Consider the following 142801-nt stretch of genomic DNA (forward strand, 5'->3'; position numbering starts at 1 on the left):
GGGAGCTTGCAAGAACCCTTGCAGTCCAGAAGCCAGCAGGGGTTTATCATCATATTAGTTTGTTTGAGTGACTCAGTTCTGCCTAATACTGCTGCTTTGTTCTGTTGCAGTTACCATTTGTCCCTTCTCTCTCCTACCCATCCTATACTTTAAATTACAGAATAACCTTAGCATCTAAGGACTTCTAATTTCTTCCTCCCAGTGTAAAAGCTTTCAGTTTTACGTGGTCTCAGGAGGAGATGGGACTGACAGTCTTTTCCACATCCAAAGGCCTGAAGTAGAGGTTTGTTTTCCAGGTGGGACCTAAGAGCCATTGTGAACTGCCGCTGAAGCTGTAAACCAAAAAAAAGGTTTTGAAACATGATCCCCTGCTGAAAGCAAATAGAGAAGGGAAGGTCCCTTGCATGATGTGAAATGCATGCACTATAATAAATGTTATTTCATCCTGTTCAGGCTGGAGGGTGTCATAGGAGAGCACTGTTCCCTCTTGAGTCTGGCCAGTATTTGGCAGTGTGAGCAGGGTCCTGAAGTGAGGTTTATGAAGTTAGCCTGTGCTCAAAAATCCTTAAAATGTTTGTGTTGTTGACCAGCATGAATGCTTCTGAATGTCTTGTTCATCTACACAGATAAAGTGTCATCTTAGCTTTTGATGTCTTCATGCTGAACTCCAGGATAACTGCTGGTGATCTGCCTAGAAACCATCTGACATGCAGGCCTGCTGATCTGCTAATGTTCAAAATTAGGAGATAGGTATGGCTGTTAAATGCTAAAAGGAAGCCAGTTTTAGAAAGTAGTCTGAAGCCTTTCTGAGTCCCTTAGCCTCCAAACCTGCCACTGATACTGGCACTATTGATCAGCTGTCTGCCAGGGTTGATAGCACACCAATGTCTGTTGTCCACTGAGTGTACATCCTGACAATGACCTGTGTTGTATTTACTGAGCTGAGACAGAGAACCTGACATATCCATGACTCAACTGTGTCTGGTGAAGGAACCTTCTGTCTTTGCCAGCGTTGTCCAGCCAAGGGCTGTGTTGGTGTCTAATTGCAAGGCTAAAGGCAGCACCTAACCAGTACAGACTGGAGCTGTGTGGAGTACTTATTGCTCTGACAAAGCCTTCCAGGGCTGGTTGCTGCAAGTTTCACTCTGCTAATAACAAGTCAGATAGGAGTTGTGCTGCAGAGCCAAGAACATTTGGTCTGCAGGCTGCACTTAAGCCAGCTCTGCTATCATCTCCTACCCTTTGCATAGAATGCAGTGATGTAAAGTTAAGAAGGTGAGTGATCATTTCCTCCTCTCTCCAGCCTGTTTGGATAAGCATTGCTGAGTCAAGTAAGTTGTCTGGACTCTACTCAACCTCTACAAACATGTTATGAGAACTGCTGTGTTCTGATACACAGACCCAAGGAAAGGTTCAGGACTGAATCTGAGGGAGTTGCTGTAGGCAGGTGGATACGATTGCATAAAGACCCTAGGTCTGTATACAAACTACACCCTGGTTAAATGCTGGCAGGTTATAGGGTGGCATGAGGCTCAGTGTTTCACATCTTTGTGAGACACATTACTCTGCATATTTTGATATTGTGACACAATGCTGTACATGTTTATCGTGGAAGGGAAGAAAGGCTGCTAACTGACGTTTGGTCACATTCAGGTAGCACCTTTCCATGAGAATGGGATCATCTGTTCTGATTCTCATTTCCTATCTTGTATTCTGGTGGCTCTTGGCTTCTGTCTCAAAAATGCCTGCCTCTTCAAATCAATATAAACTAACTTACAAGGGGTTTTGTTTATTCCTAATGCTTAGTATCATGTCTTTCCTTTCAACATGATGCAAGCTCACCTGTGGGAGCTCTGTTCCGCTTAGTTTCTATTTAATTTCTGATTTGGCTTGTCATGATCTTTCTGCACTCACAGAAAGGGCTCTCTTCTTTAGCTGCTGGGTGTTGTGTTAGTTTCAGATAAAGTCAATTCCCAGCATTGCAGGAATGCATGGTGTGATGAGGCCTGAAATTCACAATTTCTGGAACGCTTATAGCTGGTAGATAACTATATTGGCTGTTGGGGTTGGTATTTGATGTATTAACTTCCAACCAGGCAGTTTTTCCCAGTCTGTTGTTGGTCGTACATTGTTGTAATGATTTGCGTTGGTTTGGTTTTTTTGTCAGAAAGGTAACATACAATTCTCACTACAAATGTAAATATTAAAGGGAGAGAGAGAGATGAAGAGATACTTGCACAGTGAGGATGCTGCAGAGAAAAATAATTAAAATACTTTTTGAAACAGGATTGAGGAAGCCTGTAATCATATGTAGACCCATCTTTTCTTCAGTATTGGAGCCTCGCTACAGGCTGTCTCTGTGATTTACAATTCCGTATTTTGTGTTGTTAGTTAAACTCTTGCAAAATCCTTAGTATTTTTGTTAAAAAGAAATGTACTGAGCATGATGCAGTGGGATTGTATCTTGAATTCTGCTGGCACATGAAACCCTCCTGAGCATGTGTCTCTAGCATACACAAAGCACTGACTGGTGTAGGATGGCAAACTGACAGATGACGGTGCTGGATCACACGCTGCTGCCCGCTGATGCAGGCAGCTTCTATTCATAGCACAAAAATTGAAGTAAAGTAGAAGTGCTCTTGCCCACATGGCACCAGTACGACTTTTCCTAAGAAAAGGCATCTGTCAGAGTGCAGGAGCTTCAGAGGAGCTTTGCCGTGAACTCCTGAGGCTTTGGCTCGCTTTCTGAAAGCGGCAGCTAGAATGCAGTATTTCAGTTTCCCAGTTCTCAGCTCGTGTGAAAAACAGGAGCTCTTCCCAGAGAAATTGGGGTGGTGGTTTGTATATCTCGTTCTAAAGCATAGTGGCCTGGCTGGTTCTACGCGGATGTTTGCCAGGCTGTTGGGACCTCAGGCTGGTAGCTCTAGTTGTGGTCACAGCCAGCCTGGAGATTTTGCTCAGCCATGCTGTTGGCTTTTTAGCTGAAATGCCAAATCTGCACTAGTCCTGGAGGTGTAAAATTTCCAGAAACTGTGAAGATACAGAGGATGCATTTCTGTACAGCTTTTTTTTGAACATTAGAGGAACAGAAAAGAAAAAAAAATAGGTTATTTACTGGATACTTAGTTTTAAAAAAATGAGCTATGATTTTAGTCAGCAGACAGCATGAATGCTCAGCATGCTTATGAAATGTGCATTCTTTATTTTTGGAAAATATCGACTTTCTCATCCCAGGCAAGTTGTGCTGTTTATTAAGATCTCTTTGGTTTGTTTACATCCCTAAAATGGGGAAAAAAGTGAAAACAGAAAACCAAAATTAACTAAGAAGGAAAAAGAAAGGTTATACCTGTAGGGGCTTAGTAATAGTACATTAATAGAACATTAGGTCTCTAGTGAAGATACACAGAAACTCATCTTTCTAGAAGGAAAAGCTTCTAAAATGAAAATGTCATCTCTATGTATATTCATTATAATGTAGCCTAGGGGTTACACAGCTATATGTTTTGTAAATGCCTACAGTACAGGAGATTTGTAATGTTGCAGTACTATGGGTTCTGAAATAGAGCTATTTCAAGTACTGCTGCTTTTAGTTACGCAGTCTCCTTTGATGCGCTGTGGGGTCATCTGTAGCACTAGTCTAAATATTACCTCCCTGAATACTTCAGTTCATTGGGGTTCTGTCCTGTCCACTCCCTGTCCTCCATCAGGTCTTTGGTGCAGAGATACAGGAGCATTTTTATTACAACCGCAGGCCAGGTTGAAGCTCCAGCAGTGACCCAGCACGGGCTCCCGAATGGCGATGGTGAGGGATGCGGCTGCTGCAGCTAGAGGATGACCGGTGAGGACATGGGAGAACGTTCTGGTTGGCACTCTCTCTGCAGGCACAAAGTTTCTTATTCTTCTCTTCTTTGTACAAGTTCTGATTATGGTTTTTCTGTCAGTCATGTTCGAAGTATTTCTTGAGTGAAGAAAGGTGTTTAAAAAGGGGCACTGAACCTTGTGAAGAATTAAGCCTGCACCTCTTGGGACTCTTCCATGACTCCCAGGAGCCTGGCATATGTAGCTTCATATTTATATATACTCAGACACCAATTTCTGCTACTGATCTAGCTGTATACTCTCTCTGCCAGTAGGTAGTGACAGGTCAATAAGTTGGACAAGATGAGCAAAATGCCAGAGTGAGAGAGGAGAATAACACATGCCTTTAATTCCATGAGCCTTCATTCAAGGAGAATACTTACCAATGGGGCTGTAAGGCATAGGTCACCTCTCTGGAGTTACATCTTCCTTGCTATGAAATTGAAGACTGAACTTGATGAGAAAAGAGGAAGAGACTCCATCACTGGTTTGATCTGTGGGACAGAGGTTTAAGGGGGGAGCTGGCTAATGGCAGGACTGGGAGTGAGTCGGTCATGAAGGTGTGCCTGCTTTTTCCAGACATTTTAGCACCTTGGTTGGAGCAGCTGGCTTTTGGATTCTGTGCAGTTCAATTACCCGTCACTTTCCACAGACAGCCTGTAGAAAGTAAATACGTCAGTTCCGACTCAAATCCTGTGTAGTCAGTCTTTGACTGCCATTCTTTCTGAGGTTTAAAGTGTAATCTTGTGCAAGGGATTGGTGTCCATTTTGTAGTATGCAGTAGAAAGCAAGCATTTTCTTCTCTGGTTTGATTCTGAGGATAGGGAGTTGGAGTGAGTGAAACTGTAGGTGGCAATTTTCTTCAGTTTTGAAGAGCACCTGTTGGGGAATCTGCTCAGCTTTTGGACACATCTGTCACTGTTTCACAGGACAGCAAGGTTTATCACTTTGGGGAAACTTCTTTGGGAAGAAATGCTCTCTTAAATACATGCAGACTGTACTGGCTGTATCAAAACTGTGTTTAATAAGCGAGTCGCGAAGTTGTCTTAGTTATGGACTGTGAAGAGTTTGTTATTTTCAATAGTCAAGCTGAAGGTAGCACACACTTGTGTTTCCTACATAGGAGGGAAAAGGGAGGGTATTATTTGTTACGTTTTAAAAAGCTATTCCAGCTGTACTGGCAAGCTAATGAAGATGGAGCCTCTGCCTGTGAACAGGTTACTTTGCTAGGACGTATCTAAATTTTTCCTGAGCTTAGTAAATTCTACTGCATAGCTGTGGCTTAATTACAGCTGTTGGCAAGTTGTCTGTCTGGAGTTAGTGGAGAAAACAGTCAACAAAGGTTTAGTATAGGTCAAGCCATCAAATAACTAGCCACCAAACAACTCCTGTAGCCCAGCACCACCTGCTCGCAGGAGCACACTGCTCAGGCCCCGTGTGCAGTCCTGCAGCAGGTAGAGCTAATCTCATCATCGGTCTGCAATCTCTTTCCCCATGTGCTTCCCAAACCTTGCTTCCAGAACAGACTGTGGTAGAGCTCTTCTGTTGGACTGTTTCTTTCTGTGTTCAGGTCCATGAGACATGAATCCATTCTCCTTGGGTGTGGTACAGTGTATTTCCACATGCTTGTCTGACACTGTTTTTCCTCAAATTCCTTTCAGTGTCCTTCCTGAACTAAGATCCATTAATATGAGCAGCTGGCCTTCTGGGTTCTGCAGCAGCCAAATAAATCCTGTAGACAGTCTCTTTTCCTAAGAAGCCATAGTTCTCCCTGTCTTGAGTGTTTTACTGATTGCATGAGAATGTAGGTTAGTAATTGAGTACAAGTGTACTCAAACTGTTTATTTAGGTTATGTCTTCTTTCAGGTTTTTGTTTGTATGTGGCCTCTGGTGAAAACAAATCTTGGTTCATATCTCAATGTTAGAGATGCTGATGCTGACCTAATTAGTTTCTTCCCCTCCAAGTGTATTTGGGATGCAGTAGTGTCTGTTCACTAAGTTTGCCACAGGCATTGGAAGAGCCTTTGAGCTGAGGTGAGTTAGCCTGGTTGGTGGTAGCCTCTCCTGCTTCTTGTTTTCAAAATGATCTCTAACAGTTGGTCAGTAGAAGGTCTTTTTTCCCAGTGGACCAGTTATATTTAGCTTCCTTAAATTCAATTATTTTTGTGTCTTCATGAGCACTTCATTTCACTCCTACACACAGTCGTTTAAGGTAACTTGAGATTTCTGTGTTTGTGTGTGCATGTGTGTGATAGTGTTCTTAGATTTAGGGTACTGTGGCTTCCTTTCTTCCCTGAAAGTGAGAAGGTACTGCAGCCCTTCCAGAAAGGCACACTGGCAGTGCATTGCAGTATTTAAAAGGACTTGTTGGTTAGACCCATGTTTGTTATATCAGAAGGGATTAATTTATGCTTGCCTAAGCTCTTCTGTTAATATTTTTTAAGTCATGCCACCAGACAGTGAACTGTGTTGGTTTGGCTCTTTGGCTGATGTACCAGCAGTACAGCAGACTAATGAGAGAGAGGATAAGGGAAGCAGATGAGACTTCCCGTGGTTTGAGCCAAACTAGTTCTAGGAGAGCAACTTCGTGGAGCATGCCAGAGCGTTCAGGTCTATATCTGTTAGAGATGAGGAGGTAAGGAGATTCAAATCCAGTCTTGATCAGCCTCCCCAGTTCTACTGAAGCGCTAGCTGAATTTCTGACTTGAATGGTTATTGCTGTCTCGCTCTGAAGTGGTGTGAGATGTTCTTTAGGGTCACCATATCTTAAAAAATAAAAAAAAATTGTGGAGAGAGGTACCAGATTCAGTAAACCCAGTCTGATCCTTGAAGTGTTCGTGATATTGAGAAACTTTCAAACAAACCAGTTGTGCAGGAACATGGTGGTGGTGCTCATTTATTCAGGAAATGTTTGAATCCCATTGAAGTAGAGTATTTCTTTAAGTCAATTCCTAATGTTTGTGGCCACAGTTAGGAAACTCTGAGTAGAAAGGATTTCACCTGTAGTGGTTAATGCAGTAGAGGAATTTACTTTAAAAGTCATGGAGCTTTTCCTCATTGGTAGTGACTTGACATTGGGGCTTAACCTTTGACCACAAAACAAGTTTCAGATTCAGATTAGTTGTTGCAAGTAGCTTGAGGTGTTGTAAAAGACAAATTTCAAAATTTATGCAGTCTGCAGAACCTGAACATCCAAGGAGCTGTCTGAGCAGACTGACCTGAGAAAATAGAGGGAGAGATGTCTGCATTGCGTGGGGTGCATGTTGTTAATTGAAGAGAGAAAACAAATAAGAGTGTTCCTGGCCAGAGATGGCATTGTAAAGCTTTTGTCTGGCAGGATCTTGTGACTAATGCTTCTAAAAAACAATGTGCTGCTTTGTATGAAAGTGTGATTTCTTTAGATTTTTTTTTTTTCTTCCCAACCACATGCGTGTGATGCAAATGGAAAATACATTGTCTCTGATGGCCAGAGCAAACCACCAAGATTTTGAGCTTCTGCAGGCACCACTCTGTCAGTTGAGGTATGGAAAAGGGGTGATCACACTGGCGGAACAAAACTAGTAAAGGTTCACCCTTACAAGTCTGGCTTTTGTAGCTTGGAGCAGGGAGTCTCAGGTGTATGGAACAATGTCCAGTGCTCCTGTGTCAATACAGGGACCAGCCTGGTTGGCACAAGCCTTCCCTCTGCAGCAGCACCTCCACTTCCACACATCTGTGGGACAGCTTTGTTCCAGTCACAAAATAGATTTAACTTAATTACAGCCTGAGCTGTCAAAATGCTGTAGTGTCTTTTTAGTTGTAGCATCGAGCACTAATGATTGCAAATGTGGATTTATTTTGAAAGCACAAGGAAATGCACAATACCTGAACCTTGGTTCTCATGGCAGCTGGCTGTAGAATATACGTGGAGTAAGACAAAGCTGTGCATGATTTCCTTTGAGACAAGCTGGTGGGGTACGTGAACAGAATGGGGATGAAAATGTTTAACAGGGCTTTTGCAGGATCCGTGTGATATGGAAGCAGCAGGAAAAGCTTTTTTTTCTAAGCTTAGGATTCTTAAACTTCAAAGAATTTTGCAATAAAATTGTAGTGTAGTCCAGAGAAAGACATAACTGTTCCTCTTTTCCCCCACCAACATCTTTCAGGTCTGTGGGTCTGTCTAGATCTCTATAATCTTAGTTTGCCTTTGTATAGAGGAAAAAAAAAAAAGTGAATAGCAATCCTGAGAATAGTTGTAGGAACAGCATGTTCACAGGCTTTGAAGATGGAGGTCACCTGGCCCACTGGAGTATGTAAAAGCTGCACTTCACATGGGGTTGTTGGCAGTTGATAAGCTTAGGAGAAACTGCTAGCTAGTGATTAATTTTTTGTAAATCTGTACATGTCACAAGTTGGATTTAGATTCCAGTTTTGATCACTGCACCAGGATTAAGGGGAATGGGTATGGTAAAGGCCTTAGAGGAAGTCCAACTCTTCTTCGAAATGTGTTGTAACACATCTGTACAGAGATTTAACTGGCAGGCATTGCCACTTCAGGATGCTAATACAAAACCTGAAGATCTAGTCTAAAATTCTGCAGAGCACTTGTGATTCCTCTGCTGCTCCAATGGAGGAAAAAGTCATGCTGCTTTTAGTCTTCATCTATTCCAGCAGAGCAAAACCCTTCAGTGCATGTTCTTTAGACAGCATGTCCCAGTTCACATATGGTGAAAATAAATGAGATGATCCATGCTATACATGCAAGAATTACTACATAGAGATTATCTGGTTATGAGAGAATGCTTCGTTTGCATTATGTAGCTATAAAGAATTTGTAATCCATGCTTTCATCAGCAAAAAGTATCTTCTTTCTGCAGTGGGAAATGTCAGATATGAGCTTTTATTAACACTAAGGTTCTGTATTACCAAAAGATTAATCTCTGAATTTGGGGGGAAATTTCTTTGACACCAACTCAGAAAAAAAAAAAAGTTTGTCCCATGAGGTTAATTGGTTTATTAAATCTAGAGGTGCTTCTGTATTGACTTCGAGGTGTGAAGTTGGCAGTGCTTGCCTCTTGGTTTGTGGCAGTAGACTGTGCTCAGTTTGACAACTGGAGATGCATTAATTAGGTGCACACTTAATGTCTTATCAGTGGCTGGGACCCTTGTTCAGTTTGACTATGAGATGGAGCAAGTATGTGTGTGTGTGTTACCATGACACCAGGTCTCTTTTAAACTCTGATCTGGAAACTGGTAGTCCATGATACAGACTCTAACAGTGCCAAAATTGCTCCTTGCTTGTCCAAACAATTAGCCCTTGAAGCAGTAGTTGGTACTATGTGCTTTTATAGGAGTGCTGAACTAGGGACCTGGTGACTAATATCCTAGCACCTGGTTGGAGAAGTACAAGGTGCTTCTGCAACTGTTAGAGGTGTATGTGATGCTGTTTTATTTAATTTCCTCATCTATTTGTGATTCTGTGTTATGACCAAGAAGTTTCGCTTTTTCCTGCTAAGCCATGGCAGTTTAGCAGTGGCTTTGGTGCTGACTGACCGCTGACAATGCCGTAAAAAGTAGAAAAATGCAATGTTAAGTCTTTAGGCTTCTCAATTTCTAAGCACACATCTGGCTGTGATGTTATTCTACTGTTGCAGTTTCACTTGATTACACAAGGTCCTGACAACTCTTGTGAATCTTAATTCGTTTGGGGATCAAAACCTTCATTTTGGTTTCTGACTTTTCTTTTTTGGAAGATTAGAATTACAGGAATATAAATATATAAATATAAATATATGTTGTAAGCTTTTTTAATAAATTTTTAATAGATACTTAGATTTAATAGATTTTTAATAGATACTTAGGAATTCAAGAAGTGTTGATGCATTTTTGTTGTCCCTTTCCAGGCCAGTGAATTTTTGGTTTGAGAGATTTTTCACATGGCTACTGAGGTCTGTCTTGCTTTGTTAATTAATAACAGGGAGAAAGCTAGATGCTTTTACAACAGGTATCCTGCATTGGTATGGCGATTGGTAGGTTATTGCGGAAGAACCTGCCAGGACACTTTGCATAAAGTCAAAACTCATTAACATCACAGGGAATTACCAGCAGTTGGTTGCAATGGTGGTAACGTTTTTGTGCTGACACACAGAGAGCCAGGAGGCATGGTCGAGACAGGCCTGTGAAATACCACTCCAAGCTTGACCTTCTGAAGTGTATTAGACCCTTGCTGAGATTTTATTCCCTTGATATTGCAGACTTGTTCTTTTGGCTTAGCGAGGCTGAAGAACTTGTTCTTATTAGTCTGAAGCTGTACTTCAGCCTGTGATCGTAATAGATAAACATGACAAATCCTTTAGTTTTTCAAGGTTGAAGTCAATTAATCCTTTTTATTATGCAAAGATAGAAGTGCTCTTCCTTGGTCATTATCAGAGCATGGGACTTAATTCTGTTGATTACCAATAATTATAAAAAAAACCCTTCAGCTTAACTGGTAAATCATACAAAATTCAACAGCCATTGCTTCCAAATGAGTGTTTTAGTAGTTGCAGTAGTCCTCATTCTGCCTTTTCTTTTGGAATAACTACCACAATGTGTTCAAATAGTAGGTTTGGGATGGACATATACTTGCTCTTCAAAGACAAGGCTGCTTCCCTCACAGGTTGTAGTGCTACACATTCTGTATTGCAGTGAATAGTGAGTGCCTTCATGGATCACTCACTGCCACCAGAATCCTCTCAAACTTGATAATAATGTTACACATATGGAAATGTCATGCTCCACTCAGTCTGCTGATAGCCATGTCAATTGCCATTTTGCTGGGTCAGATTTTTCAAAAGCTGGCTGTTGTCTTTTCTTGAGTTTCCAGGTACATTTTGCTGTACTTGTCAGCGTGACCTTCAGTTAATAGCTCAAGTGCCCACACACAGCCAAAACCTATTGTAAGTAAACACTGTTGGGATTTGAGTTTCACGCTGGATCAACTGGTGCAAGCAGCTCTTGGATGGTGAGCACTCTAAACCAGAGCTGCATGGTTAGTTTTCAGTAAGGTCCTGCAAATATGTGCCCTGTACATCTGCCACCATTTGAAAGAGGGGATTGCGCTGTGGTCGCTTTGGGTACGGGTGGGATGTGTGATCCCCTTCACAAGGCAAGAGGCACCTAACAGATATGGTTAATATGGGGTAAAAACTATTTATGGTTGCGATTCAGATTAACCCTCTCCTAAATGGTGTCAACTGTTCAGGTTACAGACTTGCTAAAGGCTAGTGTGATCAGATGGATGTCTTCAGAAGTTATTTTAAAACTATTTACTTTTGTATTGCAGAAACTTTTTTTTTAAATCTGGAAATGTCAAATCTTAGAGAAATTGTTGCTGTATTTTACCAGTTTATTTAGCAGTTCTGTCTTTGCTGTTTCCACTTGCTAGGATTTACAGATGTCTTGATAGTTCCTCTACAGTAGGATGGAGAAAGGGCTAATAAACCACTGAGGTTTATTAAAAATTTTTGTACTGCTTGCTGAAGTGTAGTAAGTGGTTCTGTAAATCTGTTCAATCTGGCAGAGCACCTGGAAGGAAAACTACCAACCATGTGCAGTGAATGTTTCACACTAATTACTGTTTCCTGGCTAGGCTTGCTGCTCTGAAGCTCACCTGGGTTTGTACCAGGAAGGAGCAGAAACTTCATTTATGGCAGAGAGATGTGTTGAGCAATGAGTGTATATCAAAAAGCTTTAAAATGAAAGCAAAGGTGTCTTCTGGGTTAAAAGGGTTGATCCCTGAGATCTCAGCACCAATGATGGGGTGAGAGAGAGCACAACACCTTAATGTTACCCCATGGTGTGCCTCCAGGTTGCTGATGCTCTGTTGTTGCTCTTCTCTGCTGCAGGTGCTGGGCTGTTTTCAGACCTGGCTGAAATGCAGCATGGTTTTCAATTTCACAAAGATTGTGGACACTTGATAAAGGCTGTGTTTCCCCAAATGTATAGAAAACATATATCAGTCTCCTTATATAACCTTTAAAAACCCAAATGAAACAAAAAAAAAATGAAGCCGCTTGAAAGGGCTACATGCTTGAGGACATTGTACCTCTGAGGCAGTAGGTGGGAAGCATTTTACTTGCTACTGAGACTAGTCTCTGTCTTGCGTCACTTGCCCCTCAAAGAGCTTAAAAAATGGAGTAACAAGAGGGGCCATCAGGGTGACTGATGCCTCAGGGTTAGACTAGCTATTGGAAATCTCCCTTAAAACCATAAAGGAGGACACTACAGACGAACAAGTGGCAGGTTTTTGCAGGGCCAGAAGTAGGATGGTATGCGCTTCAGGCCAGACTGAGGAACTGAAAGGAGGTGTAAGGGGAGAGTGAATTGGAAGGAGGATGCAGGTACAGTCCTGGAAGAAGTCTGCTGCTGCAGTAAGTGGTGAGTGTTGTATGAGGAAAGGTTTAACACATTTGAGTTTGTAATATACGAAGTACCAGTGTCATCCAAGTCCTGGTTCAGTGTAACAACTCTCTATACCAGCTTCTTTCGCTGAAATGGACCAAGGGAAATAGCTGCTTACGTCTGTTCCGCAGGAGCTCTGTAAAAATGAAGGCTCAGAATCAGATTTTACTTTGAAATTGAGTGCCATAGTTTTAACAAATTGCTATGTTGGTGTAAATGCTGCTGCACAATTAAAATTAATTTTGTCAATATCAGTATTATTGTCTTACCTTGTCATAGTTCTAGCTCCAGACATAATTGCACATCGTAAGTAGGCAGAATCCTTATGTAAATAAAACATGGTGCAGTTGGATGCTGGAGACTGCAACACCTCCAATCAAATTTGGTGAACTCTGTGGTAAAGTTACTGTGTGAATGCAAGGTAATGTACTCTGCCATTCTCTTAAGTACTTGGCCCTTGCAGGGACTTCTGCCAGCTGTACAGAGCTGTGTTCATGAACCATCAAAGCTAGTTTGCTTTGCTATTGCAAGCCATGGTGTGTTGGTGCTTTCACCAACTATCCTAGCTTTGGTGTCATTTTATGTTATTCTGAAGAATCTTTTTGCTTTTATTTTTTTTGTTTTGTTAATAGAGTTCTATCTGGTTTTGATACAATTCTACCACTAGTTATTGTGATTTGCTGTTAATGGAAGTTTCTTTCAGTTCTTGTCTCCGGTTCCCCTTCCCTCTGCCCCTAAAGTCAAATTGAGAAATAAGAAAGAAAAGAGAAACTTTTACCTTTTTTATTTTATTTTTTTTTTCCTGTATCTTGGTAGGTTTATGGGATGAGCAGCATCTTTCCTTGAAATCTCTATTATTACTAAATTGATATGAAGGAATTATAGAGATTCTTACAGCTGCCAGTGGAGGGAAGATTAATCTTACATGTTCCCTTGGGTTGTTGAAGCCCAGTAACTTTACCTGGTAAGAAGGTTGTTCCCTTGGTTAGTTCTACATGAGATGCTGAGCATCAATCCAGTTTACACTCAGTTTCGGGTACTGGGTGCTGGCTTTGGTACTGCATGAAGATTTCATTGGCCACTAGATGTTTCCCTTCCAGCAGTAACTGTAGGTAGGTAAAATAGTAGAGCTATAAATGTCAGTGCAAGTATCTGAAATGATTGCATGACATTGCTGTGGTAAAACAGAAAGGTTTCATAGGACATTGGCTAGCAGTAATAGCACTTACACTTTTCACTTTAAGGAAAAGCAAGTTGTATACTTAGAGTGCAATGGCCAGTCTTCAGTGACATCCTCAGCATGTTGCTAAGCTCTGTTTACACCGATGTGTAAACTTAGCTGCCTTGCACCTGATGTGGCATTGCTGCATGGTTCTGTCACTCGTTCCACAGCAAGTTGCATGGTCACAGTCTTGAATGTTACAGCAAAGATGAGTTTGTGGCCATATGTGCCAGGAAAGGTCACAGGACAACAGCCAGCCTTGGTGTCAGGATGTGCCTCCTGCTTCAACTATTGAGCAATTCTTGTGCTAAAGCTTTTGAAAACAAATCTGCGATGCTGGGTTAAAAGTTGCTGGTAAATCAACTAGCAGGGTTTCTTTCTCATCTACAGAGGAGTTGTTCTTTGAAGTCTGTATCTCTTTTTCATAGCTGAGAGGAGGGTTTCTACAGATTTAGTAATGTTTGTGGTGCTGGTCAGACCTTTCCTCGCTGGAACCCAACTGCAGGATGTGTGAGGGCCAAGCAGGAGCAAGGAGAAAAGCCAGTGTTATTTGGAGTGCTTTCTTTAAAAGCTTTTCCTAGCTTTTATAGAACGCATCAATGGCTTAATATGACAGATTCTATTCTTAATGCGAACAGCTCCTTCTGGAATCCTAATGTTATTTAGAAAAAGGGCAAGGGAAATAGCAGCTTTCACAGCTTGGTATGTAGATTGGAGGAATTAAGCTACATTATGGAGTTCAGTGAACAGGAATATGGACTGTTTCACGGTGTCTCTGTTGCAGGCTAGCCATCTGGCTAATTATCCAGTGGGTGGAAGGAGGTGTGTGTGGCAGTTCCTTTGCTACCTGCCATCCTCTGAAAATTTTGGGTAAGCTGCAGTAGTATTTCAGGGCTTGCAAGGTAAAACCTTCCTGTAAACTGTTGTTTTGCTGTTTTGGCATAGCAGGTACGCAGCTGCACGAAGAAATCAAAAGATTGTGGGCCACCCCAAAAGCATACGTATAGGACTTGGCATATAGGCAATGTGTGTCTGATCTGTGGCCACCAGCTAAAATTATCATACCTGCTTGTGTCATCTGCTATAAACCTTTTGCCTACATTGCTGTCTGCAGCTGGCAAATTGTTTTCCACCTATCTGGCCTTGTCCTGAAGAAAGATTTTTCTCTGGTTAAGGCAAAAATTGCACCCAAACTCCATCCACTGTGGTCTGCTGAAGGGAGGAGTTCTAAAAATGAAACAAAATCTTCTCCGAATTGTTTGAATCTATCCTATCTGTGAACCTTTCTCTGCTAAAGAACTATTGAAAAAGGGATGAACTTGGAAAACTGGTGGTGGAGGATTTCAGGTCTATCAAATATGCGTAGAAGGTGGGTACACAGAAACCTCCTGATGAGACAAACAGTAAAATTTTCTGGTCAGTGGAAGAGACTTTTTTTCCCAAATTTCCAGGAAGGAGGCTCATGGTCAGGATGAAGTGATATGCCCTATTATTGTGAAAACTGTCGTAATGTTGATACATTGGGAAAGACATGCTGTAGCCCTCTTTGGTGGGACACTGGGCTTCTGTGGACCCTTTTGCCTCTCAAAAGAGCTGTAGGTAAGAAACTAGGTAGTGACTTCTGCTTTCCAGAAGAAGAGTTGGCAGACAGGAGAAACCTCAACTGTAAAGTCTTTTCTCTAGAATATATGATCGTGCTTGGTAAGGTTTTAAATTTTCTATATGCAGTGTTGATTAGGAACCTGATGATTTTGTTGTTTTCTACCCTGTTTCCCTGAAAATAAGACAGGATCTTATGTTAAATTTTGCTCCAAAACTGATTACTTTTTTACATGTGTAGCTGCCTGGACACTATTTAAATTGACTTTTTTAGTGAACTGTAACTAGAGCGTATCTTTGGAGTAGGGCTTATATTTTGAGCATCATCAAAAATCCTGAGAAAATCATGCTAGGTCTTATTTTCAGGGTAGGTCTTATTTTTGGGGAAACAGGGTACTGCTGTATTTTTACATATTCTCATATATATAACAAGCTTTGGGTGTTGGAAAAATAGCTCTTGAATCAGATAGTTGTACTTAAATATCAGCTCTGTGCCCTGACAAAAGCTCTCATTGGATGTGCACTCAGTTAATATTGATTAAAATTGCAGTCTCAGTTAGGTAGTCTGGTGATGCTGCCCTTGTGTTGCTATAGGCAACGAACACCTTGTAAACTTACTGAATATTAGACTTATATTTAATGTTTCCATCATCTTTGTGGTGGAATCAAGGTTTCTTTCCAGAGATGAAGAGAGGTTTGACAGCGCTGTGAGTACACAGAAGCAATGCTAACAAGATCAGGGATTTAGATGTCTGTTTTCTATCAATTTTTAGTGTGTTTCCACTGTGGAACAGGTTTCCTGTTTGAGTCTGTCGTGTCCCTGACCACCCAGGAAGCAAAACACATTGGAACCACACAATGCTCTCTAAGGTTAAAAAATGAATTTTGAGTTTATACTTCAGCAATGCCTCTGAGATCCTGGCAGGTCTCCCTGTGGAGGTACTGGCCACCTTTCTGAGAAACCAACAAGGCAGGTAAGAGTGAAACAAAACTAAATTAATAGACTGTTCATATCAGCTTTCTTTTGGAGCTCAGCTACTTTTGGGTCTCCTGGAAGTGGTGGTAATTCTCCAATGAAAACAATACAAAATAAAACTAATCCTACACTGGCAACGAAACTGTGCAGGGAACCTTAAGGCTCCTGAGTGCTGAACACTTGTGTTCCACAAACTAATGTGATCTTGCAGCATTAATTTTTGTCTTCATACCCGCTGGTTGTTCTCGCTGAAGTCAGATGGTTGTCAGCAGCAATTGTAGGCTGAAAACATCCTTTTTGAGTATGAGTGTGACATCCACATGCCCTGTGCTCTTGGAATAGCCACCACTGCTCTTGTTGCTACAGACAGGATGTTACAAGCTGGCGTAATACAGGACCTACCATTCTGATGTGGTTTCACAAGAAGTAAATGAATATGCCTTTACCAGAAATAAAAAATATCTCTATTACGATTTTTGTGTTTTACATCTTAATGATTTGGCTGTGTATTTCAGCTAAGTGCTGTGCGATATAACTAATCTCTTTCATTATGAGTAATTTATCATTTTCTTCTAATGGATTTCTTAGGTATTTTTAATGGAAAGACCCTCCTGTCCAGTAAGGGGTGGGATATTATGTAAGCAGCCCTTATCTTGGTGATGGCTGTTAAAACCACATGGGAAAATGTATGGGTATGCAGTATTGCTGTCCATTTACAGTAACATCTGAGGGTACATCTGTGCTGTAACCACATCAACAGCTACAGCATAATGGAGAGATGCCTGAATTAATGTTAAGCTAAGTGTCACTGTCCACATATCCCAGCATGGAGCCCAGCTGGACTGCAAGGTCTGTCCCAAAAGGTGGGTAATTTATCCTTCAGTGAGCTTTATGCTTTTCTGGTGAAAATATACCTCAGGTAACTTGCTGAAAGCTAAGTGGAGTTTTGTTTCATCTGCACTGCAGTAACTTAGGTAGTAGGGAGTCCTTCAGAGCACTGATATTTTATTTTGGCTTTTTTTTATCCACATGGAAGAGATTTGCCTCTAAGATATGCAAGACTGCTTAAGAGTCATGCAGAGGTTGTATTGCCTCTCGGTTAGGTGTCTTAACTTACTAGAATATTCAAGCTGCTTCCATTGAGGTTACTTGTAGAGAGCGAGTCTGGAGGGAGTTTTTTTGATGTTCACTTATTTTACTTTAGTTCTATTGGTCCTAAGGTGTGTTTTTTCAAAGTAACTCTGCAGAGGTGGCAATGTGGAAAGCTGGACATGAGTGTCTTGTCTTAAAAAAATAAGGGACTAAACTTGATTTCTCTTAACAGTCTCTTGCTGAACTACACTGCAATTAAATTGCCAGTCAATCTCTAAGCTCTACAGAATATTGTGTGGAGTTGCATATCTGTCCGGTTTGTGCAAGGCAATGGGGGAAGTCTCTAGAGCTTTTGCAGAGGAACAGGATTGCCAGCAATCCTGCCGTGTTCCCTCCTAAAAAGCTGTCAGGAACATGTTCTTGGGAGGAAGATTTCTTTTGCATCCTGCAGCTGTTGGAAAAGTGTTTCAGAGCAGGGCAAGCTGTCTGGATTGGCCTCTGATATTGCTTCTGTTCTTGCTTTAAATAATTTTTACTCAGTAAACCTTTTTCAGATAGTTTTGATGATTTCCGTAGGTGACTTCTGTGCTGCTGTGGTGTGCTAGGCTCCGGAGGCAACTGGAAACCAGTGGAAGACCTATGCAATGCTCCTGTGAAAGCCATCAGATAAGAGGTTTAAATTACCTGTATGCCTTGGCTGTGCTTATAGCATAAGTAAATGAATGTGCAAACAGAGACTTTTGTGAAGAGTCCTCCAGATGATTTTGGAGGGCTATGTTTAAAGGAGTAACTACACAGGACTATTTTTTTTATAGTAACTATTTGTTTCAGACAGTCTCATCAAATTTAGTAAATATGTGAGCTAAAATAGAAGCTTCTGCTAGACCATTGCTGGGTCAGTGTGTTATGTGGAAAAACATGATGTAAGAAGTTGGTGCCGATCAATTGTAATAATATTGCCGTGCCTTGTTCTGGCATTGAGCTGCTGCGCAGGGTTTTGTCTCTCAAGGGCAAGGAGCCCCAAAGGACTGAACCAGCACATTATCTCCTGAACAATCTGTGAGGCGCTCAGGGCTCTGGGCAGGCTCCTTGCCACAGCCCTTTTATTGACAAACATCCATACAATTGTGCTCAGCAGAGATTTGAGATTTTCCTGTGCCAGGAGCTGTTTTGGTTGACATTTTTTCTTGATTAAGGTGTCAGTATTTTGCATGACACAGTTCTGCAAATTGGCTTGTTTGCTTTCAAAGGTATTACTAAACACACCTTTATTAATCAGTCTTCCTTGCTGCCAGCCATCCTGATGCTGTCCTCCCATGTTTCTTAAGATTACTATTGGGTTCAGATCCTACTTTACATACAGGGGCACAGCCAAGTGTATTTGTGTGCAATTGCAGCTTGGTGTGAGAGCCACTGGGCTTTGTCTGTTCTTGCAAGAGCAGATGACGCAGCTGAGGAAACATGGCTTGTGGTTTCCCAGCAGAGGTTTGTGAGGAGTTTTCTGTGTGACAAGGTGTAGCTGTTGGCAAGGGGGTGTCAGCAGGCACCGGCACACAGGACATGGGACCACCTGAGATGTGACACAGGCTGTTGCCCCTATGACAAACTGTAGCAGAGCAGAAGAAAAGAGCCCCCTGGAGAACTTAAAAGCAACAACCCATCCATCAGTCCCACACACAGAAGAGGGAGGCACAGGCTTGTTGGGTGTGCAGCGAGATGTGATTTCTGCTGTAAAGGCAGCAATTAAGCTGTAATTAGGGAGCGATAGGGCTGAAACCCCTGAAGAATGAAGAAATGCCAGAGGTCAAGCCTCCAACAAGGCTTCTGATGGGAAGGCATAGCCCTTGGAAGTCAAATTTTTTGCAAGTTCAGAATTTCCAGTATTGCGCCTTGGTAGGCACAAACTTGTCACCAAAACCTGGTGGGGTGGGGAGAGTTCTTCCAGGGAATATTAAATATAGCATTTTGGTATATGCATTGGAGGTGCACTTCTAGCTATGGCTGACAAACTGCAGTGGTCCTCTCAACATCAGCCTCTTTTTGTGAACAAATTTGCATAAATTTAGCTTCATTTTCAGAATTTGTAGGGGGAGAGCCTCTGCCTTCTTCCAGACCCCTATTCCTTTTCCTCCTTTCATAAGGTGGGTTACTCAGGCAGGGCCAGACCCTTTACAGTGTTGGTGTAGGAATCAATGTGTTAGAGAGCAAAAGCAATTACAGCATGAAAACTGCCTTTAAGTTTGATCAACGTCCAGGTGTTTTGGCCGCCGTATTTTGAATGTCACTTTTCATAATTCTTGTTAATGCATTCATGGGGAAATAAGTCAGTTGATCACTTAAAGCATTGATAACTCTGGGTTTGGGATACCTGCTTATTTTGCAGTGCACTTCTCAACACCTGCTCGTCAGCAGAACAGACTTCAAAGGTGGAGACAGTTGTTTTTCCTACAAATACTGAAGGCTTCACACTGCTTTTATCACTTCTGTAAATAAACGGTACTGCTTTCTGCTCTAGAAGAGAGCAGCATCTAGTTAGGTGTATATGTGTGTCGGGTACCAATCTGAAGAAGACACGTTTCTGCACCCTGGAGACAAGTAGTGAGACTTCAGAGATGTCTAGTTAGTTGTCAGCCTGGTCTCTGATACTCTTCAACTTTCCTTCCTTCAAGCAAGCACTTATGCAAGTCCTGCGTTAAAGAGACAGTTAAGCACAGGAACACTCTTATATCCAAGTTTAAAGAAAGTTTCTTGGAATATTATTACAAAAGTATGCAATGTAGTGGTTACTACATGGACTTTTAAAGTTTCAGCTGCCTTCCTGAAAGTCACAGACTCCAAGAGCTGTAAAGCTCTGAGCAGCTGTAAATATCTGTGGCAAGGACCAGGTGGCAGGACAGTAAATGGGAATGTAATAACACATAATGAAAAGATAGAAAGAGATAGAGGGAGATGCTTGGGAGTGCAGTGGAAGGGATATCATGAAGAGACATGCAGAAACTCTGCTTTGCTGGAAAAATTTGGGTTATGATAATATTGCTCATTGTTATAATCTCAACCTTGAGGTTGTGAATTGGTAACAGGTAATCATATGGAACTTGCCAGGCATTTCACTGGCTAATGTAATTGAATTTGATTTTTAAATATGTAATCAATTATTTTAAAGATTTAAGATAAATATTTATTTCAGAGTCAACCTGTGTGAAAGACACGTGCTACTGTATAAATAAAACATTCAGAAGAACACATGATACCAACACTTCACAGTCAAACTAGCAAACTGGAAAAGTCGCTATCTGAATGCTTGGTGCCTAGGTTTGATGTGCAAAGCCCCAGCTTCTTTGGGAATTGTCTCTTTGGGGACATGAAAAAGACTTTCAGATTATTGAGCTAAACTAGCTGAATAATAATTTCACAGTTGAGAAATCAATTGGGAATTGGAAAAATGGAGGAAAGCTGACTTTTCCTCAAGCTGTGAAAGGTCTAAGGCAGAGACCTGTTTGTTCTGAAATCTTGTTGGACATGTGGTCAGAAATTCGATCAGTTTTGCAATACATTGATTCAAAATATGTATTTATAATCTTAAATGTGCAGTGCTTTTAAGACTTTTCATTGCTTTTTATAAGTTAGATTTGTGCACTTGACCTCCAATTTATATTAAAATGTAGTTTCAGCAAAAGAGATTTGAGGAGAGAGAAATCAGACTAATTTATAATGAGATCATAGACTAGATAAACACAATGATGGGTGATGACTTTTGTATGCAGACTGTTACCAGTAGCAAAAATAGTAACTATGATGAAAGACTAGATTTAGTGTCAAATTGAAAGTTAATGTTATCTGAAAATTGGAAACCAGTCATCAGAGTAAAAACTAGTGTGTAAATGGAGAGTTAGTCAATGACTTAAATTTATGTCCCATGCTTACTGATTTTATTTAAGTCATTGATATTAATAAGGGTATAAATCACTTAAACTCATCCTGCTATCCTTATCTTGCAATTCAAGGCAATGAAAACAACCAGTACTGCAAAGGATATACTGCCAGAAGCAAAGATGCATTGTCCCTTGTGAGTTCTGCCTACCAGGTCATTCTAACCTGGTGAAGCCACCTGTTCCTTAACGCTCTTGTGATTAGTACAGCACAGCCGGATCTCCTCGCTAATGTTTTGTGAAAGTTTATGGAGCCTTATTTCAACATGTTCAGTTGTTTGAGTTTCTGTTGCTCTCGTTAATAAATGTGTATTTGCACTACTTGCTGTTTCGTAAAGCTTATTGCTAGAGACTCAACTGTTCTAATACAGCTGTACTTTCTCGTGCCATAGAAGAATGTCTTCTCATGAAATCTCTGCAAGATGGAGAATAAACCTTCCTTCTAGAAATAGCTGCCCATGAAGTAACAGTCATTATATTGTACGGTGTCTTTATTCAGTAGCTTTGGTCCTAATCTGGATGTGTGAAGTTCATCAGTCCCATTTTACTGCAGTGCTGGGGTAATACAATAGATTTTCTGGGGAGTCTGGGGCTTGAAAGTTCTCCTGTTAGCATCACCATAAACACAACACAGTGCACCAGGTGGGACTGAGGGAGAGGGCCACAGTCCTGCACAGGGCAGGCACGTTCCTCCAGGAACCATCTCACATCTCTCTGGCTCTTAGTGGGTCAACAAATTTTTGCCACCAACACTTGCATGATTCAAAGCCTGGTTTATGTGGGGAGGTGAGGTCTTGCTGGGTTTTGTTCTCTGTGAGACTGAAAAACTTTGAAGTGGTTGGGGTACAGAGCAAATGAGGAAAATAATTTGGCATAAAGATCTGGAACCCTAAACTGGAAAGGATGACCTTGGGTTCCCAAAGATTCAACCAAAGTGTGGTCCTGACCTGTGGCAGTGTTTTTCATCCACGTTTGCTGGCTGGGTTAGCTCTCACCTGCCTTGGTAGCAAGATGCTGTTTTTTACAAGAGCAGCTCAGTCCAGAACTAGATCTTCACGTAACATCATCACACTGCTTCACGCATGGTCACTTGTGATGGAGGTGTTGCAGGCTAAATCATACAGTCTCCAGCACTACCAATTGCCCATTTGAAAGATTATGATTGCGAGTCCTTAAATACAGTCAACATGTCACTTATGGATGAGGGAAAGGATACTGCCACGGGTTACACTGTGCACTGCTCACCAGGAAAATGTTCCTAGAGAACCTAAGCAGGGTGTGTTTGATCTGGGCCATTGAGATTTGCTAACTGAATTCTGCAATGATATTTTTAGAATTGGTTTCCAAATGTGGAGCCATGCTCTAATTTCTATGCAACACTGGAATACATGTTGTCTGACTCTTACAAATGCCTGAATGGATTTGGAGGAAGCATGTCTGTGTCTAATCAGTCTAACTAGAAATCAAAAATTTGTGGTTTTATGGTTTTGGGTAAGTAGAAAAGGACTTTACATATAGGCTGTGTCTTGATGTATGCAAGATTGGGAGGGATGAGGGAGAGAAGAACACTGACCCTGGGAAACCTCTCACTAATTTCCTCCAGTTTTTGAGAGATATGCATGAAAGCCCACTGTGTTTCAGTCTTTAAATATTGTTCAAATCTCTAGAGGTAAATGCTATTATGAATTTCATCATCTTGGTTAAAAATGCAGATGAATGCCCAGAATGCCATTGGTTTGCCCCACTTCTTAGCTGTGTGAGTGCTTCTCTGAAGCACCTTTGTGGCACACAGGAGAATGACAGCGTATTTTCGGCAGCACATGGAAACACGATGGTGCATCATGAGATAATTATCGATGTGCAGACCCTGCCTCTATAACACAGTTTGGTTGCAGAAGGACAGGAGGCATATGTGATAGTGAGTCTGTCCAGTTTCTCCGACATATGTTTTTGTTGGCTGATACAAGCGGTTCTAAAGCTCTTTTCCGAAGATAATTAGAATGCCGTATTTCAGGTTCACTGAAAAACAACGGTAGTATAGAAGAGACCTAAACAAGTGCCCGCTGTGGGAAGGACAGACAGAATTCAGGCAGGCAAGGATCTATGTGGCAGCACATGGGGCAAACTGGGTCATGCACTCCTGGATCTTGCCTGGTTCAAGTGATGTTTCCTGCTTCGTGACAGTGGTGATCTAGGGGGGATATTGCAGCGAGTTGGGGAGAGGATGGTTAAAGACCAAAACAAATCTTTGTGTAACCAAGAGTCATTAGTTTTCCTGGTCAAGGAACAGTCTGTTACATTTTTAGAAGGAAATCAGAAGGGTTGATTTTCTTTTTTTTAGAGAAAAGAACTCTTGCTATGTATCAGTGTACTCTAACGACCGGCAGACTAACAACTTGTAAGGTACAAAGTGTGATAATGAAGGGTGAATTTTGACCACATTGTAAGCACAGCAGCTGGAGTCAGGACTATATGGGATGATTCAGAAAGACCCCTGTGAGCATCATGTTTTGTTAACTTTCATCTTGGTTTTGAGGCTGTAAGCTTATACCTTCCACCCTGTGCTTTGGCTTCCTTGTTCCTGGATCTCTGATGGATCTCCTATTGTCCCCCGTAGCCCAATGTTCCTCTGTATATTGGTTGGAAGTTTTTTTTCTTTTAAATTATAGATTGCGATTTCCTGCAGGCAGAAGATGGGAAAAAAAAAAAAAAAGTCAGTCTAAGCAACAGATTAAATTACTCTGTGAAAGCCTTAGTTACAACAATGCTGTTTTTTCCCTCTCCCACACAGACTTAGATAGAATGGAAGATGTGTTTAGGAGAGAAACCATTCTGGAGAAATCTGCAGTAGTGATTCAGCCGCTTTAAATGAATTAGCTGTCTATCACATCATAACAAAGTACAGCCACTCAAGTCCTACTGTGCTCTGTTTTCATTAACAGAATTTCTTTTGCTTGTATGGATTCATATCAAAATCTGAGTCAAGAACTCATTACTTTCTGCATCTCCGATGTTCTGGGGCAAAGTGCAGTGACGATGCCCTTGCACAACGCCATCTGTCACCCAGCGTTGCATGGCCCGCGGAGAGCGGTGCCTTGGCAGCCTGGCTTTGGGAGCAGCCCCTGCTCCGGCCCCTCGCCTGGCACTCTCAGGGACGGGTGCCACCAGCAGCCTACTAGCCAGAGTCACTGCAAACCATCTGCTTGTCACAGCGGTGCTGGGTAATGATCTCGGCACGCTTCACGCCCCGGGAGGTTTGTGCAAACACATTCTCATATGGTGGGTAACAAAGAAGTCCTAAGTGTTTCCAGGCTGCAGAGTGGCTGTGAAAGCCATAGCCAAAGCAGGGACAGGTCAGATGCAGGTGGCCAGTGGAGATGGTAGTGCTGCGAACTAAAAGGAGTCGCTCCACCACACGTCACTGACAGACTGAGCCCTGGGACACTGAGCTTTTCTCGCTCAGCCGCTTCTGCAGGGAAGGCAGATCACTCTGCTGTGCTTGTCACCGTGAAGACAAACTGTTCTCTCCGCACAGCCCAGGGCATCTCTCCCAGCCCTCTCCTGACTAGCACTGGGCTGCAGCTCTAGCCATGGTTTCGCTGGCCATTAATTGCATGTTTCATTCAAACAGGGAAGGAAGAGTCTTGGTAGATGTGGCTTTTCTCCCATTATCTTAGATTTCAGAGCTGCTCTCTGTAAGGCTGCAGTGCAGGATAGGCTCATCTTTTTCTATTCAGATGAAGCTACAAAATGTAAGTCATCATGATCTGTAAACCCTCCTAGGGTCCTTCTTGGTGGCTCTGTGTACCCAGAGCGGGGTAGCATCCTCTGAGCTGGCTGAGGATGGTGAGAAAGCATGGGAGACTGCTGGAGAGAGTCCAGTGCAGAGCCACAAAGATGATTAAGAGAGTGGAACATCTTCTGTCTGAGGAAAGGCTGAGGGAGCTGGGTCTCTTTAGCTTGGAGGAGACTGAAGGGTGACCTCATTGGTGTTTATAAATATTTAAAGAGTAAGTGTCAGGAGGATGGGGCCAGGCTCTATCTCGGTGACAACCAATGATAGGACAAGGGGTAATGGGTACAAACTGGAACACAGGAGGTTCTATTTAAATTGGAGAAGAAACTTCTTCATGGTGAGGGTAACAGACACTGGAACAGGCTGCCCAGGGAGGCTGTGGAGTCTCCTTCTCTGCAGACATTCACACTCACCTGGACACCCTCCTGTGTAACCTCATCTGGGTGTTCCTGCTCCGGTGGGGGGATTGGACTGGATGAGCTTTCGAGATCCCTTCCAATCCCTGACATTCTGGCATTCTGTGAAAGGGGAAGGGGATGGGATGCACTGCTTGAGGACAACAAAGCAGATTAATTCTCCCAGAAAACACTTACGCTATTCTCTGAGATTGCACACCTGTCTGACCTTCAGAAAAGGGTGCAAGCTTCAGGAAATCTGGACACAGGTTTTCCATGAGGCAGACAACTATAGCAGGTAGAGTACCACAGCTGTTTTGGAGCTCATACAGGCTTCAAGAAACATAGTTATGTCCCTGTTATCCCAGACCTGGGACAAAAGTCTAGGGGAGAGGCACTGCAGCCCCATTTAGCCATTACCTGCAGAAAATAAAATATCTGAGTTGGATCTTCTCTTGCTGGAAAGAAGCGTTATGTCTTTGAAACCATGTTTTTTGGGTCATGAACAAGAGAGATTTTTCCTTTGTGTTTTTCCCCTTCCTTTTTTTTCATCTGTCTTTTTCAATAACTGACAGCTGCTAATCAAGCTGTTCCAAAATCAGCGGAGTAAAACACAGCTGGTGCAGTTAAGTGTTACTGCTCACGATCTCTTTCTCCACCCTAACAGAACTACACAGAAATATGTTCTCACTGTGGTGCTGGTGGGCAGAGCTGCAGGAGAAGGACAGCATTGCATCGCCTGATGTATGGATGCAGAAGGGTCAGGGCTTCGCTGCTTTCACATGGAAAATTTGCTTTTCCAGCAGGTGCGGTCATCTGTCTGTTAGGTACCAGGGTTAACCCTATGAAAGGAATTGGCAAATTGACTAGTCAAATTTTTTGTTAATCTAATTGCCCTTACATTTTGATGATCACTTGGAGACAGTGACCCTTAAATGAGTCAAGGCCTTCAAATCACTGTCCTGGACAATAAACACCTTGACGATAGTTTCCAAAAGCAATGATAAACTACTGCTTTAAAAGCTCTTTTAATTATTAAAGCCTTGAGATGAATATACCTTCGGCAGGTTAGATGCTTCCTTATGACTTTTGCTGTATGTGAGCTGACACAAATATGAAAGGAAAAGGAGTCAAATGTAAAACAGTAAATCTGCTGGCTGCCTTATAAACTGGTGACTCCCATGTGGTGTTTCAGGCTGTTTTCTGGTTGGCAAGCTGAGCATGCTGGTCCTAAAAATGTTAATAAGCCTTTCGTAAATGAGTTTTAACTTGTTAATTAAGAATTTCTAGCTCTGGTTATGACCTGCAGGGAAGTGTTTAAATGGCTGTTTTCCCTAGCTAGTTAAATGTCTTCCTACTAGAAAAGAAGATGACGGTATGCTTATGAGGATTCGAATTCCTCAGACCTAGTGTAAGCCAGGATTCCTGTTTGAATGAAACAAGCTACAGATATTTTCACAGGTGACCTGTGCAAGGCAGGTCTCCACTGCGAGCACTCTCTTGCCCGCCTCGTTTTGCTCTTCCCTCAGAGGTGGATGTGGCAGGAACTTACTCTTCCCTGATGGAGCATGGGCACAAGTTTCCTGTAGAGGTGGTGTCTCCATCCCTGGGGATATTCAAAAGCTGTCTGGTCCTGATCCTGAGCAATGGTTCTAGGTGGCTTTGCTTGAGCAGGGGTGTTGGGCCAGATGACCTCCAGAGGTCCCTGCCAGCTTCAGCTAGACTGTAGTTCTTCCCAGCCAGAAAAAGGTGGAGGGAAGCTATGCACCCTCACAGCAGCTGCTGGCCTGTGTTTGGAAGAGGGTCAGCCAGCGCTTGGAAAGTGATTCTTGATACTCTCAAATGCGGTGAGGATGACTAGAGACTGGACCCAGGCCCATGTTTTGGTTCCACGTATATTGCCAAATGGGATTGCCTACGTGTAACCTAGCCTTGCTTTCCAGCATCCAAACAATGTTCCCCACTATCTGCTAGAAAGTCCATTGAATTGCTTGGTGCTGTGCTAAATTCCACTTGTTTACTTGTGTATAATTTCCCATAAAACTTTGGTTAGTTAGCTTAGACAAACTGTAGGCTCATTCAGTGCATCTCACAGTTTCCCTTCTGCAGAAGCGCCGCCACTGCTGGGGACAGCAGTACCCCTTGGGTGTGCGGGACGAAGCAAGGAGGTCCTGCGTGGGCAGATCATTGCCATCTCAGTTAGCCGGGACAGGACTTTACTCCTCAAGTGGAGAACACTTCCATAGGCAGATCATTGCCATCTCAGTTAGCCGGGACAGGACTTTACTCCTCAAGTGGAGAACACTTCCATACCTTGCACAGACATGCTTTCTGCAGTATGGAAGAAGACCAGAAGAATATTTGTATAAAAGTAGTTTAAAACCTTTGTCCAATTATGTTTTCGAGACAGTGATTCTTCATTGCGCTGCAGCTTCCTTTTTAAGTGCTTGGTTGTGACTGAGAACAGTCCAAAGCTTGAGTTCATATTTCAGCAGATTGCAGTCAAAATCTGGAAATCAAAGTCCTGTCTGTGTACAGCCGTTATTGAGTTTAATGAGAGCTGTACATCTGCAACAAATGGAACCCAGCTTGTCTTCACCTAATCACCCATTAAATCCTCCACCGCTAAAAAAATATCAGAAAATTTGGGGTGAATCCCTGGTTGAAAGTACCTGTCTTGTGGCAGTGGCCAAATGGAAATGCCTTTTGTAGCACATCTATGAAGGGTGAAGAAACCCTCTTTCTCTATTCCCATATAAAACTCTTCAGAGAGTTTCATTTGACAGAGCAGCCAAGTGATAGTTTCCACTGTTGCAAACCGCTGCACTGATTCAGATGCATTGAGATGATCAGACAGTGTGAAGAAGTGGGTAGAAAATGGCTGAGGATTGTGTGTGCAAGAAAATCTTCAAAGAAAGTGCTATTGGAAGAGTGAACAATATTCTGCTTATTAATGTAGATTGGAATTTCCTGCTAGCTGAGAATAATGCAAAGGTCACTCACCAGCTGCAAGCAAACAGCGTGTGGTTGATTCTAAAATTAGTTAATCCCTAGCATTTCTATTTCTCTTCCCTGCATTTCTTGTTCTTTACCTTAGGCCAGGGAATCTTATTAAAGATACCGCAGGCTTGGAAAAAAATTCATATTTTCTTCCTTTTTTTCCTCTTCTCTGCAGATGTCTGTAAACTAGTGCAGTTGAGATACCTAGGTGTCCAATGCCTGTCATTTTGGCTAGGGTATTATTAGGGCCCTAAAACACTTCACATAGGCTCAGTGACATGATTTTAACTCTCAAACAGCTTTCCCCATCATCTGGAGTCTGCTAGCACAACCATGCTATTTGCAACCATTTTACACTGACTTTTTTTTAAGTCTTCTCTTTTATCTCTTGAGCTCAGAGATAAGCTCTGGGAGAACTTGAATAATGGCCTCAGAAAAGTCTCCGTTTCTTTTTGCTCATGAGCCGGGAGCTGCTGGCGCGATGATGCAGCACCATGGCCAGACTGGAGGTGGGAGAATTGTCGGAGCCTCAGATGGGGAGGAAAACAGCGCTGCAGGCATAAAACTGCCCCGTGTTAGGTGACAGGCAAGCCAGTGCTAACTCCTGAAGAAAACAACTCCAGCAGGCACCTGTTCTTGCTTTAGGGGATCTTGCAGAAAGGTTTAACCTGACTGCTGTACAAAATAAACTACTTCAGAGCAGAAACACCTATCTTGGGCCATGTGGCTGATCCTTTGCCGCAAAAGTGATTTGTGTGGCAGAGAGGTGGTGTTCCTTAGAAAGACTGGGGCCAGCTGGTAACGCAGGAGGAGCTTGTCACATTCAACGGAGTTTAAACACTGAGAACCAACTGTGCTGTCTGGGTATAATAAACCAAATCCTTCTCTTTGCAAAATTTACTGGGGAGATGCTAGTTAGTCTGATACACATTGCAGGTAATGAATGTATGAGCACTCAGTCGCTGTTCTGTGTGTGAGTACTGCATACCTAAGCCGAAGGGGAGGTGTAGGCACCTCTGTTCTGTAGGTGGATCTCGCTGCCCTGCACACACTACCAGTACCTATGGGTAGAGCTCTGCTGAACCGTATGTGAACACAGCAAGGCATGTGGGACATAGTTTCATCACGCAGACAGTCATATTGCACAAAGAGAGTATTTTATAATAGATACAAGTCTCATTTTTTAAAACCCTTGTGGCTGGGATCTGGAATGCCCTGTACCGCAGGAGGGGAGCTCACAGCACCATTCTGTGCAAAAGCCCCATGCATCTTTGCTTTTTCTGCAGCCTGTCCGTCCACTGCAGCCTGCTGAGTAGGACATGCAGTGATATGTCTGAAGGCTTCTCGGATCCCTGTGTTAGTGTTGAAACATGTGAGAATTTTAATCTCTTGTTGAACGTTCCTAATCAACAGAATTACAGAATTTATCAAATCGTCTAATTCCTAGCTTGCTTCCTTAGGCTAGAGCTAATGTTTCCTCAGGTTGCGAAGTCAGAATTTTCCTTTCTTCTCTGTAATAAATGTAAATAAAGTTTATGATTCAGGATTTCTCACTTTAAGGTGTAAGAGCCAAGATAACTGACTCCTGTCATCTCTTCAATATTCTGCATGTATAAACAGATGCCCTGGCTAGGCCTCCTAGTGGGAATTGTATAAAATACAAATGCAAAGATATATTTTAAATGTTGATTGTATAGAAGCATTTGTGTTCTAATATAGTGAAAGAAGGCAACTTCATATTAGATGTTACATTCTCTTCGCTCTCGTAATTTTGTTTTGACAGTGATGGGAGTGCTTAACAAGGTGGTGGGGCCTGCAGAAGCATGCTGTTGCACTAATGCAAAACTCAAGCAATGCCTTTAAAATAAAAGGGTTTTCTTCAGGTTTCTTTGGTGGACTGCGAGCAGAGCATGGTCTGCAATCTTGCGTTGCATCTTAAGCATGGAAATCTCTGTTCTGATGAAAGCTACGAAACGGAAGAGCTAGCCATCAGCCATGTGTCGCGGGCTGGACAGGACAGCATCAGTTATCGGTTCAGCTCGCAGCGATGCAGCAGGAGCATTTGACAGCCACACAGAACTCCTCGGAAGAGGCGGTGTCCAGCCTTTTATTTATGTCCATCTCTGCTTTCCTTTTTTAGTAGATTCCTGACCTCCTTTTTGTGACTTTTTGCAGGGTATTTGTGACACGTGGCCTGAAGGAGGGTTTATCTGTATCACCCATGTCATTCAGGATGCTTGTGGCAGCACCCATACTGTGCTAACAGGGAAACAGGGAGAGAGAGGGTCTTTAAAAGAGTTGATATGTGATGCTGGCTTGAATTTTCTGGAATGGTGATCATATCCTTGTACATTTTAAAGAAAAAATAACTTGTATTGATACAGGTTGGAAATTACAACAATCAGAAATGCTGGCAGCTCAGCGCTGCTCCATAGTGTCCAGTTTAGGGGCAACAGTAGAAAAGGGTTACGTCTTTAATAAAGTCAAGGAAAATTCATATTTTCATTCAACCACCTATTTATGATGCTTCTGCTATTCTAAGAACAACTGAATGCAGGCCTTTTAAATTCAAGCTTCTGTTTGGCGTGTCTTCCTTATCGTGGTTTGTGTAGTCCTCAGGGTGGCAAATGAACCAGAGAACTGATGAGATGGTAGAAAACCTTTCACGTTTCAACTGCCAGCTCCACTTCAGCAAAGACAATAACCAAGAGTCATTACAATGCAATTGATATTTGGCCAGAAGACCACGGATTTTCACAAAGACCAAATTCTGCCATACCAGTGCCCGTATAAAAACGATTAATGAGACATACCTTGTACTAATCTCACTGTTGATCTCACCGAACTGGCTGCAGAGGAAAGCAGCGTTGGCCATCCTCCAGGAGGGTGAGTGTGCTTTTCCCTTACTGGTGATAGATCTGTTTTCACATGTTAACATTTAATAGGGAGGGACTTCATGGCCCTTCTGAATGGCCTGCCTTGACCCTGCAGTGCAGTCACTTTTCCTAGGAAAGGATGTTTGCTGCCAGCAGCACCGAAGGGTCTGGAGTGTTAAACTGTGGCTGTGGAGTGGCTGGAGGAGCATCCTGCACTGTTCCAGTGGGTAATAGCTGCCAGGTTGCACTGGGATGGTGGCTACCAGTGCACAGCATTGGCGTGTGCCTCTGAAATCTGCTGATAAATCTATTCACATTGGCTGTGTGTGGAAATGGGGACAGATTTCTGTTGTCACCTTGTGTTTAATGGGCCTCATGGGAATCAAATGCAGAGACTCATCGTCTATCATCACTCCTATGGGAAAACACTTTGCTTATGAACACCCAGATACTCTGCTGTCTCAGTTTTATCCAGACCCCTGTGTTGTTTCTCTTTTTCCTGTTTTTTATTGTGTCCATGAATCACTCTGCTGCTTCTCATAATTTATGTTTACACTGAAGGATATAATAGGGAACTTATAAACATGCTAGGGAGAAGCCACCTGAAATAGCAAGTGTTTGTAATTATAAAGTTAAAGCTGTCTTTCTGAGCTATTTGGTTCTTTATTATACCTTGAACAACCTGAAAATGTACTTGGCTACAATTAGACTTCTGGATACAATAGGTGAATTATAAATGAAAACCATGCAGTGGAAAATTACACTATTAGGCTGGAGCAGTCGCCCTGATCTTCACAGTTTACAGTGCTGCACAGCCTACACATCCAGGAATATTCTGTGAGTCCATAAAGTTGAGAGGACAGTCTCTTAAAAGCAGAACAGTCTAGTTTTTTGAAAAAAATTAAAGTCAGTATTACATTCTTGTATGTTTATTATTTTTTAACATTCCCAGGATTTTCCACATTAATCTGGTTTAAATAGAAAGTAATTTACCTTTGCCTTACCAAGATCTATTAGGCAATGTTTCTGAAAGGGCTACATTTAGTTAGTTTCAGGTTTTGCTACCTACAAGGAAGAAAAAAATATATAAGTAGATTTATACAGAGGGAAGAATAATAGTAATTGTAATTTAGAGTTTGGGTGTTCCACAGTTGTGCTTGGATTATTAATCCCTTTCCTTATGCAGAGTTGCATCCTGATGGTCCAGGTTTGCTGCTTTATAAAAATGCTTTGCTGACTACACTAATTAAAGGCTGTGGTGCACACCTTCAGCCATCACTGATTGATCTCATGGAGGAACGAGAGCAGCAGTGTCACAGCTGGCACGGGAAGAAGAGAGCTAAAGCTGCACAGGAGCAGGTAGGCGTTGGGACCACGAGCATCTAGGTTCAACAGAGCAGCGAGCAATTCAGGGCACTCGCTGTCTAAAGCTGTCACGTCCTGGCTCCTGAAAAGAAGTCATCGAGCTGGCTGAGATTGACGTCTGGAGCCAGCTGTCTGAACACAGCCCCTTCTTCATCTGCTCTCTGTGCCGCCGGCCAAGGGCATTTCAGATGCTGTCAGAGACGGTTTGACTAGGGTCTCCACTAACTACATTAGCCGGCTTGGGCAAAGGACATTAAAACTGACATCTTGTCCTCCTACAGGATTTGAATAGGTGCCAGTTTGCATAAGGCTTGCCCCAGTCATTAAAATAAACAGAAACAGGAAAGGAGCTTTCACTTCACTAAAAGGAAGAGCTCCAGATAAGTGTTTCTTTTGCTGGGGAAGAGGTTGGAGATTCTTTTGCTTCGTTTCTCTAACTTCCACCTCTGTTTGTAGGTAGTATCTGGGTCTTCAATTCTGAATGTATCTGTAGCTTACTTAGCAGACAGAGATCAATACCTTAATACGGTTCTCAAATTATCTGTTACAGGATATGATAGGGGTTAAATGAAATTCCTTGGGTTATAAGATGTAGAAGACCATTGGTGTATTTTGGGTTGAAGTGATGCGCCTTCCTGTTTTCTCCTGCGAAAGAAAAAGAGTTTGCCAGTGGCATCTCCCTTCTTTTTGGTTTTTTGTTTTTTTAATGCAGTACGAAGAAACAGAATCTCTTTAACTATCTTTGGAAACACACATTTCTTTTTGATTTGTACTTTCTTTTTAATTCATGGAGAACAGCTGTGGAATTGTTACTCCAACAACATAAGTGAATCTCTTAACAGATGGCTCTCACACTGGCTGGGACAAAAGCAGCCTCTCCATGCTGGTGTGGCTTGTTTGTTTTTCTTAAATCCTGATATCTTGAGAGGGCTCAGCTAAGTCTTTGCTGTTTTCATTGCAGTGTAGGTATAGTGTCACTGCAGTAATTCTGCCTTGAAGTCTTGACTCTCTCCCCTCTAAAATGTTTATTTTAAAACAAGGGAACAAAAGAAGTGACACTTTTCTTAAATTTCAGCTGTGGTGCAGCATGTTCAGCTGGAGCAATCTGAATGGAAATGTGAGGTTCCTACAGCTGGAAATGGTTTACAAGGTTCTGCAGTTATGTCAAAGACACTCAGTTTGAAGCTTGAAACTTCCTTCTCTCAATTGCCTCAACTGAGGAAAGTTTATTTAAAAAAAAAAAAAAAAAAAAGAGATTTTGGACCATGTAGTAGTTTGCATATAAAATACCAGGCTTGCTCAGGTAACATTTAATCTTCCATTTCTGAAGCAGGGATGAGTCTTCACATTGGAGGGATGCGTGGATGCTTACTCACCTCAAAGACTTGAACAGATGTAGGAGTCTCATGCTTAGAGAGTCTATTTTTTTCACCTGCAGTGTGTTTGTGTGTGTGTTTTGAGTATGACACGAGATGCACCAACACCCTCCCTTGGCTGTGCCAGCAGAATTTGTGGATCTGCGTAGACCAGCTGCGGTGACTTCATGGAGCTGGGTCCTGCCTTTGAGGACCAGCTGATGCGGTCTCAGCCCCAGCAGTAAGCACTGGGCTGGATCAGTGGGCTGAGGCCAGTTGTATGAGGTTCAACAAGGCCAAGTGCCAGGTCCCGCACAACAACCCCAGGCAGCGCTACAGGCTTGGGGAAGAGTGGCTGGAAAGCTGCCTGATGGAAAAGGACCTGGGGGTGTTGTTGACAGCGGCTGAACATGAGACAGCAGTGTGTCCAGGTGGCCAAAAATGGCCAACAGCATCCTGACTTGTGTCAGGAATAGTGTGGCCAGCAGGACCAGGGCAGTGATCGTCCCCCTGTACTCAGCACTGGTGAGGCTGCACCTCGAATCCTCTGTACAGTTTTGGGCCCCTTATCATAAGAAGGGCATTGAAATACTAGAGAGAGTGCAGAGGCAGTGACAAAGCTGGTGAGGGGTCTGGAGCACAAGTCTGATGAGGAGCAGCTGAGGGAACCGGGGCTGTTCATCCTGGAGAAAAGGAGGCTGAGGGGAGACCTTATCACTGTCTGCAACTACCTGAAAGGAGGTTGTAGCATAGAAGGGGTTGGTCTCTTCTCCCAAGTAGCAAGTGATAAGACAAGAGGAACTGGCCTCAAGATGTACCGGGGAGGTTTAGATTGGATATTGGGAAAAAAATCTTCATGAAAAGGGTTGTCAGGCATTGGAACAGGCTGCCCAGGTAAGTGCTGGAGTCACCATCCCTGGAGGTGTTTAAAAGGCGTTTAGACAAGATTCTTAGGGACATGGTTTAGTGCTAGAGTTAGGTTAGGTTGTGGTTGGACTCGATGATCCTGAGGGTCTTTTCCAACTGAAAGGATTCTGTGATTCTATGTGTGTGATCCTGGCCACACTCCATCCCTCCAGGGACTGCAGCAACTGCTCAGGCTCCCAGGCTGGTGAGCACCCCAGCATTAAGGAGACCATCAAATGTTGAGGCAGCCTATGCTGGAAGAAGAGCCATTCCCCTCCCATCTTTCAAGGAAAAAAGCAGCACGCCAGCCCAGGCTGCCAGCTGAGCTGTGCTGTTGTAAATGGTGGAAGAAAGACAAAAACACGCTGCGAGCAAATGCCACAGTTTGTGTGTGAATGACTTGTCAGCCTGGCAGCTGCTTGCTGTTGAAGGGGAAATGCACTGCATTTGTACTAAGAGGCTCATCTGGATAGCTGAGGTCTTGATTCAAGTCATTGTCACAGGCTGTTCTGCATTCACCTGCCTCTGTTAGTTCATGCTCTCTATGGGGATGCGACTGGAAAATTATTTTCCGAACTCTTCCTTTTTATTGATCATCTGCAGGTCGAAGTCTCAAGGAGTCACACTGACAGGAGGAGGAGGAGACCTTCTTTCCAGGGGCTCAGTAAGAAACACCGTTAGCCCATTGTTAGTGGGCTGGATTCTTCTCCTGTAAGAAAACACCTTCACTGTGATAATTACATCCTGTAAACTATGTTAATGGTGTGAGACCTAAGCTACTTATGGAGGCTTTTGGGAAATGATGTTCTTCAGGAGAAGCCATACAATAAACCTGTTAGTAGGAAGCAGAGACAGTAAGGAGTTAAATTGAAGAGTGTGAGAGGAATCCAACTTCAGCATCTGTGTTCTCCTCACAGCTGTGCTTTTGTAAGATACATCTTGGCTCTGTATGAACCACAATACTAGCTCCTGTTCTACTTGGTGTACTTTCGTTTCTGGATCTAAAATGTGGCATGTTAATGCAATTGGATACCCACCAGTGCAATAGAAATGTGGAAACGTTACTGAAATGTTAATGCAGGATGAGCAGGACTGTCTGAGTTCAAGGTGCTGGGCATGGCTGTAAATGAAAATCTGTTTGGCATGGCTCCTGTATAATTAGGATGCCACACATTGTCGCTTTGTGCATGGGTCACCATCAGCACCTCAGGATTATTGTGGGCATGATGACAGGAGGCAGCTACCTCCATAATTTGCTTGATGTAAAAGCTGGACCTGAGAACTAGCATCTCAAACTGGAGTTGAGCCATACAGATTGTTTTGGAAACTTCAAAAGCAGTCACAAATTCCCAGAACCCTGCCCCATTACAACTGGGGGAGTAGTTTTATCTGAGAAGCCCTTGGAGCAGTTGGATTAAATGGCCCTAAACTGTACTGTTTGTGAATTTAATATCCATTTCTGCTCAAGGCAATTCTGCAGGGATTTTACATAGTGTAAGAGCAGAATAATTTAATTTTACTATGTTGAAGTCTGCTGGCTCTCCTGCAGACAGGAAATAGTTCACAGCGTCTTGATAACTCTGAAATGACTGAGGTGGGAAATTCAAGTGAATTACATTTCCCTGTGTAAGCACAGATTTATATTCAGTGTGGACTACTGCTCTGCTTCAAATGTTTGCAAATACTGCGGAAGTGGAAGCATAAAAACCAGATAGAGACAGGGTAGATGTGCACCCACTATCCTGTGGTTAAACATAACTCAGTCTTAGTGTCACTCTTCATATATGATATTGATCCTACTGGGTGTGCAAACTAGGCAAAACAGAGATTACAATTAAATCGTTAATCTCTCTGGCACAGATTAACCACTTGAGTTGTTTCTGATGTTTTCTGGCCATGACACTGTTTCAGTGACCCTGTTCTGTCGGGCTCAGGCCACCTCTGTGTGCTGTTTCGGGTTCTCCCCACATCTCACCCCTCACTTAAAAGCTGTGGTTCTGCAGGCACTTAGAACGAGCTTTTGCGATGGTGTCCAGTTTCCAGATATGATAGATGATTCTTTAGATAGAAAAGAATGCTTTGCGGATAACCTGGGTGCAAGATGGATTTTTACTTCAAGAATTGTAGAGACAGAGAGCAGTTTAAATTGAAATTGTCACCAGTTTAAATTGAAAGCCTCCAAGTTTTGTCAGGTTAGAGCACAGGTCACAGATGGGGTAGAGGCTGGCTGCTTCATGGGAGGTGAGATGTCTCACCTAGGAATTACTATCTCAACAGGAGACCCTTCAAGACTAATGAGCTCCCATTAGTGAGTGAAAATAAAAGGTCTGGGAATAAGGGGTGGAAGAAGGTAAGAGCAAAAGAAGACACATGAAAGAGCAAAAAACCCTAAAATAATGTACTGAGGTAGCTGCATTTAGCTTACAGGCTAATCATTATGATTTGTGTTGTTGGTACATTATATGTTTATTCATCTTAATGGTCTGGGACTGCTGCCTCTATTGAAGGTCATTACAACACACTTAGGTATCTTGTGTTTGTACAACACAAGCACCAGCTTAGATAGATGTCTATGCAGTAAAGTATGCTGAAGCTATGCCCAGGAGTTAGGCTGTATGTAAATGAGCTTTAAAACACGAATTTCATCTAAAGCATCAGAAGCTCTGAGCTGCCACGCTGGAGGCAGGGACCTAATGAGACTTCTTTAATACAGCTCTGACGCACACATTAGGTAGTGGTTGGAAAGACAGTCAGTCTTTCAAGGTTTAAGCAGCTCTTTTGGAAAGTGCCTTCAATTAACAGCTAATGACAACCTTTCTTTGGAGATTCTCTCTTTATCTTTTTTAGCCAGATAATGAGAATCATCACCCAGAGAGACTTCAATTTATTTACCGTTTTTTATTTCATTGGGGGGCATCTGGATATTTGAGCCAGTAACGTTCCTGATTTGTGCCTCCCTAAGTCAAGTGTTGAGTTCAACTTTAATCTGTCACTGCTCTGAAAATTTACATTTCAGATAGCTTTTTCTAGCAGCACAGATGTTGCAAACCTGAAATTAATGCAAAAAGCTGCTTCTACCTACAGAAGATGGAACTAATATGTAAGGAAAACAGTATCTCTTTCCCATACCTGTCTTCTTAATGATAATGGCATTTAAAATATCTAAAAAGGGCTGTTTCAGCTAAATATCTTATTTCCACAGGTATTTATAAAGGGGATAAAGAGTTGAAAGTGTTTATATGCCTGCCCTGCAGTGTTAATTGAAAGCTGTGAAGACGAAGAGGTAGAACCAGGCTTAAGGGACCTTTCTTAAAGAAACTTTACATGAACCATGTCTCCTGTACCTGAATGTATTGCCTAAGCCATCGTTATTAAGCTAAAAGGCTTCCCTGGTAATGAGAGGCCTTCTTAATGCTTCGCCTTCTATTAATCTGTAGGCAACTTACAAACCAAATTGCAACCCTTGCATAAGATCCCATTTTTACGTTTTGTTGCCTCTTCTCTAGTCTCCTCCACTTTTCTATACATGCTGTGTACAGCAGAAGAAACAGACACAAATGTGGGCCTGGCCTCCAAACTTAAAACTGAGAAGGTACTTTAGGGGGAGAGTTGTGCATTTGTTAAATGTGCTTTTTAAAATCCTATGCTGCTCTTCCCTTTGCAATTGCAAGTTCCTTTTATGAGTAAGACTCACAGGGAGAAGAAATTGTCAGATGTGACAGATTGGTAGAGAGGCAACCGTTTACATCGATCAGGGATGTGGGACGTAACTGAAACATTGAGGAGCTCTGTCTGAATTGCAGTGGTTTGGATAATAAGGCGAAAGGATGAAGTTCCTTAGAACATAACTGAGCAAAGAGCATGAAGCCATCCACAAGGTGATTCTGGAAAAACATTTTGGTGAAGAAGGAAGATGATAAGATGAAGAAACAAACCTGTATACTGAGATCAGTCTTACAAATATCTGGGGAATGGTCTGGCCTGTGAGACTTGTGATTTGTTTATGTAATTTTCTGCTTAATATAAAATGCTTGCAGGAAGGGAGCACTTTTCAGTACTGTAATATAGTCCTGAAGCTGCAGCTCCTGACCACTTTTTTCCCCTGCTGTGTCGTTTGAAGTGTGATATTGGTGCTTGCTGCTTTCTGGTTTGTGCTATCAAACTTATTCAGTAGAAATGCACTTACGAAGATGCTCTTGTTCTAGGGGACAGAACCCTGGAGGAGGACCCAGCTCCCCTGCTCTTGTGTTGAGCAGCTTCACTTCTCTGGATCTCCGTTTTCCCAAATATAAAACAGAGGAAAATGACTCAGACCTCTCCTGCAAAAACACTTAGAAAGATGAAAAGGAGGGGAGAAAAGCTGAGGCACAGGGAAAGGAGCATACCATCACTGTGTATTGTGGTGACAGTGACTAAAAGGCAGACAAAAGCTCAGGGAAATTAGTATGCAGACAAAAAATTGTTAAGCCATTCTAGATCAGTAGTGTACATTGCCTGGGACATGCTGTATGTTTCTGATCATCCATCCTAAAAAGTGTATTGTGGAATGAGGAAGATTTTGGAGGTCTAAAAGGAGAAAGAAAGAAACAAGGAAAACATTGAGATTGTTCCTTATTGAAAAAAGGAAACAATAGGAGGAGAAAATAATCAGGGAGGTAGAAAAAAGAGATAAGGGGCTAGTAGATACCTGAACTCCAAAACACAAGACATTAACAACTTAATGGGACTGAAAGACACTGATGCCAAGGCTGTGTTAGTGGGTAGAGGCTGGGATGTGACTCCATTCCCACAGCTTATGGACCCGGTGGCACAAGGTGATTGTTAATGGATAAGGAGTATCTACACCAAAGTTAAATATAAACAGTATGAGAAGGAATATACCTTCTTTTTCTTTTTGTACCTCTGGCAGCCTTCCAGTTCCTGGGGCTTGAAGGAGAACTTTCCCGAGCACCAGGTCATCCTGAAAAATATTTTTTACCTCCTTTGGGGTGAATGAGCACAGGCCTTTGGTGAGGCCAAGGTAAAGATCAGGGCCACTTCTGTGGTTTGTTTTAATAGTTCCCTTGCTCTGAATTCACTGAGTGGTTCCACTCTCCCAGCTCTCTGTGTGGAACATCTGTATGGACAGCAGGGTGACACTGGCACAGAAACTGGCAGGGTTGCAAATAGGGTTGCAAGACACCAGAACTTCAGAGAGAAGGACAGGTCTACCCAGCACAGATGTGGCAGAGCCACGTGCACACAAGGTGAAGAAAGGCATAAAACCAAAGCTCTCCTGATGGCCAAGTCATACAATTTTTCATCTGTTCCGTGGCATTTGCTATGACTTAGTGTCTGAGCACTCACAAATCCCATGTTCATCTGTGCAGCCCTCCTGATAGGTGCACGGAAGAATTAGAAAGCCTTACCAGATCCCCCTAGTTCTTTCAAGATCCCTTCCCTATCTCTCATGATCTTGTGGCTCGACAGATAAGGGTTTGAAATGGAGACCAGGCTAGAAATCCTTTGGGGCTTTCAGTGCAATATACATGTCCCCTGATATTTTTCCCCCCTTATGATTCTTATCTTTCATCTACTCAAAGCACAGCTTCTGCTGACTTTGGTAGCATTTGTAAGCACTCAGCATATCACACACCAGGGCTGTGGTCCAGGAGCCCAGCAGAGGACGGAAACCCTTATTAGTGACCCTTTGTGGGAAATCTGGTTTTAGAGAGTTGGCACATTTCAAGTAAGAGCATAAAGGTCTCAGTTCTCTAGTACAGCCCCGTGTTGTATAACTGAAAGATCATCTTTCCTCCTGTGCGCTCTGCTCCCCTGTTCCCTACATGACTTGCAACTTGTGCAAGGAATCACGTACTCGGGCTTCTGTTCCTTCCTTGTGCAACCCTGACTGATCTCTGGCGTAGGTCCATGCTGGCTCCTGAATTATCGAGGGAAAGGGTTTACATGAGCACGTCATCAAAGACTCTTTTGTAGCACATAGGTTGCAGGGGCTCAAGTTAGGCTGCAGTAGCTGTATTTTAGAGCTTGGCAAACCAGCCTTGCTGGTTTTATCTAATGTCAGTTCCCTGCAGTCGTAACAGAGGAAAATGGACTATAAAGAACCTCCAGCATGGCTCTGGGCTGTCTGAACACACAACTCCATGCCACAGAGCCAGTTAGGTTCCTAAATCCCTTCACTGCGAGAAGGCTTCACTCAAAGGTACCTTGGGACCAGCTGGGGAAGTGACAGGAACATTGTTGTCCTTCATGTGCACATGCCTTGGCAAAACAAGGAGGTACATCGCACCACAGATATCTGTCATCTGTGTCCTCTAGGGCTTTTAGTCCTGGCCATCTTTCACTGTTCCTATCCTGTCTGTTCTTTGTCTTCCTGGACCTTTTCTTCTAGGAACATCATTCAGCCATTCCTATTTCCCCTCCAGTCTGTTTCCCCCATCCCCTTTCTTCAGTCAGTTCTAGTCCTCCAGGCAGACCCTGCCTTCCATCCCCTTCCAGTCCCCCGCCTTCATCAGCCTCAGACTGCAGATGCTGAGAAGGATATCACTTAGAGAGGAGGGCTCAGGGTGACAAAATGTGTTCCCAGCACCTCACCCCTACAGGGGAAAAAAGAAAACACAACAAAAACCACAGCATTTATATATATATATATTTCAAATCAAGCTGAGAGAAATGTCCTGAGTACGAAACTTCACCGCAAGGAATAGACATTTGGCAAATTAGGAAAAATCTGTCAAAGTGCAAAGATTTGGGCAGTGATGCAAAGGAGGCAAGCCCCTGCATGGCTCACAGCTGTCTGCCGTCCAGCACGGCCTTTGAGGAGCCCAGTGCAGGGCTTTGGGGCTACTCCACATCTCCAGAGCAGAGAGAGCAGCAGCCTGGAGGGAGCTGAATAAAGAGTGAGAGCTGGTGTGTGTGCCCGAGGGTGTCCCGGGGAGCACTGATGCCACAGTCACCCCTTTCCTTTCCTTTCCCCTTTCCCCTTTCCCCTTTCCCCTTTCCCCTTTCCCCTTTCCCCTTTCCCCTTTCCCCTTTCCCCTTTCCCCTTTCCCCTTTCCCCTTTCCTTTCCCCTTTCCCCTTTCCTTTCCCCTTTCCCCTTTCCTTTCCCCTTTCCCCTTTCCTTTCTCCTTTCCTTTCCCCTTTCCTTTCCCCTTTCCTTTCCCCTTTCCTTTCCCCTTTCCTTTCTCCTTTCTCCTTTCCTTTCTCCTTTCCTTTCTCCTTTCTCCTTTCCTTTCTCCTTTCTCCTTTCCTTTTTCCTTTCTCCTTTCCTTTCTCCTTTCCTTTTTCCTTTCTCCTTTCCTTTCTCCTTTCCTTTCTCCTTTCTCCTTTCCTTTCTCCTTTCTTTTCTCCTTTCCTTTCTCAACCAGGGATCTGGTTTGGCTTTTTGTGTGTGCGATGAGCCTCGTCGACCTCCATTTCCCACCATGTGCGGTGTTTCCTCCCATGCTCCACAATCTGCTGCAGCTCCTCGAAGGGGGCCAGGGACAGATGGCTTGATTTCGGCTGATGAAGGGGCTGCCTTCAAAGGAGAAGCCGTCTGGCCCGATATCTCTTTCTGATGCTGTCAACAGGAGGCCGAGGAGACAAGCTGGAGATGGATGGAGACCAGCTCCATTGCAGGGAACACGGAGAGGAAACAAATTCTCCTTTAAAAATGCTCAGTAGTGTCTATTTGCCTTTATTTCAAACAGCTCTTGCTCAACCCAGCTTACCTCAGTATTTAAGTTGCGCTCTGGTCTTTGCTCAGCCTGCTGTGCTATGTGGGAGAAAACAGTGCTAAATATCTTCAGACACTCTCGGGGGACAGCCAGGAATGTGGCTGGCATTTCGTGTGGCGCTGACTTCTAAGCTCAGCAAGGGGAAACGCTAACCAGGCTTGTCAGTTCCCATCCACAGCGTTTGGCAGCACCAGAGCTGTCGGACACCTCGCCGGGCCCATCTCCGATGGGCAGCGTATGAACCACAGCCCTGCAGGAACCCAGGGAATTGGGAGGGGGGTTAGAAAATAGGGGAGACAATAAAAGCAGCCACTTCTGGGAATAAAAGTAGGTTTTTCTTCAGGATCAGGAGAGGGGGAAGTATATCTGCCTTTTGGACACAGAATACTTTATTAGCCACTTCTATAAAAATCAGTGATTTCCCTTTAAGTCGGTTCTTGTGTCTTTGTCTCAGCTTTCCTTATTAGTCACATAATGAGGATATTTCTAATACAAACGTGTCAGGGGATATGGGAGCCAAACAGCTCTTTATCAGAGGAGAATCTGTATCCCCCTGGATGCTAATTAGTCACGGAGACGCAGACGTGGGGGGCGGGGGCGAGGCAAGCTCTTATTTTAGAAGCTGAAGTGATTTGTGCTCTCGCAATTTCTCGCGCAGGGCTGGAAAGCAGTGCCAAGGAAGAGAGTGACTTGAGATCTCCCTCGGCTTTTGCATCCCCACCCCTCAGATGTGTTTGCTGTGCTGCCGCTCCTGCTGCTGTTTGCAGGGTTATTTCTGCCATAAGCTCGGCTAAACAGAAACCTTCTCCTTATAAATATGGAAATCTGTTGACTGAGCTCTCCATCCCTTGGGACAAGTTGAAAGCGTTGTGCTGAAGAGTAAAGGGCTGCTGAGCAGTTGGCTTGGCAGCTTTATTTTCTCTGCTAGTGGAGGGAAGCCATTAAGGTTTTAATGCTGGGATCCACCTTTGTAGGACAGGCAAGTGAGGTCTCAGGCTGTGCTTGGGGCAACGTGCTGAAGATGTTGAAATGGTGCCCACACCACGCATGGCAACGTGAGGACAGGAGCAGTCTGCTGCCCGGTGCCGCCCTCTCAAAGCCATTATGTGTTAGCCACCAAGATCCTGGCTGAACCCATTGATCTGGATTGCAGGGTCGGGAGGCAGCACTGAGTGGGTATGGAAGCGTGGGCTGTGACAGAGTCCCCTGCTCTGCCCAGGGTAAGCTGGTGTCCACCCCTGAGATCCCCACCTGTATGCAGTGTGGCACATGCATGGTACATAAGCTTTGGGCATCCGCTCCTCTCTTGAGTTGCGTTGGAAGAGTCTGTGTTTTTACATTTGTAAAAGAGCTTGAATGCCACTGGGCATCCGTTATTATTCCTGAGAATACCAAGAATACTAAGCAGAATCACAACCCTGGACTTGAATAGGGCCAACTGTGGCCTTTTCAAGCAATTGCTAAGGGAAATCCCGTGGGCAAGGGTACTTGAAGGTAAAGGGACCCAAGACAGTTGTTGAGCATTCAGGGACTGCTTCTACCAAGCTCAAGATCAGAGCATCCTGGCACATAGGAAGTCAGGGAAGGGGGCCAGGAGACCTGCATGGTTAAACAGGGATCTGCTGGGTAAGCTCAAGTGGAAAAGGAGAGTTTACAGATCATGGAAGGAGGGGCTGCTGTCAAAGGATGTAGGGAGGCAACTAGGAAAGGTAAGGCCTCCTTAGAATTAAACCTGGCAAGAGGAGTCAAGGACAACAGAAAGAGCTTCTTCAAATACATGGCACATAAAACTAACACTAGAGGCAATGTAGGCCCACTGATGAATGAGCTGGGTGCCCTGCTGACAGAAGACACAGAGAAGGCACAGTTTCTCAACGCCTTCTTTGTCTCTGTCCACTCTGCCGGAGGCTGGCCTGAGGAGCCCCGTACCGCTGAGGCCCCAGACGAAGGCAGGACAATGGAGGAGTTTGCCTGGGTTGATGGGCACTGGGTTAGGGAGCAGTTAGGCAATCTGGACATCCATAAATCCATGGGTCCGGATGGGATGCACCCGCGGGTGCTGAGGGAGCTGGCAGAGGTCATTGCTGGACCACTCCCCATCATCTTTGATAAGTTTTGGGAAATGGGAGAGGTGCCTGAGGACTGGAGGAAAGCAAATGTCACTCCAGTCTTCAAAAAGGGCAAGAAGGAGGACCCAGGTAACTATAGACCAGTCAGCCTCACCTCCATCCCTGGGAACGACTTATCCTTGGTGCCATCTCAAGGCATTTCAAGGATAAGAGGTTCAATGAGGGGAGTGAACATGGCTTCACCAAGGGGAAGTCATGCTTGACCAACCTCATTGACTTTTAAGAGGACATAAGCAGGTGACTAGATGATGGCAGAGTGGTGGATGTGGTCCATCTTGATTTCAGTAAAGCATTTGACACAGTCTCCCACAGCATCCTCACAGCTAAACCGAGGAAGCGTGGACTGGATGATCGGGTAGTGAGGTGGACTGGGAACTGCCTGAAGGAAAGAAGCCAGAGAGTCATGGTCAATGGGGCAGAGTCCAGTTGGAGGCCTGGGTCTAGTGGAGTGCCTCAAGGGTCAGTATTTGGACCAGTACTATTCAATATATTCATCAATGACTTGGATGAGGGAATAGAGTGCACTGTCAGCAAGTTTGCTGATGACACCAAGCTGGGAGGAGTGGCTGACACACCAGAGGCTGTGCTGCCATCCAGAGACCTGGACAGGCTGGAGAGTTAGGTGGGGAGAAATTTAATGAAATATAACAAGGAAAATTGTCGAGTCTTACATCTGGGCAGGAACAACCCCAGGTTCCAGCAGAAGTTGGGGAATGATCCATTAGAGAGCAGTGTAGGGAAAAGGGACCTGGGGGTCCTGGTGGACAGCAGGATGACCATGAGCCAGCACTGTGCCCTTGTGGCCAGGAAGGCCAATGGCATCCTGGGATGTATTAGAAGGGAGTGGTCAGTAGGTCAGAGAGGTTCTCCTGCCCCTCTACTCTGCCCTGGTGAGACCCCATCTGGAATATTGTGTCCAGTTCTGGGCCCCTCAGTTCCAGAAGGACAGGGAACTGCTGGAGAGAGTCCAGCGCAGAGCAACAAAGATGATTAAGGCTGTGGAGCACCTCCCTTGTGAAGAAAGGCTGAGGGAGCTGGGGCTCTTTAGCTTGGAGGAGAGGAGACTGAGGGGTGACCTCATTAATGTTTATAAATATGTAAAGGGTGAGTGTCACGAGGATTCAGCCAGGCTCTTCTCAGTGACAACCTATGATAGGATGAGGGGCAGTTGGGTACAAACTGGAACACAGGAGGTTCCACTTAAATTTGAGAAGAAACTTCTTCTCACTGAGAGTACCAGAGCCTGGCCCAGGCTGCCCAGGGAGGCTGTGGAGTCTCCTTCTCTGCAGACATTCAAACCCACCTCGACACCTTCCTATGTAACCTCATCTGGGTGTTCCTGCTCCGGTGGGGGGATTGCACTGGATGAGCTTTTGAGGTCCCTTCCAATCCCTAACAATTTGTGATTCTGTGAGAAGTCTCTTGAAACCTCCATCCCAGAGTGGCCCCCACTCTGCCTCTTCAGGGCTTTGTTTGGATCCTGCCTGCAGACTGTCTCCTTTCCTTGGTTTTCTCAGCATTTCTGCTTCCCGGGGCCAGCTGTATTCTTGGACAAATACACGGGTATTTGCTCTTCCCTCATCATCCTGACTGCATTTGCCACACACCATTCCCACGTCTTCAGCTTCCCTAGAAAACAAAGTGCTGAATTTCCATGCTGGTAACTTTAACTCTTTCCTGATCCAGGTTTGGCTGAGTACCTGAAGGGAAATGCAATGATTCCCTGCTGAAGGCCCTTACAAGATCCATCTATGCCCTCAGTCGTGTGTGCAGGCTGAGTAAAGTGCAGGTGCACAAACTCAGCTGGTACGGACAGCAAACACCCTGCCCAGGGTGCCTTGGGTTGAAGGCAATAGACCTGGCAAATGTGAAGTAGGTGTGTGATGGAGAGGGCATCCTGTGGTTTCAACGTTAATCCAGAGGCTGAAAATAAATGTTCTGCAGTCTGCACTCATTCTCATTTTCATTCCAGAAATGTCTGACATTAAGCTGACCCACATTGTCCATTGTGCGGGTCTCATTGTTGACTTGAGACCCTGATCAGTCAGAGAGCCTGCAGAGCTGGACACCCCTGTCCTCTGGGAGAGCATGGATTTACTACATGAAGGAGAAAGCCAGGGCGAAGAGTGATTGTTGGAGAAAAAGAGAACAGAAGCAATAAAACAGCTTAGAAAAGGGTCTGAGGGATTGCATTAAAGGTTCCAGGGTTGTTCCAGGAGCAAAAAGCAAGACCTCATCTTACATGTATAGGAGCTGAACATGTGAAAATGAGCTGCCTTTCTTAAAAAAAGATCTTAACTGCTAACTGGAAAAGAACAAGTGGCCCCAGAGGTATGCTGGTAATAACTGTGACATTGGACCACTCATTGGAGCCCTTGGTTTGTTGAAAGGTATGAATGTAGAGCCGTCACAGCTTTTCCTGCTATTGTTCTTATAGCTAGAGGCTCTGAAAGCTTAGCAACATATTTGTCACGCTGAGTCCACTCCATGGCCTATGAAAGTGATTATCCAATCTCCAGGACACTGGAGAGAACTTAGATCACAGGAACAGGACTCTTCTACTGTCATTTGTATTGTGCCGGGACTCTTTTTTTGTCATTTCTACTGTATCTGCCAAAATCAACCAATATTTTTAGTGTTTCCTTCAGGCAAGCTTTAGTCTCATCTTTCATGTACAGCTGGAACAGCTTCACTGTGTGCAGAGAGGATCTGTAAACCATCCTGTATATGCCTGCAACCATGGCATTTCAGCAGTAGTGGTACCACTTATCTTGTACTTTCTAAGCCAGGTTATCTGAGTGTTGGGGTTGTCCATGGGAAGGAAGCACAATTCCTCTCCACCACACAGGAGAGTCTCTGGTTGTCTTCGTTTCAGGTGGAAAACTCAAATTACACTTTTCCTCTTTGTGAGGCTCCTTTAAAGCCTTGAAGGAGTAAAGATGGGACACACCTTTGAAAAAAACTTTCAAGACTAACCAACAAGCATGAATTCAGTCAGTACAAGGTCCTGCTGTGATCCCTTATGGGCAGCACCAGGGCTGTGCAGAGCATTGCCATTTTCTGTAGGATTTGGCTATGGCATGAAGCCAAGATCCCAGGCTCCTGTTCCTGCCTCTATCTTCCAGACACACCGTGACCTTGGCTCTGACACATTCCTCAATTTTTAATCATTTTGCAGGTATCTTCCCTCATTATTTGGGGTTTAAAGAGCAGCTACAACATTGTTTGGGGGTTTTTGAGATCCTGGTTTGTCCAGATGCCAGTTGCTAAACTGGCTGTTAGGTACATGCTTTATTGCCTTAAACACTCATGTGTCTCACCTTGCATCTCAGGGCTGTGTAATCAGAGGTACCAAAGGAAAGGTGTATTGTCTACATGTATATATCCTTTACAAGGAAGGAAATGGTTTGGTATTGAAGCATCCTGAAAACATACCTCAGTTAATAGCTGTTTTTAAGTAGTTATTGCATGCCAGCTGCTTGGCAGGCGCTGCAGGCAGTGGGGAGTGCAGTGTGGCATTTCTCTAATTTGCAATGTTAACGATCCAATTTAAATCACGTAAAGTTAGCACAAGACACCAAACCTATAAGTGCATGTGATAATAGTGATGGCTTATGTGCTCGATAAGAGCCTGGAGGGAAAGACAGTGTTAAATATACTCTATCATGATTGAAAAGACCGGGGCCTGCTTGTGCTGCTGGTTTCTCGAAGGAGAATCTAACAGAAATCATGTAATTACTCCCATTTTTCTTCCTTGTCCCTCAGTTGCTTTCCCAGAGTATTTGGTCTACTTACGGAATTGGTGCTTCCTCTGTTACCATAGACTCCCAGTATTAGTCACACATCATCTGAAAAAAAAGAGACTTTCTTCCCTGCGCTGCAAATGTCAGTTTTGATTAGGAAAACAGACATCTGAAGTGTTTTGCTCCCTTTCCACAGCTTCATGCCTTTCTGTTTGCTGCATTTTGTTCAACCTGAATGTGGCAGCCGGGCAGACCCTTGGTGGCCGAGGCTCCAAGGGCACGTTTCGGCACAAGCGCTGTGGCACGCACAGACTGGCACTGCGAAACAAAGCCAAGATCTGAACTCCTCATTACCTGCCAGGGAGCTGAACTGCACCGACTGCAGGTGTACACAGTAAAAAGTCATTTTGGTGACGTTCTGGCTCAATTTAATTAATAAGATGTGAGGTTTTAATAGTGGAGCAATATTAACACCTTTGGCTTTTCAACTGCTGAAAAAAATGGCTTCAAATACCAGTTTGTCTTGCAGATATAAATGAATCAGGTTCAAAATCTGGATCTTCTAGTGGATATTGCAGGCCTAATTTGTTAGTGTTAATTAAGATCTGTTCAGCAGTTTCTCAGAAGAGACGAAACAACAGTGTTGTACCTGGTGCATTGGCAGAGCTAGTAGAAAGTCAATAAGCAGTTGTTTACTGCTTTGTTGAAACTGAGTCAGTAGCGATCAGAATGTACTTCAGTGCATCAGTGGCTGTGTCACCAAAATGCCATTTATTTTGACTTCAGTATGGGGTGGTGATGCTGAGATGAATGGTTCCCAGAATGACAGAGCCACAGAATGGCTGGGTTGGAAGGGACCTCTGGAATCACAGAATCACAGAATGTCAGGGATTGAAAGGGACTTCAAAAGCTCATCCAGTCCAATCCCCCTGCCGGAGCAGGAACACCCAGATGAGGTTACACAGGAAGGTGTCCAGGCGGGTTGGAATGTCTGCAGAGAAGGAGACTCCACAACCCCCTGGGCAGCCTGTTCCAGTGTCTGTCACCCTCACTGAGAAGAAGTTTCTTCTCAAGTTTAAGTGGAACCTCTTATGTTCCAGTTTAAACCCATTACCCCTTGTCCTACCATTGTTTGTCACCGAGAAGAGCCTGGCTCCATCCTCATGACACTCACCCTTTGTATATTTGTAAACATTAATGAGGTCACCCCTCAGTCTCCTCTTCTCCAGCTCCAGAGCCCCAGCCTCCCTCAGCCTTTCCTCATAAAGGAGATGCTCCACTCCCTTCAGCATCTTAGTTGCCCTGCGCTGGACTCTCTCCAGCAGTTCCCTGTCCTTCTGGAACTGAGGGGCCAGAACTGGACACAATATTCCAGGTGTGGTCTCCCCAGGGCAGAGTAGAGGGGCAGGAGAACCTCTCTGACCTACTAACCACCCCTCTTCTAATACACTCCAGGTACCATTGGCCCTCCTGGCCAATGAGATCATCTAGGTTAGTGCTCTGGATCCAGCAGCCTGCACATGTTGATGAAAAGCGACAACCACGTCTTTCTAGGAGCCTTCTGCTCTGGTCACCCTGTGATTCTGGAGTTCCTTCAACTTCAGACTCAGAAAAAAGATTGTTTTCTTCAGCTTGCCCAGAGGCAAGTTGAAGGCCAGCCGTGGTCTGTGGCAGCGGATGGGGAGTTAGGAGAACCTCTTATTCCTGGCATAAGCTGGCGTTCTGTCTTAGTGAGTCTGGCTGAGAAGCAGGCTCCTCTTAAGACCTAAGAAGATCAGGAATCTTATCGGCCTGCACCAAATCCAGATCAAGTGGCCCCAAAACCAGATCAGCTCTATTAACTTTCTGTGTGACGAATCTGTTTCTAACCCAAGCTTAAAATCTTACAGCAAGAGCAATTCTACAGCTTTATCAGGCAAATGTACGGCTCCTTACCCTTACCTCTACAGTTTTCTCTGGTATTTCTTTGCAACTCTGTTGCAATTTAAGGTAATAGTTTCTCATTCTGGTGGTCAGAAATATGAAAAAAAAAATACTCCCTTTTTCTCAGTGACAGCCATTTCTGTATCTGAAAACAGCTGCTGTGTCCCTCAGTCTTCCTCCTTCTCCTCTGAACAACCTCATTCTTCCATTGTTCCCAGATGGTTGTAGCTTCCAGCTTTTATGTATAGGATTGCTGAGGGGATTACATCTTCTTTCAAATAATGGGCTCCAAAACTGTATGTTTAAGCTGAAGCCCGAGGAATGCGGGGGACAGCATGAGAGAGTCTTTTGTGGGGCTTACAGGTTCCATTCCTGCCTTGCCTCCCTCTGTGATGCTTTACTTTCTCTTGCTGAACATGCCATTACTGACCACTGTTCATCTATACAGTGGATTTGGCTTGATCCACTATAAATCTAACAACCTTGGGGCATCTCCTTTTATGCTGTTTCTTACTTAGGCAGACTACACATCTTGGTTCCCAGCGCTTTTGTTCCTAGTGGTTTTTTTTAAGCACTTTAGACTCACAGATATTTCATGTCTATATTGTAGTGATACGTAGAGGATGCAGGGGTCTGTTGTCCAAAACGCTGTGAGATTGTGCTTTTACATGCCCACCTGTGCACATCAGAAGCCTGATGCCTTTCTCAGGGTAACCTAGTGTGGTACAGCTTGAGGCAGAGAATCTGCCAATGGCATAGGATTTTCTGTTCCCAAGGCATAAATATTTATTATCAGGAGCAACGTTCTAGCCCTGAGGGTCTGGGATGACAGCATGACAATGATAGAAACTTCTTGGTGATTCCAGTGTACCCCCTGTATTCAAGGGTGCATGAAGTTTCTCACTTGTTTTTCTGCTCACTAAGTCAGTCTCTCATGCACAGAACATCTATCAGTTTTTCCAAACTCAAGGTTTGATGTGGAAAAGAAGCAAAGCACTTGGGCTTGTCCCTTCTTGTTAGCATTTGTTTGCAGTGTGTGATCCACATGGGCAGCTTCAGAAAGCAGGAGTCTGCCGAGCTGCAAGGGCTCGCTGTAGGCTGCCACACGTGTGGGCACCCAGACTTCCAGCATCTTTAAGTTGGACAGAAGACAGCAAACACATCATTGTTTGGTACTGGACAGAGACAGAGGTAGCTGGATGATACTCCTGAGCAATCAGCTCATACTGATTTGGCTGATGGTGACCAGACCAGAGCCTCTGAACTATGGGGAGAAGTGGTGGGTAAAGCCATGTACACTGGATCTTTCCTTGAGATTAGAGGTGAAGGGCAATCATGCCCCTCTGCTTTTATCAAAAAGAAAGAGCTGCTTTCATGATGATAGAATTTCCCCCACACAGCAGATTATGGCTGCAAAAATGACTGGTTTTTAGAATCGAGAAGGGTGGGCAGAAAGACATCTCAGTTTCCAGATAAGTTTTTAAGGGGCAGCTGAAGGCTGCAAAAACTGTGTGTGCCCATTCCCTTCAACATTCACTGGGGTCCCAGAGGATTTGCAGGGTGGAAAGTAGAGACTTGTTAAGCTTGTGGGATGTCAGACATATTGACCGTAAAGGAACTCAGAGGAAGCTGCATTTCCCAAGGTGTGACAAGGGTGTGTTTGCACCCAGCACCCGGCTCAGGGTGTAACTACACAGTTTGCTGGCTGTTTGGGGATATTTTTCCCCTGTAGGCAGTGTGGGTTACTGGGGGAGGTAGACAATACAAGTAAAAAGGCTATAGACCTGGTGCAGTAGCAGGTGTTGTGTTTCTTGCTAAGTACTGCAAAAGGAAAGGAGTGATTTAAAACAAGAGTAAGAACCCTGCTGAGCATGCTGTCTTCCTCAAACCTCCGATTTCAGTTTAAAGTGCTTTCTTCTTCTCTCTGTGCCTCTATATACTGAGGAATCACAGCATTCCTGCTCTATGAGGGTTCACTGAAACCACTTTCTGTTGTTCAGAAATGGTACATGGTACACACACTGTAGGACGTGGCTGTACCTACCAGGAGGGCAGTTTTCAAGGTCCATTGTGTCAAGCTCATGGAAACAAACAATTAAGGAACCACCCCACCGTTTGAGTGCTGTGATTGTGCATCCCCAAGTAAGCTGTGAGTATGTGGGGAGAATACTTCAATTAAAGTCTGGTCTCATACAAATTTTCATGCAGTGTCCCAATTGAATGTGTATTTTCCCTAGGAGTGAAGTCATAAGGAGGCTTCAGGAATAAAAAAATCCCTTAAATGTATTAAATTCCCATAACCTTTTAGAGCCCCTGCAGCTACATTTCAGCACTTGGCTTTTGATTTGGGGTGTTTTGTTCACCTCAGCGAGCAGAGAGAAATCACATCATCTGGCCTGGGACCGGTCACACCATGTAGCTGAGATTTTGACATCAGGGTCAGAGCTGCATGCATCAGTTTAGAAAGGCTTGTAAAAAAGGACAGAACCACCAGGTGGATTGCAATAGCAAAAGCTCGTGGTGAGTCTCAGTGTGTCCGTAGGCATTCACAACCAAAAGGCTGATGAGTCAAGTAAATGTTTCTCTGGGTAGATGAGCTATATAGAGATAAATGCACCTGTTCGGCATGCACAGAAGCAAAACATGTTCATGCAAGAGGCAGCTCCAGCCTACCTGCCGTGGGAATGCTGTTATTGTCACGGACAGAGTTGTTACTCTGGAGTCCTGTGCATTGCTGCAGGATGTATATGAAGTGATGGGTGGGAAATATGACAGTGGCTTGGCACTCCCAGGCCAGGGGTAGGTAGACACTGCCTTTGGCCCAGCTCGGTTTTGCTATGCATCCATTTCCCTCTCTGGAGGGCGCAGAGGTGGCCTGTGCACACAGTGGTGGTTGCCCAGGCTCTGCTGATGCTTCGTCGTCCCTCTGTGCAAGTCACGGGTTTCTCTTGTGGCTGTGACATGTTCCCCCATGGGTCTGCTCTAGAGGCGCCATGCCTGGGGTCTGGTTTTGAGTTAAAGAATTTAAGTCTAAAATTAAAGAATGTGAACCTGAGCTAGTCCAGGTCACCGGGCCTCTGCTCTGCCATGTGAATTTCTGGCTCACACATCTCTAGGAGAAAAGGAGGCTGAGGGGAGACCATATCAGTCTCTACAACTGCTGCCTTTCTATTTGCAATCTCCTCTAACCTTTTTAACCCATCATTAAACTACTGCGTTAGAGGAAAAGCACAGCAGTGACTGCATTAGAGGAAAGCAGAGGAAATTGCATATGGTTCAGCATTATCTATTTAATGTCATTGATGCAAGCTCTTATAAGCAACCATCCATTTTAAGTCCTGTCAGAGTTACTGGATTGCGCAGAGGAGCTGAATTTTGATAGAACATTATAACCCTACACGTGTTACTCAACCAGTTTCTATGAAGATAGGCCCTAATTCAAGAATCATATTTTATCTCATAAGCAGAGTGTATTAAAAAGAGCCAATGTGCATTACAGAGAGAAGGCAGACACTGGGGACCAAGGGACAGTGGGTCACCAGGTGATTTTTTTACTGAGATCAAAGGGTGATGGTACCTTGCTTTGAAACTCAGTGGCTCTGCCTTGCATACAGGTGTCAGTGCCAAATGATGAGTTTCATTTTTATGTTAAATTATGTACAAAATACAAACTCCAGAAACTGAGAGATGCACAGTATGAATTCACTGGTTTGGAATGGTATTTTCTGGTATTTAGTTTCTGATGCTTAGTTCCATTTCTTACAAAGTGATGGTTTCTTCAGATACTGGACATAATGTTGGGTGTTTGTTCTCCATGTGCAGTTCTACCTATTATAAATCCAAATTTACATACATATGTATATGCATGTTTAATTTAGTTTCTAGCTCTGGCTGGGAAGAAGTGAACACTTTTGAAAACCGATTTTAATTTTTACTGTGGTGCTAAATTGAGGTAGTTCCAACAGGTTTGAAGTTTGCTGTGAAAGACAGCAAAAGTAGTGAGAGCATTGTCTGAATGGGTAGTGTTTCTGTCTCTGAGTCCCTTGACGCACTCTTCCATAGAGAACAACACTACCTGGATTAGATTGTCTGCAAGTAGGCATGATGGACCAGACTTTGTGTTTGTGGACCTTTGATTTTTGGGGACATTTCACTGATGGTGAAAGGTGCTGTGCTGACAGATACTGAAATGAAATCTTTCCAGTTAGACGCAAAATACATTCAGTATTGGAACTTTAGGCTTTTCCATTCCTCTCCCGAGAGGGACTGGAGATTGAATTCTCCCACTCATTCGGTCCTCATTTGTTCTGAGCTGGACTTTCACACAGACCTGGTCACGAGCTTTTTAGTTTTAATCATGAGGTTGACTGGTCCACTTGAAACTCGGCTTAAACTGTAAATGCGTTTCATACAACACCCCGAAGAGTCATCACATGAAAATGGTTTGGGACTACTGCCAACCCAGGCTGAATTTGAACTGGTGACCTACCATCCACATTATATTCCTAATATCATCCATCATATGTTGAAATCTGGTGTTTCCAGAGATACTTTTAGCATACTAAATGTGTTTCCAAAGCTCTGTGCTTTGTCCCTGGGTTTCGGCCATTCAGAACACTGGTATGTTCTTGGCTCCTTGTGAATGCGTGAGGGGATGGACTCGCCTAACAGTCAGTTAGAAAACAGACTGCATAAACTTTAGCTAAACCGTTCTGTTTTGTTTCTTTTGTTTCTTAACAGGATCCAACAGCTGCATCTATTTCGGACAGAGACTGTGATACAAGAGAGGGAGAGACTGTAGCCATGAACTATAAGCCGTCCCCACTTCAAGTGAAATTAGGTGAGTCTTTGCTGTTGGAGAGTGAAAAGGCTGAATCCAAGGTCTGAAATACGGTGATGTGCTCGTGGGATCGTCTGCAGATCTCCATGCGTGTGGCTGAACATGCTAGCTTGGCTCACACAACTGACAGAGCAGCTTTGTCTGTGATTCTGCTGCTCAGGGCACTGACCTGCAGCCATGTAAGGACCCTGTATTTTGGGCTTTTGGGGAGGAAGGAAGCTATGCCTTGAAAGGGAGGCATAGCTTTTTACACCTACAGATTTGTATCAAGCTAAGATGAAAGCTTGGCCAGATAAAGAATGAAGATAATATAGAGGGACTGTAAAAAGAAGAGATGACAGCATCACTGCAAACAAAAGGGAAAGGATCAGAGACTTGGGCCATTACCAGGAAAAGACAGAGCTGGGTTAGTGTGAGATGGAAGGCTTGTAGGTTTGTAAAGGTTCACACACAAACAATTGTGCTATTTCTGAGCAATGTTTTTTTAAGTTCTGGAAGCAGAATCATCCAGTTAGCACAATATACTGCTTCCTCGCAAGGCTGATGCTACAAGAGGACAGCAACCCACACATGGATGTCCTGCCTCCAAAACCTGAGCCACTGTTGTGCCAAAAAAGCTCAAGAACATGATGAAGGACAGGTCAAAGCAACAGTGTGCTTTTTGCTCAGAGGAAAGATGAAAAATGGGAGTTTAAGTCTGTTTCCCAATAGGAGCAGGAAGCAGTCCCCTGGTTGTCCTTCACATCAGAACAAATGACATGGGCAGGATGCTGCTAGAGGTGGTTGAAGGTGCCATGTTGGGGAAAGCTCTGAAAGAAGTGAGTGCCCAGATGTACAGTGGAATAGCTCTAGCCCCTACCAAATGAGTGACAGTGAAGGTCAGCAGACAGCTAAGGTTTGTAGAAGATTTGGGACAGTTCAGGTATTGGTGTTTGATTATAAAGAGATGTTTTTGATAGGTGGGTTTTACCCAAGGACCTACAGTACTGCTGCAAACACTAACGTTGGCTTCAGTTATAAGAGGAGCCTGAAAGAAACACCAGGCAGAGTCTGAGGAGTGCTCGTGAAGTCTCAAAGCTCTACCTGAGTACATAGTAAATTGGATAATCAGATAAATTCGGTCATAGCAATGCAGAAAGGAATGTCACAGAGTAGACTCAGAGACAGCAAAGGAAAAGAAAGTAGTTGAGTAGACAAGGTCTCGCTCAAAGAGTGACTAGGAAGGTTAAGACAGAAAGCTGGATGTGCAAACACAGCAAGATTATGCAGCAAAGTGGAGGACCTTGAGCTACTGATCAGGATATGAGCAAGTGCATTGGGACAGTAAATTTGTCCTGCAATCACAGCCATGAATACTCTAAATTAGTGGCTGCTTTTCAGGAAAAGGCAGGGAGCAGCAGTATGCATTAATGACAGCACATCTCACAGTTTGGTAAACGATTATCACTGCCAGCATGCCATATGCCTCCAGGATCCTTTTTCACTGCCAAGAGTGTTCTATAATGTTATTAGAGAGATAATTACTACTGCAGTAGTTGTTTCGGATAATTTAACATCAGGAATCAGGTTGGAGAGACATTGATACTATTATTGGTAAGTCTCAGATATTTTTGGTTTTCTAGGCTATAGAGACTCACTAACGTGACAGGAAATGATGCTATTTCAGACTTGGCTTTGGTAAGCCGTGAGGACATTATAGGAGATTTGATCATAAGAAATAGATTTGGATTCAGGAATAACAGGTTCAATTCCTGCAAACTGAATTAAAAGGTAATTTGAGGTAGATCTGTGACAAACCTCAGTTTTATAAACTTAATGCTTAAGCAAAGCCAGTAGATTGAGAAGCCCAGGAACTCAGAACACATCAGGCAGGGTTTAAGGAGAATGTATCAGAAGAAGGGACATTACTGATGGAGTTCTCCAACAGTAATTTCATTTATTTTTTTGTTAATGGCTTTGACACAAAAAGCCAGGCAGGAGTCAGCAAAGATAGTTTAGTCATAGCATATTTGGGAGACATGAGTACAACAAAGCAACAAAGACTGGGAAATCCCATGGAGAAAAAAATATGGAAACTGAAATTATAGAAATGAAAAAAATATTACAGGAGAAACTCCATCTGCTATAAACTGAAATTTAGTGAGGTGATTGAGGAAAAGGAAGCCTATTACATCAATTGATTGCAAGGTTATTAAAATGGACTAATACATTAAAATACACCGTAACCACACTTTGCAGAGTTCACCAGCTTTTTTCCAAGGATCAGGTACAAGAGAATGATTAGTTTTTCTGCCAGAAGTTCTGCTTTTCTGCACAGGGAAAATTTTATTTCATTTAGCCACTGCTGAAGACTGCTGTCGACCAGTAAAGAGGCAAAGGAAGGTATTGGAACAGTCTGAACAGATTTGCAGTAGACAGAGGTGTGTCATTGCCAGGACCTGCTTTCCAGATAGTGCCCCTGCCTGGTGAATACTCAGCGCTGACCACAAAATGCTTATGAGGGTAATAGTGGGTGAAACCTACCTGCTTAGGAGGAATTATCGTACAAGGCTGATGAGCATCTTTCTGCCTTGTCTCCAGAGAGAACGTTTGAACACCTCTCGCTCTGCCTGTGGAAACAACGTGCCTCTGTAGTTAGGTGAACAGGCATCTCGTGGCGTTTGGATCGACTCTTTACTCTCAGCCATACCAAATGAGCTGTAGGTTACCTGGAGCAAAACAAGACTAACTGTGTTGTCTGTAGCCAGTGTAACATGCCTTAAACCCACATCAGCTCCTGCTGCTGTTATTCTTAAAATCTGCCCAGCCTTTACAATTTTCAAGCAGTTTCGTGGCTCACATCTCCCAGCTCTGGCCCCTCTTCATCCAAGTAGATTTTTTGCTCTTCTGCATTAAATTTGTCAGGATTTGGATTGTTTCTTTAATCGCTTTAAGGCTAGATAAAGCTAAGGTAGGACATAAATGTTTAATAGCTTAACTGGCAGAGCCATTGTTGGGGATGGTAGTGAGTAGGATTTTAATCCTATTGCAGGTTTTCCATAAGGATAGTGGCATTTTTCACTGTTAAATCAGAATCAATTGTTCAAATGTCAAATGCTCTGATAGAAGGCTGATAAATGTTACTTCTCACTCTGTGAAGATTCATGTATAAATCTATCATATGCGCTTGCTGGAAGCCTGGTCCAAGTGAGCTCAATTAAATACCAACCCAGCATGAATACAACTTCTGCTTCCAGAGCCTGCAGTGATTGAAGCCTGACAGAAACAGCGCGATGTGCTGCACGCATTGAACACAGATTTATCCCAGCACTCGAATGGTCTTTTCCTTCGTTATTTCTCCCCCTCTGAATTAATACATTTGACCACATGTTCGCTTGGGGGGGTCAGGTAGATAAAAGAAAAAACTTCACAGGTGGCTTATATTTCTGGTGACTTCCTAAAGGTTATGCCTGGTTTATAAGTGGAACAGAAAAATTTAGCTTGGTGCTGAGGCCATGTTGAAAGAGAGGAGAACCTCACACCAAGGGCAAACAACATATCCCAGTTTGTGTAGTTAATCTTCTTAAACCCGTATTGATATTATATCCGTATTAATTATGTATTTCTTACTTTTCTAACACTCCCACTTTGTCTTTCTGTCAGGAGCTGCAAGGCTCAGCCGTGCTTCTTTCTAGCAAATCACTTGATAAGGAGGCTCCTGACAGCACTATGGGGGGCTGGGTGTCCATTAGTGCTTAGGAGATGTCTACAGCACATCCTTATTAGGAGGCATATCCAGATGGAGCACATACCACAAGCCTTTTGAAAACAGAAAAGAGTTGTGTTAAGGAGAGAGGGAGGAAGAGAATAATCCCCAAGTGTAAGTCTCAGGGGCTCCATATCCACTGGAAAGCAACAGATCCTCATGGGACCCCCAGGAGACGAGATATTATTTTAATGAAGCTTATGCCATCTGTTTTTCTGGTTTGCATTTTTAATTTCCCTTCTCTCCCAGACAGTCTGTGTGTCTTTCCTAGCAGTCCACGACGTGACAAGTTTGTGTTGAAATAGAGCAGGCAACGTGGCAATTGGTTGGAGTGCTGCAGGACAGGCTGCAGTGGTGATGAGGGACTGTGGCAATGGCATCTTTGTCAGCACATCCACCACGTCAGGAGCTTGGCAATAGATCTGCCACGTCCCCATCTGCAGATGAACATATAGGAGAGAGGCAGACAGACAGAGAGACTCATAGCAGCCTTCATCCCCCTGAGACACCTGTTGTCTTAGATGTAAGCAGCTCCTCTCCTTGGACTAGACAGAGAGTAAGGCACTGTTTTGGGAAGACTACTCAGTGGGGTGGCCAAAAATATGTGAAAAACGAGTGTCTAAGCTAGGCAGACTGGATCCCACCTTCAGAATGAGTGAGCTACATGCAGGTGAGGTGGCCTGCCATATGACCAAGCCTACATCGTATTGATGCAGGCTTGAGAGTGTTTATGGCTTTTATTTTAGACTTCCTTTGCAAAGCTTCTTGTAAAAAATGACCTGAATTGCAAATGTAGCAGGTGATTTTCCTGCTTTCATAGCTACTGTTTTGTTCGCCTCACAGGTTAGATCTCATGCTGGTATTTATCTTAGCACCAAAAAGCACAGCAGCTGGTACTAGTCAGCCCCATAAGGACAAGCAATTGTCACAGAATTGCCTTTGATGTAAGCTGCTGTAGCTCAAGTATAAGCTTGGGCTTATACTCCCCAGCCGAACCAGAAACTCCCCTTGCTTTAAGACAGGAACCTGTCCTAACACTAACAGAGCAGAACTGTTTCATTAATTAATAAGTTACTAACACTTCCCTCCTGCTAGCTGCAGTTGTAGGATATTGGTATTTTGCCTAGGAGACACAGTGCAGATCACCCTTAGAGCAGATCTGGCACAGCCCAGCTACTGCTGGTAAGAAAATTCCGCACACAGGGAGCCTGTTGCTGTTGCTAGGGTGAGCATAGAAGCCTCTTGAGTCGCCCCAGCCTGGCTGTTTGTCTTTCTCTGTGACAAGGAGAGGAGAGCAAGTGAATGTCCGTAGTGGGGCCTGAGCCAAGCAGATGGAGGAATGTGAAGGTGAAGGAAGTCTTGGCAGAAAAAGGTGTTCTCTGACAAACAACCGTAGTGCTCATCCTCCAAGAAGAGATCTCAAATGAGACCACCCAAGGGAATGGGCCCGATCCCATCCTGTTGCTCTGCTCCATCACTGTATTCCTCCATGTACAAACATCCTGAGAATTTACTTGGTGACAGCACTGGAGTTCATATCTCTGGCTTCCTCAGACATTAGCTGGGCATGGGGATTTGGTGTCGGGACACCAGTTAGGTACATCCACTTACAAACACTGAATTATTTCACTTGTGCTATTGGATTAATTCCTGCTTGTTAACAAACAAGATTCTCAAAAACCTCAAGCAAGTAACTGGAATAATTCCTCAGAGCAAGCAATTCTGGTAGGGTAAAATAGCAACAGAAACCCCAGGGCAAGGAAATACAGTGTTTTGTTCCCTAGGGTCCCTGACTTGGACAAAACTGAGGATGTAATTTATGGCCAGGACGCATCTTGGTGGAGACTGGAGTGAACAGAGGAGATAATCCATTTGGGGACATAGGCTGATGATTCATCTGTGGTTTTAGCTCCTGCCTTCCAGCCTGCTGCTTCACATTCATGGCAGATACTGAATTGCTGTATGATCAGGGTGGAGCAGTACTGGGAATATCAGTCAGTGAGCTGAGAACTGCGAAGCCCTCAGGGTTCAACATAAAATTTCTGGTTGAAATTTTACAGATGGTCTCTGATCTCAGTAAAAGACACATTGCCTTTATATCCCCATGTTGGTCCTGAAACTGATATTTCAATTTGTGTAGCAATTTAACCCCCCTCTCCTAGTGTTAAGTGTGGGTTCACAGCTTGTTTTAATGCAGATGCACGGCAGAGCTGCGGAGCACGCAGCAGAGCGTCCTATCCTGGTGCTGTTCACAAGGATGCCTTGCATCCATCAGGGATGCCTTTCCAGGGCTGCTCTTGCCACAGGTCACAATGAAAAGCTGGTGCTGGGAGATGCAGTCCCAAACAGAGCAGGCAGCAAGCATCTTGCTTAGGCTGAATGTCTCAGTAACTGCCTCCATCCGTGGCTCCTTTTCTGTCATCTCTTCCCAAGTCTGCTTCACAGCTTGTGACTTCTAACCTTTTCATACAGAAAATAGAATAATAAGAGGAGATTGTAGTAGACTGGACAAATCAATGCCATTAGTGTATCCTTTTGTCAGTACCTCAAGTACTGTGCTGTTCCCAGTTGCTCTTCTGTAACAAGGCAATTAATGCTAATTAGGTACAGCAGCTGTTGTTTCTGGGAAGAAGCTCTGTAGGTAAATTGGGAAAGCATTTTATAAAAAAGCCGTAACTCTTAAGCTAGGTCCCCAGGTTCCAACCCTATTGACAAGACGACAGATTTCCATATCCATAACTGTTTGCATGGCGACCTCAAGTGACATCATTACCTTAAGTGCACAAAGCCGTTTTCCTCCCCTGGGAGCACCCATTTCCTTCAACACAGTCTCTACTTCGTACGGGAGGAATGAGTAGTGCGGAAGCCAGAGCGCAGCAGCAATGTAGCGCTGCTATTGATTTTCTTCATGAAGATAGAAGTGCAGCCCACCCCTCGGAGGTCTCCTGGGGCTTGGAAGGAATTTATTTAAACATTATTTCATGTGTTATTGCTCTTTCCATTTATAAGAGAAATTGCATACACAGATTTATTGTAGCATCCTTCCTGTAGGATATCTCCAGGCTCTTTTTGGAGGGGATGAGAGAGTGAACAGCTGCATCATGTTAAGGGCAGTGAGGCTGCCTGCAGACAGAGCAGCGAGGATGAGCGCAGAAAAACAGTTGTGACAGGCATATTACTGAAGATTAGTTAGAGCAGAAACAGAGGGGCAGGAGGGGTGTTTTGAGATGCTGTAGCTGACACAGGCTCGGGTGAACAGTAGAGCCATTAAGAGAAACTGGAACAGAGCAGTTCACTGGAGTTCAGCAGGGAGCTCTGGGCAGGAGGGAGTGTGAGCTGAGACAGAGGGAAGGGAGGTACCAGTCAGCACATCCCAGGGGCAAAGCGTGAGCACATGAAGCAGGACAGGGCATGATGCTCACTAGATGAGCCTAGTCTTTCTGTCACTGAAATTTGCTTGATTTATTGTGCCACCCCATGAGGACTTTACTGGCCTTCTCAGCCCTTCACCATCATACAGGCACCTTTCCCATGGCAAGTTACTGGGTACCCATGCACCTTGCAGACCCACAGACACACACCCACCCTCGTGTTGTACGCACCACTCTTGGCTAATACGCCTTCCAGTAAAAAGTCATCACAGAGGAAGCTATAAGACAGCTGAATCTTTTTTTTTTTTAATTACCTGACCATCCTTCAGCCATTCCAAATTTTTACAGTATCTACAGGTCTGATAGTCTAGGAAAGAGAGCTAAGCCTTAAAATCTGTGTCTATGCAAATTGTTTTGCTTTGTAATGAGAATAAGCCAAAGCGTCTGGAGTCTGGGGGTTTTATGCTTGAAGCAGGGGACCAGAGCTGCAAATTGCGGGTTTTCTTATTTGCCCTGACCCACCATGATCTGTCACCACAAACAGGAGAAGCAGCTCAGAAGGTTGTGAGGCAAAGCAAATTAAGCAAATTATTGAGATTCGCTGGTAGAAGGAAGGAAGTATTCAGTAGTGGAATGAGTAGTGATGAGAATAAAAACTACCTGGCCTAGCAAAGCCTGAGCCCAGCAGGCAGCACCACAGCAGTGGTGAGCTGATGGTCTGCTCACAGGTTTTGTTACACAGCATGTATTACTCTTATCACTGTTTTTTATGAAGTACATAGAGAACTGGCTTAAAAGAGAGTGATGTCCCCAAAGGTGATTTACACCTTGTTCCTGACATTAAAAAGATGAACACCAGCTGTGTTGACTGGGCTGCCTGCTCACGTATCGGCATCTTTGACAAAATTAACACCAAAAATGGCAGTAACACTGTTTGCTGGTTTCTCGGAGCCTGTGTCCTTAAATATAGGTTCCACCTGATCCCCTGGCCTACCACAAGGAACTGCTGGAGAGAGTCCAGTGCAGAGCCACAAAGATGATGAAGGGAGTGGAGCATCTCCCTTATGAGGAAAGGCTGAGGGAGCTGGGTCTCTTTAGTTTGGAGAAGAGGAAACTGAGGGGTGACCTCATTAATGTTTACAAATATATAAAGGGTGAATGTCATGAGGATGGAGCCAGGCTCTTCTCGGTGACAACCAATGATAAGACAAGGAATAGTGAGTGCAAACTGAAAGACAAGAGGTTCCACTTAAATTTGAGAAGAAACTTCTCAGTGAGGGTGACAGACACTGGAACAGGCTGCCCAGGGGAGTTGTGGAGTCTCCTGCTCTGCAGACATTCAAACCCACCTGGACACTTTCCTGTGTAACCTCATCTGGGTGTTCCTGCTCCAGCAGGGGGATTGCACTGGATGAGCTTTCTAGGTCCTTTCCATTCCCTGACATTCTGTGATTCTGTGATTTCCCCAATTCTGAATTATCCAGGTGTTACTATTTCTGTAATTCCTTCTGATGTCTCCATAGGTAGATGAGTTTCCATGAGACACTCAAGGGAAGCAAGGAGAGCCCCCTGTAACTAATATTAACTGTCTCTGGAACAGACCACAGCATCCGTGGACAATATTGGATGATGCTTTTTTTTTTTTTTTTTCATGTGTTTAATTTGTTAATGATGAGCCTTAAACTGTAGCTGACAGTCAACTGAATTTGTTCAGCAATATGGGTTCCCCCTTTGTCTTCTCTGTGCTGCACATTCAGCTCTTAATCAGGAAGGATTACTGTCTGTTTATTGAGGGTTGGGTCTAAAATTCTCTGTCAGCAGATCAGGGCTCTATTAAGTAGAAATTACACACACTTCTCAAAGGAAAGGAATTTGTGCTGGTATAGGAAGTTCACTGCAGTTTTTGGTTGGTTGGTTGGTTGGTTGGTTGGTTGGTTTTTTAACTGTTAGGCACAGAGGATGCTCACAGCACCTTGAAGACTTCTTGTTGCTTCTCTGAGATCATAAAGGATCCTTTGGAGACTCACAGCTCATCAAAACACACAAACCTTGGTGTGCCACAGCAGGAGAGCAGAACAGATGAGGACGTCACCGATATCATGTGCTCTTGTCAGTAGCAGGGTACTTGTTAGGTGAGGGTACCATGGTGGTCCTGGATGCAGACCTTGGCTGAGCATGAACAGAGGAACTTCTCTGATCCTGGGGACAGTCTTGTCTCAGCAGAAGTGTTAACCCAGCCATGCACAGCAGAGCCCTGGTGCGCAAGGCACAGCAAGTGCCTCAGCTAAAGCACCACCTGCATGGCCAAGCTCTCCGTGTGTCACTTAGGGAGATCTACCACATGGAATAGTGGAGAAGAGGTAGGATAGGAGCACAATTTTTGCCTAGTTAGCAGCAGTCTTGGCTTCATCGTGCCCCTCAGTTTTGGTGTAGAGGTCTGGGGAGGAGCAATTCCCAAAACCAGGGGGCAGCACAGAAGAAACCATGGAAGCTTTTTCTGTGGTTCTTCATGAAGGGAGGGCTGATTGAAGGAGGTCATGGGGCAATATGGTCCTGTGCTGGGTACACACAAAAGAGGCTGTTGTCTAGGTTAGCAGACTGGTAGAAGGAACTCTACTGCGACTTCTGTTATTCTCAGCATCTCAGGTTGGGGTCAGAGATGCCACCAGCCTCTTACAACAGCCAGCATCACAGATTTACGGAGAAGTTTTAGGAACAGGAATTAAGCTGCAGTGGAGAGGGTGGGACTAGTTGTTCAAAGAGGCTTCTGGGTCTTGCAAGTCCTGGCTGGGACTAAGAGGGAGCTTTGCTGGTTCCCTGGCGGTTGCTTCCCCCCTGGCAGTAACAGGGCAGTGGCCTCTCCGGGAAGGACCACAGGCAGTACCAGACACAGCCTTTGGGCTCTGCTGTGTGCACAAATCCTCTTGCACCTCTCCTCCTTTTCTTTCAACCCTCAGGCTTTTGGCTCAGCTCTTTCCTTGTTCCGCTTGGCAGTCATTCTCTATAAAGCATGTCTCACTGAAGGAAAATAAAGCCGTTTTTATAGATGTCACATGTTTACCGAGATAAGATTTTATTTAAGAAGCTGTAAAGTCACAGCAGTAATTGGACAGTCTGATCCCGTTTCTCCAGTTGTTAAACACAGCTATCATTCAAAAAGCTATAATTACTGCGTGAATCATGGCTCGGTAGCTTGTGCTAAGGGTAGGCATTTATTGCATCGTTCATGATAATGAGACACTGTAGTCTGGCGCTGTGCAAAACAGCTGTAGTCCCCTTTTTGAAGCTTCTTCCAGAAAGAAAACCAGGAGTTGTTCATCAGATTTGAAAACATTTGAGCATTTCTCTTTCTTTATTAACCTATAGGGAAAGCACACTGCATAGACAACATTTGTGTCCTTTCTCCACGTCCAGTTACAAGGGGAGAGGAGGGGTAACAAGTATGTTCTTGGCAGATAGGTCCACGTCTTCATGTACTTGCTCAAAGAATGATCTCCAGCTTCTCCCGCGTACCCACCGCAGTTTGTTCGTCTCTGCCTCCAGCCCCAGTGCAGCATGAACATCAGAGTCCTGTTCTCCGCACTCTGCTTTGCAAACTGCCCCTCTCCCAGGCATCCTGCTGCTTCCAGGATCAGTGAAATCAGCCGTCCTCACTCTTCAAGACTGCAGACCTGAGCCATTGCCTCTCACTGACTCCTGCCTTCCTCTTCGTGTCCTTTTCACCTGTGAACTCTGCCCAAATATTTTTCTCTTTCTTTTCTTACCTCTCTGCCTTTTTTTTTCCTCACTCACCGCTTACCTTGAGAAGAGCTTGAACTAATTCAGCCTAAGCCTCTCTGAATGGGGAGCTGTTTCAGCTCTCTGTCCTGTAAAGTACCTCTGTTTGTAGCACAATAAAATAAATCTTTTGCACTCTTTTAAGGTAATTCTACTGTAAACCCCAAACCATCCTGTTACGTTTGTTATAACTTTGATTTTTTTCTACCTTTTGCTCTAAATGCAACATAATTCCCACTTTTTCCAAACAACAACTACATACCTTCTTTTTTTGGTCACTGCTATGAAATTGGCACAATCGAGTCAGCAAGTGTTGATGTCTCTTGGAGGAACGATGCAGTTCTTCTGTCTAGCTCAGTAGTTTGAAGCTCACGTGCTTAAAAGTGCTTTCTGCTGTGGGTAAACAGTGAGCTCGCTATGAGAAGAAGGTTTAATCACACCAAGTGTTTCTAAGCTGCTGGCGGCCCCTTCACTACAACAGAGCTCCCAGGTAACACCAGCCACTCCAAGCCAGAAAACAGCCCCTGTCTGTCCCCACCACTGCCCGGCCTGAAAGTAAGAGCAGATGTTCAAAAGATAAAGATTTGCTATGATTTGTTTTAAATACTGGTTGTAGGGCTAGGAATTAGAGAGGAGAGAAAAATAGTACAAGTGAGACAATTGTACGTTGTATAAGTTAATCTGAGAAACCATGTTTGACATACTAAATCACACTGTGCTAAAAATATGTCTTGAACAAGGCTAGCATATTTAATATTTAAAGTGGTGCTGTCAGGCATGGGTAGTCTGAGTCCAGAACAGAGGCTGTGTTTGAACTAAGATTTTTGGGGTTTGCTTGCAATTTTAAAGAGAAGACAAATATCTTGGGCTTAAAGTCCCTAATAAACACTTGCACCTTTTTTTTTTTTTGGTAAGTTTACTTAAAGAATGTATCATTAGTTGTTCCAAAATTCGCAAGTTCATGTCTAATTTACAGAGTAGTTTTGGCTGTGAAAAGTTTGGGAGGCTTGAATCACAGAATAGCTTTGCCTTTTTTAGCTACAGAGTTCAAGCCAGAACGTGGAAGGCTCAAATTCAATTCCTTTTCCTGCCTGAATGCTTTAACCACCAAGTTGAAATGTGGCTCTGATCTGTGGGGCAGGGCATGAAGCAAAAATATGAAAGCAAAACTTTTATATAGGTTTTTCTGCGCAGGAAGGTGTTGTATAGGCTTTTTGTAGCAGAAGAGCTACGATACATGACAGTCCTAGAACCTGACCTAGAACCAGTTTGTAATCTCCTCTGCTTCAGGACAGGGCAGAGAGAGGAAGGGGAAGGAGCGGGAGTAAAGAGGGAAAAGACAGTGCCAGCTGTCTGAATTTACCAGGTAATGACCATCAGATGGGATTTGGCCAGGATAACCTAGAGGGTTGTAAAGCAGATGGGAAGACTTCATGGGAAACGTTCTCTGTGCTAGCAAGGAATGTTATAAACATGGCTGTGTTGGCAGTAAATTGCCTGTAGCATCTAGTGGGTATTCATTCCCAACCTGTGTCCTTTCTCACCTTAATCACCTTAAGGAAATACTTTTTCACCATGAGGACAGTCCAGCACTGGAAAACTTGTCCCAAGGAGGTTGAGTCATCTCTGTCCTTGAAGGTTTTGAAAACCTGACTGAATAAACCTCTCAGCAGCCCAGTCTAAGCCTATAGCTGATCCTACTTTGAGCAGGACATTGGGCTAGAAAGCTCCTGAGGTCACTTCCAACTTGAAGTATCTTGTGATCCTGTTCCTAGTTAGGACTCCAGGGGTATTTTTTAGATGTAATGTACTTTCTACTTGCTGCTGAAAAAGTAGTCTTACTGTGTAAGTCCTACCTAGTTATTCTCTTGGGTTCGCAACACAAACACGGTAGGATTTGCGGAGGAACACTTAGGTAACCTGCATGCACTGGCACAAAGCAGTCCTCTTCAATAAACACCGCTATGTCCGCTGGTGAACAAGAGAAACCCAGTTGCTACTTGATTTTCACGCTGTTGCAAATGTTCTTATTTTAAAATTTTAATTATTGCTCTCTGTTCTTTCTCTTGAATTCACCAAACCTCTTCAGTTGTACCGTGATTGAATTTAAGAACGTGTTAAAACTAATTTTCTCCTTTGCTTCTATCTCTTACTGACTCCAGTGCACAGATAGGGAAATTTGTTCTTTTACAGGTGTCTTTCCTGACTTGAACTTTATCCATGGCTGTCAGTGCTGAGTGATCTTTTAACACCAGCAAGCAGCTGATTTCTTGTACCCACACTGTCCTAGCAAAACAAGGGCATCCACGGAGTGTAGCGATGGAATATTATAAAGCAGAAGCAAATTTAAGGTGGTTGTGCCCATGTTCGTGTGACATGTGGCGCAGGCGCAGCTGCTAACGTGGCTGTACAACACCTCCGTTTCATAGACCACTTTAAGCTCTTCTTGACATTGGTGATGTCTCAAGCAGCCATTGGAAAAGACAACTTAAATGTGAGATTGGCAGAGGAATATTTTTTCTGCTGTGATTTGTATTGTGAGTGGACTTTGCAGGAAAAGATGATGACCTGGAGGGTGGCTGTCACACATGGATCCTACCTGCTGCATGCCACTAATAATTGTAAGAAAGAACAGAATCCAAAAAAGTGAGTTAATCCTCCAATCTCATGTTTCTTTTCCCCATTTTCATCCCATGCATTTTTTCTGTACGGCAGAGAAATGGATTTTAAGCAGAGAAGGTTCAAATCCATCCTGGAGAATGAGGTCTACTATTTTAGTAGTTTGAAAAACACCGTTTTGATCTTCTTATGAGGAATTTAGGGCAGGAGTGGAGGTAGTGGGCATATGTTCAAGACTGTTAAAGGTGTGGAGCTTGCCTTGGGAAAAAATGAATGCTGGTCTGGAGCAAACTTCTGTAGCCCAGAAGAAATAAATTCTCTTTCATGGTCTTGGGGTGTGGAACAAATTGACGCTTATGAAAAGCTGCTTGTTACATCTGACAAGGTTGCAGAACAATGCTAAAACTTTTCAAAAGACAACAAAAAAAGCAGCTTGTCATACCTCATAGACCAGCTCTATAATCCAGAGGCAGAATCACAGGATTGTGAAAAATTAAGCAGAGAGTATTTGAGATTCTCAAAATGAAGATTCATGAGTACATTTCTTCCAGTCCTTCACTCGAACAAATTATTTACTCTTGCTTCCTGAGTACTCATCATGTATTTAGTGCTCAAGATGACCCTTGGCGGTGGTTAACAAACAGAGTTGTTGAAAGGATGAGTAGTCTGAGCTGTGGTCTGGAGGAAATGGGGTTACGTTTGGTGGAAAGAAAAGGTAATTAGTGGTATGTCATCATTTGTAAATGGCCACCACTGTAAAACCTGTTCTTTGGGACAGTCCTTGAAAGCCGCTGGGGTTTGCTACATATGGATCGCTCTGCCATCCCAGCAGTGTTGAAGTTAGCCAAGTGACTTCAAGTGGTGGACTTGGTCCTCAGAGATTTCCAGAGGGAGAGTGCCCTGTGGGCACCGCCTGCCCACGCGCTGACTTCTGCTTTGGTCCTTTGGCCCAACAATGTTTTGAGATGTTTGTAGGTAACAATACCCTGTATGAGACGGCATTTTAGGGAGATAATTTAGCTGGCTGATTCTAGTTGCAAATGGTGGCTTCAGTTGGAGACTGTCAGATGTACCTTATAACCACAAACCTTCTCAGGGTGGTGCCTTGCCAGGTCCTCATCACCTTCCACCGTCATCAGTAGATGTTGATTGACCTTCTTGAGGTCTGTGCAGATTATGGAGCTAATGCTGCATCCCAGGCATGATTTTTCACAAGGTCGACCAAAGTAAACAGAGTTCATTTAACAATGAAAGTAAAGTAAGAAAATCATATGTTCACTGTCCCATCCAGCAAGGTCTTTCCCTTGTGCAAAATGTGGTGGTAGGTTTAACCCCCCAATTTACGTCTCTATGTTACTGGAATTTGCACCTTCACCAGCACAGAAACAGCAGAGGTGCTTTGTTGGGGTTCTCATTTATTCCAGTTTGCTGCCTTTAAGCGTGAAATTGTTGCAGTTCACAGAAGCAGCAACTTTCTGCGTCTGGTTTCTGGTACCATCCTCTCCAGAGGGATGTGGAAGAGCAATGGCTGTCCTTACCTTTCACAGCAGACACTGCGGCAGAGGTGAGGCCGTCAGAGCTGCTCCGGCAGCTTTGTCACGGCATGGTGGGATGAGGACATGCAGCTCATTCTCCCTTACGTGTTATGGGCCCCTGGAGACCTGGCAGGAAGAAACCTCATTCCTGTCATTGGGCTGAGCCACTGTGATTTAGGGTGCCCAGGGAACAGATGCAGGGGATATAAAATTGCCATCTTATGTTGTTTTTCTGTCTCTCCTCACTTTTTATCACTGCGGTTAAAATGTTCCCACTCATTAACGTTGCAGAATAACACAGCTACCAGCATAAATCATCTTCCCTTGTTTACCTTCAGTCTATGACAGACATCGCAGCAAAGGACCCAAACCACAGGGGGGTAAGCCTGGAGCCTCTGCAAAGATACACTGCCCTCAGTATCACTAAGCTGAGGGGAAAGAGGGACTCCAGGTCTTGCCAAAGCATGCCCCAGCACTTACAGGGCCCAGACCTGGCTACCATGCAGCTGAGCAAATTGCTTTCCTTGGCATTCGGCAATATTTGCAAAGAGTTGCTACCTTCCCCGGGGTTCTCAAGTCAAGATGCATCATCTTGATTGGATGGTTTTGCTGGGTTTTGTATTTGATGATCCAAAAATGATGATTCTTCTGTTGTTCCCACAATGCACATGCTGCCCGAGGAGAGACTCAGTTCAAGACAGCTCAGCACACCCCAGTGCCCACATATTTTGGCTTAAGTGCCAGCCCTGGAAAGGACAAGGCTGACAGTCCCTGAGCTTCCTCCGCATCTCTGCTGGTGCTGACCTGGATAGAAGTTAAAGGGTTTTTATTCCCTGAAGCTTGGCGTTGCCCTTCCGTTCACCTCGCAAGTGCAGCTGTGAGCAGCCGCAAAGACCTGTTGAAAGCAGAGAGTATTTTCTGCCACCCTTTTTGCTCTGCTCACAGCTTTTCACAGTCTTTTTCAAGCGCCGCATGTGCCAGCATCGGTGGGGTGGAGAGACAGTCAGGAAATCTGAGTGCTAAAGCTATTTCTCTTTGGGTCTTGGTGAAAGCCAGGCTCTTTCCAGCATATTGTGCGGGAGAGAGCGTGTGTGTGTATGTGTGTGCGTACACACACCACAGCTCCTTCTTTCCTCAGAGGAACTGGTACCTGGTTCCCATTCCCTATCTCCTGCAGACGCCGCAGCCCATGCATTCAGAGAGAGTTTCTGATGTTGCTTTGCATTGAAGTTGTCTTCAGGACAGATAATCCCATCACCCTTATTTTCTGTCCCTGGGGTAATTCGAGATACAGTATGATTTAAAAGTTGCTGGTGCTTGTATGGAGAGAAATAGTGAGGCAGAAAAGATGACAGTTGATACTACTAGCACTGCATGCAGTTAGTTGGCAATGGAAATCTGTGTTCTTGATTCAAAACAGATTATAAATAGGAAAAATAGCTTATTTACAAAACACGTAGCAAAAAGAAAAAAGCAGAGCAAGCGTGTATGTTTGTAAAGGCTCTGTGAAATCCCACTTTGCCTTAAGATAAACCCCAATGCTCTTTGTTCCTTGCACATCCTGCTTGCCTGGTCCATGGGCAGATGTGTGGTACCCAGACAGTATCCCCCCTCTGCTGGCTCCTCTTCCCTTCACCTCTGCACAGCAGCACCACCTGGCTGAAGGATGGGCAGATTATCTCTTATGAAGTGTTTTGAGAGGAACTGGAATTATCACAGACTCTGACGAAGGTTTTGTCAGGGTAAAAAACCTGACCCTCCTCACTCCACATTTTCATCACTAAATTCAACCTGCTTTTACTGTGCTGTATACAAGTTGTAAATATTAATTGTTGCAAGATAATTCAAATTGAAGTTAGAACCAAGAGGAACTGTACATCACTGAAACACCTACCGTTTAGCCACCTGTACTCCTTATGCCCAGTCTGTAGTTCCTCAGGAGCTACATATCTTCTATACACACTCACTAGTTCCTTAGTGCTATTGCAATAAAGCCTTGCTTTCCTCTCATCTTGCCTCCAGCTCCAGTCAGGCAGCCAAGCATGCAACTCTTAATATACAACAATAAACTGTATATTTGTATAGAGTTGGTGATTTTACCTCTAAAATGTGTATGTGCCAAGCAAAGCTGAACATGCGTGCACTGTGGCCCAACACAAGCCTGGCCCAGGCATACGAGCGGCACAGAAATTGCGTTGATTTTCCTCGTCTCCTCGTGGGGTTTTTTCCTCCTTTCAGTGCATACAGCTGGCCATCGAGGAAGGAGATAAAAATGTTGATCTGTCAGAATTTCTGCTTCACTGGGTCATTTAGGAGAGTTGGGTCAGATAGGGGGGACTCGGCAGCTGCAGTGTCGCCAGGGATCTCATTTATGGGTAAGATATCAAGAGCAGGGAGGCAGCTGGAAACCTCCCTGCTGATGTTTGTGGAGGTGGGCTGATTTGCCAACCAGTGTTGTCTCATCAGGCCTTTAGCTGCAGCAAGACGAAAAAGCCTGGGTCTTTGCGGGAAAGGTAGTAATGTGTGGATCGAGGCACAGCCTCTGACGCTCAGGATCTAGGTTATACATGCTTCTGCTTCCCCCAGACTTACTTTCACAGTGCCCCCCCAAGGCATTGTTAAACCTTGCTCAGGTCAGCAGCGCTTTAGCACCCGTTCTCTCTCCATTTGGGCTGCCTGTGGCTCAGCAGTGAGTAGCGCTGGGTGGGCAGTGACAGCTCGCGTTAGCAAACCACGTCTGATCATCGCACTGTCCTGACAAAGGGTAGCAATGATGTAACATACATCAGCATTAAACCACTAAACCATGTTTCATTGGCATCGGAGTTGTATATTAAGAACTGCCATTACCTTAACCTGTATGTTACTGCTGTTTTCTGCATGAGTCGGGCTTTCCATGCGTCCCTTTGAGCTCTCCCCGCCACCAGAACTGCTGGTCCTTTGACAGAGGCTTCAGCTCAGCAGTGTGTATGTCTGATTTCCAGCTGTGGGGCTCTGTGGTTTGGGGTGATATCTCTCATCCCCCAGCACTGCTTCCCCTCCTGCAGCACTCAAAGCAGCCTCAGACAACAACCTGGGACCCAGAAAGCCCCTTTCATCATGTTTTTCAAGCCCCTTTCTCTGTGCTTTCAGCAGGGACATAGGCTTTCTCTGGCCGGCCCTCATTCCCTCTGCCATTTGAGGCACAGATGTGTTTTTACATCAGACTCTTTGAGAGGTGGAAGGAAAAGGCGGCTGCCGAACCCTCAACCCTGCACCCTGGAAGGAGGAGAACATTGAGAAACATAAAATACCTGGCAGTTGTAACCCACCATCCACCTGCCTCCACCGTCCCGTACTGCCTGGTGCTGCCAGATAGCAGCTCTGCCTGAGAACGGAGACAGGGCATCCCTTGAGGGTGGGAAGAGGATTAATCATTTATGATAGTTTGGGATTAATCCCTGAACCCAGTTCTGATTTGTCTGCCAAAGCAGGGTCCGAGCTGGAGGAGGAAGGTGGCGGCATTCTTCCCCTTCTGGCGAGGCACCCTGCAAGAACCGATCGCAGCACCCCCTGAGCCCCATCCTTCAGAGCATGTGGCAAAGGACAAAGCCAAAGACGAAGCCAAGAGCTTTCTCTGAGCCCTGTGCAAAGAGAAAGAGGAAAAGAGTTTCCGCTCCTCCCTGGGGTGGTCCACCCGAATCCAGATGAGAGCAGCGTGGATATCAAAATGACAGGCGAGGCTCTTTGAAACGGTACTGGCGAGGTCTGCAGCTGCCCTAGATAAACCCTGCCTGCCGCTTTCTACATCGTCTGGAGAGACTTCAGAGGAGACGAGCTGGAGTCTTTCAGCTGCACCAGGTGTAACAGCAACTGGGCTGCAATGTCCCGCTGTCCCCAGGGGCCACTGTGCCCCGGTGATCTGGCAGCACCCCCAGGTGTCACCCAAACAGCTTTTGCAGGTACTTCTGCTGCAGGAGAGAAGAGTATGGGGGTATGCCGCATACAATGGCTCACATGCAGATCCCTGACCCTGCTCCAAGAGGAAATGTATCAGATAAGGGCCCAGTATCCATCTGAAACAGAATTCCTGCCAACCTAATTAATGAAAGCTTAATCAGCAGATTAGTTAATCATAAACTTATTAAATAACTAATTGAGCTCTAAGGCTCTTTGTCTAATTTCCAGACAATGGCAGCCTCGTTGGAGGGGGAGATCAGGTCAGTAATCCTGCCAGGGAGCAGATTTGCTGTGTGGGGCGGCTCTGCGGCCGAGGCGCTGTGGATCCAGGTACCCGGGGCTGGGGCTGATAAACCGAATAGCAGGAACGGGCACCCTGGGCTGTACATATCCTGTTCTCCCATAGAGATTCATAGAAAGCAGGCAATTCATCTAGGGAATAATGCTCTTCTGGGGAGCAGGGTATTTGGAGGGCGACATGATAAGTTAGTAACGCTCTTTCTTTCCTTTTTCCAGGGAATAAAATGATGGGTATCCAATTCTAAAGCAGGGATTTCTCAAAACATGATGGGGTGAGGAGTATCCATCCATTCAGCCTGTTAACCAGCCTGGTTGCATTTCTCCATCTGCTTTCATTTTATTAGATTAAAAATTTTGTTTTAAATGCAAAGGGTTGTAGAAACCCAGTGTAGCAGATAATAAAATAGAATGGATCCAATATGTGACGTTTTGCTGCTGAGTCAAAGCCAGAAACAGGGCTGGGACTGTCAGCTGCAGGAAAAGCCCCAGGCAGGGTGCTGGAGCTCACAGGCTGCCCGCAGCATTAGCGCTTCTGCCCTTATTTGTTTTGGCTACTAGGTGAGAACTCACCAAGTCGTTCCAAGTGGCAGTATCTGCCAGCCATGAAAGCTTTCCCAATTACAACATGTTAAAAATAAATTAGGCCTGTGGTTTATATAGGCCATAAAAATCTGCTCCCTGCCATGGACCAGTCATTTAGTGTGTATTTTAGACTTGTGCAAGCATGGGAATTTGATTAACTGTGTATGCAATTGAAGCCTACTTATATCAGACTCTATTCAAGTGGTTTTTATAAAAATATGGACTATATGTTGATCTCACATGTAACCAAAGGCTGTGAGTATTCAGCCAAACTAGTTTGTGCTGTTACTCTCCTAAATATGCATCACACTTACTGCATGCATCAGTGACCTTAATGCTTCTTCACAGAGCATCAGGACCCATAATAAATGTGATATGGGCACTAATAGTAACTCTGTTTATCTGGCAGATTATGCCTTTAGCATAAGTGATGCTTTACATGAAGTGAGTTATTTAAGTGAAGAGAGTTAAATTGCACTTAAAAGCCTCCATTATTTTTTTGTCTGCTGCAACATACAGAAGGGTCAAGCAAATGTTTAGTTAAGCAGAAATGTTGAGGAGGCATTTGCAGAAGTTCTGGTGAAATAACTTATTTCTCTCTGCCCCTTTAGAATATGTTAAGAGATAAAGTAGCTCAGTTTCATGGATTAAATTTTTTAGAGCTCAGTTTATAAACCGAAACTTTTTAGCTGGGCTTGTCAGGATGGAAATGCTTCTCCAGATAACTAGTTTTGTTCTTCTCTCAGGAAAAAAAAAAATATTTTAAAAGTACATGAAAATACTAAATAAATCCCTTTCTGAAAGTAAATGTGAAAGATACAGAAAAATGCATTTAAATAAAATTGATGCTGTTCATATATTCCAGTTTTTACAATGATGAATGAAATCTTTATATGCAGCATTTTGCAGCCATTCCGAATAGAAGTTTCAATCCTTAAAAATTAAGTGAAAAAAGCATGGGCTGAATCACAATAAAATGCCCTTTTGAGCAGGGAGCTACGACAACGCATGCCTTTGAAATCAGCACAGAGGGATGTTCAGAGATGAACAGAGATGAATTGCTGCCTGCTGCTCCATCGTCACAACCTGTTTAGATAAAATGGCTGCAGAGAGAGCTCGGTCAGAGGACTGGGAGCTGCCAGCCCCGGTTCTCTGCTCCTCTGCTGCCACAGATGCTCTACGTGGCTTTGGAGTAAACCAGTTAAATAGTTTCTCCCAGCACTAAAATACAGCTGACTGTTTTACAAGGATGATCTGCGGTTATGTCATGCCATGAAGAGGTAAAACACTCTGTGTTCAGAATAGTAATTTTTTTCCGCTAAAGTGTACAGCTGTAAGATTTTCTTTGCTGGATGGCTAACTGCACTGGATGCCCTGCGCTGCTAGGTGTCAAAGCCCAATAGTGGATATAAATAGAGACGCCATTCCTTCCTATAATCACATGAAGGTCAGATAAATGAGCTTTGTGGCTGGTAAATTGTGTCTAGGGGATGGGGACATGCTGCTGGAATGTAAAGCCACTTTTGGAGATGCTTGTGGTGTAAGTAGAGGATACCTTTGATCAAGATCAGAGCCCTCCTTTACCTGTGCTAAGGTATTACCATTCCTCTGTGCTAAGGAATAGTGTCACACTTCACTTCTGAAGGAAAACACAAAGAATAGCATCAGGCAGACCACCAGAAATCTCTCTGTCACTTGTGCAGCCAGTGTCACCCCAGAACGAGCCCTGTGCTGCCCTGCACACGATGCACTGACGGCTTGTTGCAGCAGCTCCTGTTCGAGAAGTTAAGTTAGGAGCTGCATCCTTGGATAAGCGATGCAAACATCGCCTTTGTACTGCCTAGGGCGTTTACCAGTTCTTTGTTCGGTCAAGCCTTCGTGGGAGCTGGAGGGAGCTTAAAACCACTCAAAGCCCATCCGTGTTTGTGCCAGCTCTCAGCCATGCCAAAGGGGCAGAGCAGCCGCCAGATCAGCAGAACATTAAGGAAATGCAGCTATTCGAGTGCTTAAAGCCTGGTCCAAGAGGGGCCTTGGAAGACAGATTTATAGGCCTGCTCTTGCTAGCTAGTTCTCACAATTAGATGTAGTTCGCTAATTTCCCCAAGTTTGGCTGGGTCAGCAAAAATAACGTTCTTCAGCTGAAAATACTATGTCTTGCACGGCTTGCCCAAGTTGGTAGTTGGACGACTTACCTGTCTGACCCTTGTTTATCTGAACAGTCTTTTCTGAAGCTGGGTGAAACAATCCTGATTCAGGTGGCCTGTCCTGAATAATCAACGCTGATGCCCAGCACATAACAGCTTGAAACCGTAATCCCTGTATTCAGAGCAGGGGGCTGGCTGCAGACAGATCCTTTTTGTTTCTGCTACCTCCGTTCAGTAAAAATTGCTTTTATTTTGCCTTTCTCCCAATTCAGGGAGCCACAACCATCAGCTGTGCTAATGCCGCCTGCATGCTCACTTGCGCTCCCCAAACCTCCCCAGGGAGCTCAGTCTTCTCTGGCATCAGCATGGTCCTGCACACAGCATTCTGATACCTCACTTTCTATACAGCCTGCAGGCAAAGCCCCTGTTAATGTTCATACCTTGAAATCTCTCCAAGTGACACAGTCCTCACTGACAAATAGTCCTGCCAGAGGTGAAAGGTATTGAGGGTTTCAGTGTTAACTAGATGCATGCTAATGTCCCCGAGCTAAGTGATGCACGTGAGTTGAAATCAGGACTTGGGCTTGAAGTAGAAGTTGTAGCCAGTGCTTCATTCTTTCTCCCTCTCTTTGCTTGCAACTCTGTTGATCATTCAGCGGGATCTGAACAGAGAGATTAATTTTATTGACTGTGTAATTTAAATTCTCGGCTTGCTTGAGAGGTAGAATTCACCGGGGAATCACTGCAATCCTCAGCCGCTGAATGGTTCAGCTTGCAGTGGGGTACAGAGAGGCAAGTACATCCCAAAAACTCATCTCATAGATCTTGAAAATGGAAAAATACAGCTCTGTCACACCAGATTAATTTGTCTTTGTCTTCCCTCTGCAGCAGATCCCATGGTCCCACACCGCACTGTCCCCAGAGCAGGAAGCTCCATATTCTCCTAGTCAGGCAGGTTCACAAGCAATTGAATTAGTGAGGTTTGGTCAGCGGCTTCAGCAAGGAGTCCAGAGCCATCAGCATCTGCGTGCTCCCGACACACAGTGCAAAGGAAGCAAATCAGCCTTGTCTGTCACTGAGCGGCATTTACGCCAGTCAGGCTGCCCCAGATGAGGAGGATGCACGTAGTCAGGCACAGTGGCACTGAGAAGCAGTGACATCGCAGGGCAACAATGATGATTAAGAAAGGAAGGGTGAGATGTGATGTGGTGGTTGGCAGGTCCAGATGGAAGGCTGTCCCACATGCTATTCAGAGCAGTACAGTGGTACCAGCAAGATCCTCGACCCCCTCCTCAAATACACACATGAATGCACACACATACCTCTCCACGTGTTCCCTTTCTGACTGAATGTCCAGTATTAGCTGAAGTGTAACTGATGGAGAGCCAAATTCCAGCCAAATTCCCTAGTGTGTCACATTGATGGCACAGCTATCTGTATCCTCTGAGCTCTCCACTGAAACAGAAGCTAATCCTGCTTGGCTCCACTCAAGCTTAGAGCCAGGTAGGTTACCAACACCGCAACGCTGCTCATGATCAGACAGGATCTCCAGGCTCCTAATTAAGCATACGTCTTAATATCAAAGGCACATGGAGGCTGCTCCATGCCCTCCCAGTCTCCTCTGCTCTATCCTGCTTCTTCAAGGAAGTCTGGGTCTGGAAAATGAGTGAAAAACCCGCAGGAACCTGGGTTTGCTTGACGCCATCCCTCCTCCAGCTGCACCAGCCCTGCTGGTATTGCTAATGGTCACCTGTTGTCTCCACAAGCCATCACACCTGTACTCGGTGTGCTCAGTCACCCATAAGCGTTTCATGGGAAGGAGGGTAACAAACCTCCAGTGCAAGTATTTCTCTAGGTACAATGGTAAAAAGTACAGCAGCCAAGTGAAACGAAAGCTAAATGACTTACTTTAAATACTTGCAAATGCTCTGTAAAGAGCACCGTTGAAGCTCTGCTGTTATACTGCTCTTACACTGCCAGTAATTAGTGATTATTCTGAAGTAGTTGGAGAGCAGCCTTGTTTCTTTCTGGCTTCCCCATCTCCAAGTCTCTGTCCTTCACCTTGTACCTCTGCCGTATTAGCTTTTCATTGATCATTCAACAGCAAACTTACCAGACATGAAATAACCAATGGCTGGAAATCACAGCCTTCTCTTTTGTTTTTTTTTCATTTGTTCTTGTACGTCTCGTTTTCTCTATATTTGACAGGAGTGCCTGCTAACCCTTCCTCATTCTTCTCGTACCCAAGAATTGCCCAGAATTAGACAGTTTTGTAGGGCCAGCATCGATTTTCCACCAAGCTGCATTGCCTTCCTGTAAGTTCATTGCACATGCTGGAACGCTGCAGGCAGCACAGGCAGTTCTGGGAGCCTTTTCATAGCCAGCAACAGAAGCTGCCAGGTGCTGAGGACAAGCCAGGCCTACGTGCTGCTGTGCTGCCATCCAGAGACCTGGACAGGCTGGAGAGTTGGGCAGGGAAAAAATTACTGAAATATAACAAGGGCAAGTGTAGAGTCTTGCATCTGGGCAGGAACAACCCCAGGTTCCATTGTAAGTTGAGGAATAACCTGTTAGAGAGCAGTGTAGGGGAAAGGGACCTGGGGGTCCTGGTGGACAGCAGGATGACCATGAGCCAGCACTGTGCCCTTGTGGCCAGGAAGGCCAATGGTATCTGGGGTATATTAGAAGGGGGTGGTTAGTAGGTGGAGAGAGGTTCTCCTGCCCCTCTACTCTGCCCTGGTGAGACCACACGTGGAATATTGTGTCCAGTTCTGGACCCCTCAGTTCCAGCAGGACAGGGAACTGCTGGAGAGAGTCCAGCACAGGGCAACAAAGATGCTGAAGGGAGTGGAGCATCTCCCGTGTGAGGAAAGGCTGAGGGAGCTGGGGCTCTTTGGCTTGGAGAAGAGGAGACTGAGGGGCGACCTCATTAATGTTTATAAATATGTAAAGGGTGAGTGTCATGAGGATGTAGCCAGGCTCTTCTCGGTGACAACTAATGATAGGATGAGGAGCAATTGGGTACAAACTGGAACACAAGAGGTTCCACTTAAATTTGAGAAGAAACTTCTTCATGGTGAGAGTGACAGACACTGGAACAGGCTGCCCAGGGGAGTTGTGGAGTCTCCTTCTCTGCAGACATTCAAACCCACCTGGACACCTTCCTGTGTAACCTCATCTGGGTGTTCCTGCTCCAGTGGGGGGATTGGACTGGATGAGCTTTCGAGGTCCCTTCCAATCCCTGACATTCTGTGAAGCCAAGCAGTGGCCCTGAGGCTGGGTGAGACATGTCGAAACACAGATCTCATCTAAGTCCAATGGGCAATACTTGACTACCATATCGAAGAGTCTGGAATGGCTTAGAAGGAAAGAGCATCTTAGTTTTTCATTCCCTGAGAACTGCCTGGGTGCATAGTGCTCAGGTTTCTCAGAAAGGTTAGCACAGTTGGGTCAGTGGAGGGTTGTGGTTTGGGGATTCATGCTCACCATCAGCCAATATGGGGCAGACTTTAAAGAAAAATGCCATTTACTTATTGAGGCTAGATTGTTCCTTCTCTCACCATCTTTTTACTGTGCTGGTTTGTGTGTTTGATTGCAACTTCTATGAGAACAGCTTTAATTTGTGAAATTGCAGGATTTTGTTAAAATGTTGGACACTAAAAGTAAAATCTTCAGAAGTGCCTAAGTCAGCCACATTTCTAGAAGAGCATAGCTACTTAGAGTTTGGGGCTGTGGCCTTCAGAGAAACATCTGGGGGACAAAACCAAGAGAGCTGGAAGCCTGGAAAAGAGCTCACTACCTAGAAATGGGATTCACAAAATCGACCTGCTGTGCCATGAGGAAGCACTGAGCAGAAAATGTGCAGTGAAAACCTCCTTCCTCCATTCTGGTAGACCTGATGGTTGCTGTGTGAGGCTGGAATTTATAACCCAGGATTACTTCAGAAGATAGGCACCCAAACAGCTCGTTTGGATGGTGGTGGTAATAGCAGTAGTTCATACTTGTAAAGCTCACATAGTGCATTTCCGTGCCTCAAAGACTAATGTAACTTATACACATCTCCACCACCTTCCAGAAGCTTGTCCTAACGCACTGGGATGGGGTGGACTTCCCATTCTCCCTGCTAGCCCTTGTGTTTTGGCCACCAGGGTCTCATAGCATCTAAGAGGGGGATGAACTGTGAGTTCATGCTTAAGAAATTTGCCTGGGGATGCCAGGATGTGTGTTCCTACCACACTTGCATTGCTTTGGGAAGGTTCCCTCCAAGCCACTAAATAAGTGAAAGAAGGGATTAAATCAAAAATCTTGTATCATTCAGACCCACACATTGCAATAGTATTCAGTAATAGCATAAAAATAGTCATGGGGAGACGTACTGGAGGAAAAAGACACTTGGCGAGGGGCCAGATTAATCAGCTGAGTGAGTTACCTGAGCTGGAGAGGAGCATTTAGTGCTTGTACTGAGAAATCAATGACAACCAGGGAGCTGTGGTCCATTTAAAAGGCTCAGGCAGACCTTAGCTGTCTTGAGATAAAATGAGACATGTAACTTTGTTTGAGTCAGGTGCCTTTTGTGAATTATACAGCCTCTTAAAGCACTGGCAGCTTGTGTCAGCCCTGTGGGTTTGTGGTCAGCACTGGAGCTTCTGGTGTAGACAGGCGGAAGTTGGTTTGTATTTAGGGTTGTAAATATTTGCCTCCATAAAACCCCACTGTGCATGAATAGCAAAATTCAGGTGGCCTGCAAAATACCAGCCTTTTGTTCTAGAGACAGACAACCAATGCAAGTTTCGGTCCTGAGAAATTACTGTGATTTAAGGTTTTGACTTGGATCCTTTATCAGTCTCGTTGTTGCTCATGCCAGGGAGAATTATTAATCCTATCCCTTTCCTGCCAAGTTCAATGAGCATTTATTCACCTCTGCTGTCAGCAGGAGCAGAGCTGGGCATGGTTTGGGTGAGTATGTTCTATTCTCTGTGGGTTCCTCAGCCACTCTCATAATTATGATCTCTAGGCATCTCTGCTGCTTATTTGCCCCTCAAAAAAGGCAGCCCTGGACAGGCTGGAGAGTTGGGCAGGGAAAAATTTAATGAAATATAAGAAGGGCAACTGTAGAGTCTTGCATCTGGGCAGGAACAACCCCAGGTGCCAGTATAAGTTGGGGAATGACCTATTAGAGAGCAGTGTAGGGGAAAGGGACCTGGGGGTCCTGGTGGACAGCAGGATGACCATGAGCCAGCACTGTGCCCTTGTGGCCAGGAAGGCCAATGGTACCTGTGGTGTATTAGAAGGGGGTGGTCAGTAGGTCAGAGAGGCTCTCCTTCCCCTCTACTCTGCCCTGGTGAGACCACACCTGGAATGTTGTGTCCAGTTGTTGCCCCTCAGTTCCAGCAGGACAGGGAACTGCTGGAGAGAGTCCAGCGCAGGGCAACAAAGATGCTGAAGGGAGTGGAGCATCTCCCATGTGAGGAAAGGCTGAGAGAGCTGGGGCTCTGGAGCTGGAGAAGAGGAGACTGAGGGGTGACCTCATTAATGTTTACAGATATATTAAGGGTGAATGTCAGGAGGATGTAGCCAGGCTCTTCTCGGTGATAGCCAGTGATAGGACAAGGGGTAATGGGTACAAACTGGAACACAGGAGGTTCCACTTACATTAAACAAGAAGAAACTTCTTCTCAGTGAGGGTGACAGACACTGGAACAGGCTGCCCAGGGGAGTTGTGGAGTCTCCTTGTCTGCAGACATTCAAACCCGCCTGGACACCTTCCTGTGTAACCTCATCTGGGTGTTCCTGCTCCGGCAGGGGGATTGGACTGGATGAGCTTTTGAGGTCCCTTCCAATCCCTGACATTCTGGGATTCTGTGATGTGTCCACCTGCTCTTACCTGTGTGGAAAGGACAGATTTGCCGTACTGCGCACGCCCTGGTAGGCACACCGCCTTCCCACCACAAGTAGGAAAAGGTACTTTTCTCTCCAAGGGGAATAAAATCTGCAAGAGGAAAAAAAATATACCAGCACATTTCACACTGCAGGGGAAGCAGAAGCAAAACAAATTCACTATTCACGTTCCCCAGCCAGCCGCCTGGTAAATCCCTATTATTCAAGCATGGCAGAAAAATAGTTCCCAACATTTTCTCACACTCTGGAGAACGGTTTTAACTAGACCCTTTCCTTCCTTACTGGCCTCATACTCAGCTTTTCCCTACAAGCCTTGCCTGGCATTGCACAATGAGACTGGGGCAGTTAGCTCAACTTTTGCAGCTGCTTGGGAAACCAACCCAAATGATTTCCCAAAACAAACAAGGAAGGCATTTGAATCAGAAAACTGAGTATCACTTTATACGATAATCATCCACACATGGGCTCCAGTCCCTGCTGGAGACAGGGGTGTATTGATGCAGCACAGACATTGCATACCTGCAGAAGGCTTAGATTTTGTACTTGAATTCTAGTTATGGTCCTGTGGTGAGAAGTTATTAAGATAAATAGTCCCTCCTAAATGATGAGCTAATTTAAATCCTCTCTTGCACTGAATACATGAAGAAAGCTTGATGTGCTGTCCACATTGTAAAGTTGATGTCAGCAGTGAATAGAACATGCTCTGAAAATCTAAGCAAATAATGTGCTGTTTAAAAATACAGCTGCAAAATGTTTCACTTTATTTTTATTTTTTTTAATAAAGAAAGCAAGCTCCCAAGAATTGGTGTGAGATAAAAGAGAAGGACACGTGGGGGACATCACAGGTTTCCAGGAGGAGAGACAGTTTCTGCTGTAGGCTGTTAGTCTGGTGCATTGTCATCTAGGGAAACAGTAATAACTCATGCCTGGTCTCAAGCTAGGCTGGACTAACACTAAATTATGATGCTGCTTTCATCCAAACACTTTTCTAGCCCCATTGGTCTTCTCAGCTGCAGCCTCAGTAGGAGGAGAAAAGGCAGAAGGACAAACCCCCTTGCCCAGCAGAGTCCTAGGGTCCATGCAGCAGCCAGGTGCAGATAAGAGACAATGTCTCTGCCCCTTCCTTGCCCCAGCTGGATTTCTGTCCAGAGACTCTGTGACCATCTTAGTGTGGCATTGTCAACAAGCTGCTGTGAGGCAAGGTACGTTAGTTTTAGCCCCTGGTGATCTTGTAGGCAGTGGGATGCAGCTCATCTGGCCTTTGCACAGCCTGGAGAAGAGAAGCTGAGAGGGGATCTTATCAATGCTGATCAATATCTCAAGGGCGCGTGTCAAAAGGATGGGACCAGACCCTTTTCAGTTGTGCTCAACAACAGGATGATGGGCAATGGGCACAGACCGAAATGCAGGAGGTTCCATCTGACTATGAGGAGAAACTTTTTCACTTTGAGGGTGCCAGAGCCCTGGAACAGGCTGCCCAGAGAGGCTGTGCAGTCTCCTTCTCTGGAGACATTCAAATCCGCCTGGACACCTTCCTGTGTGATCTGCTCTGGTGAACCTGCTTTAGCAGGTGAGTTGGACTGGATGATCTCCAGAGGTCCCTTCCAACCCCAACCATGCTGTGATTCTGTGAAATGAAGAGCTCATGTCCTTTGCTATTAGTTCTGCTATGCTGTTTGCCGCTACTGTATCTGTGTTTCTCTAGCTGTGTGGTGGCCTGACAGGCTGTTGCTCTGATTTTGCTTTTCCCCTTTGTATCCCATATGCAGAGAAGCAGAGGGAGCTGGCTCGGAAGGGCTCCCTGAAGAACGGCAACATGGGAAGCCCAGTTAATCAGCAGCCCAAGAAGAACAACGTGATGGCACGAACAAGGTAAAGGACTGGAAAAGCACTCAGCTGTGCTCTAAGCTTCCATCTCCAATGGCCTTAAGCTGGACAAGGATGATGTTCATTGCCATTCGCCTACTGCCAAACACTCTGCGAGAGCAGTGATGCCCTTCTTGGAGCTGGCAGGCCCAAACGCTCTGCTGTGTCACATCCCATTCCTTGGGGAGACGCAGGGACAGCTGAGCCCAGGACCCGTGGCAATGCAGCCTGCAGGAGGCAGAGGCAGCCCAGCCTGGTTTAAATCGGGGGTTTGATGTGGCTGCCTTGCAGATTATGGGTAGCCTCATGTAACACATAATCCTGCCAGTGGGAGAGGTACGAGATGTTTCATGTAACACAAACTGGTTTAGAGTTTAGTTCTGCCTTGGCTGCTTTTATCTCAGTCGTTCCCCTGCTCATTTTTGATGATGACCCCATCCCTGTACTGATTGACTTAATGAGGGCTTGTAAATAATCCATCTCTGTGTGCTTTGCTTTACACCTCCTCCACACTTCGAACAGCATGGTCATTCTTTGCTTGGGCTGATTTGGCACATCTCTGTATGACAGTATCAGATGGTGCTAGAAACCACTGTAAACAAAGACATTGCTAGCTGAATATTTTCTTTTAGGGTATTTCTTTTTTTTCCGTGCAAGGTTCAGCATACCAGTGTATTATTTACCTGCATTCAGGAGGCAGGAACCCCCCTGAGCCCATGAGGTTGCACACTTTGCATGCTACTAGAAAGGTGGCAGTTTTTAGTGGAGGACCTAACTTGAATGACAGGAGAATCAGCGTAAATGCTGGGTGTTTACTGATGAGTGAGAAAGTTGCATGGATTACCATAAATTAAGCAGAACAGGAGCTGCTAGTCAGAGCCTCTCTGTATGCAACACATCCTACAGATGAGGTTCCTTGTTCACATTAATTCCCAAAAACCAAAATAGTAGTCACAACTCATGCCAGGACTTATTCAATTTTTATTTGTGAGACCCTGTGATGTTGGTGGAAAATGCTGCATTGCTCCCTGCCCTGTGTTTGGTTGCTGAGACCATATAAAGGAGTCAAGCCCTTTGTGGCAGCAGGAATTTCATCAAATGCTCTCGGCTGGGTATTCCATGCCCACTGTTCCTCCTTATATTCCAAACACAAGCTAGAAAGACGTGGCTTCTTTTGGCAATAGGCTGCATGCTAGCTTCCCAAGGGGAGTGGTAGCAGAGTTGCTGCATGAGAGATATAGAAACACTGAAATCAGCAGAGGAAGATGGTAGGAGAGAGATGAGGTAAGTACATGTGCCTACCTATAAAATTAGTGACTTCTGCTCAATGAGGTGGTTGTTTCTGAACTGCCAATGGCAAGAAGAGTGATTTGAGCATGGAAGAGCAGAGCAGTGACACCTATTGACAAAAGCTTTTGAACAGCCAGCTCAGTTTTATTCCATTTGTGACACCCAAGCACCGCTTAGAGGGCACACACACCCCTTCACAGCCAAGCAAAGCCTGCTGTCAGCAGACTTGCTTTTCTGAGTTACTTTTCACACAGTTTTTGGAAGCATCCCTTGGGATCTGCAAAACAGAGGTTTGCAGCCTTTGCTTTAGTAGCAGATGTGGCCAAGCTCTGTTGTTCCCATATGGCTGGGAGGTGCCTGGCACAGGGTGTTGCTGGCCCAAGTCCCTTCATCCTCCAGCTCCCTTGGCATTCTGAGAACCAAGCTACACCACGAGCACAGCCCTCGTAATACCTCAGAATGGTCTGGTATGTCTTGCTGCAGACAGGGGAACCGCAGGAAGACAGAAATGCCAGAAGCGTGTTCAAGCAGCTTCTTTTCATTATATAAGGGTTGCAGTGTAATGGGAGATACTCCAGTGAGATACGCTGCAGAACATCCAGGTTATGGTTTAAGTCTAAACTCTTGGCTTGCTCTGGTTTCCCTAGAAGGAGAATAAGCTAAAGCCATTTCCCCCTTTTTAACAGTTCTGGTGTTCTCATCAGATGTATTTTGCTTCTATTCCGGAAAGCTACATTGCCTGTCCTAGTCTCTACTCCACCTCCCACTCCTTCCCCAAGGCTTCCTGTTCTTCTGTATTATCTGAACAAATTTCTGACATCCAGCGTCTAGTACCAGGCTGCATTCACCATTCTGTCTTCTCCTGGGGCAGGGGCACAGCCAGCGTTAGAGGTGAAGGGACCTTGGATCCATAACGTGCTCAGTCTCTCTCAGAGCAAATAAAATGTGAGTAAGGTTGGGGTGATGCTGGCAGACTTGCCATGAGCACAGGCAGAGCCCACAACACCGTCTGCACCACTTGAGCACAGCCAGATGTTGCAGTCCACTCTGAGGACAGCCTAAACTCAGATTCGTGTCATAACGTATTTCATGTTATGTGGGCAAAAACACCAAGACAAGAAGCTCGTCGTAGGACAGCTGTGGATGAATGCAGATATGACTGCTGCCCGGCTTTGTTCCAAAGACAGTGACAAACAAAAATAAAGACAGTTAGAATGAGAGGGAAAGACTTAGTAAACAGCACCACACAGGGTTCTTCTCCTAGGTCCCCTGACAGTGCTTTGTTCACTCATGATATAGTAACAACCTTCAGTGAGTATATATGGAGCAGTCACTTGAAAACTGGAGAGCAAGTGTGGGAGTCAGTGCTTCTAACATCTGTATGGGCCAGCTGCTGCTGCCAGGTCACAGCTTCAGCTCCAGGCGTCTTCCCTTCTCAGCTTCCTTCCTACGTGTTTTAGAAGCAGAAGGACTGTCCCAGCGCTATGAGAAGGGGTACGCAATTTTGCAAGTGGATCCAATTTTCTCCAGTCTCCTGGTGCAGCAGGTTGGAAATTCTGCATCAGTTTTTAAATTAATTTCTTTAATCTTGCGTTTCAGTGGACACAGTAAGAAAATACAACTAGTCATGAACCTGTATATCTGCTTTGTGATAATATTTGGTACATTTTACTCTCCCTGAGCCTGTCCACCTTCAGTGCCTGTCTTGCTAAAATTGTAATGACTTCATGAAATTTTCTGAGCAGAAGCAGAAAAACATCTCAGGTAGATAGAGAACAGTTTGAGCACGGATGAGAAGGGTTATAATATTTAGATTTATATTTCCCAATCTCCTAGTGAAGGATCCTTGTGCATCGTGTGTTGTTAAAGACAAGTTCTTCATTTGGGAGAAAACCTGAGTTAACCCACTGAACGAGGAGATTTTCATCACTCTCATGGTTCCCACCTGCTGAACATAAAACCTTATTCCATTTGCTTCGTTTGGTTGATCTTATTTTAAATATGAACCAAAGTCTTTGTGCAGTTTTGTGGATTAAAGAACGCTGTTGTGAACTACCATTGTATTAACGTATTTTCCTTTATCCTAGAAGCTCTGAAGCCTGTATTGCATTTCACAAACTCTGTCAGGCAATTAAAGGTGCAAAGTCATCATCAGCCTTTGTAACACTTCTGATGAAGCGAAAGTCATTATAAAATAATTGAATTTTAAAAGTGCTAGTCTGACTGGGCTCTTATGCTGCATCCACCAGCTCATATGTCTCGTATTACTAAATTTAGGACTGACACTTCAAAAGCGTTGAGTTGGGGGAAGACAGTCTGGGTAGGGACTTAAGCAGAAGGACCACATAAGGACCTGATTTCCAATAGTAGAATAGTAGGAGCTCTGAGCCTCTATCTTCCCCTAGCTGCCTTCTCCTGTTTACCGATTTCCAGTGTCATGTACTCATGGCCAGGAAAAAAAGGCAAGACAAAAGTGACCATCTGATATGACAAGCAGCGCTAGCCAAAAAGGTTCACCAGAATGAAGCATGGGGTGTCCCAACTGTTCTTCCTTCCAGGGAGGAGCGTGTTTCCAGGGCATGTCCAATGATCCCTGTGAAACTGCTGTAAGCTACCCAGAGACACAGCCTGCCTCCTCTGAATTGCACCTATTTAAATGTCTTCACCGAAAAGGGAGGACTTGCAAGGAAGTGAAACGGGGAAAGTCTAACTACTGTATTGCTTTGCCCTAGACTGTGTGTGGTACTGAGCTTTACTGAGTGGTTAACTGACAACATTTGATTATTTCAGGCTCGTCGTTCCCAATAAGGGCTATTCGTCATTAGACCAGAGTCCAGACGAAAAGCCACTGGTAGCCCTGGATACGGACAGGTATGCAAAATTATAATAAGATATACGTTGTGGTGCAAGTGAGCTTTCATGCCAGAGTGCAGCACTGAGCTGACTCAGAACACTCACACTCCTCCTTGCCGTGTCCTTCAGCATATGCCGTGACTGCTTTGTGTATGTAAACAGGTAGGAAGAGATGTGAGTAAAGAGCGCTTGGATGAAAAGGTCTGAGGGTCACAGATGAAAGTTGCTCTCCAGACTCCCTTGATGTAACTTCTCTGTGCCTAAAGTACAGCTTCATGGCATGAGAAACATAGGGCTAACCAGGGAATACAGGTCCTTCTAACCATTTCCTTCTTTGCTGTGTCTTGTCCTTCCCTGCAGTGATGATGACTTTGATATGTCCAGATACTCTTCCTCGGGATACTCATCAGCTGAGGTGAGTTATACTCCTTCCTGCCATCCCTCCCACGAGTGCTAATAGCAGAATGGCCAGAAACAGCTTAGAGTGGCCTTGTGCTGCCAAAAAGGGCTATACGAGGAATTACCAATGGTGTAGACGCTGTGAGCCTGAAAAGGGCCATGGCAGAAACCGAGTCATGTTTGTTCCTTGCCCGGTGATCCAGTTGTCTCCGTCCCCACACTTGCCGTGGCACAGACACAGATCTGCCCGTCAGCTGTTTTCACAGCTACCTTTTGCTTCACTCAAAATTTTCCTAGCTCTGCTCAGTCCTTCAATGTTAGCCCATGAGGTGCCAAAGCATCCACTTGTCTGTCACACCAGCTCAGCAACCATATGCTTGCCAAGGACACAAATAAAGGGTCTGAGGGTGTCCTGTGTTTTCCAGTTCTTAACGGGGTCAGGGTTACCCAGTGCGTGTTTACTTGGAGCGGGCAGGAATTCCAGGGAGGAATTCCTGAACTCTTGCCCTTTCAAAGAGAAAAGGCAGGAAGCTCAGGCTTGTTAATTGTTTCTGAATATATTCCCAAGCTCTCTCCTGAATTAGTTGCTCAGCGTCTGGCAACTGCTTCTGTGGGGTCTGATTTTACATCCAGGGTGCTGAGCAGCCGTTCTGCACACAAGCTGCTGGGAACTCTTTCTCCTTATATCCCTTTCCTGAGCAAAATACAGAGAAATGGCCAAGAGCAGGGACCAGATCAAGCTATCTGGGCCATCTCTGGGCTGTGATGAAGTGTTGTTCACCCAGATCTAGTTAGATAGCACTTGAATCTGAGATTACAAAAAAACAAGAGGTTTTACCACCTTTCAACCGCTATGATGTGCCCCAGGCTGAGAAGAGAGACTGCCCAGCTGCCCGTGGTTTATCATCATTATTATTATATTACTTTAAATGAGGGCTTATCTTCATGGAAAGGTTATTCCAGAAGAAAACAGTGTATCAACTTGTTACTCTGGAATATTTCACTCTAGATATTCTTATTCTCAAAGAAACTGGAACAACAGAAGGCAGCCCTCACCTGTGGTCAAAAACTGGGACCCTTTCATTGGTGGGGCAGCTGCTAGTGATCGGCAAATGTATTCCAGAATAAGGGATCTCCTTCATCTTCCGACCGTCAGAAGGAAGAAGTGTCATGTGTTTGACTGTTTGTCTCTTTGTCTGTAGCAGATCAACCAAGACTTGAACATCCAGCTGCTCAAGGATGGGTACCGGTTAGATGAGATCCCAGATGATGAGGACCTTGACCTAATCCCCCCTAAATCCGTCAACCCTACCTGCATGTGTTGCCAAGCCACCTCCTCCACCGCCTGTCACATCCAGTAGTGAGGCCGGCAGGCTGTGATCAGTGCTTTCCACTATAACTGTAAAACTTAACAGCCATTGCTTCCTCCTATGGTAGGACGTGCACCTCTTTGTGTTCATGGAGCCAGGAGAAACCAAAAAATTCATTTTATGATTGGTTGATAAGTTATTTTAAACTATGGTTAAACAAAAGAGAAGTTGCTCTAAGTGCCAGGCAGTGCCTGGCAGAACTGTCTGGTCTGGAGAGCGAATTGCAGAGAGGTACAGAGATACCTCCTTGGTTTGTGTAGGCACTGGGGATGTTTTTTAAGGTGCCTGTTCCACCAAAACCAATCCATCTGCAAGACCAGGCATGAGTCTGAGGTGTCAGGGGGTTTTACCAGCGAGAGGAGGTCAGTTCTTAATTTATTCACTAAACCTGTTTCATTTGCATAACCAAAATGATACCATAACTGGGGCACAGGAATGGGAATGGAGCAGGGCATCCTTTCTTTTGGCAAGGTTAGCCAGGACTAGCCACAATTCATTCACTTGCAAAGAGGACAGACAGGTGGCATTTCACTGTGAGTCAGTACTAGCTAGAGCTGTCATGTCACGTATCCAATGCAATCCACCCTTAGCTCCACATTAAGTTATCACCAAACACATCAGATTTGATCTGCAATCCATCTATGCTCTCCAGGGATTGAGTCCTTTACTGAGAGTACCATATTCCGAGTTCGGTCCAGTCATGTATATTGACTTCAGCCTATACTTTATTCCTGTGAGACCCATCTCCTTCCAACAACCTCAAACTTTGTTCAACTAAGAGAAAAACGAATCCTGCACAAGACAGGACTACAGCTGTGCAGTCTGAAGGCCAGTGCTGGAAAAGCTAGTTGAAGAGAGCATGTTTTCACAGTGCTTGACTGTTGATATTCTCTTGACACTGTACCTCTTGGTGCCTGTGGGAGAGATTTGTTAATCCTCAAGGCATCTGTGTGGTGGTGTCAGACTGTAGGGGAGATTTCAGCAACAGCAGGATCATAAACAGCTTCAGCTAAAATGAAAACATCATGAGAGGAAACTACTGTTCGTCCCATCTCTGCCCACTTGTGAGCCAGGCTTGGTCTGTATTAGAGCTGTCCCATGTCAGGAGCAATTGTGTCTGTTTCATGCTGGAATAGTCAGGAAACTTGGTGTTACATTAGGTTGCTGGACTGAATTTCCAGTTCACCAGAAGACTCTTTTCAACACAGAATCTTTTCTGGAATGAGGAAACATGGCCTCTCCCTGGCCAGTCTTACACTGCTGGCTTCTGTATACGCAGGATTCAGGTCACGGGCTTGCATTTCTCTTGAAATCTTTTGCCACAGGCAGTACTGTGTTTCCCTGCCCTGCCAAGAAGGACCACCTGCCTTGTGCAATCACTTGCTTTATAGCTCAGGAAGGGAGAACACAAGGGCAATTCTGAGCTTCCCCTCAGAATTCCTGAGTCACAAAACAGAGCCTGAGCTTCACCCCGACAGACTGATCCCCCACTTGAAATCTTCATGAGGTGAGATAAGTCTTTAAGATGTCCACTTCGTGACTGGGAGATGATTTGTTTAACATCTTGGAGTTTCAATCTGTGCAGTTTTGAACTGCATGATACCATCCACAACATGAGCAAAAGAGCAAGCACACAAGATTCCTGGGCTTTATTACTCACTGGCTGGTGTGGGCAGCTGTTAAAGCTGTGTTTGTCCCCCTCCCTAAAACAGGGTGCTGCCACCATGGCTCCAGGCCAGAGAAACAGGACTGAGCGGTGCTGCTTGCTGAGCATCCCTGCCTGCTCATGAAGCTGTTCTGGTTAACTTGCCAGCTCCTCTAGGAAGGGTGTTCCTTAACTCAATTCCTCTCCCTTTCTCACCACCTGGTAGTGCTAAGGGGAAATATGTCCAAAATGTTCCTAAAGAAGCACAAAGCACCAGGTCTCCAATTCTTCGCTTCTTCTTTCATGTGCCTGCTTTTCTCTCCAGCGCTATCTCAGGTTGAGGTTAGCAAGTTGGCTGGAGGTGGAGGAAGAATGCTAACAATGCTGTGTAGAGAGAAAAGATAAAAGAGAAAAAAACATTCCTTAAGGATCCTTTTTTTAAATGGAGATTGTAGTCAAAACCTGACAGAAACACCATGGTCACACCAAATCCTATAGGACATGAGCAAATCTCTTTAAATCTTTACTCTTCTAGAGAGGGAATTTGTTCAGCATTGGTACCATGCAATGTCTTCATCACGTTTATCCTCAGCCTCTGTGCCTTCCAGCCAGGCTGCACACGCTCAGCCTTTCCCACAGCCCTTGCTCAGGAGCTCGGAGTGTCTCAGTGTGCCTGCTAGAGCAACGAGGCTTCTGGTTACACGGTCAGCCGTGGAGGTCCCACACGTCCCCATGATGCTGCCAGCATGTTCGGTCTAAGACGGAATGAGGCTTGCTGACTCTTAATCTCTCAGGGTTAACGCCTCCTTCTGAACAACAGACCTTGCCCAACAACCACTGTCCCATGGCACCCTGACCAAGTCCTTTTATTGTCCTTGTTGCTGTTTTTTGCCTGCCACGTTGAGGCATTCCTCAACCCGACAACTGCCCTCAGCCTTTTGCATTGTGCGATGTGCATCCGCTTCTTGCACAGCCTCTGAAGAGGGAGGGAGATTAATTTAAATGTTACACTCCGTGCTTCCTCCAAATACGGACCGAAGCACAGTCCAAGTGTTTTTCCTGCGCACAGAAGGAGCTAGTTGCACAAATAGCTCCTTTGGCATGACAGTACAGGACCATAAAATGGCAATTTTTTGGCTTCTCCTCTCTATGCTTTGTGTTCATATATTTTATTAGGGGGATAAAGTAGAAAGGGTGGGGGAAAGTAGTTACCTGTGTAGGGTCATTATCAGGAAGGCTGAATGGATTAAGGCAATTCACATGTGGCTATCGTAGAAACGTTAACACTTAACCCTTCTGAACTGCAGCCCCTTAAACAGGTGATGACCATAGGGCATGTTTGTTGGCTCATTATGGAATGTGGTGGACAGCCCATCGGTATATATGAACCACAGACTGGGCTGGCTCTCCCTGTCTGGTTTTGTGTTCAGACCTTTGCTTCAGCCAGGTTTTCCTTATGCCCATCGTTGGAGGTTACGCTGTGGTGACTTCCCAGGAAGATGTATAGATACGTGACCATTCTGGTGCTGCTCTCCTTTGACCAGTTTCTGCCACCAGGTCCTGGAGAAGGCAAAAGCAAAGGGAACAGATCCTGACTCTCTGTTGCAGCATTATAAATCCCTTAAATCTGCAGAGCTGCTGGGCACTCTCCTAAATGCACATTGCATGCAAGAAAGTAAAGTGTTCCTCCAGTCTTTGCACCAAACCAGATGGTCTTCTCAGGCCCCATTTTCAGTTCAAAGTTGTACAGGATGCCAAGAGGAAGAGCACCATGGAGTATGAATGGCTGCATCACTATCCACCTAAATTATCATGCGAACAGGATCTAAGTATATTGTTGCTGGTGCCTCCACAATGGAATTTGCATTTGATGCCTCCTAAAGTCAGACTGGGTTTTTGTTAGGATTTTATGTAATTTTAGTCACCAAATCACCTGAGTTTAAGCAACCCCTTTCCTTTTATCACATGTTAATTTCACCCTTTAATGTGAGCTGGCTTTGAACTCCAGGGTCTCAGCACTCAACTCTGTCTCTCCAGTCTGCAGATTTCCCATTTCCAGATGTCTGTGTGAGGAGGAGCATCCTCCTAGTGTTGAGAAAGGTCTTTAGATAGCATCGTCTAGTCTGCTTTTCTGGTGGTTATATAAAAATAAGCTTTGGCTGAAAGAAGGCTGATGTCCAGGCAACCATCCTGAAGGCTCATTTGATGTCTTACTGGACATATCTTTAAGCCAACCCTTGGAAGAACTGCTGGATCATATCTGACGTTGCTGCGTGTCTACCCCCAACATGTACATTTGGCTGTTGAGTCTGTTATGGTGTTCTGGCTGTCTTACCTGCACATACCTTGCCACTGCAAAAGCAGGTGGCCAAGCCTGCTGCATGGACTTCAAAAGGGACTTCAGGTCACCTCCCCATGGACAGGATGGACTCAGCTGCTTTTGGTTTGTCTCTCTAGCTCCTTTCCCAGAGGAGGCACCCGCTCTGCTCAGCTGTGTGCTGGCTGACACATTGGTCTGCAATCCTGAGCAGAATCCTTTCACCTCCGTGCAGAGTCCGTCCTCGGGCTGGTTTGGAAGCTGCACAACAGCACGCAGGGAGCTTGAAAAGTACAGCGCCCTGTCTATGACTCAAGAGAAACATGAAGATGCTTTTGAAGAAAGGAAGAACCCAGCTGGGCACCAGATGGAACAACAGAAAAAGGAAAACAAGCAGGAACTAGAAAGGTTGCCAAGTGCTGTTTTGGCCTAGGGCAGATCCCAGTTGTCCGAGTTAATCTGTCCCAGTGCAGTGCTGATACCAGCAGGGAGCAAAGCTCGCTTTCCGATGCTCACACCAGAGACACTGTGTCCCCGAGCTGGCAGCTCAGCCAGCTACTACTGCAGAGAGTCTGCTGCGCTGTTAGAGCACAGAAATGAGGTCTGGCGTCCCTTGCTGCTGTTGACACGTGGTACATATTTGATGTAACCCCAGCCAAGTCACGTGCCCTCTCGATGCCCATTCCCTTCTGCAGCACAGGGGAGAAACCTGCTGTCCCAAGGTGCTACCACCACCCTGCACAGATGTTGCCAGCAGTGTGGTGGGCACTGTTGATAGGGTAGCTCTGCAAGCAAGGTGCAAAAAGCATGCTATAGAGATTATATGCATATTTTCAAAGTACTGCTCTGCTTTCCCTCTGCTTACCAGCTTCTGATGTTGCCTGCATGTGCCAGAAGGCTGTAGGATGGAGGTTAGTAGAGAGATTAAACAACTTTGGGGGAAAATGTTGGGTGCGGATGTTTCCCGGTTATTTGGCAGCTGACTCTCACACAGCTGGCTTCTCAATCTGCGTACTGCCGCAGGGAACGTGTAGGAAGATCTGGTGGCCCAACAGCACCATCCCCTGCTAGAGAGTTAAGGAATTTAGGAGTGCAACTGAAACAGCGAGTGCTGATGGGAAAGAAGAGACCATTGAAGGGGTCATTTGGGATATTCCCATCACAGTTATGTATTCTTAGCATCCACTTAATGATTTGAGGGTATAAACTGGCACTTTTGCCTAGACGCTTCCTTGGCTTTTCCATTCTCCATTCAAGTGCACACAGATTATGGCCACTCTTGCCTAGAGTAAAGTAGACCTTGTCACCTGGCTGCACGTGCCACCGTGAATATACCCTGGCTTTGAATTCTACTAGTCTTCAGACCTGACTTCTCACATCACCATCCTATTTCTACTTGTCATATCTCAAACATCTGCACAGATGGGCAGTGCCATGGGGCAAGCCTGCTGGACTGGATTGTACCTAAGGAGAAGGCATGGGAAGTTCTTCATCTTAATGTGTTCTTCACCTCTAGGAGAACATTGCATCCATGTCACTTCCTTTCAGAGCTTTTCTGTGAGAGGTATTGCTCCAAACCTTGAACCACATCTCATCAGACAAGCCCGCCACACAAGCTCCGAAGCAGAAGGGTTAGCAATTTAGTGTAGAGGTAGAGGTTGTGACCTGGGATTACCTACAGAAGATTAATGTGGGTTTCTCACAAAGGCTGCTGTCCCCATTTTAACTCTCTGTATTATGCAGCTGAGCTGCTGCATTGCTACCAGAAAACTACAGCTACATCCCCTCCTTTGCCTCCCTTGGCACTGGTGGCAATGCCAGGATCACAGCAGCTAAATGCTGCCAGGCCGAGCACTGCTCTGACAGCTTGCTGGGGCAGCAAAGGCTGGGGACTAGTGGAGATCCCACGGAGCAGAGCACCGTGGCACGTGTGGCCGTGTCACAGAGCAGCGCAGACACTGGCAGGACGGGTTGCAGCTTCCCCTGGCCCCTGTGGCGAGCAGCTCTTCCATTGCTTCCCAGACACACTTGCCACTGGTGGTGTCTCCAAGCCTTTCTCTTTCTGTAAAAAGCTGCACCAGCAAAAGATGGATTTGTTTCTGGAAGGAGCACGTCATGCTGGTTGTGACTGGTCCGTGGAGCCATTTCCATAGTAACAAATAGTGATAGAGGTGGTGGGATTGCATTGGTGAGTGGAAGGTACAAAAGAAGCCTCATTAGAATGTGACCGTCTCAGACGTGTCACTGGAAACAAGCACAGTAGGCACCAGGAAAAGAAAATGCCACTGAAAGGCCATGCTGAGATAAGTCCTCTTACCTGCTGTTTTCCCTCCCAGAGCAGCATTTCTCCTGTCGTTGCCCATCCAGTTGCTCCAGGTGAGCTCACTGGGAAGCCTCACTCTCCATCTAGACTGCCTTCTTGCTTCTGCACCCCGAAAGAAAGCTGTGACTCCTTTTGCTACCCACCTCCCTTGAGCCTGCGTGACTTGGGAGACACAAAGTTTATTTATTGGGACATGTAATACAGACACATCAGGAGAGCTGGAAAACTTGGACAAGCTCGCTTCGCAACAGCCCTTCTGAGTTTTAGCACTTTCCCCTCCACTCCCAGCTCACAGATTTCTTTGCTCAGTTCCTTTGCATGGAAAAGCTGCAGTAGCATCTGAGTTCAGCTTGTAGCTCTTTCTGTCCTGAGACAAACCCAAGCCAAACGTCAGACCAGCAGGAGATGCAACAATGGTGGCAGGTGAGCCAGAGAGCAGCTGGGTTTTCTCTTCCCCCACCTGAAGGCTGTGGGGCTGAGGGTTCACCAGACTGGTGTAAAACCTTGGTGTGAGCCAGCAAGCCGAGCCTAGGCCACCTTCACCCTGCTGGGCTCCCCTCTTGGGACCCAAGCACCAGGTCCCAGGTCTGACAGCCCATTGCTCCCAGTGGGGGCTGGAGACCTGCAGTAGCGGTGCTGGTGGGATGTCTGCGCTGGGGCAGGGCACCATCAGACACACTGGTAGGGATGTAGTTCTGCAGGGAGAAAGGTTCTTGTAGAGGATGAAGTCTTTGCAAGGGAGAAAATTCAGAAGGTTGGGGAGGGTCCCCCCGCTTTTTTGCACATTTTTAACCGTTTTTGCTCCTTCCACAAAGGCTATTGAACTTTAATAAGAAGGAAATGAGCCACCATTAATAGCTTTCTAAAGGATCTGAAAGCATGTGCCAGTTGCATGCTGAGCTGGTTGTGCCTAACGTGCGGCTTCCAGACCTCGTTGTACATCCTGCAGCTGAATCACCCTGAGCACTGTCCAGAGACTGGGGTGGGAGAGTCAGCGCTGACCATCGTATCTGACACCCGCGGCTTCTCAGACTGAAGAAGAATCAGACCAGGAAGGGGGAAAAGCAGCAGTGATGATAGGATAGCTAGTTGTCACAGGTAAACTTCGGTATCCATGTCCAGTGGTTAGTCCTAGAACCGCAAGCCTTGTTATATTGCACAAGTCCTCCTGCCGCTCCTCTTTTCTCAAAGCAGCCATCGTCTTTCCTTGCCCCCACCCCATGCGCTGGTGATGAGCATCAGAGGCAGTTGCACCAAAGTGACTCAGCCCAGTTCATCGTCCCCTCTCCCACCTGAACCTAAGGCAATCCAGACAGTTGTTGCCCATCACAGGTCTTCATTGTTAGTAATTCCGCTTGGGTTTCTTTGCTTGTGTACCATAGCTTCCTCCACGTGCACTCTAGCAGGGTAGTACAGGAGGCTCCAGCCATGTCCCAAGAAGCTTCTTTGCCCCCTGGCAGCACCTTGCAGACATGCACCTTACTGGGAACGTGCTGAGTCAATGCTGGTGAGACGTGGTGCTGCCCATCTTGCATAGGTGGCAGCTGATGGGGATCCACGGGGAGAAGCTGGCAGAAAGTGGCTGCTGTCCCTTTTATTTTCGGAGGGAGAGGGGGATATTTTTGGCATTATGATAATTGTCCACCTTCCAGTGGCCAAGTTCTGGGCTGCATTAATAATTGGGGATAGTTTGCTATCTGGGCAGGTAAGGAGCTTTGCACTGACCTTAATAGCAAACGCCATGGCTGTCCCAGAGCCTGGATACAGGCTGGGTTTCCCCCATCTGGGAAAGTGCTTTCAACTGGCTCCAGATAGACATTTCTGGCAGGCAGGGAAATAGCACTCCTCCGAGTCCAGATCAAATCCGCCCTTCCATTTCGTGTCCTCAGCTTGGAAAAAACCTCAACCCACGAAAATGCTTCCCAGGTCTCCTTCCCCCATGCGGTGACTGACGCCCCGGGGAAGGGGGTGACAGGAGGCATTTGGGAGTCACCAAAAGCGAGATCCTTTTTGGATGTATTTAATGGAAATTTATTTCAGGAGGAGAGACCTCCCGACCTTTGCGTTAATCTCAAGAGCAGGAGATGAGTTTCTGGCTGTCCTTGCATATAGTGAAACATAGCTGAAACAGCCAAATGCAAAGTAGAATTAAATGTAGGGTTTGACCTGAATAACCTTTTAATTAGGAACATAAATTTGTTGTAGCTTGACCTTAGTCCATGTTAGGAACCTGCTAATCATTTGACATGCAGAGTGTATTAATGCTGCACTTAACTTGGCCATTGGTTTTATTACCTGGTTTGGGGAGTTTTTTCACTCCCAAAGCATCAGTCTACATCTCGTATGGGTTTTCTTTTCTTTCTTTTCCCGTTCAGAACATGTAGCACACTGTCGTACTTCTGTTCCCGTCTGCGTAGAGTATTGCCTTAAACAGATCAGTTGTGTCGTGGTTTATTTTGGGTTTTCTTTTTTCTACCATCAGTTTTATGCATTAATTTATTTTATAAATGTGCGTTTTTTTGAAAAAAAACAAACAAACAAACATGAAACGTGTATAATATTTTTTTTTTTTTTTTTAACATTTCCATTGCAGTATTTATCATTGTTACTGGTTGTGTGTAGTGTAACAAAATTAATGATATTAAAAAGCATACGTATGAAAACCAGCCTGACGGCCTTTCTCATTGGAGCGAACCGGGTTGAGAGGGTGCGAACTGCAGCGCCTCTTTGGAGCCTCCAGCGACTGCGGATGCTGGAGGTACCAGCCCCCACGGTGTGGTCAGTGCCATCCCACCCGGGTCCAGCAGAAGCTGGCGTGGAGCTGTGCTGTATGGCACCGGACAACCAGCATTTGGGACGGTTTCTCCCCAAGGCGGTAGGAAGATGCACAGGCTTGACCCAGCCCCTGCAGCTCGGCTGTGCCTTTCCTCCTGACAGCAAAATAAGCAGAAAGAACTGCTGCATCTCTACAGCACCGATGGGTGAAATAACCTTTTCTCCAGCCTTGCAGCTCTGTCTGCCCCTTGAAGCCATTGGCACAAGAGCCTTGCACTCATTTTAGAATCCAACACCAGCAGCTGGGAACACCAGAGACTGCAGGGACAGGAGACAGCTGTGATGGGGAGCGGGGGCCACTGTCTCAGTCTGGCAGCCAGCCCAGCGCAGGATGAATCCCCTCCAAGTGAGGTTTGGACTCCACCTCTCTGCCAGAGCGGTGCTCCCCACATCTGTGCCATGGGGTGCTCTGAGGCCACTGGGAATTAAGGGGAGTCGGGGGGAGCATCACTGACACCCTCATGTCCATCCTTCCCTCCCACCTCTCAGGGGGGACAGGGCTGATAGAGAGCCTAAGCCTGGCTCAACAGAGACCAGCAGGGTGTGAGAATCAATGGCAGCTTTTTCCTTCATTTCATTACATTACATTTGTCTGAAAGGGTTTGGGTGCCCCAGGCTGCCAAACCATACTGTCCCCTGGAGCACACAGAGCAGCACTCAGCAGCCCTTCAGGGGGGTGCGTTGGCAGTCCCCCTGCCACCATGGACACGGGTCTTCACCAGCCATCCCCAAAAATGCGGCAGCAGAGGGTCTGGGACCAGGAGCAGGGCAGAGCCCTGAGCTGGCACTGTGTGACAAGCCAGGCCAGAGCGGGGTTTCTGCAGGGGCAGCGATTTCTGCTCGACTCCTCAGCTCGGGGAAGAACACACACAGTTCCTGCAAATCTCCCCCTGACATAACCCATCTGCGCTGAGATGGGTGAGGATCACTCACTCTGACTGCAGAGCCCATCGCTCAGGACAGAAGAGCAAACAAGCCACACGGGGTCACTTAAATCCGGATTTTTAATTAAAAAGGGGAGACAGAGCAGGTGATAGTTCCCCTGGTCACCCTGGCAGATTGGGACAGTGATGCCTGGTGCTCTGCCCTGGGTGGTGGCTGTGCTGATGCGATGCTGTGTGCACGCAGCTGGGTAGCTGCAGGGTTTCCAAGGGGCTGGAAAAGCCACAATCACTGCTCCTGCACCTCCCAAAATAGAATTATCTTGATTAGGACCAGCTGAAACTGTTTCCTGCCATTGTTAAAGTAATTGCCGTCAGGAGAGGAAGAAGCCCAGGGCCAGGACAAAGCCAGGAGGGTGTATCCCGTAGAGGGATGCAGGCAGCAATTGCTGTGCCCTAGGTTACAGCCAGGGTGTAGCTGTAGAATGGGCAGCAAGCCACCAGTTCCCTCTGCTCCCACACTGTGACATCACTGGCAACATAAGCAATACCCTGGTCTGACAGAGCAGGAGCACCAGATCCGTTCCATTTCCTGGGTAGGCTGCAAGCCCCCAGCCCCACGCAGTGCTCATCCAGTGGGGCATCCCCAGGACCCTCTGGGACTCCAAGCGCTCCTGTCCCAGCAAGCAGACTGCGGCACCATGTTCCTCTTCGCCGAAAAGCACAGGACACCAATCAGCACTTACACCGACTCCTACCGCCCGCCATGCACTATGAAGAAGGCCATCCACGAACGGGCTCCACTGAAGTTTGAGACAGATAATGAGTTTGTGACACAGGTAAATGCTGTGGGAAAAGGAAAACTCAGTTTCTAGTCCTACCCAGCTGTGGATGCTCGGTGCCAGGCAGGGGGGTGGCACAGTGACCCATGGGGTGCATCACTGCATGTGTGTAATGAGGGGAGGTGCGCTGCCTCGTTAGGAAAGTGTTTGACACCCCACGACTTCTGCTCACTGGCTTCTTGTCCCCTGGAGCTGCATCCTGTGGTGGCTTTGGGCTCATGGGACAGGCACTCACCGGCACAAGCTCTCACACATCAGTCCTGTCCATCAATAGGTTTCAGAGAGCTCAGGGGGCAGGATCTGCTGAGGAAGGGAACACTGAGGCCCAGTGTTGCTGTGATATGGTGATGGTGGAGGGCAGACTGGGTGACTCTGAAAGCTGGTCCAACACATAACCCCAGACTCAGTTCCAACTGGGTGACCTTCCATGCTAGAGGACTGAGAAAAGGGATTGGGGCAGATCTGAGCATGGAAAACCCCTTCCCAGCCCCGGTCGTGGAGAAGGAAGGATCCCTGTGCCATGTCGTCACTGCGCGGGGTGTCTGTGGGACATGCAGCTTTCCTCACACAGGCTAAGTAGCGTGCAGGCTCTGATGCAAAGCACACTACAAACTGGCTCATCTCTTGCAGCCTCGTTAGCATGTGCATTATAATGAGGGAGCCAGCAGAGGGCACGGTGGGGGATGTCACCACTCTGCAGGGGCAGAAATGGCTCATGCAGCCAGGGAACCTGTCTGCCCTACAAGACCCCAGCCCTCTTGGGTTCTGCCAGCTGTAGGACATGGGTTTGTTCCTGTAACTCCCTTCCCAACCTCTGCTGGCCCCACACCTGGCAGTCCCAGTGCACTCACCCCATCTCCCTCTATGGAAGGTGCCCAGATGCCTATGGACAGTGCACGGGGACAGGAGCCAGTCATGCCCAGCCAGCCCCCCTGCCCTGCTTGGGGGTGAGTGGAAAGCTTTTTGGGGATTGCAGCGCTACTATGGCCCCCATGCCCACCCACTGTGAAGGGAGGCTTGGTGCTTCGATCTCCAGCTGTGTCTCCAGCATTAGACCTTGCCTGGTAATCAGCTTCACCATGTGCCACAGTGCCTGCTCTGCAGGTGATGCCACGTGGCCTGGATGTCTCTCCCCACTCTGTCTGCAGGGATTAACAGTTCCCCCGGTGCAAAAACGGGAAAACCAAGGTCCGCCGGAGGAGGTGATTAGGGCGATAATGCAGGACTGCTACAGGAACACCATGGAGCCTGCTGCGTACTGGCCTGGGAAGTACTGGCTGTCCAGGTCCGAAGGTACTGCCAAGGTCCCAGCTGTCCCCCTGTGTCACATGGACTGTGTCCCCATGGGGTTGGAGGACTGAAGGTTCTGACAACAGCCCTGTTCCTCCCCCGTTTTGCGTCCTGTATCCCACCAACCCAGTGCTGAAAGGACCCTCCCTTGGTAGCTACGTTTGTGGCTTTGCCATAGCCACCCAACCCCATCCCTGCACCAGGACTGTCCCTGTCCCAGGGATGGCTGCAGGTCCCCAGGCTTCTCTCCCCCAGTGGCCCCTAAATACCCCCTGGTGGTAGGTTCTGCCTTGGGGACACCCTCCTGGCACCCCATAGCCCCCAGGGACCAAGGCTGTGTGGGCAGGGCTGAGTGACCAACAAGCTGGAAGTGGTGGGTGTCACCTCCACCACAAATCCTTAACAAGAACCCTGGGAGAAACCCCTCTGACATGCCCTCTGGCCCTGTGGCGTTGCATTTTGGGAAGAGGGGGAACAATTGGTGCTATCTGGCTGTCCTCCCATGTCCCCAGCACCACAAAAAAACAGCCATGCTGTTTCTTTTGCATTGCAGAGAAGTACAACCCAGTTTTTGTCAATGAGGATAAATACATCACCTGGAGAACAGGTCCCTACAACAGTGCAACCTGGAATAAGCACTCCACTTACCTCCCACTCCTGCCCAAGGTAGAGTCCAAACTCCCTGCACTCCCTCTGCCCCCCAACTGGAGCTGCCCCAGATGCCACCAGCACCTTGGGCTCTGCAGCAAAATGGTGGCAATCCTCCAAGAGCCGTCATCGCTCCTTGCAGGAGACAAGGATGGAGACCTACCTGCGCAGCATACCTGTGCCATACCCCCCAAAACCTGCCTGCCTCAGTCAAATTGGTAACCACCCTCACCCTGGCCCTGTTCCTCCAGCTGCAGCTATGCCTGTGCCACACTCATGGCCATCTGGGTGATGGGCCGGTTGTTCCTCCTCACCATTACACTCACCTTTCCTCTGCTTTCAGAGAGGGATATGGTCGCCGACATGCTGCGCAGGCTGTCACGGCAAACGCCGCCGTCCGTGCAGCCTGTGTACACTGTGTCAGGGAGGGGACCCTTCCAGGGCTACTACAGCCCCTGCTCCGGGCGCCACTACTGCCTGCGAGGGATGGACTACTACATTGATGGGGCCACTGCCATCAGAAGGCATCTCAATGCGATAGGAGAGAGAGCTGTAAGGTTGAGATGTGATGGGATGGTGTGGGATGGTTGCCGTAGGTTGGGATGAGTTGCCATGGGTTGGGCTTGAAATGACCCATCCCCCTTGTCCTTGAAGCCAGCACTCACCATACCTTTTCTCTCTCTTGCAGGACTATCCGGTGCTGCAATTACAGCCCGAGCGGAATGTCCTGTGCATCTACACGTCGCCCCCCTCTATACTCCTCCCCGTACACCAACCCTAGGTGCACACAAGTTCTATGGGGGGAGCGCTCTAAGCCGGTTGCCCTGAGGGAAAAGCCTATTATTTTTCCGTAATGCTAGTCAGCCCCTAGCTCTCTTTTAATTATGGTTTCATGCAAAATTGCTCAGAGGGTTATTCTGGGGATGACAATGCAGACTGCAGACCCTGGCGGGTAGCAGGTCCCACCACGTTGCCCACACAGGCAGCAGTGCAGCTGCTGCACCTCCATCTCACAGGCAACATGGATGTGACTAGGGAGGACAGGACACAGTTGCTAGCATGTTGTTGCTACCTGAGGAGAAGCAGTTGCCAAATTTCCTCCCAGGACACGCTGTTCTGTGCTTGGTCTCATCCAGCTGTCCTTGGGACTGCAGAGCACCTGAAATCCTGCTGGCACCCCTGAGCCCAGCTGCCTGTAGCTTAGCATCTCCCAGATTTTCAGGCCTCATTAGTGCTTCTTGTGCTGCTCTTGTATTTTCTGTTATTATTGTTTGCTCTTCTTATCCAAGAACCTGTTCCCTGGTCACGCTGTTTGTTATGCAGCAATCAGCCCTGTCCTTCACCTGCTGCAGGTCCAGCAGCACCTTTTAATCCCCACAAATTTACCTTTAGGATGTCTCCATTGCCGAGGCAGCTTTTTTCAGCCCTGGGAAAGCAGCATGGGGAGAAGGGAGACTGTTCAATCAGCTTAGTCATCACTCTGCTACTGCATCAACCTCCCGTGGGCCAAAATTAGGTGCCAGGTTTTGCAGAAAATGTATGATTGGCTTAGAATTCCTGAGCCCTGAAACTAAATGAGAACAAACAGGGAATGCTGGGTTCCTCATAGAAGTTCCTGTGCCTGAGCCTTGGTGAGATGTTTGTCAAAGTCTTCTCCACTGAGAAACGGGCAGATTTTCCTGGACTGGTATGACTCTGTGAATTAAGGTTTTAGGAAAATGACAGTGAATGGGAGAGTAAGTGTTCGCAGGGTGGAAGACCTGCTGGAAGCAGCTTATGAGGTGGCAATGTCAGGGCACTTCAGCTCTTCTGCCCAGGCTTTGCTTTGTCAAGACACACGTCAGAACAGATAGGGGTGGCTGCGTGGCTGCTACTCACCCCTAAGCCACGCTTCCAGCCAAACCCATGTTTTCTGCTCTTCTTTCTTGACAAAGATTCATGGCTGATCACTTTATCTGCTCTCCTAGGTGGGACTCAAGCCACTTCAGCATGACAGGAGGGGTCCAGAGAGGCAGCTTCACTATCCACCCTGAGTTTAGCTCAGAGGCTTACTATGACCTGTGATGCTGCTGGAGAACAAAGATGGACCTTCATTAAAATTGACTTGGGTAACAATTTCTCTCAGACCCTTTCCTCCACGCTGGGGAAGTTCCTTGGGAGCGGGCAGAAGCTTTAGGTCTTACAGGGTTGGTGGGTGTTTTATTAATCCTCAGGGGCTGGTACCCCGTCACCACCAGCAAGCTGGAGAAAGCGTGCAAGGAAAAGCTCTCAGAGCATAGTAACACAGCCAGAAATAGAAGCAGTTGTTGATACTCATGTTTGTCGGCTTCGCACTGGGGCTGCTTAGGACGTGCTTCCTTTTGCCAAGTTATCCAGAGGAGCTGCCATCCATCTGGGATGCCGAGCACAGACATGGGCTAAATAAGGAGGGGCATTTTAAAGCACTGGATAATTAATGTAAGCAGGAAATGCCCTTCTCTGACTGAGATATGGAAGCACAGCGGCAGCGGGGACCACTACCCAGCACTTTCTGCATGTGCTGCAGATCTTAAATGCACAGAGCTGTGGTCTTGGAGCAAGGATGCTCCAGCACAAAGCCAGCCGGGGCTCCATGTCCCCACGGGGCAGCACCGCTGCCACACCATGTCCAACCCAAGCAACACCCCAACCCCGGCCTGGGGCAGGGAAAACCCCGTGAAAACCCCATCTGCCGGCCGCTAGATGAGCCAGAGCATCCCAGCACCGCCAGTGCCAAACCCCAAGTGCCCCCAGCACAGCTCTAGGGGTACCCCCATGCCCAAGTGTTCCCGGGCATCCCCAGCGGCTCCAGCCCCTGCCGCGGCCCCACCGCCACCCACCGAGGTTTGTGCTGCGGCGGGCGGGGGCGAGCGGGGACGAGCCGTAGCACATCTCCCTGCGGGGAGAGGCGGGCCGGGGGGCCGGGCTGGAGCTGCAGCCGGGGGGGCCGGGGCGGGGCTGGAGCGGGGGCCGGGGCGGGGCGGCGGGGAGCGCCCAACCCCGGAACCGCTGCGGGCAGCCGGGTGCGGTCGGTCCCCGTCCCCGGTGCCCCCGCCGCGGTGCCGCACGGAGTCCAGCCATGGCCCAGCGCTGCCGGTAAGTTTGCCGACTCCCGGGGCTGCCCGCCGGAGAAGGATGCAGCAGCCCACGGGGCAGATTCTGGGTGTGCATCCCCGGCATGGGGGGATGACCGAGTCGGGGGTGCGAGCACTGGAGACGGATCTGGCGGTGCCCCGTTCCGCAGACCCCAGGCTGCAGCCGGCAGCGGGGGCAGGCAGCTGCCTGCGTGCTCGGGGAAGGGCCCGCGGGGAGCGGGGTGTCCGTGCAAACCTGCACCCTGACCTTGGGGTGCGAGTGTTTCGTGCTCCGCCGTGTTGGGGCCGCGCAAGTTTTTCTTGTGACGGGCAGGGGGTCTTGGCGCCCGGAGAAGATTAAGGGAGCCCGGAGACACGTCCCCGGATCCCCTTGCAAGTGCAGCTTTCACTTATGCCACTTAACAGGTGTTTTGACAGTGAAAACTTCAGCAGATGGGTTTACACAGCCGGCTGTTCAACATGCAGGGTCGGGTTTGAAGTGGTTTCTGGGACAGCCCCTCTGTCAGAAAGTGCCGCCAGCAGCGACGAGCAGCCGAAGCTGTTTGAGAAAACACAAATCCTCCTTTCCCTTTTTCTCTTTCCCTCTTGAGAAACTCGTGATGCCCAAAGGGCAAGTGCCCGGCACAGCAAACACCTGCAGCCCGATGGGGAATGAGGGTCAGGGGGTTGTGTCTGTGTGGCCAGATCCACATGCAGAAGAGCTGCCAGGGAGCACTTCAAGGGATTGATGATTACGTTTGGCCTGAGGCTGTCCAGCATCATGGTCTGTTGGATACAGACAGAAACCTGGGGTCCTGAGTCTCCAGCCCACCTCCATGAGCCACCCACAGCTCTCTGGAGCTGCTAGCACCTGGAGTTTCATGGTGACTCTATGGCTGGAAAATCGCAGGGACCGTGCCAGAGGGATGTGCTTGGGTTTCCGTTTCTTTCCCATATCGCATTGTAGTACTCGGGTGTTGGGGTTGGTCTCGTGTTTCAGTCTGCCTCCGCATCCGAAATGCTGAGCACTCCCAAAGCGCTGAATCAGCTCTTTCAGAGAGGATTTGGGGTGAGGTAGGGAACTGGGTCCCACTGTGGGGCAGTTTGTCTTGCAGGACAGAGATGAGCAGGAGTGACATGAATGCCCATGGGAGCACCAGGGAGAGAGGCTGTTGGAGTGACAGAGTGGTAGATGAAGCACATCTTGTACCAGTAGGAACTGGGTTGGGCGACCAAAAGACAGCAGCAAAGACACCAAAATCTTTATGACTGTGTATCTTCTGCAGCACACGTGGCAAATGAAGTAAGCTACTAGCGGACATGCCAGGGTTCCATACACTACTGTGTTAGCCCCATGTGCCATGACCCTGCTTGGTGCTGGCTCCTTTGGTAGGATTGATGAATTTATTGCAGTTATCACTCTTGTTTCTTTCTTTCTTTTTTTTTTTTGGTCAAAGATTTCTATCATCCTGGCACGCTGGCACATGGAACTGCTTGTATTTGGTGGTTTGCTTTCACTGTGGTTGGGCATGAGCTGACTTATTTTAAGCGATGACTCTGAGAAACGCTGACCCCACAGGTGCCAAGGCTCAGGGTTACCCCATGGACCACAGCTTTGGGGCTTTGGCTCCCCCAGGGGCTGTAGGACATCTCCAAGGTGGACACAGGGATGTCCCCAAAGGGAGAGCACCGCAGCTTTCTCTCCTGTGCATCTGATGCACTTTGATACAAATGGACCAAGAGAGCTCACTTTGTTTTAAAGTCTCTGCGAATCTTTGTGGCTTGGACAAATTCGGGTGCTGTGATGTGCCTCCAGGCAGGGGAAGGAGAGAGCCCGCAGCCGTGGTTTAGTCATGAGCCAGCAGCACCGCAAGCATTGGGAGTTAGAGTGAGAACCCAGCTTATTAAAACTTCATCTTGCTAATTAGCACAGGGCGAAGAACAAAGATGATGTTGTAAAGGGGGAATTGTCAGCGGTGTTAAATATTAAGTCATCTGCTGCCAGAATTGACTTGCAGCGGCTTTTTTGTACTTGTGGTCAGACACTGAATGAGGTGTCTAAATGGGTTTGGAATATCACTTGACACTGATGGCTTTAAAGGATATAACTTGGCTGCAAAGTGCCAATTCCTACAATATTGGTGAAAGTATTTAAGGCTGGGCAGAGCTAATGCTGCAGCTTCAGAGCTCCTGTCTGAGCTTGCAGATGGAGTGAGGTGCTGGCAGTGTGTCTGTGCTTTGCAGATGAGCTCTGTATTCATGGGCCCGCCCCCTGGAATTGGGGTTTATCCTTTGGGTGCCCAGTGCCGTTTAATCCTGGCTTACAAACCAGCTGGCAGCAGCAGGGCTGCTTGTTTCCTTTTGCTCAAGGAGCCTCGTTACTCTGCCGAATTATGGTTCTGCTTAAAATCACAAGATCTGGGGAGGCGAAAAAAAAAGATACAAACTCTGGTTTGTTTTATATTTTGCTTTCTGCTTCTGGAGAGTCTGTGAATGCAGGAGGGTGTGAGCCTTTGCTGGACCGTCCCGCTCACCTGGCAGGGAGGTGAGATGCCAGCCCGCATCCCGCGCCTTCAGGACCTGAGGCTTGGTGAAACTCGTCCCCTTTGTGCCGCTGTGATGTCTGCAGCATCTGCCTTCTGGCCGGGCCCTGCTGGCTCGGCACACCCCGGCCGGAGGGCTGGCTGCTCACACGTCTGTCACGGTGCCTGAGAAAACACCCGGTGACGTGCTGGGTCCCTCCTCCTGCCCGCGGACACATGCTGCTCGGGGCACAGCCAGCTCGTAGCCCCGAATCACCCCCGTGCGATGGAGAGGATGGAGTTCCTGGGGTTGCGGAGATGTAGCGGTGCTTATTTTTTGTGTGCTTAAAAAGCCATCTGTGGTGGAGCCAGGCGGCAGGCAGGGATCCCCGGGAGGTGATGGACGGGTAAGTACCAGCACTGTGCCCCCAGTGGGATGAGCCGCATCCTGGCCAGGGCTGTCTGTATCCAATACCGGGGTGCTGTGGGGAATTTGCTGCCGTGTCCACCACGGGGACAGCAGCCCCAGCAGCAAGCGGCTGTCACTTTGCAGGAGGTGCAGAGATCCCCCCCATGCAGTCTTTCCCCAACCCGCTCAGGCCGGGCAGTGTGTCAATCCCTGCTGTGACCGCAGTGGGGACAGTGAAGGTGGGGGACCTCCGGGAAGGAGGCACTGTGTCCCCCCTGCCTGCCCCTGTCTCGCTGCCCTGGCTCAGGGTCTAGGGCTCTGTACCACCTACATTATCCCCAGGGGTGGCTAGTGCCCCATGGGGATAAACCCAGCACCCAGGGTGGTATTAGGGAGATGCTTATGGGTGGCTCCGCAGGGCTGGGGGAGGAATTGGTGCCTCTGATCTACAGGGGCTGGGGAGGCTGGTGCATGTGAGAAACACTGACTCCCGGTTCCCTGCCTGTCCCACACGCTCCCATCAGCACCAAGGATCTGGAATGGTGTTTTCACCATTTATGACTCTGAAAAGTTCCACAGAGAACTCCAGTACTGCTGCAGACCCCTCCAAGGGAAATTAACCCCCAGGAAGGGTTTTCTTATCTCTTATGTCAGGTTTACAAAGTCCCTTTTGTAGTGCTGGTCCACCCTGGGGGGTGCAGAACAGTGCCAGGGCAGAGCACATGGAGGCTTTTTTGCAGAGAAGTAATTTCACCCTTAATTTACCATCATAATGCCCTGATATTTTATAGGGTTGGAAATGCCTTCTGGTGGAATCTGCAGTGTTTCCTTAGTTCAACTCCTGCCAAGATGCTTGGGGAGGCAGCAGAAGCACCTTGCACTGGAGGGGAAGGTTCCTGGTATCCCCATGTGGGAAATGGGTGCATGTCCCCAACACAGGCTTGGCCTCCATCACAATTCAGACTGGACCCTGCCAGGGTGATAGGGACCACCTAAATGTTATTGACCCTCTTTAAAGGAATGCCCTAATTGCAAAGTCACTGGGGTTAGTGGTGCTGTGGGTCTCGCAGCCCGTGGTTAGCAGCAGTGTTGGTAAAAATAGAAGCGGCCAAAAAATGGATTTTTATTTTTGGTCTGTAAAGTGTGTCCTGCTCAGATGTTTAGCTTTCATCTGGAGTTGAGGCAAGATGACTCGCAGCTTCTACAGAAAGGGAAAAAAAAGCTTTGTTTTGGGTCAGCTGGGAAGCTCCAGCACAGCAAGCTGCAAACATGCTGTTTGGCTTTGACATCTTCTCTTCTTGTTTTCTTTTCTTTCTTTTTTTTTTGAGGAGTTAAGGGTCACCACAATGTCATCTTGGAGCCAAATGACAAGTTTGCATTAAAAAAAAGAGTCAAAGCAGGCTTTGCATGAGCAGGCACCTCTGCAGGCTGTGACTTGCAGTGAGAAGTGGCACTTGTCTCTGGGGAGCTTGGGAGACTTACCTCTCATCTGGGATGAGGCCAAATCACCAGCTGAAGAACAGTACGTGTCGTTAACAAAGCAAAAAAAAGAGAGGGGCCAATGGGCACAGAGTGAGGTCCTATTTTCAGAGACCTCCCTGGCCTGTTGGTGCTCTGGGCGATGCCTGCAAACACCCTTCTCAGCATCCTTGCTGGAGCGGTACCCAAGCGGATGATGTCCATCAGCCCAGGGCAGCCACAGGGATTTGATCCTGGCCCAGACAGAGTGACCAGGCAGGATTAAATCTGCCAGCTGGGACACTCAGCTTGCACATCCCTCTGAGGCAGATCAGCATACAAGGGCCACAAGAGGCTGCACAACCTTTCTTTAAGAACACATTACTGGCAGCAGCAGTGACAGCTCCTTCATGTATGTCATGAGCTCCAGCCCATGGTGGGGAAAAGAAGCAGCCTAAAAATAGAGTGTCTTCGAAATAGCTCATAAATAATAAATGGACCTCCTGAAAGGGAAGTGAAAATCCAGAAACTTCCCAAAGCCTTGGGAGCTGCTGTGTTGCTCTCAGTTTTAGGTGGAGGTAGCAAGTCCTGCTGCAGCAGGATGAGCCATTTCTCAGGCTTAAAACCCTGAGAGCTGGGAAAGAAAGCACCATTTATTTCATCTTTTTTTTTTTTTCAGAAAATGTGAAAACTTTCTAGAAATATTTTCCCAAATAATTTGAACGTCTTGCATTTTATTTTGTCCCCCCTTGTGCTTTGCAGTCCCCAGATAAGGCATGCATGAGATGCAGGCGTGCCTCTGGTAGGGGTAGGTATTTGCACTTCCCTCTCTGGCATCCCAAAAATCCCCAGTGCCAAGAGGGAGGGAGCTCGTTTGGGCTCAGTGTACCCATCTGTATTTCCAGAAGTGTCCTGCCACTTGTAGCTTTGCTCCGCTGCGCTGGTTTTGGCTAAGACCCTTCTGCAAACCTTCCTTCCCCGCAACCCTGGTACTGTCCTGTGCTGCGTGTTGTTCACCCTGAAACCAAGGAGGGGTTGATAGAGGGGATGAGCATTTATCCCACGCACAGCAACTTGCCACCACTGTGTCCTCTTTGCCTTCATTGCCCCATTTTTGCTGGGCTCAGACAGCCTCACATCACACGTGCTGGTGGCTGAAGGTCCCGTTCCTGGGGTGCAGGAACCAGCTCTGGGTAACACAGTCGGCGTTGTTGGAGTCACCCCTGTCCCGTGCCGGAGCTCCTCGCCAATGAGCGAGGGCTCTCTGGGACTTGGCCATGGGACAAGGCGTTTAGCTAAACCCGTTCAGGCTAATCGCTTCCTAATGCTGCCATAATCCCATTTAAAGCAACTGGCAGCCTAGAAAGTTACCGGCTCCCAGGGGAAGGTTAAAATGACTCGGCCAGCAATGAAAAGGTTCCTCCAGCTGCAATGTCTGACAACAATATGTGCTTCAAAATGAACATAAAACGCTGTTTTGTTGAGCCCATGCCCAGGTGTTGCTCTGGGCTTATAGCTGGGCATCGCCATAGTGGAGTAGCAAGATTTAGATGATGCTCAGACGCCCCTTTCTGCTTTGCTCATCATTTTTGGGAGGAAGATTTGTCCAAGGTGCAGAGGACGATGTACTCTGGCTTGTCACACCTGCAGCAGAGAGAGGGTTCAGTATTTCCTTTTGGATCTTCTTCTTCCTTTTTTTTTAAAAAAAAAAAAATAAAACAAACCAGCCACATTAGAGAGAGTCCCTTCAAGCAGCTTTGTTTGTGCCTGAAAAGAGTTTGGTCTTTGGTTGTTGTGGGTTTTTTTGCTTTGTTTTGTTTTGTTTTCCTCCAGTTTGCCCAGAGCCCGCAGGCTTGCAGCACCAGGGCTTGGGGAGGATATGATGTGCCCATGTTTGCTGGCACTGGGAAGGTACCAGCCAGCTGGTCTGTGGCTCTGCAGCTCCTCTCCTTCCCCTGCTCCTCTTGCAGCCGAGTTTGTTTCTCTCTTTCCTGTGTCCTTACTTTACTTTTCCCCTCTGGATTCCCGACGCTGTGCTTGGCTGAGCCCAGCCAGCCTGTGGCCAAGGAAAAGCCATTAAGCTCTTGGCACATCCCACATCCCCGGGGCCTCGCAGGGAGGAATGGGCTGGAGCTGCAACACAGCCAGGAGCTGTGAGGGATGGAGGAAGAGCCCTTTGGAGGTTCTGCACTGCTCACTCCTAACAAAATTAGCTTTTCTTGCACGTGGAGCTGTTGCAGTGGTCTGCATGCGTGGCAGGAGCTGGCTGCTCTCCTCCCGCTCAGGTCTGCTGGCATGGTACCTCCCACAGCCATGCTTTGCTGCACAACACACCCCCTACATGCCCCCCAAAACCAGCCATGAAACAAGGTACCCCAGGCCCATTTGGCCATCCAGGGGCTGCAGAGAAACTGTGATTTACCCAAAGTACCGCACAGCTGGAGTTGCTGGGGCATGTTGGGGACAGAGAGGGGGTGGTGCTGCAGATAAGTTAAATCTGGCAGGGAGGCACTTTGAGTAGAGCTAGGAGCGGCTGCCTGTAATTCATTATGTGGTGTCTTTTGTCACTCTTAATTAGCCGTGTCCCACTGTCAGTGGAATTGATCCAGCCCCTGCTCAGCCTCCTCCTACCCTCTCCCAGTCTCTGCTTCTGGAAGCCTTACCCAACAACAACAACAACAAATACGTCCTGCTTTGGTCCTTATTGCCCTGGGGTTGTTCTCTCTGGGGGCTCAGGCCGTTCTCCGCACCAGTGGCCTGCCCGGGGTAATCGGAGACGCTGTCTGGTACGGGGTGTACAGCACCTGGCACGTCGTAGCCCGGCAGCGGGGGCTGGGGGAACTGCTGGGCTTGAGCCAGCGAATGGATGGCAAGACACCCCTTGATTCAGAAGTTCTTCTGAGACTATTTATATCCTCCTCTTTTTCAGAGACGGACAGGTGCTCTGGGACTCGGTGGAGGAGGGAACTCCCCTATCAGTTTTTTTCTCCTGAGAGGCCCAAGCTTGCCACGAAGAAATCTTCCTTCACACTCCTCTGCAAAAGGCTCTAGAGAAAACAGGGCACCATGTACACCTTCCTGCCCGAGAACTTCACGCCGGTGAAGCAGAAGCCCTCCAAGGAGCTGAGGCCCATGCTCGGGGCCATCCTGCTGGGCCTCGTCCTGTTCATCGCCGCGGTGGTGGCCTGGTGCTACTACACGGTGTCCCTGCGGAAGGCGGAGCGGCTCAAGACGGAGCTGATGGACCTGCGGGCGGACGGCTTCGTCATCAGGAACCAGCACGGGGAGGTGGTTTTCCGTCTGGCCTTCCGCTCGGGCAGGCTTGACCTGGAGTCGTGCTCCAAGGAGGGCGAGATTCTGAGCTGCACGCGGTCGGGCCGGGGGCCGCTCAACTTCTTCATCCAGACGGTGAAGCCCAAGGACACGGTGATGTGCTACCGCGTGCGCTGGGAGGAGCTGGCGGCCGGCCCGGCGGTGGAGCACACCATGTTCTGGGAGGACGCCCACTGGTACGGGGGCTCGGAGATGAGCACCCAGCACTGGCCCATCCGCCTGGCCGGCTACCAGGAGCCCGTGCCTTACGTGACGAGCGACGTCTACTCCTTCCGCGACAGCTTCGGCGGCATCCTGGAGCGCTACTGGCTCTCCTCCAAGGCGGCGGCCATCAAGATCAACGACTCCGTGCCCTTCCACTTGGGCTTCAACGCCACCGAGCGCACGCTCTTCTTCCAGGCCCGCTACAAGGACTCGCCCTACAAGCCGCCGCCGGGGCAGCAGCCCTTCCCCGAGCTCAGCTACCGCGTCTGCGTGGGCTCCGATGTCACCTCCATCCACAAGTACATGGTGCGCCGGTACTTCAACAAGCCCTCCAAGATCCCTGCCGAGAACGCCTTCCGATACCCCATCTGGTCCACCTGGGCCCTCTACAAGAACGATATCGACCAGGATAAACTGTTGCGTTTTGCTGAAAAGATCAAGAAGTACCGTTTTAACTGCAGCCACATTGAAATTGATGACACATACACACAAGCCTATGGGGACTTTGACTTTGACCCTGTCAAGTTCCCCAATGTAACAGAGATGTTTGCAAAACTGAGGGAGGATGGGTTTAAGGTCACCCTGTGGACTCACCCTTTCATAAACTACAACTCCTCCAATTTTGGGGTGGGGATTGAGCGTCAGCTGTTCATCAAGGAGCCGTCAGGGCGGCTCCCGGCCATGGTGGAGTGGTGGAACGGCATCGGGGCCATCCTGGACTTCACCAACCCAGCAGCCCGGGACTGGTTCCAGAGCCACCTGCGCCAGCTCCGACACAAGTACGGCATTTCGTCCTTCAAGTTCGACGCAGGCGAGACCAGCTACCTGCCCAAGCAGTTCAGCACCTTCCGCCCACTCTCAGACCCCAGCATCTGGTCGCGGCGCTACACGGAGATGGCCATTCCCTTCTACGAGCTGGCCGAGGTGCGGGTGGGCTACCAGTCGCAGAACATCTCCTGCTTCTTCCGCATCATTGACCGCGACTCTGTCTGGGGCTACGAGCTCGGCCTCAAGTCCCTCATCCCCACGGTGCTCACCATCAGCATGCTGGGGTACCCCTTCATATCTGCTGACATGATTGGGGGGAATTTTTTCCCCAATAAGACAGACGGGGCAGTGGAAATCCCTGACCGGGAGCTGTACATTCGGTGGCTGGAGCTCTCGGCCTTCATGCCCTCCATGCAGTTCTCCATCCCACCCTGGCTCTACGACAAGGAGGTGGTGGAGATTGCACAGAAGTTCACAGAGCTCCACGAGTCACTGGTGGCCCCGCTGCTGCTGGAGCTGGCTGGGGAGGTCACCGACACTGGGGACCCCATCATCCGTCCCATCTGGTGGATCTCACCCCGCGACGAGGCCACTCACAGGATCGACTCCCAGTTCCTCATTGGTGACACCCTCATGGTGGCCCCTGTCCTGGAGATGGGCAAGCAGGAGCGTGACGTCTACCTGCCAGCGGGCAAGTGGCGCAGCTACAAGGGGGAGTTGTTTGAGAAGACCCCGGTGCTGCTCACAGACTATCCTGTCGACCTGGATGAAATTGCCTATTTCCTCTGGGTTTCCTAACAGGATCCTCCATCAGTTTTGGGATAACTATGCCTTACCTAGGACTTTGTAACAAATAATAATTCTAATTGCACATTTTGTTTGACAATGGGGATAAGGATTGCAATTAAATAGACTTAACTGTCCTTGGGGTAATCTTTTTTTATTTGGAGGCGAGCTGAGCTTTTTTTTCAATTTGGGGCAGGTAGGAGACTCCAGTTGGATTACCATGGGCAGAATTTTCCGTGTATAGGTCAGGAAGTAGTTGTCAGTCTGTCTGCAGACACATGGTAAAACAAATACTTTTCGGTTCCCAAGGATCTGAAGAGGTGGAGGTTGCTTCATGCCAGTGGGAGCATTTCTGGTCTCGTGGGAGAGTCCAGCGCTGGGCTTGGGGGTGTGTGAAGTGGGAGGGTTGCTACAGCACAGCCTGCCTTATGTTTTATAAGATGAAAAATTATTTAAAAGGCTTTTTTTAAGAGCAGAAAACAAATTAGAGATACATATATATACATATATATATATACACACATATATTTTTCCCCACTTTTATCTAGTTGGCACTGGACTAATACTTGCCCCATCCTCCCGCTTTCCTGGGTACCAGGCAGGCCAGGTTACGCGAATTATGTCCGGGTATTTTAACTGTATGGGCTGCATCTCACTTGCTGTGGCAGCTGCATCCCACATCCTCACCCATTTAACACCCACTGCAAGGCACTTGCCTGTGTGTTTTGCCTTTGGTGTCAACATTGCCCTTTCTAGAGCAGAGCTGTTCATACCAGCATGCACCATTAGTCTTTGTAAAGGACTTACGGCCCCGCTTCTTTACATGATTATCCTGCCAATATCATCCTTTTTGGTTTTTAAGGACAGCTGAGCTTTCAGGTCTGTTGCCAGCAGAAGGACTGCCTGGAGCAAAGTGGTTCTCACAAATTACGTGCAGCTCTTCCCTGGGAACAGAAGGTTCCCATGAGTGGCACGCGTTTTGGATTGACAGTGACGTTTGCTGCTAGCCGGCTTGTTAGTGGGTGGAAAACACCAGCTTTTGCACTGATGGGTTTGTGCCAGCGGGTGTTCTCACCGCACCCGCGGAAATGTTCTCATCTACCATGAGATTAAGCTAATATCAATCTCCGTCTCAGGTTGCAGTTAGAGGTGATGATTTTGTTGAGGGCTTTTGTGAAGCAGCCCTCCTCCCTCCCCAGGAGGGCACATTTGGTGGCGTGATCCTGTGCCCCAAGTCCCCAGCAGCCATGGTGGAGATGCAGAGATGTCTCCCAGCTTTGTAATTTAGTTTTGTGCAGGAAGATGCATTTACAGAGAGCCGTGGGCAATCTCTGCTCCGAGAAAGAGCAAACAAGACTGAAGCCTGGCAGCCCTCCACCCCATGGCAGGACCTTCTTGGCTGTGCCCTGGTTGGGAGTGTGTTTCAGCCCCTGAATTTTTAATGACCTCTGCAGAGTTGAACTGCATTGGCTGGGAAGGTTTGGGGCACTCTGCCCAGGCGACAGCGAACCAAGGAGAGTTCAGCATCTGCAGGGTTTCTTGTGGGATTTTGTCTGGGCTGAGCATGGGTCTGGTATGAGCCTGTCACCTGGGGAGATGGAGCTGTGTTTTGGGTAGGATTGGGTACCAGTGGAGATCATTCTCAAAGCCCATCTCCTGCATTGCAGAGGAGGCAGAAAAGGAGATGTGCTAAACCTGGGGTTTGTGATGGGATCCAGAGTGAAAATTCAGGTTTGAGGCAAATTCAGAAGTGCTTTCATAGTTAAGAAGTGAGGAAGTCCAGTTTGATGGACTCTTTGGAGCGTTCCTTGTGGTCTGAATCTGCCCTGCATAATTTGGTGTTTCAGGCTCAAAATGCAATGCAAGGGAGCCCTATAGGTCCCCGCCCAGTGGGAGAACAAGCGTGTCCCCAAGTCTGTTTCTTGTGGCTTTTAGATAAAAAGGACTCAGGTTTGTTCCCTACCATCAGTACAAACAGCAGTTGTGTTACAAGTTACAGACACCTTCTGGCAAAGAGTTAATCCTGAAGCCCCAGTGTCAGTCATCAGGACACTGGCAGGATTTGGCCTTTTGACTAGAAGGTGGAGGTGAATGATAGAATAGTTTGGGTTGGAAGGAACCTTCAAAGGTCATCTAGTGCAAACCCCTTGGGTCTGATCACAGCCTGCAAGGAGGACAGGGTGCAGAGGGGGGCGTCTCCAGTGCTAGAAATCTGTAAAAGCTCGGTGGGGCTCCACCTCTCCACTCTCAGCCTTTGCTTGTGAAATATTAGTCCTCCCTTAGCATGGGGATCATTGGGTGGAGGAAATGCTGCTGCACAGCTCAGCCACCACTGAAGATTAGGGAACATGGGCACAGGACTTCATGGGAAGGATTCCAGAGTGATTGGGGGATGTTGCGTCTTCTCCACTGTGCCACTCGCCACATTCCTCACTAGTAAGGGGTGAGGCTACATGAAGAGAAACCCAGCATTCCCATTACTATCCCATTATTATGAAAATGGAGCAGCCAGATGAGTGCCTTCAGTCCCCTTGTTGTGGTTTCAGGCACTGTCAGGAAGGTCACAGAGGAAATACCCTGTTAGATACACCATCCTTCTTTCCCTCCCCTCGAAAGAAAGGATTTTATTATCAAAGTTTTAATTTTCTTTTTATTTAACTAAATAAATGGGTAAGATTACAGAGTGCCCTTATTTTTATAAATGCTATAGCTATGGCATAAGTTGTTGTGGCTAGTCAGTGCTCAAGCTAGGAGAAAGATAAAGCTGTTGGGAGGACATAAGGGATGATGCTGAAGAACAGGTCCATATGGGTGGCTCGGGGGCAGGCTGAGCGGTGCTGCCTCAAGTTATCTCAAAGGCCCCTAGGTGCCTTTTCCATCCAGCTTTTCAATAAAAACACTATTTCTAACACTATGCTGTAGCCCTGCAGGACTCAAGGACCTCACAGATCACAAGCACTCTGTGCACCGATACCTTGGGAACTGCTAGCCAGGGAGATTTCTCTGATTTACACCATGGGTAACTGGCAAAAACAGGGTTTAGTTTGACTCAGCCAAGGAAAAGCTCTGAAAGAGGTTTTGTGTTTTGGTTCAGCCTTCGGCACCCCAGCCCGTGGCTGATCAGGGCTGAGCAGCAGGTCAACTTGATGCCCATGTGATTGAATTTTGAAGCTTGCACTGTCATGTACTGGGTTTTCTGGATGCTTGTGTTTGCGCATGTCGTCCTGTGTCAGACTGTAATGCTGGTGGGTTTGTTTTTAACCACTTTTCTAATTATTAATTGTTATGAAAGCAAAACTGTAACATGAATCACCTTGATTGATATAAAACTTTGGAAAACAAAAAGAAGTTTGACTATGTCCGTCTGTACCAAGTATGTGGGGCCAGTGGTTTGGGCAGATTTGGGGCTTTTTACATCCAGACTTCACCAAAATCAAAGATGAGACTGTGGCTTATTTAAAGCTTGCAGCTTTGATGTATGTCTTAAAAGGAGGAGCTGGCAGCCCCTCTGCTCTTCTGTTAGCAGTGGTGCCAGATGGGGATGTGGAGATGAACCACTGGTGTGGGTCACGGATCGCCCTGCCTTGGGTCCCACCAGTCAAGGGAATAGCCATGTCTCAGGGCTGGCCTGGAAAATATCATGTCCAGGCAAACCTTATGCTGCGTCCACCCCCAGGGGTGGGGACCAGACCATCTGCACCCTTATTTCTGATGACATCCACCCAAAAAGTGACCATTGGCACTGACTCGGGGGGGTTTGCTGGTACACACTGCTCTCACTTCGGGACTGTTTGCAGGTGCTGAAGAAGAGGAGCCTGCTCTTAGCTTCCCGTGGGCACTCCAGACGGTCCATCTTGGCCCTGACTGTCACTAATGCCCCCAGGAACGCCCTTTCTAGATGGGGCTGATGGCTGGGAGGGTACAGAGTAACATTTGTGGCTGTGGGAGTGACAGAAACAGAGTGTGTGAAACTTGTTTGGGACCCCGCTTTGCCCCATGCCACCCCCTCTTCCCCACACAGTGTCTTTCCTGCCCTTTCAATCTGTTACTCTATGAACCACAGCCTGCCTTGGCACCACTAGCACTGACCAACACATGCAGCTTGGCTTGAGGGATGAGAAGGACTTCAATTTGCTCCTTTTGCAATAAATTATATATTTTCCCAACGCTTTGCCTTCTCGCTTGGATGCAAGCATCATCCTTACACTCAGCTAATGTTCAGCAGGGGGTGGGGTGAAGCTGGTGCTGACTGGAGACCTGCAGGCAGATTGGCAGTTTGCAACACCTGAAGTCTTACAGCAAATCCTCAGTAACACAGGAGTCCTCCCTGGAATAAGGTGGGTTTGGTTCTTGGTTTCGGTTTGCATCCTCCCAAAAGCAGGTGCTGTGTGCAGGGAGAGTGTGTGAGGCTCACTGGGGATGTGGAGACAGTGAGCAGGGTCTGCTCTGTGCTGGTTCCCAGCTTCGTGGGAGTACTTGGAAACATGTCCGTGGCTGTGTATGACACAGGGAGGAGTCTTAACGCTGAAGTCCAAACCCCAGTGGGGCTATAGCAAAAGCCCAATTTGTTTCAAAGCAGATTTCAGCGAGGTACCTGTGGGCCACAACAGCTGACCCACATGATCCCAGCTGGGAGTGTGTCCATCCCTACCCAGAATCACAGCTTTTATTCAAAGTAAGAAAAAAAGCCAGCAATTTTTGGGAAAGACTGTGGTGAAAGTACAAGCTGACAGCAACAGAGTCCCTTCGGGCACATGGCCAGGCTGGCAGCATGAGGAGGAAAACAACCTTCTCAATCACTACTCATCCCAAGCTGGGCAAGAGCTGCCAGCCTGCGGGTACCTTACACCAAGAGAGCCATAAAAATGGTCTGGGCTGACGCAAAATCCCAGAGGCCAATTAGAGAAAAGCAGTGATTTTAATCTATTTTATTATTATTATTTGCCAGTGGGGCTGGGTGCTTTTTAGCTTGGTGATCATGAAAGATTAAGGGTAATAAACCCCCCCAAAAAAACCCAAACAAACAGGCAGCCTGAGATTAATGATGGTCTGGGGGATAGTTCCATGTTGCCAGCAGCTCCAGCAAACAGCTCTTCCTCAGCACAGGGAGCACAGGAAAAACAATCCAACTGAACCTAACTGAAGCTTAACAAGGCAAACAAGATGTCCCTCTGGCAGCACACAGCCCCAGCATGGCAGGACAATGTGGGGAGGTGGACATGGTGCCACCTGCTCGCAGGATCCCTCCAACACTGGTGCCCTGTCGCTCCTCACCAGCTGTGCAGCAAGGAAAAGCATTGGGGAAAAGATCAGGAAAGGATGGGGTTCTGGGGGAGACACCTTTGCAGACAAATGGGACCTGGCAGCTTGTGCCATCCCCAGAGTTTGCAGAAAGTCTCGGTGATGCTTTCTCTTTCCCCCAGCCTGAGATGCAGGCGAGAAGAAGAGCCATGTGTTTGTGTATAGGGCACACGGATTATAGGGGCAGACGTTCCATACAAGGGGCAGAAGCCTGGCTCCCCCTCCTCTGCCCAGCACCGTGGGCATCATCTCCTGGAGCGGGAGAAAGCCCATGGTAAGGACCCAGAGATAGTCTGTTAACACAACACTGCTGCCACACTGAGCATTGCTTTCCCTTCCACATCCCTAGATTAAAGCAGGAGGTTTCGCTCCCCCTCGCCACACCAGCGGTAGCATTACCACAGCTCGAGCTGCTTTTGGGGCCATCTAGAAGATGTTCTGGCTGAGAAACAGTGGCACTGCTCTTGTGCCACTGTGACCATGCAGGGTCTTTGTGGCATAACGGACTTGCTGATGGGTGGTAGAGCTCTGAGCTGATTTTGCAGCTGTTTCACCAGAACACCAAACCAGATTTGCAGTGAATGCGATGTTCTCCAGCCCCTGTTTACATTTTATAGGGAACTGCTCTTGGGGAAAGCCCTACAGAAAAGCGCTTTCTCCTGCTTTGGGGCTATGCACAGCTTTATTTCCCAGATGCCTACTAGCAGCATGCTGGGGTCAGCAAACTGGTTTGTTATTAATAATTATCTGAACTCTCTCAGGAGTATGATAGCTGAGTCCTCTCCTGGGACCTGATGGATTGCACCCCTTGGCTCTAAATGTGGTCCCAAAACACACACAGATCCTATGAGGTCCTAACCCATGGGTGACTTGGTGCTAGGTTTTAATCTTGATTGCCTTGAGATTTCACCATGCTTGACTGAATGCATACCACAGTCTTAGTTCTCAATAATTTCTTCCAATAAAATGGGGAAAACAGTCACAACAGCATTAGAAAGTGCTATAGCTTCTTTCTCCTTGCTCAAAGAGCTCGGGCTATGGGAAATGCAAACTCCCCTTACTGCTGCATCATCACCCACCTGACATGCAGGCTGAAAATTTGATGCCTTCCTCTTCAGGATAATCACGGACTGCTTTTTGTAAAGAAAAAGGAAAAAAAAAGGAACTATGCTGCAACTGCCTCCTTCACTAAGTAAACCAAATTACAGATATCTCAAGGGATCAGCTGTGAAACTGAGTAACAAAGGAGTCCTTGTAATTTCCTTTATAAACCACAAGTGTGCATGGCATTTCTTGCTGGGAAAAGATTATGAGCAGAGACAGTGTTTCTGTATGTTGTATTTGTCATACTGCAATAACAAAGACAGCCATACAATATATTTTAATAATTAAGTTATTCTACAGCACTTGCCAAACAAAACAGAGGTCACAGTGTTTTCTTTGAATTTTATACTGAAGTATTTCTGCTTTAAAAACTATTAAAATTCCCAAGCCATAAAAGTGCCTGGCTCATTCAGCCCTGAGACCATTGTGTAGCTCAGGAAGGATCCTGTTAGGAAACCCAGAGGAAATAGGCAACTTCATCCAGGTCGACAGGATAGTCTGTGAGCAGCACCGGGGTCTTCTCAAACAACTCCCCCTTGTAGCTGCGCCACTTGCCCGCTGGCAGGTAGACGTCACGCTCCTGCTTGCCCATCTCCAGGACAGGGGCCACCATGAGGGTGTCACCAATGAGGAACTGGGAGTCGATCCTGTGAGTGGCCTCGTCGCGGGGTGAGATCCACCAGATGGGACGGATGATGGGGTCCCCAGTGTCGGTGACCTCCCCAGCCAGCTCCAGCAGCAGCGGGGCCACCAGTGACTCGTGGAGCTCTGTGAACTTCTGTGCAATCTCCACCACCTCCTTGTCGTAGAGCCAGGGTGGGATGGAGAACTGCATGGAGGGCATGAAAGCCGAGAGCTCCAGCCACCGAATGTACAGCTCCCGGTCAGGGATTTCCACTGCCCCTTCTGTCTTGTTGGGGAGGAAGTTGCCCCCAATCATATCTGGCAGTACAAACGGGTACCCCAGCATGCTGATGGTGAGCACCGTGGGGATGAGGGACTTGAGGCCGAGCTCGTAGCCCCAGACAGAGTCGCGGTCAATGATGCGGAAGAAGCAGGAGATGTTCTGCGACTGGTAGCCCACCCGCACCTCGGCCAGCTCGTAGAAGGGAATGGCCATCTCCGTGTAGTGCCGCGACCAGATGCTGGGGTCTGAGAGTGGGCGGAAGGTGCTGAACTGCTTGGGCAGGTAGCTGGTCTCGCCTGCGTCGAACTTGAAGGACGAAATGCCGTACTTGTGTCGGAGCTGGCGCAGGTGGCCCTGGAACCAGTCCCGGGCTGCTGGGTTGGTGAAGTCCAGGATGGCCCCGATGCCATTCCACCACTCCACCATGGCCGGCAGCCGCCCCGACGGCTCCTTGATGAACAGCTGACGCTCAATCCCCACCCCAAAATTGGAGGAATCTCTGTGTATGAAGGGATGAATCCACAGGGTGACCTTAAACCCATCCTCTCTCAGTTTTGCAAACATCTCTGTTACATTGGGGAACTTGACAGGGTCAAAGTCAAAGTCCCCATAGGCTTGTGTGTACATGTCATCAATTTCAATGTGGCTGCAGTTAAAATGGTATTTCTTAATGTTTCTTGCAAAATGCATAACTTTATCCTGGTCAATGTCTTTTTTGTAGAGGGCCCAGGTGGACCAGATGGGGTATCGGAAGGCGTTCTCGGCAGGGATCTTGGAGGGCTTGTTGAAGTACCGGCGCACCATGTACTTGTGGATGGAGGTGACGTCGGAGCCCACGCAGACGCGGTAGCTGAGCTCGGGGAAGGGCTGCTGCCCCGGCGGCGGCTTGTAGGGTGAGTCCTTGTAGCGGGCCTGGAAGAAGAGCGTGCGCTCGGTGGCGTTGAAGCCCAGGTGGAAGGGCACGGAGTCGTTGATCTTGATGGCCGCCGCCTTGGAGGAGAGCCAGTAGCGCTCCAGGATGCCGCCGAAGCTGTCGCGGAAGGAGTAGACGTCGCTCGTCACGTAGGGCACGGGCTCCTGGTAGCCGGCCAGGCGGATGGGCCAGTGCTGGGTGCTCATCTCCGAGCCCCCGTACCAGTGGGCGTCCTCCCAGAACATGGTGTGCTCCACCGCCGGGCCGGGCGCCAGCTCCTCCCAGCGCACGCGGTAGCACATCACCGTGTCCTTGGGCTTCACCGTCTGGATGAAGAAGTTGAGCGGCCCCCGGCCCGACCGCGTGCAGCTCAGAATCTCGCCCTCCTTGGAGCACGACTCCAGGTCGAGCCTGCCCGAGCGGAAGGCCAGACGGAAAACCACCTCCCCATGCTGGTTCCTGATGACGAAGCCGTCCGCCCGCAGGTCCATCAGCTCCGTCTTGAGCCGCTCCGCCTTCCGCAGGGACACCGTGTAGTAGCACCAGGCCACCACCGCGGCGATGAGCAGGACGAGGCCCAGCAGGATGGCCCCGAGCATGGGCCTCAGCTCCTTGGAGGGCTTCTGCTTCACCGGCCTGATGTTTCGAGGCAAATGTGTTTCTTTGGCATCTCCCTTTCGAGCCGTTCCATGTTTTCCCGCACGCTGGGTAACCTGTCTGTCCATGACTCCTTTGCAGCCTCAACCCCTCTCTAGAATCTTTGCTGCGGAATTTTTTTTCCTCCAACTGATGGATAGAAACTCCAAGATGCTGCATGAAGATATTCACAGCCTTCTTTCCAAAGCCCAGCCGCTCACACCTGCAGTGTTATTTCATGAACAGTAAACACCAAGAAAACCAACTAAACCTTGCTAACAGCCGTAGCTGCTCTCCTCCCGTGTGCAGCCCGGCAGCGCCCGTGGCCCTGCGGCTCTGGCTCGCTTTGCTCTGTGCGGCAGCAGCCTGTTCACTGGCAGCTGGGCTGAGCTTTACTGGAGCGGGGCTGTGCCAGCATCCCCATGACCCTATCTTGGCTGCAGCCTCGCTGTGTCCTCCAGAGCAAGGGCGAAGGGAAGAAAGTCAGGCGAGAGCCTGGACAAGAATGGGGCGAGGGAAAGGGGTTGGTACCTGAGCATACAAGCTGGATACCAGACGCCAACCTGTTTTTATGTTAATTATATGCCTTGCCAGATTTCCCCAACTGTCACGACTCCTCTGCATCAAATGCAGGCAGAGAAATGCGGCACTGAAGTGTCCAACCTCTGCCTGCTGTTCCCCACCACCTCCCAGGCACGCAGCTGGCAAGCAATGTTTTATCTCTCCGCACTTTGCTCCTTCCTTGAGCTGCAGGAGGACATGGGGACGCAGGGATGTTGGGATGCACGTAATTTCTGGCCAGCACCGTGCTGCTCTGGGGATGCTGGGCAGAGCCCTTCGGCTGCCTGTCCTGCTGCCTGTGCAGGAGAGATCACTCCAGTACAGCCCCTCTTGTCCTCTCAGGGGAAAAAGAGGATGTTTCCCTACATTCTCTTGTCAGTTTTTTTATCCTAATTCAGCTTCTGTAAATTCCAGGCTTATGTCAGGCAAGGCGCTACAGTGCGCTGGGGGTGGAAGATATTTAGATACAGAGTGTGTTAAAATGAAGTTGTCGAAAGAACAGGACTATATTAAAACCTTGTTTTGCTGAGAAATGTACAAGAAAACAACATGCATTCCAGGTGCATCAAGCATCACAAAGCCAACTGGTGCAGTGCATCTCACAGTATCTGAAAGAACATCTATTGCCAACAAAAACAACAGGGGGGGAAACTGAGGCAGGTGGCTGGGGGCAGCACGCTCCATGCAGTGGGGCTATTGGCTTCCCTGGCCCCCTCTTGGGACCTGTGTGATCTGACAGAATGAAAACTTGCAGGAGCAGCCTATATAGAGAGGAAGAAAAAGAGCCAAGTTGCTCACACAAACTGTGCCCAGCGATACATGCCAGACGTATTTACCCGCACCACCCTTACTTCAGTATCTAAGTATACAAAGATGATAAGCTGCCCAGGGAGCCGTTAAAAATACCAGAGGTCACCAAATTTGGGATCGATCGCAGCAGTCTCCCAACCACCTGAATGAGCCGCACAGTCACTTCTTGTAATGAGCTCTCACGGCTGAGTGAGGCTTTGCCGTGAAAAAGAGCCAAAGTGGATAAAACCTTTCCTGGGTGAGCCCTGTCTGGGATAAGGGGTGAGAGAAGGAAGGTCTCTGCTGCACCAAAGAGATGGTGGTCTGGGAGGGGGACAGCTTTGGGGGCCAGGTTGGGTTACCCGCGTTCTCGGGGCACTCTGCCAGCCCCAAAGCGCTCAGACCTGGCAGCCTCCCTGCTGCTGGCCCAGCTCCTCACACGGCTTTGCGGCTCCAGCTGGGGTGGCTTCCAGCAAACCCTGGTGTTTTTGGAAAACAACTTCTTCGCTTTGAAGATGTTTTTATGTGCTGGGTCAGCCCTTGCTTGCCGTCCTCGGAGCTTTCCTCCTCTTCTTCCTTCCTCTTTTTGCTCTCCCAGCCAGACTGAAGACAGAACTTGCCTTCGGGATGAGCCCCAGCATTTTCCAGGGTGAAAAAACAAGGAACAGAAAGGGAGATGGAAACAACTTTTTCAGGACTTCTTGGGGTTTGTTTGTTTGTTTCTTGTTTATGATGTTTGTTTGTTTGTGTTGGTAGTGTTTTTTAATATGTTGTTGATTAATTAAAAAATAAAAATCAGGACACCAGGGTTCCAAAATCCCCACAAGAATAAATGATGTAGGGGAAGTTTCACAGCTTTCTATGCAGTGATTTCTCCCCCAGGCAACCACTTTAAATCCCTTGGTTTACCATGGGGGCAGAAGATGGTTGCCAGAAAGACAGTATACAAGGGAGTCAGGGCTCCAGGGCCAAGCTGTCCTGTTTCCAAGGCCTTTTGGTTTTTCCTCCCTCCTATGATGCGGAGGGTTGCTGTGTTGGTACCCTAGTCCTGCCGCTCACAGAGGAGAGGTACCACCTGGGAGATGTGGGCAGTAGGTGGGAAGAGCAGGTGCTGGCACATCTGGAGGCAGAGCAAGATGAAATTGGGATTCCTGGTGTAGAACCCGCTAAGGTAAGGTAGACTCTGAAGCTGCAAACGCCTGCCCTTCAAGGCTTATGTTGCATGAAAACGTTAAACATTCACTGCCCAGGGTCAATGAAGAGTCTTTCCAAGGGGTGCCATGGGTGATCCAACACCCAAATCTAGCCTTTTCCTTGGTCTGTCTGCTATGGCATCACAGTATCCCCCCACCATGAATATTCAGCCAGTCCTTGCAAAGCCTTTCTGCCCCAGCAAATACTTAACACATATAAAGTGCAACCACTTCCAACCAAGGATGGGTTGAATGCTCCCAAAGCACCCCAAAAGCCAGATACCCCAGAGGTGCAGGCACAATTGTATTTTATTTTGGCTGGTTTATCACATGCTGATCTGCTAGGGGTCTGGCCCCATCAGTTCCCTAGCCCTTCCTTCAAAAGGAGACAGGATTCATAACCCCTAGGATCTAAGCAGCTCTTAGCATGCACAGATTAAACATTGACGTACCCAACACTGTGACATGCAGAAAATGAACGGGGACTTTAGACCCTCTTAGAGGTAAATGGGAGCTTAGCAAGGGTTTCAGGTGATGAAACGTATGTCAGCCCACTCAAAGGGCAGCTACACACCTAAACCCCTTTGTACACCAACCTCAGAGCCTCCTCCAGACCAGATCTGTCCCCAGTGACCTCTCTGATCTCTTGGCACATGTGACAAAAAGTTTGTCAGGCCTCGGTCCAGGTCCAAGCTATGTGACATCTGAATCCTCAGACTTTTGCCTTTCCAACGCATTTACCTGCCTGCTGGTGCACGGAGATCTTCACTCACCAAATAACACATCAGGAAACAATTCTGTCCTTAAACAAAGGGATAGTTTTCTATATTAAGATTCCTTTTATAACAGGCTATCAAACACTTAGGAGTCACTATCAGGCACTTGTAGGGAGAGTATATGACATGTTCTAGCAGAAAGCGCCATAGGTAGCTATAAGTCATGGTCATAAACAAACTATTGCCCTGTCAAACTCTGCAAGAATCGATTAATCATTTACCTTTTAAACCGTTTCAAATGGGACATTTTTAATGGAAAACACACCCAAAGAAGAAAGCAGTTACGAGTAGTTCTCATTTCCCATAGCAGCCTGGCACACACAGGTGCTGTATGGGGGCTTTATAGCTAAAGGGGCCCAGGGGAGCTTTGTCTATCTTTTTTTTTCTGTGTGTAGATATGATGTGAGAAAAGAGCTATCTGCTGTCACTTCAGCCAAGGAGGGGGAGCGAGGGAGAGCCAGAGTTATCGCATGAGCTGCCACAGATTAGCCACAAAGCCAACAAGGCTTAATGGAAGGGGGAAGTGTCTGGGCGACACATGCAGAGGGTGAGGTGACATTGCCAAGGACACTCTGCAGTCTGTGTGATGCAGGTGGGGGCACTAACGTCCCTGCCAGAAGCACCCAGTGCTTAGAGAGCACCTGGAGCAACCTGAGAGGGACGTAGACACAGTCCTTCGCATGGAGTGCTGCAAGACCTGGAAAAAACCCAAAGCTTGGTTGTGACCCAAACATAGAGTATATTAGCCACAGCACTCACCCCTTGCCCCAGCTCTGGGCTTTGAGCAAGTCCTGGTAGCTCCAGCGAGGGCAGCGGTGACAGCTGGCCTCACCGCCTTGACCCTTGGCCTGTGCAGATCTCTCCTTGGGCTGAAACAGCAGTTTGGTTCATATTAACCCCATATCAGCAGTAGAGTCCAACCTGTCGGAGGCTTGTAGCTGTATCTTGCAGAGATACACCAGCAGTGGGGAGAGACCTGCACCAGCTCACACCCACCAAACTGCACTGAGCATGCAGCCACACTGATTTTGGGGTCTCTGCACTGCTCACCATGTCTCCTGATGCCTCGAGGGTTTTTTGCTCATCTTGGCATGAAGTTGGCTGCACGGACTCTGCTGGCTTGTGCCTGTACAAAGTGCTGCTGCAATGCTGGTAACCCCGTGCAAGCCTGACAGTCCTATAAACCCTCTGGAGATATGTAAATCCAGGTCTAAAGCAGAATTGTTACCTGGAGTCTTTCCTTATCCAGAGGATCCCAGTCCCTCACTATTGGGAATAAAGTGGAGTTTACTGCACAAGTCTTCCAGTACTAATTGCTGTAGGGGCAAGCAGTGGAAAGTCACACTCCTGTCCTTGTATATGAACAAGTTCTTCCTTCCTAAGCTGGCAGAAGAAAAACATGCAAAATATTTTCTTCCCCCACTTCAGGGCTCTCTCTGGCTCCTGAGCCCGCACACAGTATCCATGTGCTGCTCCCAGCTGCAAGTAGTGGCCACAGCATCCTGCCGCATGCTGAGAGCTGCTCTGCCTGCATCCTTGGGAAGGAGCTCCATCTGCTGAGCCAGTGTACCAGGCTGAAGACCAGGGAGTACTTCCAGGCTTGTGTCAGGGCTGCAGGGTCACCACTCATCAGACATCCCTTGGGCATCACCAAGCCCGTCAGGCCCTTTTGCGTCAGCATCAGGGCTTGTGAGGAGCTCTGGAGAGTTTTTGAGGTGCCTTCCCCTGATGAAGAAGCAAATGGAGCAGAAAGTGATAAGCAAAGCACAGATGAGGGGGAAAAAAGGTTGTTGTGTGCCACAGCTGCAATCATGTGAGCAGGCTGGGGAATGGCAGAAATATAGAAAAAGATGGGGTGGAAAGGGTGCTCTCATCACAGTCTGTTCTGCATTAAGTTGGTGAGCTGGGCTCATGCCAGCTGAAGGAGTAAGCCAGAAGGGACCTGGGTCCAAGCTGGGCTTTCTCCCACTTAGATCCAGGCTCAGGTGAAGGCTAAGCTTGTCAAGAGAACCCTTGGGAGCTGCCTGCAACAGCAGTGAGATAAAGAGGCTCAATATCTTGAAGGCTTTCCCCTAGGAGGTGAACCAGTCTCAACTGCTATTTTCTTGTGAGAATGAGCTAGAGACCTGCCATGAGCTCCAGGCAGGTCCTTGAGGGATGCTTCAAGCTTAAGGTTAAGGCAGCTGCCTGCCAGGGTGAGGGTCCTGGGCACTTGTATCTCATACCTGCCCTTGTGGGACTTCCTGAAAGCACTGATGCACCCACAGAGGGAGACAAGGCTCCCAGGGAGGCTGAGGGCAGCTGCTCTGGGCTCCCCACAGTCTCAGTCTGCTGCTCACATGGGAGCAGGGCTGTGAGGACCACATCTAACCCAGGCGTCTCTGGAGATGCTGCTTTGTCCCAGACCAGCACTACTTCCCAGCCACAGGGGATTTTTGGTAGGTAAAACATCTCTTTTTCCTTCTTCACCCCTTCTTGGAAATACAAGATCTTTACTGATGCCAGCTGCTTCTCCGTGATCAAAGGTTTCACTGAAGAGACAATCCCATGGTGGCCAGATCCCTCCCTCAGCTTGCCTTGGCACTTTCCCAGCTTTGATCAGGGCAATGAAAGCCCATCTTCAAAGTGGATGTGGATGGAGGAATGAAACATGACTAGTGGCAGCCCGCAGCCAGAGGGATGTGATAGGGTGTTACCACTGAAACTCAGCCTGGCCATAAGCAAGAAAGACTTCAGAAATTACACACCCCCATGGCTGAAGCTGATCCTTTCACAAGCGCTTTGAAAAAGGCACCCAGACCAGACAGAAATACCTGCAAAAGGCCAGAGAGCTAGAAAGAAAGCTAATAAACATTCGCACCCCTACTTGAAGGAGGTTACCCAGGGAGAGAGGAAGATTTCATCCCTAAAATGCTGAACAACAAAAGAAACCCCCAGAGCCACAGCCCTTCTCACTGCAGGGACCTGATGTGAGTTTTGCCATCCCTGTCCTGGCGTGACACTGAGGGTACAGGATTGAGCTCAGATTTTAAGCCACTTGCTGATGTCCTGCGGCTTGCTTGCTCCAGTGCTGGTGTGAAAGCCTGATGGATGGCTGTGCTATGCCTGAGCATCCCATGGGTTTTACGCTAGTGAAATATTTGCCTCTGCTTACTCTCCTGATGCTGTGCATCAGAAAGCTGTGCCTGTCCCACACCAGACAGGGCTGTATTTGGCTGTCTGGTGAGTGATCCCTGTGTTTGAAGACATGGTGGGTAATACTATCAGGAGATGAAGTTTCTCTTCATCATAACTTCATTCTGATTAAATTCACCATGATCTGCAAAATGATGAGAAAAAGCAATGCACTCGTCAAACTGATGATGGAGCCAAGAACAAGGCTACTCCAAGGGACTCGGGTCAGCAAGGACTAACTGACATGGAAATTACATGACCAAGAGCCAGCAATTACAGGACTACTCTGCTCCACTTGGGAGAGACCACAGCTGGAAAGTAGCTTGTTCTTGCCCAGAGGCATCCTGGGAAAAGCTGTGGAAACGATTTGGAGAAAGCATCCTTACACATGGGGCTACCCAGAGATCCAGATTCAGAGCCTGAACAAATCCCTTAGTCTCTGTAGGTGATAAATCTGACCCTGGTGAAGGCGATGCCTATGTTATCAATGCTTATAAATATCTCAAGGGTGGGTGTCAAGAGGATGGGACCAGACTCCTTTCAGTGGTGCCCAACAACAGAATGAGGGGCAATGGGCACAGACTGAAACGCAGGAGGTTCCATCTGAATATGAGGAGAAACTTCTTTGCTTTGAGGGTGCCAGAGCCCTGGAACAGGCTGCCCAGAGAGGCTGTGGAGTCTCCTTCTCTGGAGACATTCAAATCCGCCTGGACACCTTCCTGTGTGATCTGCTCTGGTGAACCTGCTTTAGCAGGTGGGTTGGACTGGATGATCTCCAGAGGCCCCTTCCAACCCCAACCATTCTGTGATTCTGTGATAAGCAAGCCAATGCACTGTGGAGGAATAGGTTCTAAGGCTACAAAGTGATTTTATTTGCAAATGCTTTCTTGCATGTATAAGAAATAAGGCAAAATTTGTGTCCTGAAACCCTAAAAATCTCAATGGCTGATGTTCAACTGATTCATTTTGGTCTGTGTTGCATGTTAACTTTAGACTGACCACTCTTCTTCAGGGCTTAAAAATGGCATCTGTTTCTGGGTTAGGCTTTCCTCAGTCTGGTGCAAGTGGGGGATTCAGTGGCAGCCTGAACATCCTGTATCTCATTAAGGGATTGCCAAAGCTGGGGCAGGGGGAGTGGGGTTGGGGTGGGCATGGGATTAAAAATTGCATTTGGTTATGGTGTTGAGATGCATCTCTGGATGGAGCAGATCTCCAGATGGAACAGATCTCCAGATGGAGCAAACCTCCAGTCCAGTACCCCAGGACAGGGTGTTGGGCAGCAAGGAGGGCTGGGCTCTGTTCTGTGGCATCCCTTGTCACCATCAATGCCAGATGGAGGTGACGGCACTAGAGCCAGGGGACAGCTGAGCAGAGATGCTTCAGGACATCACACTGGAAGAGGAGTACCAGCACACAACCTCTAGAAGAAAAGTTGGAGCTTTTCTTTCTTTCATTCCTTTCATTAGGGCAAGGAATGGAACATGGCTTAATAGCAGATGGGAGAGATTGAAGCAAGAAGATATCTTTAAAAACTTGGAAGCACACCTCGGAGAAGAAAACACCTGGATTTCCCACAGGCTTTGCACAGAGTTTTAAAGGCCCCAGCAAGAACAGAGGAGGTCCAGAATAAGAGGGAAGATCCTGTCAAGGTTAAATATCTGCAGAAAGAAGGGAAGTGGTGGGAATGAAGATGGGATCATTTTCCCCAGGGAGGTGATAGGGGCTTGTTCAGGGCACAAATCTGAGCTGCCCATCTTGCAGAGGCAGGAGATCTGTTCAACACTCTGGGACTGGGAAATCCCGAGCTGCAAATGGCAGGAAAAAGTAGGGCACACACCTAACTATTTTCTTAGTTTTCCCTTGGCATCCTTTGTGGATCCCTGCTGGATTCAGACCTGGGGGTAGACCTATGGCCTGACCCTCTATGGTCTTCCCAACACTAAAACTACAGCAAAGAGCCTTGACAGCCCACCTGGCCAGAGGATACCTTCCTGGCACATATAGGGAAAGGCCTTCTGGGTGGTAAAAAGCAACAGTAATCCTGTGGATTGGGAGAAATGTGGGATTCAGGTATTCAGAGAGAGACTTCACGGCTTTGAGCACATCACAGCCTCTCCATGCCTCAGTTTCCTTTACGCGGAATGGATGGAAGGGCCAGGAGGAGAAAACCAGGAGATGTACCAGCTCCCAGGGTCAGAGTAATAGCAGGATCCACGGTAGAAGAACACAGTGACCTTTTCACCACCCAACAGGGAGACACATCCACCACAAGCTCTTCCCTCTTCTCCTCCTCCTGTGGGAGGGACACACTCGCTCAGAGAATGTGGTGGAGAGCATTTGCATTTTTGACCCCAGCCGTGTGGAGGAGAGTTTAACATCTGTGCTTTTTAAATTAAAAATGCCTGGTATTTAGTGCGAATTGACACATTCCCATGGGGAAAAGAAACCAGTAATCCCAAATAAACCAGTTCTGTGGTGTTTTTCCTGAACGCAGTGCTATGGCCAGGCAGGAGCAAACTCCCCAGGCCAAGAACTTCCACAGACTTCCCTTTTGATTTGCTGTAGGATAACCATTGCCATGTCCACATCCACCTGGGAAGAAGCTGGTCTGGTTAGAAGACAGATCCCTTCTCTGAGAGGGGGAAAGCTGGTAGCCACCATCCCAGCCTGGGCACAGAGGGAACTGCACCCTTGCAAGGCTCTGACCTGAGCTCATGCCCTTGCGCCAAATGACACTGCACTGTTCTAATTTGACAGCCTGGCTGCTAGATGAAGCAAGTCCCAGCACTCCCAGTGACTCCTCTTCTCATGGGCAGAGCTGGGGGATGTGGAGTTGGTGCCATGCAGGACTGGTCCCCAAAAGTAAAAGTGAAGCCATCACTTGTATGTGTTTTTATGCAAAAGGATACATCCAGGTGAGGATATATCCAGGTGAGAATGGCCCCAGGGAGCAGGTGAGACAGAAGAGTGCAGAGAGGGTGTAGCTGAACAGGAGCATCTCACCAGGAAAATTGTAACTCCGGCTTCCCCTGCTGTTCTTTCACCTGACAGCCTTTCCTGCTGCTGTCCCTCGGGGAGGAATGTGTTTTCCCCCCTGTGCAGAGCCCAACCTGATGCATAAAAAGCCAAACTCATCTTGTGCAACCCTCTATGCAAAGCCCAAATCAATGCACAAAAAGCCAAATGCCCTGAGCAACCCTCAGTGTGAGCAGCAGGGCAGACCCAGAGCAAGACCCTTCTCCCTGGCCAGGATCTCAGCTCCCCCTTCCATCACCCTCCACCTCCATCACCCCCCACCGATGCTTTGCAAGACTTTATCTCCTCCATGACCTATAGTGGTCCTTAAACTCATTCTCCCTGAAGAGAAAATGACCCTGTGACAGCACAGTCAAGAGCAGGGTTTCAGCAAACACATCCCACGCCCCTCCGGGCACTCCTGCCGAACTTTGCCTTTTCTTGCCAGGCCAGCCCTGCATCCTCCTCCGCTCCGCAGCCCGTCATCCTGCTTAGCATTCCGTGCTCACTGCTGGGAGCAACCCTGGCTGCTAAGGAGCCGAGCTCGCCGGCTGCGAGCATCTCGGTCCAGTGTTCCCCCCTCCTGGCTCATCATCTGATTTCTCCTAAGGGATAACCGCTGAGTGGGACCGCGTCTCCAAGCTGATGCTTTGCTGATAAGGCAGCTGCCAAGTCTCCAGCACTAAGACAAAAGAGTTTTTCTCTTCCCAGCAGGTTTTTCTGCTGTGAATGTCAGAGGAAGAGGGAAAAGCGAGCTGCCAGGCACTCCTCACAGGCAAGAGGCTTCAGGGTCTTCTTCCACACCACTGTTCTGTCAGACCATGGAGCTTTTCAGGCTGAGCCTAGGCTGTATTTGCCTCCTTCCTTGGCTTGAAGGTAAGTTTCTCCTCCTTTGGGGTAGCTGGAAAGCGGGAAGGAAACAGCCTCACATATTTTAACCCACTTTCCTTCTGAAGTGTTTTTTGGGCTGCAAAGCTCTGAACCCACCAGCAGCAAAACCAGTGCCCTAGAGGCACATTTCAAGGCTGCATTTAAAATGGGATTAAATGCAGGGGTACAGGAGAGTGAAGGACAGGCTGGCAGGGTGCGGGGATGGCTTGGCCAGGGACACTGTGGCATCATGCTGGCCGCTTTTATAAAGTGCTTTTAAACTGCTAAGAGAGGCGGATAAATAAACCCTCTCAGGAGTGAGACAGTGATGCCTTGAGCACTGTGTTTGCTCCCTGCCCCAGCAGCAGTGCGTGGGCTCAAAGCATGCTGGCAGAATGGGAGAGGGTGGTGGGACAGGGAGCAGGACCTTGTTGCATTAGTCCTGCTCCTGTGGCGGCTGGCTGGGAGTGGGATGTGCTGGGGAGATGCAGAGTTTGCATCATTCATCACTGTGGAGCAAACTTTGTAAAAGCTTATGTTAACATTCAGCTGCTTGCTGAGGTCGGTCAAATCCTGTATCCTGCCTGTACACAGGAGGATTTTTAATCCAAGTAGCCTTGTTTTTGACATGCATGGGTGGATGAGGAAAGCTAAAGCCCTACCAAGCATCCTGCAGAGCTGGAGCAGTGCTATCTAGGAACAGTTACCTGGGAGTGGTGCTACCCATGGTCTCACCCAGCCCATCATGGGCGGTGGGCAGCGTATCTTTTCTTTAAAAAAGGATGAAGCCCCTGAACTAATAAGTAATTCACTTTTTATTATTCCTGAGATGCTAGGCTGAAAGAGACTAATTGAAATAAAGCCCTGAAGCTGCAAGGAGGATAGCCCTGCAGTTTTGCAGGTTACCTGCTCAGAGCTTTTCAAGCTCCCTAGGCCATAGGGCTACAACTGGTCGGGCTGCACAGCTGGTGTGCTTATTCCTTAAAGATGAATCTCAAACTTGCAGCTCTGACCATAATGCCTTTTGCTTTCAAATACCTTTTCCACAGCCTCTAAATGTGTGTTCGTGGGGCTGCTTTGAGCAGCTAGCCCTCAGTTTGCTCTGCAGCCAGGTCGAAGGAGAGGTTTGTGCTCCTACAGATTTGACTTTTGCTCCATCTACTGCTGTTTCTTGCACCCAAATCCTGCCAAATAGATGAAATGCAGTGAATTGAATCTCTCCTTTTTCAAAGTTTCAGGCTGTGGGTATGTTGCTGTGCTAGTGCGGGGTGAAGATATATGTGCATCTTTCAAAAGTTACAGGGTATGTGGTTAGCACCTGGAGGTGACAACGTGGTGGGATGCCAGGAGAGTAGAACAACCTTCAGGGTCTTCCTCTTTTGCTCTAATACAGATCTTGTCTGGTGCTAGGAGAAAGTGGTTCTTTACTGCCAACACAAAACAGGAGCCCCACGGTTATGCTTTATTAGTGAATTAGGGAGGATTACAGGACATTTCCACAGAACATTTCTTTTCCTTTCCAGTTAAATGCTCTTGGTGCAATCGCATGACCAGCTATTGCATTTCAGCCTGCCCACTAACAAAACCACAACTGTTTTGCAAGAAAGGTATTTATCTTCCCAACGCCTGGCAATGCCCAAAGCAAGATCAAAGAGCAGACAGCAAACATGTTCTTGCTTGGGGCTGATCTCTCCCTGCAGCAGCGTCTCCGCATCCCATCCTGCCTGGGGCTGCTGAGATCTAAGGCTGCCCACAGGACAGAGGTGCTTGCTCCCAACAGACCTTAGAGGGTTCAGTTTCCTACTGGAAATCCTGGAATTGCCTGAGCTGTTTCTGACAGTGGTTTCTTTGGAAAGTCCCTGCAAGCAGGGAGGGACCTGAAGTTTTCCCTTAACAAGTCAAGCCTGACATAACAGAGTGAGGTGTGATGGGCAGTGGGGAGCTGGGAACCGTCAGGATCTGTGCATGTACAAGCACAAAGAAAACTGCTGCAAAAATATTGCATTTAACATTAACTCTTGATTCTCATGCTCTGAGCATAAGGCTGGTGGTGGCTCTGCTTGGCAGTCTGGTCTGATCCCATATCCTGGGGGCTGCTCTCCTACCTCCCAAATCCATGTACAGTGCTGGCTGCTCCATGACCTCTCGCACCCCGCTCACCTATGGCAACCCTTAGCATCTCGCATTGAAAAGGCAGAAACGCCAAACTTATCTGATACTTTTTCTCCCCCATATGCTTCTCCAGCCTCCAACTATTATCTGCTCAGGGGATTTCCTGGCCCTGCTGTGTTTAACTGTTCAGTGGCTATCAGATCTCCGAGCCTTCCCTTGGCGCCCCGTGTCCCATCTGGGATCAGTCCTTGACTACTCAGCCCCTGCCCATCTTCTCCAGACCTCTCTGGATTTTATAGACCTCCATCATATTCCCCAAGGGACTGTTTTTTGCCACGTGCATCAGCTTTGTGTTGACTTCAACCTCCTCTGCCTAACACCATTTATCCATCTGCTTTTCCATGCCAAAACCTTTATTTTTCTGTGGCTGCTCTGCTCCCTCAGAGGCCTTTGCTGAGATACTTGGTCAAAAGTGGACCTTGCAGTAATGTGGAAAGCTACGAAGCCTTGCTGGTTAACCAAAAGCAGGATACGCTTAAGAAAACAGCAACGGTTGGGAAAAACACAGCCCAATGTTGTTGCCAGAAGCAACAGCTGGGAACTGCTCTTGGAGAGACATGTTACTGGAAAATAATCTGAGTGCAGACCAAGAAGTATTTGCAATCAGGTACTTGCACTGACAAGCCATTTGCCAGCTAATTACTGGCAGTTACCAGTAGGTTTTGTTGACTTCTCTATGAAAATCATACATCTTGATAAGAGCTGATCAGCTGCCCGAAGTGATGGAAATTGTGCTCCCATAAAACCAGAGCTCCCAGTTGCCAGGTAGCTGCTCACCCAGCTCCTGTTCTGCCTGCTCTGCTTGGACTCATGGGCGGAAGCCCGTTTGTCCTCCAACAGGGGCTCACCATGCTCCATCTATCTTCATCCTCTCTAAAGGTAGATTGGCCACATCTACTGGCCTGTCATGGACATTTGTGTCTCCAAACTTTACACCCACATAAGCTCAGTTGTATGTTGAAGAAGGACCAGGGCAAAATAAAACTAATGTTGGTTCCAGTCAACAGCCTGGTTTGCAAAATATACCTAATCTCACCTCCTGCCATGCTGGTCTTGGAGTATAAACTCAGGCAAAGCAGACAATAGGGTGCTAATCTCACCATTTTCCTGTGTACATCTTGATTTCCTACCTTTGCCCAAACATATCTGGTTCATCACGCTCGCGTGTCTTCCAGATGTATTTAATTTCCTCATCCCATGGCCCTGGTCCGGTTTGCTGCGCGAGCAGCAGAGAGGGGCTTGTTGCCTTGGATGGAGGGAGATCTTTTCATGAGAAGGATCTGTTGCTGGGCTGCATTCAAGATTGCTCCTGCTCACTTAATCAGGTGTTCTTTGTCCATAGGTGATAGCATCTCAAGCTGCTTGCTTCAGTTGGATTCAATGTAATGTTCCTGCAAGTGATCTTAAAGGGCAATGTCTTGCACTGAGTTCCATCTGCATGGGTAACTCTCCTGCCTTAACTATGAGCATCCCTCTGCTGCTGTTGCATCTTCTCATTTCTATCTGGTCCTGATCCTCTGCAGGAGGTGGAAACAGCGTGCTGGGGCCCAGGGGAGCTCTGAAACAGCTTCCCCTCCATCATGGCACAATATGATAATTTCAGGCCACCACAGCAAACTGCTCCTGCTGCTATGGCCAGTCACATGAAAATCTCTTATGCCTTCATCAAATATCTTTCCATACCGCCTGGTTTTGTAGATGTGCCACAAAAGCCTCACTGTATATATTTGCTCATGAATTTGAATCCTGGTAGGGGATCTGGATAGAAGAGGGTGGTAGCTCTGCATTACCAGCGTGAGGCCCAGCAGTGAGGGCAGGAGAGCTTGTATGCTGTGCTTCTCTGAAGGGAGAAGGTCCCACAATCAGTACCAGGGTGGGGAGTGGTGTTGACCCCATCACCACAGTGTATGAGCAGCTAAGGATAGATTTCCCTACCTCCTATGGTTAATTTTTCCTCTTTTGGGCCAGGGCGATTTCTGGTAGGAGCCTGAATCTCCCATGGCTGTCTTTACAGACAGGGCAGAGACCAAATTGCTGGCAAGGCAGCTTGAGAGGATCAGAGTCTTCCAAGCCTTCTTCTCACCTGATGCCCCTTTAACTGCAGCAATAGTCCAATGAGAGGATTCTAAATCCTGGGAGAGCTGACATTCAGGGGCAGTTGTGCAAGGAGGCAAACATATATAATGTGTATGAGAACAAAGTGCGTCAGTCTCCATTGGCGCATGCTCTGTAGAGGAGATATGATCACCTGCAGCAGCAAACAGTGGAGGCAGATTAAACTGAGAAGCAAACTCACTTGTCTCACTGTAACTCAGGCGATGGCACTGCTGGCTCCAAGGTGTATAAGCCATTGCACATGTACCCCTAGTGCTCTGCTCATTTTAGGTGGAAGCAGCAGAGACAGCTTGGAGACATGTCTCCAAGACACTGTTGCCATGGCCTGGGTGACTCAGGATGAGCTGCTGTCATATGGTGAACAGCCACATTTGGGAGCTCTCCTGGGCCATGGGATGTCCTTCGTGAAGCAGTTCCTGTGAGAGGTGCCATGACTGCTGCAGATGGACATGTGCTTTCGAGGACAGGTAGAGGGAGGAAAAGGTAAGTTCCTGACCGTGACTCAGTGTTTGTCTTCCCCCTACAGAACACACCTATTTGGCAAGAGAAATTGAGCTAATTAAAGGATTTTTCAAAGAGTTAGGAACCCCACTGGGGAGGGCAAAAGAGGCCAAAGTCAATGCTGATGCTCCTGGGTAACATAAAGTGTTTTGGGAACATGTGCTTGCTCATCTCTCACGTACCCTTCCCTCCACAGAGCCTTTAAATGGACCAACCCATTCCCAAATAATTTGCATCAAGCCATCACAGGCACTGCTTAGAAATGGCAGAAAATTTCCCAGCCATTACTGGTAACCAAAGCTTTCCTGGTGGCATTACCTTAATTAGGAACATTGCACGGTTTTTGTTCCCTGTCTTACAAGGAATAGCATATCCCAAGGGTGGCCATGCTGCAGAGACGCAGGGGACTATATTTACTTGCTTTTCTTTCTTGTAACCGGAGTGGCAGTATCATAGGACAAACAAGCTGGCATCAAGTGCCTTTGCTAGAAACTGTTTATTTTGTTCCTAAAAATACGAAGAGGCCAAAATGTTCAAGCATGAGCAGCTCAAAGCAGGCTCTGTGAGTAAGGCTGGCATTTTCCAGAGACACTGAGTCCCATCCCCAAGGAGTACATTGGATGATCTGCTTGCTCCAGGTTAACATTCCCCAAATGTTAGGCAGGTCATTTGGCCCCCTGAGTAAAGATTCTTGCTGCCTGATGTGTATCCCAAAGTAAATATTCTCCAGCTTTATTTGTGGGTCTGCCCCTGATGACTGCATGGGGCGTATGCAATGGTTGTCGCCAGTTACCTGTATCTAACTGTATGGTCCTCACTTAGATTGCAACATCTCAACCTCAGAAAAGCAGTAATTCATGGGTAGTGGATGGTGAACCTGTATGACAGACACAGATTCACATCTTGGTTGGCAAGGACCCTGCGCAACATCACAAGGAAACCCCTGCTGTTGACAGCCAGCCTTACAGAGACCTCAGCACCACTGTCATTATGGAAGATGCGTGGACCACAGTTCAGACGAGAGGGATTATGGTCCCAGAATTTGCTGCCGCCCTCCTGCGTAATGCTGAACCAAGCAAAGTTTAGCTAGACCTCTGTTCCCAAGCTGTAAAAAGGTGGTTATACTTTAGGACTTGAGGTATGGTATGAAGAAAACTCGGTGGTATGTGCTACTGAGGAGCTATACAAATCTGACATGAAAGCGCTTCAGATGGAGCTCTGAGGTTCCTCATCTCACATGTATTCCTGTGGCAGATGGGCTGCCCTGGACCTTCAGTGGGGTGAGTGCTGACCGAGACCTGCATAAAACCAAAATAGCTGGTAGAAAGGGGCAGCTGAAAAGTGCAAAAGGCTGGTATTATAGATAACACGGGGATACGTGATACTTACTGCTAATGTGCAGGTAACAGTGCGATTCTTTAGAAGGTAATCTGTACCATCAGAGAATGTACACAGAACAAAACACAAATCTGCTGGCTGGGTTGAACAGATGCACTCTTCAAAATTTAATTAAAAAAATTAAACTTTCAAATGGACAGTCTTTGCCAAGCAAGCAAAAGAAAAAAACTGCAGAGATTCTGGCTTGTTTAGTAATAAAACCCATGATAAAACATATGAGAAAAAGATTTAGAAGAGCAACCCAGAAAGAGCATAAAAAAACTACCTACACAAATTTTCAAACACATGTGAAGTAGGAACTTGGTGGGGGTAAGGAGAACGATAAATAACTGGTGTAAATATATGAAGGGCAACCAAAGCAGGGCAGTGTAGAAAGGCTGAATGGATTATTGGTTATGGTTCTCACTTCAGACATGGACAGGGAGGTCCTCAAATATCAGTCACTCTCTGCAGTTTGAAGTGCTACCAAACAAAACTGCCAACAGAGGAAGTTTTAGGAGAAAAAAAAAAAAAATATAAATACTCCGTGGCAAATGACCAGCCCGGCCCAGATGGCATTCACACTGAGTTACAGGAAACTAAAGATTACAGTTTTTAAACTTGTACGGAGTATGTAAACTCTTACTTAAAGCAAGCCCAGCACCAAAGGACTGTGTTACAGCAATTAGATTCCTCTTAAGAGGGATCCTTGCACAGCCTGGGGAAACACAGGTCACCAGGTTTGCTTTCAGCATTAGGCAAGTCAGTAGAAACAAAGAAAAGAATTTGCAGACAGAACAGATAAAGATCAGGAAAATCGATGCAACTTTTGTAGTGGGAATGTCTGACACCTGTGATGGCATCAGCAGTGCATAGATGTGGTGAGCTGATCTAGACTTTATGCTTGCGCTTGCAAAAGGCTTTTGATAAGGTTCTTCCACCAAGGCCTTTAATCATAGAATTATAGAACAGTTTGGGTTGGAAGGGACCTTCCAAGCTCATCCAGTCCAACCCCACTGCAATGAGCAGGGACATCTTCAACTAGGTCAGGTTGCTCAGAGCCCCATCCAGCCTGGCCTGGGATGTCTCCAGGGATGGGGCATCAACCACCTCTCTGGGCAACCTGGCCCAGTGTGTCACTACCCACAGGGCAGAAAATAAACTCCATTCTCATGGAGTAAAAGAGAAACTTAGCCCACAGACTGGAACAAA

General features: G+C 47.0%; 4 protein-coding genes across 5 annotated transcripts; 3 read left to right on the plus strand and 1 right to left on the minus strand.

Annotated features, from left to right (window-relative positions):
* The first annotated feature begins 55087 nt into the window (after positions 1-55087).
* FAM219A (family with sequence similarity 219 member A) lies at positions 55088-90925 on the plus strand. 2 transcript variants are annotated; one of them, XM_080362673.1, is made up of 5 exons: positions 55088-55144; positions 84824-84926; positions 89001-89081; positions 89424-89478; positions 90665-90925. In XM_080362673.1, the coding sequence occupies exons 1-5, from the start codon at positions 55108-55110 to the stop codon at positions 90821-90823; spliced, it is 435 nt and encodes a 144-aa protein (XP_080218799.1). In that variant the 5' UTR covers positions 55088-55107; the 3' UTR covers positions 90824-90925. The 2 variants fall into 2 exon arrangements, with proteins under 2 accessions (XP_080218799.1, XP_080218800.1); XM_080362674.1 differs by having other exon boundaries at positions 90668-90925.
* A 10609-nt stretch (positions 90926-101534) lies between these two features.
* On the plus strand, positions 101535-114161 carry SPMIP6 (sperm microtubule inner protein 6; the record flags this gene model as incomplete). The annotated part of the gene is made up of 7 exons (XM_080362556.1): positions 101535-101672; positions 102824-102968; positions 103519-103631; positions 103756-103831; positions 103957-104170; positions 105581-105721; positions 114024-114161. 6 exons carry the CDS (start codon positions 101535-101537, stop codon positions 105675-105677), a joined length of 783 nt encoding a protein of 260 aa, XP_080218682.1. The 3' UTR covers positions 105678-105721; positions 114024-114161.
* MYORG (myogenesis regulating glycosidase) lies at positions 114161-116197 on the plus strand (the record flags this gene model as incomplete). Its single annotated transcript, XM_080362443.1, has 1 exon — positions 114161-116197. One exon carries the CDS (start codon positions 114161-114163, stop codon positions 116195-116197), a length of 2037 nt encoding a protein of 678 aa, XP_080218569.1.
* Positions 116198-123038: 6841 nt separating this feature from the next.
* LOC308051845 (myogenesis-regulating glycosidase-like) lies at positions 123039-125135 on the minus strand (the record flags this gene model as incomplete). The annotated part of the gene is made up of 1 exon (XM_080362491.1): positions 123039-125135. The coding sequence occupies one exon, from the start codon at positions 125133-125135 to the stop codon at positions 123039-123041; it is 2097 nt and encodes a 698-aa protein (XP_080218617.1).
* Positions 125136-142801: the final 17666 nt, after the last annotated feature.

The sequence above is a fragment of the Nesoenas mayeri genome (assembly GCF_963082525.1).
Source record: "Nesoenas mayeri genome assembly, chromosome: Z".
Classification (NCBI taxonomy): domain Eukaryota; kingdom Metazoa; phylum Chordata; class Aves; order Columbiformes; family Columbidae; genus Nesoenas; species Nesoenas mayeri.

Excerpts from the sequence above, each read along its gene's own strand:
- FAM219A (XM_080362673.1), top strand. The coding sequence starts at position 55,108 with ATGAACTATAAGCCGTCCCCACTTCAAGTGAAATTAG. Across the intron at positions 84,927-89,000 it reads AACGTGATGGCACGAACAAG|GCTCGTCGTTCCCAATAAGG; the intron begins GTAAAGGACTGG and ends TGATTATTTCAG. Across the intron at positions 89,082-89,423 it reads GTAGCCCTGGATACGGACAG|TGATGATGACTTTGATATGT; the intron begins GTATGCAAAATT and ends CCTTCCCTGCAG.